Source organism: Eptesicus fuscus, chromosome 15 (assembly GCF_027574615.1).
Source record: "Eptesicus fuscus isolate TK198812 chromosome 15, DD_ASM_mEF_20220401, whole genome shotgun sequence".
Lineage (NCBI taxonomy): Eukaryota > Metazoa > Chordata > Mammalia > Chiroptera > Vespertilionidae > Eptesicus > Eptesicus fuscus.
The window spans coordinates 35,305,422-35,422,704 of NC_072487.1; the positions used below are offsets into that span (position 1 = coordinate 35,305,422).

Here is a 117,283-nt window from a genome sequence, read left to right on the forward strand (position 1 = left end):
CGCACACACAATGGCCGGAGCTACCCTCTTCCAAAAGCACAGCCCTGCAGAGGGTTAGAAAGCCGACCTGGGCCCGAATTAAGAAGGAAGCACAGCGCATTCCGCTTGCCCTGGGCGGGAGGAAAGCTCAGGGCAGTTTTGCAGAGAAGGGAAGAGGTAGGGCAGTGCGTTGCGCTGTCCGGAGTGACTAGGCGATCTTTGCAGCCTCGGCCCCTGCCCCACCGCTGGGTGGCGTGTGGGAGCCCCACATCCCCGTCCTTCCAGACACCCCAAAGTAACGCTGCAAAAAAAAAAACAAAAAAAAAAAACCACAAAAAACTGCGTCTCCTCCCTCCGTGTCTCGAGGAAGCAGGTGACAGCCGCTGCCCACCCTCGTCCCGTCTGAGCCGCCGCTCTCTGGCTCGCCGCTGACCAACTCCCTCTGCCCCCCCAAACTTGGATATATATTTTTATTTCTCTCAAACCTCCAAACAGGAAATAGCTTGAGTCACAATAATACACAGGAGCGGCCGCGGAGGCCAACTGCGCCCGCCCATTCCCGGGGCAGCCTCCTGCTCTCGGGCTCGGGCGAGGCGCCACCAGCGACGCGCGCGGGGAGCCGGGGACAGCGGCCCAGCAGCCGGCGCCGCGAGGGAGCGCGCCCCAGCGCAGACCGGAGCCACCCGCAGCCGGCGCCCGCCTCGGCCGCCCGCGGACGCCACCCGCCCGCAGGCGAGTACCGCGCCCTCCTCCCTCTCCTTCCCCGGCCCCGCGGCGCCCGCAGCGCGTCCCGGTGCCGCCCGCCGCGCGGCGGGGAAAGAACTGCGCCAGGCGCCGCAGCCCGGGCTCTGGCGACGCCGGGGGGACCCTTCCTCCTGCCCCGACTTTGGTCCGGGAGGGATCTGCGGGGTGTGGCGGGGCGCTTGCCCTCTCGATCCGTCGTGTGGACGGAGGTGAGGGGCAGCGCGAGTGAAGGCGAGTTCCTGCCCGTCCGTCCCCTCCCCACTCCCATTTCCTTGAGCTCCTCTCTATTGAGGATTGAGTTTTTTCCTTTCCGGGGGATGCTTGGCTGACTTTGGCTTCCCCAATGCCCCCCCCCACCCCCCGGGGGACGGCGGCGTATTTTAGGGTTTGTCTGGGGGAGCCGTTTGGAAGCGGGTTTGAGCGCGCACCTGGGGCAACTACAAGTGTCTGGGGGCCACTTTCTTTTTCCTACCTGGCCCCGCGCCCTCTCCTCCAAGGGCTGGGAGCGGTCTCACTTCCTGGTGCGCTCCCCTTGAACCGCGTTTAAAAGGCCTCCGAGTTTCTGTTGGCACTGCCAGCCGTGGCGATGTTATCTGGAAGGGGCAGGAGCTGGTGCCGTGGGTTTCCGCGGGCCGGGCCCAGGGTTAGCTGGAAGCAGGTGAGGCCGCCGGAGCTGCCGGCCCGCGCGGGGCTTGGGAACTGCGCACCTGGGAGGCCCCCTGCAGCCCCGGCCGGGAGCGGGGGTCTGTGCCCCTGCCCCGCAGAACTTTGGAGACCCCGTGTCATTTATGGATTTGTGTATTTGCACTTTCTGACTCATTGGTGAGGGGGTGGGGGGTTGAGTTTGTCAACTCGCTGGGCGTTGTCCGTTTTCTGGGGCCGCAGGGAAAGGTTCTGGTATAGGGGAACTCGGTCCAAACGGAGTTGGAAGTCTTTATGTTGGATCAAGGCCACTGAATTCCAGGCATTCTTCGAGCTTGGGGAAGGGCATTTTCAAGACTGTTTTGAAGTCGGGCTGGAGGGCTTCTGCGGAGTGGCGTCTCTCCTCCCGTCACTTATCCCCGGTAGCTGCTTCCTAGTCCCCGAGGTGGGTGGCTGGGTGGGTGGGTGGGTGGGTACTCTTGGGAGCCCTCTTCAGTCAGGCCTTCTAGCCAAGTGTCTCAACGCATTTCTACGAACGGTGATTGGTTGGTAAGTTAAGTCTCTAGCCAATTGGCTTGAAAGATCAACCCCTCTGTGCGTCCCTGTGAGAGGACCTGGTTCTAGATTTAGACTGATTGGGTGGCATTCCTGGGCAGTGCTGCTTCCAGTGAGGTCCGCAGCCCAGCAGCGGCATCATCTGGGGACCTGCTAAAATACATGCTCTGAGGTCCCACCCTGACCTGCTGAATCAAGATGCACACGGGATCGTTAGCTTGCTAATGTTTCAGAAGCACCAATCTTAAGTTTTCTGTCCGGGGTAAGGAGGTGATTGTACAATACATTTTCATCCAGTCCTGCATTTGAACCTTGTTGCCAGACCAGGACAAACACATTAGATCTGGTGGGTCACAGCCTGCCAGGCTCCTTGCAGTATTTGGACCTGTGGTTAGCATACTAGCTTGTGAGTTTTTATTTTCATTCTTTTTCTGGTATTATCAGGATAAAATATACACAACATAAAATTTACCATTTTAACCACTTTGAAGTGTACAGTTCAGTGGCACTCAGTACATTCACAAGGTTGAGCAACTATCACCACTGTTCATTTTCAGAACTTTTCCATCAAGACAAGGAGAAACTCTGTCCCGGGTAAACAACACCCCATGTCCCCTTCTCCCCAGGCCCTGAGCTTCTGGAGACTGCTAATATTTTTCGTAGGGTACAGAAAAGGTTGATTAGGAATGTAAAGCAAAAGTAAAAGCATGTTCACAGGGAATATAAACAGATATTTGTTGATCCCTTCGTCACTGGCCTGGGCAAGGCAGCTGGTTCCAGATTCTTAGAGTGCATGTGCTTTTAATAGTGACAGCCCTGACCATGAGGGTTTCCTTTTTGGTTTGGCTGGAAAGGACTGGAGCAACCCAGGGTTCAAACTGCACTGATTAGCTAAGCATAGATGCAGAGTAACATCTATCCCTGCTTTTAACTGGCTTTATTTTCGATGGTCTGTTTATATTGGGTTTAGTTCTGTTTGTTTTTTTAAATAATAAAACTCATTTTTGAAAGCAGTCAGAATAAACCTTAAGGAGAAAAAAAAAGTTGTTGCTTGGTATATAGGAGGAGGGATAGCAAGATTTCAGAAAGATTTGAAATAATTGTCTAAAATCCCCCAGACTATTTTGTTTCTGCTTTAATGGTAAATTAGTCTAATGGTCTAACCGCATTATTTCTAGTTGTAAAAAATATTTGTATGAGTTAGAAAAACCTTGTAATAATGAAAGTCATCTGCTTGCATCTGCTTAAAATTGTCCAGCTTGTGGTTTGAGGACATGCTTTTTGGTGAGACCATGAATGTGACTGGGTGAACTAATAATGATGGTTGGTTTTAGGATCCAAGAGAGTCATTGTTACAGATCAGGAATGCGGTTTGGAATACACAAGCTATCCAGGGATATTGGAAAGATCTAATAAATAGCCAAATAGTGGCAGATTCTTCAAATTGTTCCCGTATTATTTTTTCTCTAAGACTCTTGACTTTTCTTGTAGTACAGCTTTCATCACAGTGAGCCTATCAGCTTGTAGGAAGGAATTTACAGTTTCCTTTGATTGAAAAGTCCTTTTGAACGATGAATGAAGATCATTCAACTAGGCAAGACTGGGGCAGAAAATTCTCCCACTTCGGGAGATTCTTGCATTCCCAGAATTTTGGATAGTTATTTCCTTTCCATTCTAGTAAGGCAAAAGAGAAAAAGATTTTCCTTCGTCCACTATGTTTTCTTCCGAAATAGCAACCTCGTTCAATCTTTCATTTGGTGAACAAATACACACTCATTCACACACACTCAACTAAGATATTGGAAAATTAATCTGGAGATACAAGAGAACACACTTTTATATTAAACCTGAAATAAAATTAATAATGAAGTCTTCCTTAAAATTAGGTAGTTACTGTTTCAGGTTTGGCAAATCCAGTCAACACCATTCTCGAGATCTGAGGTTTAGAATTCTCAGAAGAACCCCCTGGTCTCCATAGGAGAGATCAAGGCATCAGACTATTTCATTTTAGCACCCACGAACATTTGTTGAGTGCCTATTGTGAATCGAGCATTTTCAGATATATTCTCATTAAATCTTTACAATGACAGTGGGAGAAGTATTTCTCTCCCCCCTCATTTTACAGATGAGAAAACTGAAGCCAACCTGCATCTTCCTACTTTAGACCGTGGTTCTTTCCATGGTTGTTCCATGTAGAATATTAAGTCTCTGCCTGCTGATTGATGCCTGAGAATCTACGTATTCATTAATATCTTTTGGAACATCAGATACTGCATGCACTAGGCCCTGAGGCACATAAGAAGGTGAGCCAAAACTGAATTCCAAAAGAACAGAGGGTTCTTTCCCTGTTACCACAAGACCTCTGACGAGTGATCAGTTAGAGCCGTGGCCGGCAAACTGCGGCTCGCGAGCCACATGCGGCTCTTTGGCCCCTCGAGTGTGGCTCTTCCACAAAATACCATGGCCTGGGCGAGTCTATTTTGAAAAAGTGGCGTTAGAAGAAGTTTAAGTTTAAAAAATTTGGCTCTCAAAAGAAATTTCAATCGTTTTACTGTTGATATTTGGCTCTGTTGACTAATGAGTTTGCCGACCACTGAGTTAGAATATACTTGGCTTGAATGTAGCATAAATGTCCGTCTCCTAGAAAAATAAGGCATTCTCCGCAATGTGATTGGTCGGCTGTGCCATCTCTGCATATTGGCTTGATAGTGTCTATGTGGCGCCCCGAGATGCTACGCAGTGTAGGAGCAAGGGCACAGGAAGAACTGACATCTACCCTGACCAGCCAACTGTGAGAGGGAGTGAACCTCATAAATGTGGAGCTACCACATCCTGGAGTATAACATTAGGGGAAGATAATTATCTTCCTCTAAGATTATATCAAGGACTCAAAAGGACCTTATTTGTAAAAGTGCTTGTAAATTGTCAAGTGATAATAAAAAGCTATCTTTATCGTCATTTGGGGGACATTTACAGTGCAAAGGAGACAGAAGAACTCCCAATGTGAGGTTCCTAACACTTTTTAGTTAACTGAATTTGTTTGCAATTCTCTTCTAGATTTAGGCCATTTAAAGAAACACACAATTGGCCTTGCTGGTTGGGCTCAGTGTTTAGAACATCGGTCCGTAGACTGAAGGGTCCCAGTTTCGATTCTGGTCAAGGGCACAAACCTAGGTTGGTATGGGAGGCAACCAGTTGATGTGTCTCTCTCACATCAGTGTTTCTCTCTGTCTCTCCCCCTCCCTTCCACTCTCGCTAAAAATCAATGGAAAAATATCCTTGTGTGAGGATTAGAAAAACAAAACTAGAAACACAATTGTATTGAGATGTAATTCATATACCATGCAATTTACCTATTTAAAGTGTACAACGTATTGGTTTTGAGTATAGTTACATAGTTGTGCAGTCATTACCACAATCAATTTTAGGACATCTTTATTGCCCTAAAAAGAAAAAAACTCCTCCATGAACCCCTTCCACCCTTTGGCTGGCAAATCCCTATTTCCTGCATCCCCCACTCTAAGCAACCACTAATCTACTTTCTGTCTATAGATTTGTCTATCCTGGACATCCTATATAATAAAAGCCTACTATGCTAAGTGTCCGGTCATCTGGTCGGCTGTTCAACCAATCAAAGCATAATATGCTAATGATATGCTAAGGCCACTTAACGGCTCTCTATGATGTGCACTGACCACCAGAGGGTAGATGCTCCAACCAGTAGGTTAGCTTGCTGCTGGGGTCAATCGGGACTGAGTGAGATGGGCCAGACACTCCCTGGAGCCCTCCCGGGGTCCCTCCCGGCTGGCCAATCTCCCATGTCCCTTCCTGACCCCTATTGTGTACCAGTGGGTCCCTTGGCTTGGCCTGTGCCCTCTCGAAATCTGGGCTGGGAGGGACCCCCTCTCCCCGCTTCCCCCTCCCCGCCCTCTCCTCCCCACCCCCGAAGTGCACGAATATTGTGCACTGGGCCTCTAGTTTTCTATAAATGGAATTATACAACCTGAAGTTCTGTATGTCTGGCTTCTTTAACTTAACATAATGTTTTCAAGGTTTATATTGTTGCATGTATCTGTGCTTTATTCTTTTTTTTCAATCAAATAATATTCCATTGCATATATATACCACATTTTTTTTATTCATCTCTTTTTATATATATATGTATATACATACATATATATATATATATATATATATATTTATTGATTTTTTACAGAGAGGAAGAGAGAGGGATAGAGAGTTAGAAACATCGATGAGAGAGAAACATCGATCAACTGCCTCTTGCACACCCCCTACTGGGGATGTGCCCGCAACCAAGGTACATGCCCTTGACTGGAATCGAACCTGGGACCCTTGAGTCCGCAGGCCAACGCTCTATCCACTGAGCCAAACCGGTTTCGGCTTTATTCATCTCTTGATGGACATTTGGGTTGTTTCTATTTTTCAGCTATTATGATTGACCCTTGTGTGAACATTCATGTACAAGCTATGTGGACATATGTTTTCATTTCTTTTGGGTACATGCCTACAGGTGGAAACCATTTTCAGGAACTGCCAGACTGTTTTCCAAAGTGGCTGCACCAGTTTACAGCCCCACCAGCAAGTATGAAGTTTCCCATTTCTCCACATTCTCATCAATACTTACTGTCTGTTTTTATTTTAGCCATCCTAGTTGGTGTGAAGTGATTTTGAGTCATGCTTCTCTGATGGCTACTGATGTTGAATATTTTTTTCATGTGCTTATTTACTAGGCCATTTTTTGTTGATTTTTAAAAATTATTTTCTGAGGAAAAGACTAGATAGATAAAGAGGAAATCAGTTTTGAATAGAACCCCTAGTTCCAGTGCTTTAGAAGAAAACTAAATATGTAAATTGAGTCCATTGCTCTTTGGAGATTTATTTCGGTTTGCTAGCTGTGCAGGCCTCACCTTCCCATCACTCACGGAGGTCACATTACCAGGTTCTGGGATGTCACATTACCAGGTTCTGGGATGTGCGGTTTGGGGCCAAGGGGTCACGTATGGACTTTCCTTCATAGGACAGTCCAGAGGCCACAGTCCTGGAGTCCTGACTGCACCACTCTGCTCCTCTTGCCTGTCACTGCTAATCATCATCAACCTGGAGCCAAGCCGAGCTTTGTAAACCAGAAGCCAGAGCCCTTTGTGCAAGCAGCGACCGCCGAGTTTTAGTTTTCCTCCTCTCCTGCGGATGCCTGCCTGGCTTAATAGCTTTAATATCTGTGCTGCCCCGTGTCTAGTCTCCTTAGCATAACTTGTATAAGCCGATTCCGAGAGTGGGTGCTGACAGTTATGAAGGTCAGGTTTGCTACAGAAAAGAAATCCAAGAAGGGAGGTGGCCCACTGCTGTTGGGACCTCTGAAATTTATTTCACTCTTGCTGTGGTTTCTAAAGTTGGGGCAAACACCCCCGCATTTTATTGTATATTCTATTTCAAAGGAATCCCCATTGTATCTGAGGATGTAAGGCATTTCTCTGGGTTTTGGGGAAAGGGCAAAGCCTGCCCCGGGTGTTCTCTGTTATCCTTTGGGGGCACCTGTTATTAGCAGAGGGAAAGGGTTTAATACCTGTGGTTGTAAACTAATTGCCCGGCTCTGCCTGGGACTTGCTGGTGTCAGGAGCTGAGGAGCCGCTGCCTACTTTAAATATGTTTTTATTTATTTCAGAGAGGAAGGGAGAGGGATAAAGAGATAGAAACATCGATGAGAGAGAAACATCATGCATGGGGGTCCCCTACTGGGTTTGGTGCCCACAACCCAGGCATGTGCCCTGATCGACCGGGAACCAAACTAGTGACCTCTTGGTTCATGGGTCGACTCTCAACCACTGAGCCACACCGGCCGGGCTGTGGCTGGCTACTTTAGACTCTCCTGTTGTCCCCAATGCCTCTCAGCCGGTTGCACACTTTTCCATTCCTGCCTGGCCCCTGCAGGCCCTGGGAGTGAGTCTCTGGTTATTGGACAGGACTGGACAGAGAAGAAGTATTTCAGCATCCTGCTTCTGTGGAGACACAGTGTCTGGGAGCCCTAACACCACCCCCGGTTTTGGTGATTCTCTAGGGGGACCCGCAGGAATCACACGAAGGTCACACATGAAGTTTGTACTCACCACTGTGATTGTCACGGTGCAGTCAGCAAAGGGAAAAGCACACTGAATGAGATCCGAGGAGACCGGGCGCAAGCTCCCAGCGTCCTCCCCCAGTGGAGCCCTATGGAGCATGCTTAATTCCAACAGCAGCGAGTTATGACAACGCGTGTGAAATGTTGTCAACCAGGGAAGCTCACGAAGACTCAGTGCCTAGCGTGTATTCTGGGGACTTACTACTTTGGCATCCTCTGCATAGTATGTTACAAAAGTTCAGACTCCCAGAACGAAAGCAGGTTTATCATAAACTACATTATTTGTGCAAATAGTTTAGGGTCAGTGAGCCACACTTACCGGTCCTGGGAATGGTGGGGACCTTCTCCAAATCCCAATTCCCAGATGCCAGCCAACCTTGTAAGCAGGTCTTTCAAAGGATGTTAATTTTTTTTGTGTGTGTGCACAGATGGGGATGTGGAGGGGGATAGGAAGTGAGGCTGTTGCTTCAGTTTTCCTCCCTCTGACCAAAGCTGGAGAGGGCAGACATGCCTTGGGATTGGCACTCAGATAGATCTTGGTTTCAGGCTGGGTGGCATTCCTTTACTACAGGGACAGAGAAGGGCGAGAGTACACGTCGGCAGAGTTCACAGCCCTGCTCATTCATGCATTCATGCACTGTGGATGCCTGTACTCTGCCAGGCACCGTGCCAGGTGCTAGGGATGCAGTGGTGAGCGGAGCAAAGTCTCTGCCCTCACGAGACCCACGTTCTCCAGGGAGACAAATAAGCAAAGAGGCAATTACATTTCCCTGTGATGAGGGCATGCTAAGGGCCACAGGGCACCAGGCTTAGTAGGTGGGAGCAGGCATGCATTTTGTGACCTGGGCAGGAATCATACCTCCACTGCTTGTTACCTGTGTGGCCCAGGCAGAATAACTTAGTCACGTGGTGCCTGAGTTTCCTCAGCTGAAAATGGAGAATTTACCTCCATTTCTTAAGGTTAATGTGAGAACGATAGAGGGTAACGCATGTAGAACGCTTACCTCACTGGCTGGCACAGTGGGCATGTTCACTAAATAATGGTTTGGTGACATCTAGGAAGGGTGTGTTAGCCAGAGGGAACGGCATCTGCCACCCCCACCCCCACACACACACACACACACACTCTGTGCAGAGCCTAATGTGTAAGGCACCCCTGCCTCCCTCCAGCCCTGCACTGCCTTCCTGCCAGCTCGCTCTGCTTACTGGTCCGAGAACACTGTTCACTGTTTTTGCGTCTTGACAATACTTTTCCCTCTTCCTGAGAGGCCTTTTGTCAGCCTAGGAAATGTTTACTCATATTATTGAGGCCTAACTCAAGTGCCTCCTCTGTGAAGGCTTTTCCATGCTAAGATCCTCACACAGGATTGTCCTCTCTCTCCTTTGTCACATTCCTGTCCCACAGTCACTCACATCTCTATGCTGGGTTGCAGTTAGTTGTCACTCCATTAGACTGGGTGATTCTCTTGGGCAGAGATGGTTCGTGTTATTTGTATGTCCAACGTCCATCAGGGTGTTTGATAGGGAGGAGCCCAGGGAGAGGAGGAATGGATGAGTGTTAGGTTGGACTAGAAAGAAAAGGCAACAGGAAATGGATGCAATGTCCGCAGAATAGGCCTCTGCCTTCAGAACCCAGCTTACAGTCTAGAGAAGAAGATAGGTGCTAAACAGCCAAACACAAACATATAATTAGATACTGAGAAGTGACTCAAGGAAGACAGTCTGGTCCAGCAGCAGGTGCAAGGGGAGCTGGAACAGGGAGACATGGGTGGTCCAAATGTCGATGCCCTGGGCAGTGTGCGGTTATCCTCCGGAGGCTGGAAGGACTGGTCAGGCGGGAAGCCACACCAGGAATCCTCCCGGTGGGGCTAGAAAGGCAGGTCAAAGGTTACCATACCTCACTTGCCAAAGGGCAAGGACCACGAGGAGATCTAAGTGGACACTTGGAAGGTCAAAGTGGTCCACTTGGGAGCATGGAACTCTGGGGTTTTGCATATATTTGTTATTTTGATTCTCCCACAACCTTAACAAGTAGGTGCTATTATTATCCCCTGTTTACTGATGAGGAGACTGAGGTCCTGGTGAGATTAAAAGCCTTGCCCAGGTCACACAGTTAAGTAAGTGTGATGCTGGGATTCAGATGCAGGCGTCTGATTCTGGGGTGCAGGAGCTTAGCCATTACACCTTGCTGACTTAATTACGAAGCAAACCCTAATGTTATTGGGTGTCTATTATATGTTCGTTCCTGAGCCAGGAGAGACATTAGATATACAAAGATAAATATGACATCATACCTACCATTTAGGTCAACAAAGAATACCGAGGGAGACAGATCTGTAAAAACATGATTTTTTTGAAGTCAGTTAAAATTGGTTGAGACTAACAAGAGACTCTCTTTACCTTTCTTTTAACTATAGTGTATTGAACCATTGGCAGAGGGAAGTGTTTTGCTATTTCAAATGTGTCTGGTGGCTGAAGTGCTCACAAAAAATATATTGTTTAGGGAATAGTGGGCTGACTCATTAAGTTAAAATTTACTGTATATTTTTATAAGAGTTTATAATAGAATGAGAATAACTAAATGATGGTAACAGGTGTCCTAAAATATATAATACTCTCAAGATGTACTTTGAGAAAAAATAGAACCATTTACATAAAAAAGAATTTTTTAAACTGAAAATAAATATAGATAATTTAGAAATATTTTATAGGAGAATGTAAAACAAAATGACTTAAAAACCTGTGGCATTTCAGGACCTTGACCATTAGGGTCATGAGGAAGTTCAGGGGCTCCCGGAGGTAACTCACTTTCATTTTCTGGATGGGGGTGTCGAGGGAAAAACCCAGCCTGTGAGGGGGAAGATGGAAGGACAGTGACCCATTGGTGGGAAGCCAGCTTGGTGATGGTAGTGGTAGGGCCTCCTGGAGAAAGAGTTTTTTGCCACAAACTCCACATTTGGATCCACTGAAAACAGCAGATTTGGGGACCAGGAGGAGAAGGAAGAGAAAGCCTGCAGCCCGGAGGGAGGGGGTCTGAGGGTAAGGGTATGACACCTCAGCACCCCCCTGCCCAGGGATCAGGGAGCAAATGCTCTGTGTGGGTCATCAGATGCAGGGGCACTCACTCTGGAAGCCACTAGAACAGAATCGTAGCTTGAATATTGACTCTGCCGCTCAGGGGCTGTATGATCTGGGGCAGGTTTCTCAACGCTGAGCCTTCATTTCCTCCTTGTAAAAAGGGGTCATTCATGTTGCCTTCTCCCTGAATTGGTGCGGCTGAGTGTCGTTGTCTCGGGTCTGCAGCCTCTGTTCTCAGAGGGTTTTGTCCAGCCTCCCACGCTCTAAGTCAACGATCATGCATTCTTTTTCCAAGGGACAGAATCTGGCTTTGAGAAGAAGCGTGGGTCTTCCTGCTGTTCTTCAAGGGCTTTGCGTCTCTTTCTGTGGGTTTCCAGATCCTCACAATCACAGCTCATCTTTTTTTTTTTTAATTTAAGTTTTTAATTATGGTTGATATTCAGTATTTTATATTAGTTTTAGGTGTACAGCATGGTGATTAGACAGTTATATAACTTACAAAGTGATCTCCCGATAATTTTAGTACCCACCTGGCACCATACAGTTATTATAATATTATTGACTATTATAATAATATTATAATATGTATTTCCTATCCTGTACTTTACCTTCCTGTACTTTAACTACCAATTTGTACTTCTTAATGCCTTCACCTTTTTCACCAATCCCCAAACCCCTTCCATCTGGCAACCTCAGTTTGTATTTATGAGTCTGTTTCTGTTTTGGTTGTTTTTTTTTCTTCTTTATATTCCACATAAAAGTGAAATCATATGGTATTTGTCTTTCTCTGACTGACTTATTTCACTTAGTATAATACCCTCTAGGGCCATCCATGTTGTTGCAAATGGCAAGATTTCATTTTCTTTTTATGGCTAAATCATATTCCAGTGTATAAATGCACCACTTCTTCTTTATCCATTTATCTATTGATGGACATTTAGATTGTTTCCATAGGTAAATAATGTTGTAATGAACATAGGGGTGCATATATTCTTTTGAATTAGTGTTTGGGGTTTCTTCGGATATATACCTAGAAGTGGACTTGCTGGGTCATAATGTAGTTCCATTTTTACTTTTTGGAAGGACCTACATTCTGTTTTCCACAGTAGCTGCCTAATCTGCATCCCCACCAACAATGCCCGAGGGTTCCCTTTTCTCCTCATTCTTGCCAACACTTGTCATTTGTGCATTTATTCATGATAGCCATGTTGACAGGTGTAAAGTGATGTAGTTTTAGTTTGTATTTCTTTGATGATTAGTGATGTTAAGCATATTTTCATAAGTCTATTAGCCGTCTGTATGTCCTCTTTGGAGAAGTGTCTATTCAGGTCTTTTGCCCATTTTTAAATTGGATTGTTTGTTTTTTTGCTGTTGAGTTGTATGAGGTTTTTTTTTTTTAATTTGTATTTTTATTGATTTCAGAGAAGAAAGGAGAGGGAGAGAGAGGTAGAAACATCGATGAGAGAGAAACATCAATCGGCTGCCTCCTGCACGTCCCCTACTGGAAATGGAACCTACAACCTGGGCATGTGCCTTGACCAGGAATTGAAACCCGGGACCTCTTGGTCCATGGGATGACGCTCAATCCACTGAGCCACACCAGCTGGGCTTGAGTTCTTTATAAATTTGGATATTAACCCCTTATCAGATGTATTGTTGGTAAATTCATTCTTCTTCCTCCTCCACTTCCCTCCCCCTCCCCCTCCTTCTCTTCTCCTCTCCATTGACTGGGACCCTTTGGTCCGCAGGCCCACACTCTATCCACTAAAGTCAAACCAACTAGGGTGGGATTGTTTTCTTAATTTCCCTTTCTGATAGTTCATTATTGGTGTATAAAAATGCAACTGATTTCAGTCTGGTCGGTGTGGCTCTGTGGTTGCGCGTCGACCCATGCACCAAGAGGCAGCTGATCAATGTTTCTCTCTCATCGATGAGCTACCTGGGCTACAATCTTTTTAATGTATTGCTGGATTCGGTTTGCTAACATTTTGATGAGGATTTTTGCATCGATGTTCATCAGGGATATTGGCCTATAATTTTCTCACTTTGTAGTGTCTTTATCTGGATTTAGAATTAAAATAAAGTTGGCCTTGTAAAATGAGCTTGGGAGTCTTCCCTCCTCTTGGATTTTTTTTGAATAGTTTGAGAAAGATAGATGTTAGCTCTTTGAATATTTGGTAAAATTCACCTGTGAAGTCATCTGGTCCAGGATTTTTGTTTATTGGAATTGTTTTGATTACGGCTTCAATTTTATTAGTTGTAATCAGTCTGTTCAGATTTTCTGTTTTTGTTTTTTTTTTTTTATTCAGTTTGGGAAGATTGTATGTTTCTAGGAATTTATTCATTTCTTCCAGATTGTCCAATCTGTTGGCATATAGTTGTTCGTAATAATTTTTGCTTTTAATTATTCTGTAACAGAGGTTAACAATCTGGGAAAATTGTAAGGGAGAATCTCCCCAGTTGGTGGGTACCACCTGAACTGAGTCCCAAGATTCTTTGTTCTCCTTTTTTTAAAGGTTTCTGTCAGTCACTCTAGCCCCTCGAGTCGCTATACCCTTCTGTTTCCCAGTCTTTGTTTTTCCTACAGAACCACTCAGCCTTGGACTTGTCTGGTTCTTTTACTGTGTTAAAGGAAGTTGTAGCAGCAAAGGAGAGTTAAGTTTGTAAGTATACCTTGTTCTTGCCTGTAGAGAAGTGAGGATTGAGGAAGAATTCTTGAAGAGGCATTGGGAACAGAAGGACAGGTGGGAGAGCTGGAAGGAAGGGAGGGAAGGGATGAGGAGATGACATGCATTGATGCATATATATCATCTCATTTATTATTAAAACCACCCATGTGGTGTGGTCCTATTCCAGTTGTACGGAGGATGAAATAGTTTCTGAAGGGGGCAAGTAACTTGTTCAAAGTCACAGGGTTTTAAGCAGCAGCAGTAGGATTCAAATCAAGCCTTCCATTTGTCTTTCCTTATGTCATGCACGGAGTTGGTATGATTGGGCACCACCATAACGGGTGAGGGTGGCTTCAAGGTCCCATGCCAGGAGAAGCAGGAGGAGGACGCAAGAAACAGGAAAAGGCAAGAGGCGTCCGCTGCTGGGGGCTGGGCAGTGGGTTATTTCAGATAGCGATTGTGTTCTGTGGGAGACAGGCGTGGAGTGTCACATTTGGTGGCATGCAGTTCGAGGTAACAGTTTAAACCCAATAGTGAGTGCGTTTTGAGGATGACTGTAGTTTGGGCTACGGGGCTTGAATCCAGGAGAGCCACAGCTAATCTTCTTGAACTCTTTAATGATTCTCTTATTTAATGTAGCCTGTTTTGTTTGTTTCTTAAGTGCTCTGATTGGTCACCAGAGTAGCAAATATGTAAATATAGATTATGCATGATGATATTAAGCAGGGCAATGAAATAACTTGCATAAAGTCATCTGGTATTTGTAATAGAACTTAAAAAAAAAATAAAAAAGAAAAAGAGGAAGAGCTGCTTCCCTGGCTCTCCTACTTTTAGTAAGGCTTTTTCCAGCTCCCTGAAAAGCAGACCACACCCTGTGAAACAGCCTGTTTGTGGCATTAGTTCATTTCCATTTTTATACTTCTAGAGCACCGGAGCGGTTAAAATACCCAGTGGAGAAGGTTGCCCATTGTGTTTCTCCAGCAGAAATAAAGTAGAAATAATCCATTCAAAGGGAACGTCAGACTGGCTTGTGTATTTTTATGTTCAAGTGGAATCATTCAGAAACAGATCTTGAGCATCCTGACAAGAAAGACATTTTGAGCCATGTATATTAATTGGAGAAAAAAAAAAGGATAAGTGATTTTTAACCAGAGAGTTGCTGTTGTAAAGAATTTCTAGGATTAATCAAAGCAATGCACATTTCTAAGAAATATCTAGAATTATAAAGAGAATGCCATATAGTAACATATCTGGATGGGGTATTTTGACGAGACTTTTCCTCCTCTGTTATTGTCCTTACATACTGTTATGAAGGAGTTCTTACAAAGATGACAATTTAAAAAAATGAATACATAAATCAATTAGAAAACCGAACAATCTCATTTATGGGAGAAAAGCAGATTCTTTCTAGTTATTTGTTAGGGCAGAATTCTTTTCCTAATGAAAGATCCAATTTTAATTTTGTATGAGATCATCATAGATAAGAGTCACTTTGTAAGAGTTGTGTGTTAAATGCATAAAACATTCCTATAGAAAATGGAACTTTAAAACATGCCATTTATAAAGTATTGTGTCACTTTCACTGTAGTAAAACAGCTTCCAATGGATAACAAGTTAAACTGGATTTTTTTTTTTTTTAGCTCAGGCTTCATTTCTTATTTGAGAGTTGTATAATTTTTATCATGCGTCATTAGAAATACAATTTGTTAGAACAAAGCCTGTTGTGTAATTCTAATTACATCTTCCTGTATGATTAAATGAGGGCTGTATTGGAGTGTTTTTTTTTTCCAGCCGTGGCAGCTGTAGCCAACCAAGAATTCCTGTGACTAACTGGTACTAATTGTTTGTAGAACAGCCAGTGGGAGTAATATTCATGAATACTATGGAAATGGAATATTCCAAATCCAAATGGTTTGTCCCTTGTTTTCACCACTTTATTGTGGTCAGATTATTTGTACAACGAGGCCAAGTGAAGTGGGAGCTCTTGGTCTTTCGTTGTTAGAAGATAAATTGAGGCTTAGGGAGCGATTGAAGGGTTATTTAAGTTACTGACCTTTAAACTTTAAAAAAAATTGATTCAGAGAGAGAGAAAGATCAATTTGTTGATTCTTGTATGTGCCCTAACCCGGGATCAAACCCGAAACCTTGGTGTATCCGGGTAATGCTCTAACCAACTGAGCTACCGGGACAGGGCCCTTTACTAGTAAACTTTTTAAAAAAATATATATTTTATTGATTTTTTACAGAGAGGAAGGGAGAGGGAGAGAGAGTTAGAAACATCGATGAGAGAGAAACATCAATCAGCTGCCTCCTGCACACCCCCTACTGGGGATGTGCCCACAACCAAGGTACATGCCCTTGACTGGAATCGAACCTGGGAACCTTGAGTCCGCAGGCCGACGCTCTATCCACTGAGCCAAACCGGTTAGGGCACTAGTAAACTTTTTTGCTCATACACTCCAATCTGAACTCTACCATGTATATGAGTATATTAATTTATAAATGGTACACCTTAATGTAATTTAATATATATTAGTTTTCAAAGTACATATGAATATTTAAAAGCATAAATCCTCAAACTATAGAAACATCATTGATGAGAGAGTCATTGATCAGCTGCCTCCTGCATGCTCTCTCCTGGGGACTGAGCCCGCAACCCGGGAATCGAACCCTGACCTTCTGGTTCATAGGTCGACGCTCAAGCACTGAGCCACGCTGGCTGGGTCAAACTAAAATTTTAATGGTTGAGAGACAAAAAGGAAATAGGTGGTTTAATATTTTCTTTTCACCACCTCCCCCTCCAAAGATTGTTGGTATGTGCTCCCCACTTTGGAGACCACTGATTTATTCAGGTTAAGAGAAAAAAATGGGGGGAAAAAAGAAAGTTGCGATTGAGGAAAGAGAGAATCTGTAGAAGAAGTCTCAAGAATTTGGGGGCTGGGCCCAGCCAGTGTGACTCAGTGGTTGAGTGTCGACCCATGAACCAAGAGATCACGGTTGGATTCCCAGTTAGGGCACATGCCCGCAGCGTGCAGGAGGCAGCTGATCAATGATTCTTTGTCATCATTGATGTTTTATCCCTTTCTTCCTCTTCCTTCCTCTCTCTGAAATCCATAAAAACATTAAAAAAAAAAAAAAAAGAAAAAGATTTGGGAGCCTGGGGGCAGGTCTGAGAAACTTACTCATTGTGGGTATCTAAGTTAATCAAAATTACTATGTAATGACTCCCTCTTCTGTTTTAATTCCTTTGTATATATGAGTGTTTAGACAAGGAGCAGCACAACTCCTATAGCATATTAAATGGGGGGGGAAAAGCTTGAAGAAGTTGGTGAGGGAGGTGTATAGGTGAGAACTCCTTCAGAGTGACAGAAATGCAACTAAAACTAAGTTTCACAAATGCCCATTTATTAGCTTAATTAAAGGGTACCTGGGGCTCCTGGGATGACAGTGGCCAGTGGCCTTTAGGTATAGCTGGACCCAGAAACTCAATGACGTCACGTTGCCATTGGTACTGTGTTTTTTTTTTCAGCTACTAATGATAAGCCCTCTCTACATGATGGGAAACATGACCGCCAAGAGCCATAACAGCCCTGGTTAGCAACTCCAATGAGAGGGCATTTTCCTCTGAATGTCCCATCTTCATTCCCGGGAAGACTGGTCGACCCAGTCTAGGTCATGTGTACTATGATCCACTAGGTGGGCCCCTATGCTGGACGATCATCCAACTTTACCCCACGGAAAGCTGTCCAGAAAGGTCCTCAAAGCTGCGGGGAGACACTTACAAAAAAAAAAGGGGAGGGTGGTAGTTTCTGAACGTCTCCAACAATATATTTTCATGCTAGCAGAGCTCACCCATGTTGGGTTCCAGAGGTATTTAAAACAAAAAACAACCCAAAAGAGAATTGATTCTCAGTGAATTAATCTTTGCTGTTGACTCAGGCATTTAGAAACGCATTGCTCTAACGTGACGACTGGACCTCCTTCATTTGTCAGAGTGCAGCCTGTTGGAGGTTTCTGTAGAACGAGCCAAATCTGCTTCTGGTTTTAGTTCACCCAGGGGCGCGCAGGCTTTTTGGACCAATTATTCCCAGACCTTGAGATAAGTCACCTCCTACGCCATTAGTACTTGAAGGATTATCTGCCTCAAAGATTTATGTGCGGATTAATTGGGGAGCGTACCGTAGTAGATTGCTGTGTTTAGAACCACGGTCGTCCTGCAAATCATTTTCATTAGTGCTTTATTCAAAATTCTGTAGCCTTATATAATACTGACGTTGCAGGGAAATCTGAGTGAGCCTCTTCATTATTTATCCGGGGTTTGGCCTCAGCCTGGCCCCCACCCTTACCCCCCACCGAGCGTATAATAAATAGTTCTGACTGGGGAATCACCGAGCATCTAAAAGCGAGCATCTAAAAGCACAGCGGCATCCCGCTCCCAGTATTGCAGATTACTTCAGTTGCTTCCATTGAACAGGGAGTGAAATTTGCAAGACCTAGTAGTGAGAGAGAGAGAGAGAGAGAGAAGATGAGGTACAAAAAATACATGGCTATTCTGGAAGCAGCAGTTGGTATCACCCCTCTTAACAAAAGGGAACTTCTACCTGAGAGCAGAAGACACGTGAACCTGTGGCAGCACCCCGGGTAAGCAGGGGAGGCCAGGGGGTGCTGGGTGGGTGCTTGGGGGCCTAGATGGAGAAAAGGGTCATCTCTGTCAGAAGGGCAATACATGTTGAATTCTTCCTTGAGAACTTGGCGGATGTGGCCTCCCATACGGATTTAAAAATAGTCAGTAGTGAAATTAATGGTAATAATACTCTAGGAAATTCCGGGTGCAACGGCCAAGAAGAGGAAGTCTAGAGTAGAATTTTACATCTAGATATTTTAATTTCCTGATTTTGAAAATTTTTCCGTGGTCTAGCAATATAGCAATTCTTAAAGACGGAGTAAATGTGTCTTATTTTTTTTTTTCTACAATGCAAGTGCATCTCTGACTGAGGTGTATGTACAGACTGTTTCAGGCAAATACTTTACTTGAAACAGCAGCTTTTATTTCACATCTTTTTCTGAAGCCCCAATGATTTTCCCCATTGAAGAAGGGGTTAGACATGCTTTTCTGAGTGGTTAGAGGCCTCAATCCTTACTTTTTCAAACCCTGACGTCCCGATGAGAAACTTAGTTTTAGGTGCCTGTGTGGTGGTGTTTTTAGGGAATGGATCTAAGTTTCAAAACTGAATGAGCCACACATTAGAACTCACCCAAGGATCAACTCAAGGAATCTGTGTAACTTTTCTTTCTTTCTTTTTCTTTAAGTATGTTTTTATTGCTTTTTAGACAGAGAGGAAAAAGGGGGGGGGGGGCGGTGGGGAGAGAGAGAGACCGGCTGGCTGCCTTCCACATGCACCCAGCTGAGGATTGAGCTAGCAACCTCAGCATGGGCCCTAACCAGGAATCCAATTTGAGGCCTTTCGTTGCAAGGTATGATGCTCAACCAACTGAACCACATCGGCCAGGGCCTGATGATATTTCTTTTTAAAAAGTAGAAAGCCACTATCTTTTAAAAAAAATCATATAAGCAAATTACATTTATTATGGAAGACTTAGAAAATGCATAAAAACACGGGAGAAAAATCACACATAGTCTCATTTCCCTAAGAAAATCACTGTCATTATTTAGGTTCTCAATTGGGGTGGAAGTAGGGCATGGTGGTGGTGGAGGGATTTGCCCCCCAGGGCCATTTGGCAATGTCTGGGCACATTTTTGTTATAGCTCAGGGGGCAGTGCTACTAATATGTAGTAAGTAGAGGCCAGAGATCTTCAAATGGACAGGCCAGTCCCCCACAACAAAGAATTATCCAGCCCAGATGTCAGTAGTGCTGCTGTTGAGGTGTGTGATTGAGGTAGATTTTCTTCCCATCTGTCAAAGGTAGTTTTTATTAGAAATAAATGAGATATTTCTCTCCGAAATTTTAGGGATGCTTTAGAATGGAACCTTGGGCAGCATTATTCTTATTACTTATTCTTGTATGTTGTTATTACCATGCTACTGTTCTCTTAAAACGTAAAAGGAGTGTTTATATGTATGGAGGTGACTCGAGGAGAGTCCATGTGGGTTAATGTTCTTTCCCGGGGGGTATGGAAAACATGTTGTAATGATCAAACTGTGATTCTTCGAGTGGCCCCTAGAGATTGGACATACTGTAACCCTGGACCTTTGCCAGAGAATGATGGACGATTAGAGCTGGAAGAACGTTTGTCAGGGAGGTAAATAGGTTTCATATGGCACGCCAGAGCCAGCTGATGTGTAGACTGCTCAGAGAGTCAAGTTAGGGAGGACCCTGAAAGTCAAGTCCGGGCTTAGCAGGAAAGGAATGTTACAATTGTTGAGGGATGTTTGTTCTGGATGTATAATTGGAGAGCTGCAACACGTGGCCTGTATATTTACCATTCCTCAATTTTCATTTAGCCTTCACATTTTACAAGTATGAAACTCAGCCTCATTTGAGTCATGACCAAGGGCTTGGTCCTCAGACAGCAACTGGATGCTCTCAATTTCGGGCTCAAGATCATTCATGAAGGGATTCATCCTACACAAACTCACATGATTCAGATGTGTGAATTGATTGCCAAATTATTACTAATTTTTAAAAAATGTTTTTATTGCTTTTAGAGAGAGAGGAAGGGAAGGGAGAGAGAGAGAGAGAGAGAGAGAGAGAGAGAGAGAGAGAGAGAGAGAAACATCAATTGGCTGCCTCCCACATGCACCCCCATGAGGGATGGAGCCCGCAACCTGGGCATGTACCTTGACTGGGAATTGAACTCTCAACCTTTCAGTGCACAGGACGCCCTCCAACTAACCGAGCCATACCGGCCAGGGCTGTTCATTTCTTTTCCAGCAGTTGGAATAAGTACCTTCAGTAGAACCAGCTCAGCTTCTCCTCATTCCCCCAAAGAGTGAAACAGAAGTCAAATTATTCATTCCATCATAATCCTATTAAAGGAAGGTGAATGTTCTTTTATTTTTTTCTTAAACAGACATTCTCTTAAGCCTGATGAAAGTAGCATTGGGCACAAGGCAACAAGGTCTTGTATCTGTAATACGTTGAATACACATGGACGAAGTACTGTTTTGCTGATCCCCATTTTTTTGTTAGACTCCCTTGTCACCTGACACAGCCTTCCTTTGGACATACTACTATCCTTCACTAAGGATGGGTTCTCTTCTACTTTCATTTTATTAATCAGTTTTCAATCTTTCAGCAGCACCTCAGTGTCCTATTTCTCAAACTTTAATGTGCGTAAGAATCACTCTGGTAAAGTGCAGATTTTAATTTTGCAGTCACGGCGGGGCCCGAGAGTCTGCATCTTAATAAGCGTCCAGGTGATGCTGCCAGCTCAGGTGAGCCCAATGGATGGTCCAAGTGATGCTAATGGTTCAGCCCATGAACCACACTTGGAGGAGCAAGCAGCTAGAGAAGTGCCTTTCATCGTAGCCGACTTGCTTTTTCTGGACCTCGAACTTTCTTTCTTTTTTTTTTTTTTTTTAATATATTTTATTGATTTCTTACAGAGAGGAAGAGAGAGGGATAGAGAGTTAGAAACATCGATGAGACAGAAACATCGATCAGCTGCCTCTTGCACACACCCACTGGGGATGTGCCCGCAACCAAGGTACATGCCCTTGACCGGAATCGAACCTGGGACCCTTGAGTCCGCAGGCCGACGCTCTATCCACTGAGCCAAACCGGTTTCGGCTGGACCTCGAACTTTCTGATCTTCCTAAGGACTTTGAGTCCCAAAACTAGTACGTCCCCTCCCTGCAGTGGTGAGAAGTCAGGTGGAGGGACATCTGCCCATGAGCATTCTGACTGGCGATTTCTATTGGGCTGGTAGACTAAATAGTGAAGCCAATATTTCTCCCAAGAATTCTGTCTCATTCTTTCCAAGAAGTATTCTGATTACTACTTAACGTCATGGATAGGTTTTTGGAATTGCAACTTTAAGTGAAAGGATGTATAATGAAACCAATATTACCATAGGCTAATTGATATAAACACGAGTTAAGTTCCTGTGGTGTATTTCTGGTCACAAAAACATCACCAAACTTCGAAATAAAGGCCCAAAACACATCTCATCTTAAAACATTTTAGAAATAAATGTGAGCAATACAGACATTTAAGAGAGATTACTAAAAACAAGATAATTCCTTTCCAAACTGCTGGTTCTAGTTCAGGGTCCCTGGTGACCAGAGCCCATCTCCGCTGCTCAGGGTGCAAGGTGGGAACCATCTTGGACAGGACACCCTTCATAGCAGGGCCACCCACATACACACACCCACACCCACACTCACTCAGACTGGCCCAGTTGGACACGCCATTCACCTTGGGTGCATACCTGTGGGATGTGGGAGGAAATGGAAGGAAACCTGAGTCCCTGAGAAAACCCATGTGGACACGGTGAGAACATGCAACTCCAGCAAACAGTGGCCCCTACGGAATTGATTTTATTTTTTAATCAACGTTATACTGAAACCAGGTTGAAAGAAATGGTATTGCTCAAGGACCTGCTGTCCTTGTAATACTGCAGAGTGTTCAAGGGGGGACTCACGGGACATTGGTAACACTCTCAGCAATAAAATAAAATTTAAAGATGTCAGGCAATAAAATTATGCAATTGACTAGACAAATATGTGTTTCAAAAAATTGCTCATGAATCAATGTTTGTACATTTTAAATACGCTAAGAGACGCTGCAAGGTTGGCACCCTCTGATGAATTATTTGGATAAATTCCTCTTATAAGAGAATAAAACTCCAATAAAACTCCAATAAATATATTTTTATTGATTTCAGAGAGGAGAGGAGAGAGAGATAGAAACATCAGTGATGAGTGAGAATCATTGATTGGCTGTGTCCTGCACACCCCACACTGGGGATTGAGCCCACAACCTGGGCATGTGCCCTGACCAGGTATCGAACCAGTGACCTCCTGGTTTATAGGTCAATGCTCAACCACAGAGCCACGCTGGCTGGGCCCAATATGTGTTTTCTTAAAAAAAAAAAAAAAGAAGCTGCTTTTGCATTTTAAAACATAATTGGAAGTCAGGTCATGATTCAGTTTTCAAAATGTCCTGGAATTCATTCAGCACCAACTCCCTCCTTTTTGTACTTTTTCTTGGCTGTTAACAGGGCTGTGCTCTTTGGCATTCTACTTTGCAAACAGTGCAGTCACATGATAAGCCCAAACCACCAGCTACCAACCAATTGGCTGAAAGTTGCAAGGTCGCTGAAATGCAGATTGGAGGACTTGTAAACATGCGCATATTTACCCCACGGCCTGGCACATAGTAGATGCTCAGCAAAGATTTGCCCATGCTTACTCAGTTTTTAGTATAGTCACAAATGAAGAAAAAAGGATATAAAAGAGAAATGGACACCCAAACACAAAAATAGAGTTGCCTATGGATTTTCCTTGTAACACTTTGTAGTTTTCTAGCTCTCACTCAGGTTACCTGAGAATAATTTTAAATATTTGTTAATACTGTTGCAAACCAAGAATATAATTGAGTTCTTCCTGCCAAGTTTTCTCTTAATTGAAAGGTGGCCCTAGTCAATAATGGTGTGCATCAGAAATGGCTGCTTGTTACTGGTGGTTCCTACGCAGGTCAAAAACTTCAGGAATGTTATGAAAGGAAGTTAAAATGAGGGTGTCATAGAAGTGCAGAAACCGGATTTCGTTGAAAGGCAAACCAGTTAATTAAAAGAAGCAAGTTCTCTTTCGAGCTGATACCTGTAGAAACATTTCATATTAAGGCCAAAAGCATAGCCAAGCCCATCTTGATTGGCTGGCTGTTTATTTACCTTTGGAAGTAATAAAAGAAACCATGTATGGGGCAGGCCCTAATCCTGTTGCTTGCTTTGTAGGATGTCCAGATGGCCTTGCTTTAGCCAGTGCCTACATTTCCTGCTGATCCTTGGAGAAGGGAAATGTGTCCCCTGCCTGTACAAATAAAATCAACACTATCCTTTATTTCTCTTTCATTGTGTAGGGAATGTTTTGCACACACGCCACTGTCTCACTTTGTCTGGTAAACAGCAGAGTGTGTCCAGAACTGGTGAGAAGCCACATTCTTCCTCCCACTGGAGCAGTTCTCTGTGACTGCCCTGTGTCCAGGCCCAGGCCCAGGCCCAGGCCCAGGCCCAGCCCCGAAGCGAGCATGTTTCCTTGTGCTGTTTGAAAGGCACATGCGGGATTAATAAAAATGTCCGGAAGGGCTATTTCTTGGATTTTCTAAGGATAAGGGGTAAAAAAGGAAAAGTACTTGCCGTCTTTTCTACTTGTGGGCAAACCACGCACATAAAGATGAGCGGTATTATAAATGCAGTGGGAAATGAATTCCCATTTAGTTTTCAATGCTTTTCTCTATTGTATACTTTAAAATGGTAAATTTTATGTTGAGTGTATTTTACTACCATTAAGAAAAAAGTTTTCTCTTAATATTTTTCCACCTGCTGAGTATGTTTTTAATCTCAAATTCTTCTAAGATCTTGTCCTTCAGGATGACCTTCAGGTAGATTGATGATGCCAAATTTTACATGGGTAGTCATTTTTTCCAATTAAAAAAATTTTTTTTATGAGGGGGAGAGAGAGAGAGAGAGGAATCATTTTGTTGGTCCAATTATTTATGCATTCATTAGTTGCTTCCTGACTGGGGATTGAACCCACAATCTTGGTATATTGGGATGATGCTCTAACCAACTGAGCTACCCAGCCAGGATGATTTTCTCCAATTTTTGAAGACTGAAAACATTAGGGGCAGCAATTCCGTTCTTAGCTATAGATCCGAGAAACATTAAAACGTCCACATATGTACTTGTGTTCAAAACAGCCAAACAGTGGAAACAACCCAAATGTCCACCAGCTGATGAAGAGATGAGTGAAATATGATCTAACTAAACAATAGAATTGTAATTGGCCATAAAACGGAATGGAGTTCTGATACATGCTACAACATGGGTGAAACTTGAAAATATTAGGCCAAGTCAAAGAAGCCAGTCACAAAAGGTCACATAGTGTATGAATTGATTTGTATGAAATCTCCAGAAGAGGTAAATCGATAGGGATAAAAATTGGACTGGTGGTGCCTAAGGCCAGGGTGTGAGGAGGAGAGGGAATTAGAGGATAATGGGTAATGTCCAAGGGCTTTCTTTTTTTGAAATAGTGACAACTGTTCTAAAATGGATTGTGGTTATGGTTGTACCACTCTGTGAATATACTAAAAACCAAACTATAAATGGGTGAGTCATACAGTAGGTGAAGTTAGCTGCATTTCCCAAGATCCCTCCGTGCTGGGAACGACCATGCTGGGTTTCTAACAACCCTCTCTTTTTCAGGGCACGGAGTACCACGTTGTTATCATCTCCCTGTGAGTGGGACTGGCACCCCAGCTGTACCTCCGGGCACAGGTGCTCCACGAAACACAGACTCCTGCCTGCGAACAGCCTGCTTCACCAGGTACTTGCTTTCTTCTTAAAAAAACAAAAAACAAAACACCAAAAAACCCCACACACATTTTTATTGATCTTAGAGAGGAAGGGAGAGAGAGAGAGAGAAAGAGAGAGAGAGAGAGAGAAACATCAATGATGAGAGAGAATCATTAATTGGCTGCCTCCTGCATGCCCCTTACTGTGGATTGAGCCCAAAATCCAGGCATGTGCCCTTGACTGGAATCGAACCCGAGCCCCTTCAGTCTCGCAAGCTGACACTCTATTCACTGAGCCAAACCGGCTAGGGCGGTACTTGCTTTCTTTGTCTCTCATCAACCTAATTACTGGCTTTCCTCCACCAAAGTTTGATATAAATTATTTCATGTCATTGAGGTAGTCAAGGCCACCATTTTCAATGTTAACATCCTATTTACTAAAAAAAACAGAAACATCTTGTCTGCACTTATGGTCTGAATTGATAGGTATAACTTTGGCTATATGTTAATTGAGGCTCTTCCTGGCTAAAGCATGTTAAGTTCAACTCCCAGGGTTCAGGATAAATGCCTAACAAGGTGTTTTGGTGCCTGTGGTTGTAGGTCATTCTGGCAGGTCACCTTTCTCCCATTATCTTTGAGGTAGAAGAATTATATAAAAGACTGGCCTCTAAAGATTAATTATGTACATGCTTTTAGTGGAAGATGAAGAGTGAGTATTATGTATTTACTGATTCAATTTTAAGTATGAATTAAATGGGATTTACAAGGTATTAAACTGTATTTTGACAGATGCTGGGATGTATTCTTAGTTATACTTTAACCCCTGATTATAGACCAGTCTGTGATGGCTGGCTGGGATGGGGCTAGAATTTTTTTTTTTTTATGCGCTTGTTTTGGGATTCCTGTCTGTTTAAGCTCTCGGTCCCTGCTGGGGTGGATTCCAGGTACACGTCAGTGCTGGAGTTTAGAGGCGTGTGAATAGCACACAGCTGTTCAGATCCCAGCACTCCTGCCTTCTAATTGTGTGATCCCGGGCACATGTCTCCATTTCTTGGCGCCCCACATCTCCGTCTATAAAAAGGGAATGTTAACATGAAGCCAAATGGGTTCACATATAGCGAGCCCTGGGCACATACCAAGGCCTTGCTTGGAGTCCAGTTGTCCAAATGGGGACACTAGAATGGGGAAGTCCTCAGTTTCCACTGCCCCAACGGGGCTGGGCTGGGGTTGTTGATGAGATGATCTACGTAGAGCTCTTAAAGCTTCCAGCGTAGGAAGACATACTTGCCTAGACTCCAGAAATGGTTTTCCTGGAAGATTTCTAGGTAGGACCTATCGATCGAGTCAAATGAGTAGGAGGTTCAGCATGGAATATGGCAAAGGGCGGTTGAAGCTGACATCGTGGGAGGGAAGGCTTTTTCTGCCTTAAACAAAATACCTCCCTGGTTCTGATTTCCTGTAACGACCCACCTTTCCGCACCAGTTGGTTTCCCAAGGCAGTGCCTTACTCCAAAGCTCTCCTCGGCATGAGCACTGAAGGGTGCCCTCCAGCTGCTTGGCAAGCTTGGGGGGAGGGGGGGAGGATTTTTTCCCACAGCATCCACATCGCTCTAGTTTCAGATCCAGCAGGTATTTATTAAGAGCCTTTTATTTGCCAGGCACTGGGCAAGGGGCTTTCACCCGTATTGTTTATCCTCTGAACAACCCTGAGAGCAAGGTATTCCTAGCTCTCTTTTTGCAAATAAGGAAACCGAGATTCAGTGATTTCAAAAGGATTTCCTCAAGATGTACAGCCCCCGACTTCCAAATGCAGTGAGATTCCTGGAATACCAGCTGGTTTCCATACGCACTCTATAGTGCTTGAAGACGGAACACCTAAACTCAGATAGTAAACAGCTTTTTCTCAAGGGCCAGTTCTGATCAACTGGTTGTGGCTGCCTAGAGTAAGGATTCATAGGCCAAGTGTGTTGAGCAAGAATGTTGGGATCCACTAGCCATGTGTGGCCTGGGGCGAGGAAGGTGCCTGTAGAACCTGCCTTTGACCTGAGGTTTCTGATCATCAGCCGCTACCTGTTCTGCCCGCCTTTTCAATCTTGGAGTCTGGAGAGCACTGTTTGCCTGGTGTTTGTGGCTGATACTTCCAGGGGCTTTGGTGATCACTTTTCTGACATGGCAAAGTCATCTTCACCTCTTTGCTTTCAGAAAGGATGTTAAGAATTTGGGCGGAGACTCACTTTCCTAGACACGGCTTCTCATTGTTAGGGCAGTTTAGGTATCTTAGAGCTATTACCAACTCACCCCATAGTATGGGCTTAGGAAAAAGTGAGTTGTAAGTGAAGGCCCCTCTGCAGTCCTCGCTCCCTGAGGAGCCCCTGAGTCTATAGTAATACTGTGCTGGGGGAGCTCACACCAGCAGCCAAAGCCCCGCCTGCTGAACTGGATAAACCCAGAACAGTTGTTCTGAAACTTCAGCTGCATCAGAATCACCTGAAGGGCTTATTAACAAAACAGATTCCTGGGTCCCAGCTCCAGAGGTTCTGCTTCAGTCAGCCTGGGGCAGTGGTCGGCAAACTCATTAGTCAACAGAGCCCAATATCAACAGTACAACGATTGAAATTTCTTTTGAGAGCCAAATTTTTTAAACTTAAACTCCTTCTAACGCCACTTCTTCAAAATAGACTCGCCCAGGCCGTGGTATTTTGTGGAAGAGCCACACTCAAGGGGCCAAAGAGCCGTGCAGTTTGCCGACCACTGGCCTGGGGCGAGGTCCAGGAATTTGCATTTCTAACAAGTCTCCAACAGGCTGATACTTCTGGTGTCCGGATCACACTTTTAGAACCATCCACCTGGAAAGGACTTCTGGCCGCTGATGAAGAACGTGGGCTTGTTTGGGCACGGGTGTGTGTGTGTGTGTGTGTGTGGCCAGTTTCCCTGCCTGTGGTGAAGAGATTCTTCCTCAACATTCAATGAGTACCTCACACAGCACTGCCTGAGGGAAATCCAGAGGCCTAGAAGGCTTGTCCTGGGGGACAGGGGATCTAGTTTGGAATCAGTAATTGCATTGCTGTGTGGAAAGGGCTGCACTCACCCCTGTGAGGGCGTGTGAGCAGAAGGCTGAGGCAGTGACTAAGTGAGGGGGGGCCTCCGTGGGAGGTGATATCCGAGAGGAAACTTGAGGATGAAACGTAGTTGGCCAGGTATGCCAAGAGGGGAGAAGAAGCTCGAGAGCAGAGGCTACATCAAAGGGCCTCGAGGTGCCGCAGGAGGCCGGAAGGAGAGTGGTGTGTGTGTGGTGAGACTTCCATCGTAACTCCAGTATGACGTGAAGTGTCAACCTGCAGTAGTAACAGTGAGAGCTTTCCGATGATTTGGGTGCTACGACAGTGTAGTGGGTGCTGTGCCAGCTGTTTTACCTGCATTGTCTTCATTTAATCCCCATACCCACCTTCTAAGGTGTCGGTCCAACTATAATCCCGATTTGTGTTCGTTTCCTAGGGCTGCAGTAAAAAACCGGGTATCTTAAACAATAGATATTGATGGTCTTTGTTCTGGAGGCTAGAAGTCAGATCAAGCTGTTGGCAGGGTTGGTTCCTCTGGGACTTAGGAGGGGAGGACCTACCTCTTCCTGCCCTCTGTCCTTGGCGTGTGGACGGCCGTCTTCCCCCTGCGTGTCTCACCGCGCCTGAGTTTCTCCTTTGTATAGAGACACCAGTCACACTGGAGAAGTGACGACCCTAAAGACACCACTTCAACTTGATGACCTCTGTCAAGACCTCCCTCCAAATAAGGTCACATTCTGAGGTCCCAGGGGTTAGGACTTCAACATGTAAAAATTAAAAAATATATATATTTTATTGATTTTTCACAGAGAGGAAGGGAGAGGAAGAGGGATAGTTAGAAACATCGATGAGAGAGAAAGACTGATTCAGCCACCTCCTGCACACCCTCCACTGGGGTTGTGCCCACAACCAAGGTACATGCCCTTGACCGGAATCGAACCCGGGACCCCTCAGTCCGCAGGCTGACGCTCTATCCACTGAGCCAAACCGGCTTCGGCTCAACATGTAAAATTTTGAGGGTTCACAATATTCCGCATACCACCATTTTACAGACAAAGAAATGGAAGCTTAGGGAGTTTAGATAAGCTGCCCGAATCACACAGCCTTGAGGCTGAACCGTGCAAACGAGCCGTTTGTATAGGTCACAAACCGTCGAATAGTGTCAATGTCGTAGGTTAAACCCAAGAAGTAGCCGAGCTGGAACTTGTTGAAACACAGGTGTCTGTCTGACTTCATGGTTGTGCTCTTTCACCCAGGGCTTTCCTGGCTTCTAGCATTTTCTTTGTTTCTGCTCTGTTTCCTCCTGGTTCCTGGGAAAAGCCGTGATGTGGATGGAGGGAGATAGGGTACCAAGCACCCAGCTTGTTAGTTTGAGGTTCTTGAGCTTCTGAGTAAAATGCTCTTATATTACAGTTTTCTATCTCACCTGTTTAAGAAGACCATGGGAAATTACAAAACACTTAAAATTCATGAAAGAAATGGGCTGTGTTTTTCGAGATGATGTGCTGTTTTGCTATTAAAATGTTAACATTCCTGTAAATACACAGGCTGTGTATACTAGTAGATGTCCTATTCTTAATTTCCTTCTCAGACCAGCCTAAAGGTTCATAAACAATGAGTTAGCCTTACACTTGTATTGCAGGTACATTTCCTTGGAATTATTTCAGCATTCAGGGATTTCAAGCCACTTAATTTGTAGCCTTAGGGATTTTAGACAAGTGGTTTTTGTCACACAATAATTCCATGTTTTCCTCTCTGAGTATTTAAAGTAAAAAAAGCATTGCTTCAAATACTTGTCTGTAAAGACTTTGTCATTTTAGCAATTTCAGCAGACGTTCATCATGAGAAATTGGTACACCATTTAAATGGAAGAAAAATAAAAATAAGATGGTTTTATTCTTACTTTTGAGTGTTCTTGTTATAGTCTAACATGTTTTCCAAACAAAAGTTAGCATGCATGGCTTACTCATGAGATCATTAAGACAAGTGCTGGTCACCTGGCCTATCTCTGGGAATCGGAGCTGTCTGGACATTTTCAGTGTAGCACACAGATGAGTAATACTCAGAAGCTAGCTTCTGAAACATAAAATGTTAATTATACTCCTGCTTGTTGAATACAATCCAGAACCTAAGGATTAAACGATGACCAGGGGATTGCAAACCCAGAGCTCTCTCTCTTACCTTTCCCAGCCACAGTTCTGTTTTTCTTTTTTTAAAATATGTTCTTATTTGTTTTTTAGAGAGAGGGAGGGAGAGGGGAGAGAGAGACAGAGAGAAAAAAAAAACAGTGAGAGAGAGAGTGAGAGTGAGAGAGAAACTTCAATCGGTTGCCCTCTGCACACACTTCAACCAGGGATTGCAACCACAACCTAGGTATGTGCCCTGACCTAGAATCTACCTGGCGACCTTTCGGTGCAGGGGATGACCCTCAACCAACTGAGTCACACCAGCCTGGGCCTCACAGTCACATTTCTTAATTCTTCCTGCTTATTTTCCTTACCACCACCTACCCTTCTTTCCAACACCTTCTCCTCCGCCTATTCTAGCCACTTCTGGGTCTAGTCCCTGGTGTACCCTGTGGGGTGGCCCTGCACTGCCTGGGGACATGTTCACGGTGTCCAGCTCCTCCCTGGCTGGGAGTTGCCGTCTAATTTGCAATCAGCAGTCACAGTGCTGAGCCTGTGTGGGCCCCTGGTGCTGTGGTTGTGTGGGAAAGCCTGGGGGCAGCTTATTTTATGATTCCCATGTAACCTGATGAAATTGAGGTAACGAATTTGCAACTAGCTTCTGGTTGGGGGGTGTCATTATTGGAGCCCTGATTTGGGTACTGTATCACATTTCCATCAGTTGACTGGTTGGTGACAGCAGTTTTCAATTCAGCCAAATTTTTGACTTTTGTAGAGATAATCCAGTATAGTGAGATTAGATAAAATGTCCTGGACAGGATTTCCTCACCTCATCATACTTATGTTGATATTTGAAATAATTATGGGTTTTTGAAAATGTAATTATTGTTAATATTTTTAAAATATATATATTTTTTACTGATTTCAGAGAGGGATAGAAACATCAATGATGAGAGGGAATCACTGATTGGTTGCCTCCTGCACACCCGCACTGGGGATCTAGCCAGAAACCTGGGCATGTGCCCTGACCAGGAATCAAACCGTGACTTCCTGGTTCACAGGTTGATGCTCAACGACTGAGCCACACTAGCTGGGCTATTATTAATATTTGATATTGGTATTATAATATAATTATTGATATTTTAAAACAATCAAAATAATCCTATATAATAAAAACCTAATATGCTAAGTGTCTGGTCATCCAGTCAGCCATTCAACCAATCAAAGCATAATATGCTAATGATATGCTAAGGCAGCTCAACTGCTTGCTGTGGCGTGCACTGACCACCAGTGGGCAGATGCTCCAACCAGTAGGTTAGCTTGCTGCTGAGGTCCAGCCAATTGGGACTGAGTGAGATGGGCCAGACACGCCCTGGAGCCCTCCCATGGTTTCCCCTCCCCTCCCCCCCCTCCGCCCCAATTGTGCACCTGGGTGTCTCTTGGCCTGGCCTGCACCCTCTCTTAATCCGGGACCCCTCAGGGGATGTTGGAATGCTGGTTTCGAACCAATCCTGCAGGCCACTCCCCTCAGGAGGGCGCCAGATGCAGGGCTCAGGCCTGGCAAGCGCTGCTGCAGCAGTGCGAGCCTCTCCGGATAGGGACTGATTGGGTGCGAGCCCATGGCTGGCGCAGTGGGGTGGGGATGAGCAGGAGTGGCAGGCAGTGTTGGACTGCAGGTTTCAGTCTGATCCCCGCAGGCCACCCAAAGGGACCCCTCCTGTACATGAATTCGTGCACTGGGCCTCTAGTTACTTTTAATTCAGATGTTGTCTGGTTACTAAAATAACTCTACCAACCCACTTTGAAAGAGGTTTCATAGTATGCTAAAGTTACATTTGTCTCTCCTGATGGCTTCAGCTCAGTAGAATACATATAGTAAGAAAGAGGGACGCTTTCCCAAGAATCAAAACATTTTAGCCACTGGAGGATGGTTCTAGAGGCAGAACTAGATCAAGAAGAGAGAAGACAGGTAAAAATTAAAGTGTCATTGGGAATTGCTTCTGAAAAATAATAGAAAAACACTTTATACAGAATGTAAATCTCAGAGAGCACTAAATCTCTTGGAAATAAATCTTGCTTGTTTGTTTAAAAACTTAGATAATAACTTTAGAGACAGGAAAAGCTGAACGCCCCACACATTCCTGAAACTGAATGGAAGATTTCACTCTTGTGTTAATGTCAGTCTCACGTCCCAGGTTAGCAAGGAATTTGATGCACCTTCGGTAAGCCTGACTTGGTTCATGGTGGCTCGCCAGCCTGCTTGCTTCTCTTCAGTGCTCTAGGGGTGGTGGAAATTAGCTTGATGCAGTCTTGCTGAGAATACCGCCAGGCAAGCTTTACCAGAAATCATGGGACACAAAGGCTCAGACCAGAGTCAGCTGTCCTGCTCACACCATTTATTCAATTTATTCAACTTGAAAACACACAGCAAGAAGCAAGGGGAAAGAGATTAGAACACATTAACATAATTAGGTTGGGATACAAATAGGGTAAGGGGTCCACACTTGTGGAACCCTGTGCTCCCTGGGGTATCTGCTCTCCTAGATGATGGTGTGGTCACAAAGAACAGAGTTGAGGTTGAACAAGGGTCTCAGCACATAGAAGTATCTAAAGCCAACTCATGCGTGCTCTATCGGAGGAATGCAGGGCAAGAATGCCTGGCCAGTAGCTATAGCTCATCAGATCTGTGTTTTATCAGTGTTTCGGAACAGAATATACTTGAGGCTAGAACTGGACATATTGGATGTCACCAATGGGTGATCAATTTAGGGATGACATAGCTGTCAATCAAGAGGTAATACGAGATGACGTTTACATATTGTTAATATTTTATTAAATAGGAAATACTTATTAACAATAAAAATTCGAAGTTACACAATACTTTATATTATATTATATCTATAATTGTAAGTTATTTATTAAATTTATTTATTTATTTACTTATTTATTTTTTAAAATATATTTTATTGATTTTTTTACAGAGAGGAAGGGAGAGGGATAGAGAGTTAGAAACATTGATGAGAGAAACATCAATCAGCTGCCTCCTGCACACCTCCCGCTGAGGATGTGCCCGCACCCAGGTACATGCCCTTGACAGGAACTGAACCTGGGACCCTTCAGTCCGCAGGCTGACGCTCTATCCACTGAGCCAAACCGGTCAGGGCAATTTTTATTAAATTTATTAATATATTTTATGAAATATGATTACTATTTAAGATTTACTTTGTCCTTCCATCCCCTTTTATTAATAAGTAGTTCTTATTTGTTTCATTCTTTTCACCTACATTTAACACAACAGTTATTCTGTTTATTAGTATCTTTTAACACATCTTACGGTTATTAACTTACTATCGACACTAGACATATCTTACGAATTCTGCCTGAGACTCACAAGCTACTTGCTTCCTCATTATCACTGCAAAATAAACCTTCGGAGTTTCATCCACCTGGTTTTTCTCCTGTCCTCTATACCAGTTTTAAAAATAACTTTAAATAGAAGAATTTGTTTAGCAGATTATAGCACTATATTCATACAAATGGAATATTATGCAGATAAAAGATGATGATATCGCTCTATATTGCCATGAAAAAATAGTTAAGCAGTATTCCTATGTGGAATAACAGGTAGCAGAAGAGCATGTCTGGCATAGCCCAGGTGTAAGAGGTTGCATCCGATATCTACATGCTTACCTGGTCAGAGAGGTACCTGGAAGGATGCTCCTCCTGTCACTAACAGTCGTTTGCTCTGGATAGTGAGGTTTTTTTGTTTGTTCGTTTTTGGTTAATCCTCACCTGAGGATATTTTTCCCATTAATTTTTAGGGAGAGTGGAAGAGAGAGGAAAAGACAGAGAGAAACATCGATGTGAGAGAAACACATCGATTGGTTGCCTCCTGCACGAGCCCTTATCAGGGCCCGGGCTGGGGAGAAGCCTGCAACTAAGGTACGTGCCCTTGACCAAAATTGAACCTGGAACCCTTTGGTCCATAGGCTGATGCTCTATCCACTGAGCCACACCAGCTAGGACTGTATAGTGACATTTTAATTGCATGGTGCTACATTTTTATGATCTACTCTATGGTTTGGGTAAATAAACAAGTATCAGTTATATAAAAATGATTGAAATCCAGATTATGTCTGCATACAAATACATCTCTATATATATAAAAGGCTAAGCGACCATTGCATCCGAAACAACCCAACAGACGACCGAACAGGCTGTGTGGGGCGACCAGGCTGGCAGGGAGGTTAGTGAAGGGCAACCAGGCCAGCGGGGGGGCAGTTTGGGGTGACCAGGCCAGCAGGGTGAGCAGGTGGGGGCAACCAGGCCAGCGGGGGGGGGGGAGGCAGTAAGGGGCGACCAGGCTGGCGTGGGGGGGGGCAGTTGGGGGCGATCAGGCAGGCAGGCAGGTGAGCAGTTAGGAGCCAGTGGTCCCGAATTGTGAGAGGGATCCCGGATTGGAGAAGGTTCAGTCTGGGCTGAGGGACACCCCCTCCCCATGCACGAATTTCATGCACCGGGCCTCTAGTATGTAAATAAACCTAAGAAAAAGAATCGGAGGACTAGACCTTTTCTTTTGTAGACCAAAGGCAACATTTTGCAAAGAGAAATTTTTTTTCTGACCTTCAACATGTTTTACTTTCCTTCCATAGGGTAATCTTCCATCCTGTGTCAGAGAACAACACTGTCCCTTTAGCAGAATTTCCCAAACCTCCCTCACGATGAGACTGACCTGAGGCTGAATGCTAAAAATATCAATTCCCCAGGCCCTTTTCAGACTGACTGAATCAGAATCTCTGGGGACAGGTCTTGGGTGCGTCAGGAGATTCTTATCCTCAGAGGCATTTAGGACTCTGTGCTATAGGAACAGAAACGTTAGCAGCCACATTTTCCATTTTTATTGAATGCCTCCTGGAAGTGCCCAGGCCAGGCCAGAGTCCTTTGTTTTAAGAGGCTGTGCTAATTTGCATGGCTGCCCTGGAAAACTTATCTGTTTGCAGCCTTTTTCTAAGGCCCCTTTCAGGTCTGAGACTTCTTTGAAAATGTAGGAGGCTCTTCAACAACTTTAATCTGTGTCCATCAGGGATACTGCATTCTTAGGGTTAGACGATTCTGGTGATAATTTTTAAAAGCAATTCACGTGTTGCCAGAGGCCCCTCTGGTTTCCCTGGAAGGCCTGTGTGCCTCATGCAGGCAGTCCCCTGAGCCACTCTGACCTCAGATTCCCTCCCTGGCCTGTGACATGAGGGCCTTTTTACTTAGGGAAAAGGCTAACTTACTGATTTTTTTTTTTTAACAGGTACTTATTTAGGGAGGGGGAGCTCTGAAATCCAGTTAGACACCAGAAATACCTTTGAAACAAAGGTTTGAATCAAAGGTTCTAATTTACTAGCTCGTGGGCTGGAGCGAGATGGCACTGGTGGCACTTACCTTTTTAGTGCCCGCAGGAAGTTTTGAAGACGTGGGGCCGCAACACTGTTCAGTTGCTGTGTCAGCAAAAATCCCTTGCGTTCTGTTAAAAGGAGCCAGAGGGGAACGATGACAACAAAGCCCGCCTGCTGTAGATGGAGGCAGTGCACCTGGGGACCAGCGAGCCGTGATGGGAAGGGGCTTTGGATCTGACAGACCCCAGCTTGGATTCTCACCCACCACCTGCTCAGAGATGATCTCTCTGCTTTTCCTCTCTGCAGCGCAATTTCCTCATCTCTAAAGGGGGCAGTAATGGCAAGTATGCAGGGATGCTGTGAGGATTTACTAGTACATCGATTGAGCAAAACGAGTGTTTGGCCCAGCCGGCTGGCATGGCTCAGTGGTTGAGCATCGACCTATGAACTAGGAGGTCATGGTTCGATTCCAGGACAGGGCACATGCCTGGGTTGCGGGCTCAGTCCCCGGTGGGGGGCATGTAGGAGGTAGCTGATCAATGATTCTCTCTCATCATTGATGTTTCTGCCTCTCTCTCCCACTTCATCTCTGAAATCAATAAAAATATGTTTTAAAAAAAGAGTGTTTGAAAGCTTTTGGCAACTAATATTCATTTTATTGATCACTGTCTATCAGCATTTTATTTCTTCACTAGAGGCCAGATGCATGAAATCTGTGCAAGAGTAGGCCTTCCTTCCCCTGGCTGCCGGCACTGGCTTCCCTCTGGCACCTGGGACCCAGGCTTCCCTCCAGCACCCGGCACCTGGGACCCGGGCTTCCCTTGCAGCCCCGGCTTCGTCCGGAAGGTCATCCGGTCTAATTAGCATATTATGCTTTTACTAGCTTTCCCGTTGCAGGAAAATTCCTGCAATGGGATTTCCTGCTGCACTCTACCCCGCCTCCGCCCCGCCCTTGCCGCCCGCCTCGCCTTCTCCTCCAGCCCGCCCGCGTTTCCCTTCGCCCCGGCCCCGCCTCTGCCCCGCCCTTGCCGCCCGCCTCGCCTTCTCCTCCAGCCCGCCTGCGTTTCCCTTCGCCTCCGGCCCCGCCTCTGCCCCGCCCTTGCTGCCCGCCTCGCCTTCTCCTCCAGCCCGCCCGCGTTTCCCTTCGCCTCCGGCCCCGCCTCCGCCCCGCCCTTGCCGCCCGCCTCGCCTTCTCCTCCGGCCCGCCCGCGTTTCCCTTCGCCCCGGCCCCGCCTCTGCCCCGCCCTTGCCGCCCGCCTCGCCTTCTCCTCCAGCCGGCCTGCGTTTCCCTTCGCCCCGGCCCCGCCTCCGCCCCGCCCTTGCCGCCGGCCCCACCTTCTCCTCCAGCCCGCCCGCGTTTCCCTTCGGCCCCGGCCCCGCCTCCGCTCCGCCCTTGCTGCCGGCCCCGCCTTCTCCTCCAGCCCGCCTTCGTTTCCCTTCGCCCACGGCCCTGACTTCGCTCCTCCCTTCTCCTCCCCCCGCCCCCCTGGCTTGCTTGCTTCTTCGAAGCTTTACTCCCCTTTGCAGCTCTTGGCTTCTTTCGACACTGTCTTGATATGCAAATTAGCCGCCATCTTTGTTGGGGCAATTTGCATGCTCGTCCTGATTGGTTGGTGAGCGTGGCTTGGCTGGTGGGCGTGGCTTAGGTGTAGCGAAGGTGCGGTCAATTTGCATATTTGTCTATTATTAGATTAGATTATTGTGGATGGAGGGTTAAGAAGTGGCACCTGTCCCTGGAAGAGGATGGGTTTCATATAGCCTGCGATGTAAACAGGAGTAAAATAGTAAAAGCCGAGGAAACACGAGCGCAGTGCTCTGAGGACCCAGGACAGCCTGCAGGAGGGGAGGAGCCCTGCTCTGCGCGGAGCGCTTGCCCCAGCAGGGCCTGTCTAGCCAGACTGTGCTCCAGAAGGTGCTTCTAGGATCTCCAGGCTTAGAGTTGAATCATGCTCTGCCTTAGCCCTGGCTGACTAAGCTGACCTTGACCTCTGCCTGCCATCCTGAGCACTCCCAGACCAGCCTCATAAGTCCCCTCAGAGTCTGCAGGTGAGCAGCCTGGTACCACCAGGCCAGCCCAGACAACAGCCATCTTCCAACCAGAACTCGCCACACCAGTCCAGGGCTCATAATCCATCAAGCCCACTGCTGACTCTGAATTGCACAGCTAATTTTTTTTTTCTCCAACTTTGTGGCCAGCTAAACCTACCCTATGCCTAGAAACACCATGGGGAGGATGCTGGTCTTTGTGCCATGAGTAGGGAGAGGGTGAATGGAAGGCACCATCCATTGAGAACTGAGAACTTTCTCTCCCTGTAAGTCTGACTGCTTTGTTTTCATCACTTTTGCACTTACTCTACCACCTTTTCATTATAGTGATAATAGCAGCCAGGCAATGTGTTACCACCAGTAATGATAATGATAATAATAATAATAATAATAATAATAATAATAATAATAAAACAACAACAACAACAATAATAATAAAGTTAAAAAGGGAGAGCTGTGGATAATAGGCTCAATTGATTGTTTGGGATACTCGCCCTTTCTGCTATAGTCCTCTGCAGGCTTCTCTTACCCTAAGCAGACCACCCACTGCCCCCATCTTTTCATACCTTTGCACTGTTAACGTAAGAAACATTCAAACCTGTGGAGAATTTTTGTGCGTTTATTTGAGCCAAACTGTTGACAAATGCCAGGAAGCAGAATCTCAATGGATTGAGATAGTGCCCAGAGAATGGCAGTTTTTCACCTTCTTTTATACATTAGAATCAGAAGAGGAGATGTAAGTGGGTTACATGAAATCATTGGTGATAGATGATGAGGGAGGCGGGAGAAAGCAAAGGGCGGCGGGGAAGAGAAGCCTCTGGGGTTGGGCAAAAAGTAAAATGATAAGACACATACCTCTTTTACTTAGGTGGATGCAGGATAGTTAACAGTCAACAATGAACTCAATAAAGATGAGGGGATTTGAAGTCTCCACAGAGCAGTGCCTGTGCTTTGAGAGGTCTGGAAAAAAGGACAATTATTTGACATTCCAGTGATATGTTATTGTAGATGCAACAAGACAATACATAGGCTAGGTTTAAGGTAAAGATGGACTGGTCAGGGAAGATACTGGCCTAGGGCATGACTATCCACCAGAAACCACATTTTAGTTTTAAAAACTTTAATTTCAGACCATCCTTTGTGGTTACTTTAGGTCTCTTGAGATTGCAAGGCTGCCGTGCAGGCCTTCCCTGAGCTAGTCGGGTTAGCATGGGGCCCCTTTTCGTCCAGTGCAAAGGTATGAAAAGATGGAGGCAGTGGGTGGTCTGCTTAGGGCAGTAATGGCAACCTTTTGAGCTTGGTGTGTCAAACTTTGCCAAAAAAACTGAGCATAACTCGGATAGTGTGTCACTTTGAGGAAAAAACTAACTCCAAGACTCTAGTCGCAAATGTTTCATCCTCAGGAGCAGCAAATGTTTCATCCTCGGCATGTGGCCGCGTGCCATCAGAAATGGCTACGCGTGTCAGTGCTGACACGCGTGTCATAGGTTCGCCATCACTGGCTTAGGGTAAGAGAAGCCTCCCTTTTTAACTTCATTATTGTTATTATTATTATTATTATTGGTGGCAACACATTGCATGACTGCTATTATCACTATAATGAAAAGATCCTCTCAAACATTCGTTTCACAGTCAGCAAGTGGACTCGACCTCTTTGCTGTAACTTAAGCTTGGCTCTCTCCGGAGGGCATTGCTTCCTGGTAGCCACCTCAAGGGGGTGCTTCCTACTTTAGATGGAAAGAGAAATCTGAGGAGGAGCTGGCTCTGCGGTTCAGGCAGAGAAGCTTGAACAAGCGCTCTGGGGCAGGAGTGAGCTTGGCAAGGTCGCAAAAGCAACAGCCACAAGGAAAGGCCAGTGTGGCTCCAGGAAGTGAGCTTGGGCGAGTGGAGGATGAGTTGAGGGTGGAGAAGGTAGCAGGGCCAACTCATCCCAGAAGGTCGGATGTAGAGGCAGTCTTAGCACAGGGTGCTGTAACAAAATACCACAGCCTGGGTGGTCTCCTCATTCCTTGATTCCCTACTTATTTCTTCCCTTTATTTGGAAAGCCCACCCCCCTCTTTTTGTCTCACAAACTCATTCCTGCCCATCATGTAAGTAACCCCATCTCTGGAAAGCCTTCTCTAATCCCCATCGCTTTAGTGTGGGTGAGGAAGTTCTTCCGAAAGCCCTCACACCACCCTGAGTCAGCCAGGAATCTCAGAACTTACACAGTTCCTCCCTCCCTTCCTTCCTTTCCCTCCCTCCCTTCCTTTTCTTATTATTTACTGATTGCTACAATAGATGGAGCTCCCATAGGTAAGAGCCTAATAAGTCTTTTATCAGGAGGTTCTGGCTTTACAGAAGGCGTTAAATAATTTCTTGTTGGATAGAAAAGTTCTTTGGAGAAACCAATTCCAGGAGTGGGGTTCAAATAAATGTCCAACTCTACATATGGAAAATATGGACTATAAATTGCTTCTCCAAAGAGTTACATTGATTTTTTTTACTGCTGCTAGCAATGCTACTCTATCGATTGAATCATGTGTTTTCAACCATTATCTGAATCAGAACTATTTATTGTGCCAGAATAGTGGTCTTTCTGCTATATGAGTATTTCATCATGTGGAGCAGTGTAGTCCATTAGGACTCTCCGTGATCAGAGGAATATTCTGTATCTTCACGGTCGTATATTGTAGCCATCAGCCACTGACTGAGCACTGGAAATGTGACTAGTGTGATTCAGAAACGGAACTTTTCGCTTCCTTTCATTTTCGTTAATGTAAATATATTAAAAATCCACATGTTCCCAGTGGTGATCATTTTGGGCAGCACAACTCTAGAGAGAGAAAAGGAATAATTGGGCAGATGTAATTGCCACCTTCTGGATTCCTTTCTTCCTTTCTAAATGCTGGTGGTGTCAGCTCATCCCTAAGGTGTGACCAGTTCACAAAGGCTGGCATTGTTGTTATGAGTCAGCACCACCTAATTCGGGAAACATTTTTTAAATGGTGCCCAGATCGGGAGAGTAACACCTTACCTCAGGAATACAACCGAAACCTCTAAGTCTGAAGCCCTGAAGGAAACTGGGCAGTTGTTACTCACCGGGCTTTCTATTCAGAGGCCAGCACTCAGCGACGGTAAAGGCGGCCAGGAGCCTGACACTTTCAGAGAGGCATCGGCCGGACTTGTTTTTCCAGGGAAACTGCCAAACTTGTTTTCATGAGGCAGGAAGTGAAGCAACTTTTCAGGGAACGAGCCCAACGTGTGTATCCTATCAGACCTTTTACCTTTTACCTTCTGCTTGTGAGTCTAGGTGGAGTTTTGCGTTTCTTTTTTTTTTTTTAATCTTTTTTTATATATATTTTATTGATTTTTTACAGAGAGGAAGAGAGAGGGATAGAGAGTTAGAAACATCGATGAGAGAGAAACATCCATCAGCTGCCTCTTGCACACCCCCTACTGGGGGATGTGCCCGCAACCAAGGTACATGCCCTTGACCGGAATCGAACCTGGGACCCTTGAGTCCGCAGGCCGACGCTCTAACCACTGAGCCAAACCGGTTTCGGCTTGCGTTTCAATTTAAGAGAAGAGCAGGGTGGGCTGCGGTTTTTTCCTCTGACAAGGTGGTTTTCCTTGGATTTCAAATCCAAAGTCCTATTTGTAATCACTGTACCTGTGTTGATTCTCCAAGTAATCTGTATGCCCTTAAAGGAAGCTTTTTATCTTGCACCATTTTTTTTTTTTGTCCATAGAGTTCTCTAATACGAGTAAATGTACTGAGTTGAATTAGATGAAGCCTGCCATTAAGTACTAGTCCATGTGACCTACGGGTAGGTAGCCTTCTACAAGCGGATGGCGGGAGGGAGTTTGTCTCTTTATTTGGAGTTGTTGGAAACGTGTCAAAGAGATAACCTCAAGAGACACGTCCTCAAAAGTCACGTTTTATTACTTAACACCAACATCTTCTACCCCTGGGATTCGCGTAATCAGTTGTGGAGCAGAGGAATGTGTTAGCTGGCCAGGCAGGCCTCTAGGCTGGACAGAAAACTTTGGAGTTTCCCCGGCTCTTCCTATCGGAAGAGAATTTGAAGAGGCTCCGCAAACCTCTCCAAAAAAGCGTTCGCACAGGATGCGCACGCGATCCCGAGGTTCGCCGGCCAGCCCCCGGCTCACAGCCGCAGCGCGGCTCACAACTCACCGCGCTTCCCGGGCGCGCGCGCGCGCTTGGAGCGGGACCTGCTGGCCCCAGTGTGCGCCGCGGAGCGAACCATCGGGCCCCCGGCCGGGGGAGGGTGGTGGTGCGGCCGTGGGGGCGCGGGACGCTACGGCCACGGGATCCCCTTGTTGCCGCCGCCGCCGCCGCCGCCGCCGCCGACTCCGGCTGCTAGCCGGGCGTCGCGCGTGACTCGCCCTGCCGCGGGGGCCTCGGGGGCGGGGCGCCCGTGAGTCCTCCCCTCCGGTCGCGCAGGGGGTGGTAGCGGCCCATTTGAGAGTTTCCCGGGCCTCTGGGCCAACACAGAGGCGCTGCGCTCGGGCGGGGGGCGGACCTACGGCGGCGCCGCCGCGGGAGGAGGGACAAAGGGGTGGGTCCCCGCTGGCAGGCACCCAGGCAACTAGTCCGAGGACCGACCCGCCGCGCGGAGAAGGAGGAGGAGCGGGGCCCACGCGGGACCCGCGCCCGAGATGCTGGTGCGAGGAGATCGCGGGTTTCCACCCCGGAGGGAGCTGTCCTGTTGGCACCATGTAAGTGCCCTCTTGCGCTCATTGGTGGGGAGAAGGGTCGCCGAGAGGGAACCTGGGAGCGCACGGTGGGCTTCCCAGATGTGCTGTGGGAGCTGGGATTCTCTCCCCGCCTGCGGAGGGCTGGGGGCCTCCGGGACTCCCGGATTCTCTTCTCTTCTTTCTCTTCTCTTCTCTTCTCTTCTCTTCTCTTCTCTTCTCTTCTCTTCTCTTCTCTTCTCTTCTCTTCTCTTCTCTTCTCTTCTCTTCTCTTCTCTTCTCTTCTCTCTTCTCTGTCACTTGGGTTTCAGATTAAGTCACTGAGTCGGGGAGACTGTCTTGAACTCTGTCTGGGATCCCTGCTACCTTGGAGGCATCTCCGGAGCCGGTCTGTCATCGGCTGTGTGGCTTGGTGTTTTCCCTCTCTGTTTCAGCCACACTCTTGTATTTGATTAAAGTGACCGGTATCTGTGTGCTTGAGGCAGACGGACAACTCTTTAGAGACCAGGATCTTCATTTCTCCCTTTGAATCAGCTGGCTGGGCACTCACTACACGTAAAAAAATTGTCCTCAGCGGGGGAATGGAGATGGAGCTTCAGAAGAAACCACAACAAGGGAGCGCAGAGTGCTTTCTGCTCGGGCATTATCTTACCTGTCATTAGTTCCTTCTCTTCTGTGTCTCCATTTGTCAGGTTTCCGCTTTGACACAGTAGTTGAGGCTATAAATAATCAGGGTTTTGGCTGCAGGCTTTTGACAGTGAATACTCCAGAGCTTAGTAATGGACTACGCCTCCCACCTCCCTGTTAGCCTCAGTTCTCCCGGCGGCAGCGCTGCTTCCCTGGCAGCTGTGTGCCCTGAGCAATGGCTGTGGTTTCCCTGCAGTGCCCAGCTGATTCTTACCATCCTAGAAACTGCCCTCCGCCCAGGGCACCCCAGCAGAGAGGGAAAGAGGCCCTCTTCTCCAGGTCTGGAGGTGGTCTGTGCGGGGCGCGCTGACGGTCACGTTGGGAGAACAGGGCCCTCTTTGTCAGGAGCCCTCTCAGAGGAGGTCGTGGGTGGGTAGCATCTATACACACCTGGGAAGGACATGCTTTCAGTGAGAAGTTAGTAGGAGTCATTGCGTTTGTAGCCAAGTGCCACGGGAATGGCATTTGTTTATTCAGTACATGTTCACAAACAACTTCACTTCAAAGTGTGGGGAATACAGACGACAAGAGGGCACCTCTGCCACATTCCTGTTGGGGAAGCATGCACCTAACGAAGACTGGTGGGCTCCAGGGAGAATGCCGCAGCTTTCCTTTCGGGGAAGGTGAGGGGTGGGTGTTTCCTAAGGCGGAAGTGGCGTTGGATATGTTTCTTGAGCTTTGCCAGAGCGGCTGCCAGACATTGACGAAGGGGAATTTTCTTCTCCGAAACACCCGCCTGTAACTTTTTTTCCCCCCAGGACGGGGCAGCTAATAACGTCACGAGCACCTCCTGTGCTCGTCACCGCGCGTGGTTTCTGGATGAGCCACACTCAGATTCTGCCCCGAAGTGTCTCTGTTAGACCTGAAAATTGAGCACTGTGTTTCTGCAGCCCACGCGGCTGGGACACCTGAGGCTGGGGCAGGGCGTGTGCAGGACGGAGAGGTGTCCTGTGTGCGTACCCTTTCAGGGATTCTGGCTGGGAAGAAAGGGTGGCATTTGAACCGGTACCTAGCTACGTAAGCCAGTATAAAAACATGGGGCTGATAACGCCCCCACCTCATGGGGTTAAGTGAGGACTGGATGAAATACTGTAGGGGGCCTGGCATGTAGTGGGTGCTAAGTAAATGGCAGCTAGTAATACGAACCATAGAGAGCTCCCACTGTGTACGTGTTGGTTCCAGGGCTGATAAGGGATGTGGGATCTAGAAGTACAGACAGGAAGTGCCGGTGGGTGTCCAGGGGAAAGAGGAAGAGTTGCTTACACTCCCTTGAAAGGCCTTGAATGCCTGTAAGAGAACTTTAAGTGGGGGGTGGGTAAGGGGATGGAGGAGGAGTCATAAAAATCCCTGAAGTGAACCAGTTTCCCAGTAAATACTCCACTCCAATCCCTACACAGGGAAATATTACTATTTTTGAGGCACTCATATGCTTACGACCAATAAATTTTTATATCACTCCCCCCGGGAATACCATTTGCTAGGACTTCTCCCTACATTTGTTTGGCTTTTGATCTAGTTTTTTTGTACATTGACAAAAGGTCACAGGCCAACCATTTATCTTCTGCAGAAGTGCCTGGGAATGCAAGGGAGGTGATAACATTCCTCCAGTGACTTTTGAATTTGCAAGGTTTTCTGTCCTGAAGGTTTTTTTTTGTTTGGTTAGGTTTTTGTTTTGTGTTTTTCTTAGGAGGCAGATGCGTTCTTGAAATTGTAGTTTAAAAAAGTCATGCAGATTTGGTTTGGGAGTGGCGTGAAGTGTAGGCGTGCCTGGGGTGGGGTGAAGAGGTAGGAAGGGTTAGTAATCACTGCTGAAACTTTCAACATACTTCTAACAAGAATGTGAGCCATCTGGGAGTTTATTTATTTATTTATTTATTTATTTATTTATTTTGCCTAATCCCTGAAACAAATCCCAGTAAGGAGTTGTGGCTTCAGATTAAATTGTCTAGGTTGGGAGCTTACTTCCTATAACATGCCTCGTTGATGAATTAGACCCTAAGCAGTGGGGGCCAGAAATTTGCTGGCCAGGATGGCCTTGGGCCAGCCAGCCTTGGTGTTGAGAGGCATTTTTCCTGGAAAATTGGGTGGGTGGGGCAAAATGATTCTCTCAGGTGTTTTGCTGAGTAAGTTTCTTGATCCTCAATCCAAGGGGTATGTAAGGCTCAGAAACAAAGACTCAGGTCAGAATTAACACGTATTTATGGGTTTACGTGAGCTTTTTTTAAAGTTAAAAAAGAAATCCTCTCTAAAGCTACTTCGGACCTACTTCACCCCCCACAGGAATTTTTGTCATGACCCTTGTTAGTTAGACACCTAAATAGCTAGCAAATTTCTGAGGGTCTGGGGTGGTATTTCCATTAAACATTTTTTAAAAGACTGTGAAACAGCAATGGGAAAAGTTCCCAGGTACTCAGTCCCAACATCCAGTGTTGAGAGCTGGGTCCAGCCTGGAAGGCTACCGAGGAAAGCAGTGGTGAAGCTTGTACACCGCCCACATTGTTGCAGGAGAGGCAGAGCTCTGAGTTGGAAAGTGCCTGCTCCCGCTTTCTTAACTGGGTTGGGAAATGCGCTTCTCAGAACAGCACGGGGTGACTGACCGCTAAACTTGGCGATTGCCTCCTGGAGCCCCACAGGCCTGCAGAGACCTCCCAACGAAGGCGCCGGTTTCATTTGGGGTTTTAAACGATGGGCGCCTCCATCCTCCAGCCAGGCATTGCACCCAAAGCTTCATCAGCCTCGATAACCTGTGAGCTCAGCAGAGAGACTAGGGACTGGCATATTGAAAAAAAAAAACCCTACATGTTTGATTGAGCGTTTTCTCTGCCTCGTTTGCTATTCCCTGAACTGTGTTTTCCAAAGTGTGCTTTACAGACAGACATACTTAGAGGGACATACCCTGTCTTTCCATTGCATGAACATTGGACTTTAAGAATAAAAAACAAAGCCAGCTACCTAACTAATTTATTTAATGGATTAGGTTACTTAGAAGGAGGCAAAAATAAGTGTTAAGTAACATAGTTCAGTTTAAGAAAAACAGTAAATTATCAGGATGAGTGGTATGAGACTAAGTCAGAAATCGTGAAGATAGTCCTTTAAATCTAAGACAGGAAATACTGTGACGTTTGTGGAGAGCTAGGTAGGCCTTGACGTCACCTCCAGGAAAGCCAGGAAGGTTGAATTTGATGGGTTTTATGTCTTAACGTGTGCATCTTGCTCTTGTCCACGGAGCTCTCTTACTGTTACTGAAGACTTTATGAAGCTCTTTAATGTCTTGCCCAATTCTCGTTCCCTTCTCCGCTTCCTATGAGCCATCGTGTGAGCAGTGTTTAAGGTTTGTTGGTATGGCGTTTACAGGGTAGAATGAAAAGGCCACTCCTGAGGGACGTCACCCTATTATCAAGTGCATCTCCTTTGCCATCCATCAGTGCCCAAGAATGGAGAGAGCCAGTCTCTACCAGGTGTAAATGCATTTAACTTGAAAAGGGTAGTTTCCATTGGTCTGTGAAGTAAGCTTTAACAAGGATTGTCGTAGGAATTAGAAATCTTGAGATAGGACAAAAGTAACCCTGCCTTGACCTAGAGAAATGAGTGATGTGAAGGTAAATAAAACCAGGATAGAAAATGCTTTGTTTTGGTCACCAAAATCCCTGCTTGTGTTTGTTCACGCACACCATTTTTGAAAAACCCTAAGCCTTCAATTAGTAACTTGTACTTTAGTCATTTTAAATCAGTACAGATATTTGTTTAGTGCCTCTGCCAGGTAGTTAAAGTTAAATCAGGTCTTTAACCTTAAAAAGATAACCAAACTTGCCTGCATCACTTGCATACCATTGTAAGTTGCAGCTCATAGCAAGATACATTTTTGTAATGTTTATTGTAACTTTCAGACTAAATACTTAGCCTAATTATAATGTTCATGGGTTATAGTTTTAATTTATGTTTCTTTTCTCCCAACATTGTGTGTGTGTGTGTGGGGGCGGGGGTGGTGAGAGGGCGGTGGGGAGCAGTGAGATTTGGAGTTGCAGGAATGGTACTGGTGGAGAAAGCATATCCTTGGTAGATCTTCATGACTAAAATACATGTTTGTATTTTAGGAAGCTGGATTAAATAAAAAAAATTTCAAATTATACCATAAATCTTGGCAAAGAATACAAATGTTCACTAAACTTTACCTATGTGCATATGTAATCATGGATTTAGAAATCGTTAATATGGTGATTACTATTTCTATTGTGGACTTTAATCATCCACATGAAATATAAACATTATGTTTGCAAGAAAAAAATGGGCTTTTGAAACTCTAATTATAGTGTGCCTCATCTGATAGATACCCTGTGTAAACATGGGACTAAATATATACTGTAGCTATTTATTAACAGTATGTGTGACAATATTGTTAGTCACACGTCAGAGGTGTTCGGAGGGAATGTATATAACACATTGTGGGAGAGAATTATTGGGATGGTTGTTGGAAAGTAACAGTTACTAAGCTGCAGTGAATAGATAATGATTAAAAGCCAGTTACATCTTCGCCATTGTAATAAAGAAAGCTTTGGTAGAGATGAGAGAATACAGCAGGTACCTGAGTGGAAGGTGAGCAGGGGAAATAATGCTTTCTCGTCATCAGTAGGAATTAATGAACTCTTCTACTACATGCATCTTCTAGGACTTTTGTTCTTCCCAGGAGGAAATAAAGTTCCGAATTTAGCTGCCTGTTTTCATTCATTGAGAACCATTTGTAATCACTGTCTGAAAGGAAGCGTTTCCCGTTCGAGGTTGTGGGGTGTCCTTTATGCTTATATAGCAGTGCGCCCCTGGGTGGAATGAACTTGACGTTGGGGAGCAGGGGAATGTGTGCTGTGAGAAACCAGCAGCCCATTCCCAAAACGGGGAAGACTGTTGCCAAGTACATCTGGCAAAACAGAATGAACTTCTTTTGAGGGAATTAATTTACCAAAACTAACCACTTCTGGTTTTGCAGAGCAGCCCTTTAGAAGAAACTTCCTGGTGAGCTCATTCTTAGGAGCCCTTTCCTCCCTAACCCTTCTTCACTCAGGCTGAATCAGCCGCCTTCTCGCCTGTGATTGGTTAGTGTGCACATGCTAGTATTTATTAGAGCTCTTATCACGTCTGCCAGGGCCAGTCACTTCCGTCAGCCGGGAACCCCTCCCTGGTCTGAGTCATCTTGGAAACCCCAGAAGACAGGCAGGCACATTACTAAGTACCACCTCCAACTGCCTTGATTTGGGGAGGGCTTGTTGCATACACCAGTAAGAATTGAAGACGCATTGAGAAGTTAGAAGAGTGGATTCCTGGCATTTCTACAGTGAGGAGATGATAGTTCGTAAGGGAAAAAAGTGTAGAATTACATACAGACCATTTTTGTGGGGGCATATCAGCTCTGCCACTAACTAGCTGGGTGATTTCAGCAAGGTAAGCAATTCTAGTTCTCAGTCTCTTTGTGGGGAAATGAGCTGTTATGGTTGATGGTCTCTGAAGCCTTTTCAGTGTTTAAGTTTCTGAGGGTTCTAAGTGTTTGGGGGTAAAGCCTGAAGAAAGAACATCCTATATAATAAAAGCCTAATACGCAAATGGACCGAATGGCAGAATGACCAGCGTAACGACCAGTCACTATAACGCACACTGACCACCAGGGGGCAGATGCTCAATGCAGGAGCTGCCCCCAGTCCGCAGGCCCCAGGCCAGCCAAGGTGGGTGTGAGCGGGGGGCTTCCCGATCGCCCTGCCGGTCGCCCTGCAGATCGGCCCTTATCACTGGCCAGGCCTAGGGACCCTACCCGTGCACAAATTTTGTGCACCAGGCCTCTAGTTCTAAATAAGATCTAATAACTCTTGTCATCATAAAGTGTTTCCAGGCTCTGTAACAACTTTTGTGTTTATTATTATTTCTTTCTTTCTTTCTTTTTTTTTGTCTTTTAAAAAGAGGCCCATGTGGCTCAGTTGGTTGGGTGTTGTTCCATGTACTGAAATGTTGCTGGTTCCACTCCTGGGTCAGGGCACCTGCCCAGGTTGGAGGCTTGATCCCTCGTAGCTGGTGTGCAGGAGGCAGCCGATTGATGTTATGCTCTCACATTGGTATTTCTCTCTCTCTCTCTCTCTCTCCCCCACCCCTAAAAAAAAAAAAGTCAATAAACTGTTAAAAAAGAAAATAAAATAAAAAGAGATCCAGTGGGTTCTCTCTGAAAGGCATTGATCTCGAAGACAAACTGGGAACCTGAGTGGCTATAGTTGTTTAGCTCATGAAGTGATGGAAGGATCTATTATTCAGTTGCAGCTTAAATAATGTACCAGCCCAGTGGTGCTGGATTCTTTCCCTTACTCTGCAGCCCAGGCAAGCAAACAAAACCCTCATTTTCTCCTTCCTCTTCCCCTCCACCCTTCCCAGTAAAAGCGGCATACTGGGAGACTCCAGCACCCCCTCCTTTTCCACGGACGTCTCCCCCAGGGACCCCATTGTGTGGCATGAGGGTGGACGGTAAGGCAGGCCTGCAGCTGGAAGGCCTCTCTGATGTGTTCTTCACAGCGGCGCTGGAGATGAGCCTAACTGGGTACTCTTGCGAGACCTCCCTGTTCACTAGTGTAAACAAACTCACTCGCTCTCCTCCGAGTCTCAGCATCCCTTCAGGCACCCCTGAGTTTTTCTGCCTGCCTCCATGCAGAGTGCTTCGCCTACCTTGGGCTGGCCTGTTTAGTGTCTGGGTGAGTTTTAAGAGGGGAGAGAGATTTGTGGCCTCTTAGACACCCATTGACATTTTCCAGAAATGGAACTGGAAGCATTTGTGCTTTTCCGTCTGGTGTTGTTATTGTTAGAGTCTAAAAACGGGCAAGTGGCGACACATGGAAATGAAGAGGCTCTGAGTTCATTTTGATTATCAGTGGCCTTCTTTCTCGCAGTACCTAAATTCGGATTTTAATCAGAGGTCCGGGAGAAATTTTTAGTCTACTGATAACTGCTTAGGCGCACAGTGTGCAGATGTCTTTCCTCAAGAGGCAGGAAGAGGCAGGAAAGGTTGACTCAATTTACCGAAGAACTGAGGTTAGAAAAATTGGTCTGAAACTGGGAAAAGATCTCCCATGGAAACAGTGGTGTCCAGAGTCTGTTCTCTCGAGCCTGCTCACTCACCCTGAAGCTTTTTCTATATTATTATTTTTATGGTGTTTCCTTGAAGTATAATTTTCTTTAAATAATATATTTTATTGACTTTTTACAGAGAGGAAGGGAGAGAGGGATAGAGAGTTAGAAACATCGATGAGAGAGAAACATTGATCAGCTGCCTCCTACACACCCGCTACTGGGGATGTGCCCGCAACCCAGGTACATGCCCCTGACCAGAATCAAACCCGGGACCCTTTAGTCCACAGGCTGACGCTCTATCCACTGAGCCAAACCTGTCAGGGCTGAAGTATAATTTTCATACAGTAAAATGCATAAATCTCAAGTGGAGAGCTTGGTAAATTTTTTTTTTATTGTGGTAAAATACACATAACATGAAATCAACCATTTTAAAGTCTACAATTCAGTGGCAGTTAATTCATTTATAGTGTTGTGCGGCCACAAGTTCCAAAGCTGGATGAGTTTATACATGAGTGCATTCACCTGTGTGGTTATAAGAACTTTCCATCATCCTAGAAGGTTCTCCGGCCACTTTTCCGACTGTTAGCACCCCACCTGCAAGGAATAGTTTTGCTTGACCTTGATCCATGTACATGAAATCAAGATTTTGTGTGTGGCTTCTTCTGCTCACATGACCTTTGTGAGATTCATCTGTGTTGTAAGGTGGTTCCACAGTTCTGTTTTATTGCTGAGTAGTATTCCACTGATAGGAATTTATCATAGTCTGTTTAGCCATTCTTTTGTTGGTATGTATTTGGGTTTATTGTCAGCTTTTTTTTTTTTTCTTTTATGAATAAAGCTGCTATGAACATCACCTACACCTTGTTTTGTGGACTTACTAGTAAGCACATAGTTCTTTTGAGTGAATTCCTAGGAGTAGAATTGCTGGGTCATGGCTTGGGGATATGTTTAACTTTCATCCTGTAATTTCTTTTTTAAATGTGTTTTTTATTGGTTTTAGAGAGAGAGGGGAAGGGAGAGAGAGATAGAAATGAGAGAGAATCATTGATCAGCTGCCTCCTGCACATCCCCTGGGGATCTAGCCTGCACTCCAGGCATGTGCCCTGACCGGGCATTGAACTGTGACCTCCTGGTTTATAGGTCGATGTTCAACCACTGAGTCACATCGGCTGGCTACTCTGTGATTCTTGAGACTTTTTTTTTTATGAGTATGCTTGAGAAATTATAATTTGCAAGACTACAAATTAATGCAGAGACTGAAAGGTGACTTAATTCTAAGACCTGCTGCTTTGATGTATAACTTTATGAAACTTAATGAGTGTTTTCTTTCTGAAGTCATTCTGACTTGTTAGCTTTTAACAGAGTAAGTAAAAGGTGATCTATAAATCTGGTTTATAGATGGGCTAAAGAGGATATTCCTTTCCCCCCCTCTGTCTTTAAGTTTATCTTTTGACAAGTGAAATGGAGATTATTTTGTGCTGACAGCATGCTCCAAAATACGGGCAACAGTGGCTGTCCTCTTTCTAGCTTATATTATGAAATATGAGCTATAATGTATTGCTCCTTTATTTTTATTATTAAATTTATTGGGGTGGCATTGGTTACTTAATGTACTGCTCTTGAGACATTTAAAAATCTTGAATCAATTTTGGCAAAATCCTCCCTATAACGATAGCACATGTGGAAAGAACTGAGTTTTTCTAACGTCTGAATCTTCTCTCATTCACATAATTTTTCTTACAACTCTGCCCGATGTTACCTTTTTAAGGACCTTACTGTTACAGTTTTGAAAAGGTGGTTAGCTAGAAACAGACGGACCAAGTGATGTATCGATTCATGTTTTATTTTAGGCTTCTCTCTATAGTGTTATTTCTGAAGGCTCCTTCAGAGAAATGTAAAGCAATAAGGAAAGCAAGGATTTGAAGTTCCCAGATAAGCATGATCAGTAACTTCGTTTTAGCCACTGGTTTAGCAGGCCGGCTCCTTTGCGAAAGCTTCCTTAAATTTGCATGTGCTAGAGATATATTGACAGAATCCCTGTTTTATCTCTCCTTCGCCAGACTTACCCAGTCGGCCAGGGCTGACAATGGATGTCCAAGCTGTTCACAGTGGCTAATACAATGGACAAAGGGCTTCACTGTTTGGAGAGTGGAAAGTGGAGCTGAAGGGGAGCTTCTTAAGGGCATTGGCCTAATTCACTCCTTCGACAGAAATGATTGGTTTTACATATAGATGTCCCCTCTGTCTGCCAGTGTCACACACAGCTGGTGGTGTCACAGCCTGGAGAAGAAACCGTGGTGCCGCTTTGTGTATTTTTGTGAAGTACAGCCTTTATTTCTATTTGATACTATCCTTAAACAAGTTTTTTTTTTTTAAAAAAGCCTAAGTAAAGTTCTGCCATTTACTGATAGTCCACCCAAGTTGGGGGACTGGGAAAGGCAGCAGAAACTGCATCACCACCCATCGGGGTCCCAGAAAACTTCCTCACCGGCGGGAATTGGTTCGTCACCCACTTTCCAAAGATAAAACTCTTTGTGGGCCTTTTCCTCTGTGAAAGGTGGGGAACCAGAGCTGGGTTAAAAACCAAAGCTAGTTGAGGCACTGCTCAATATCAGAATTCCGTGTTTGTGATTTACTTTGCCCAGAATGCATGTCGGCGATGCCTTTGCCGTTTATGACCTCGGATATTTGCAGCCAGCATGCACGGCCTCGGAGACCGCCGCTGGCCTATTAGTAGAAGAGGCGCAAAGGGGAATGCCCGTGTCGCGGCGGGGGAAGGGCTCAGTGGGCTTCGTAGTAAGCGCCAGCCCACAATGGCATTGTTGTTCTGAGTGGTTGAGTGTGATTCGATGATTAAATATAAATGTTGACCTGATTTGGAATCTATCCCAGCAATGAACTGTTCTGAAAAAAACCGCAGTAGCATATCATCCCACCAGACGTGTTCTTTGGGCTTTATAGTTGGGATAATGATTTATGCAGTGAAGTGTCATAAAAACTGGGGCGCTGTGGTGTCTCTCAGCCTCTTGTTTGTTTCCGCTTGGGCGTATTGGCTGGATGTGTCGCCTGCTACACGGACAGTCCGTTATCTTCATGGGAAGCAGCATAAGCTTTTTTAAATATATATATATATTTTTTTATTGATTTTAGAGAAGAAGGGAGAGGGAGAGAGAGATAGAAACATCCATGATGAAACAGAATCATTGATCGGCTGCCTCCTGCACGTCCCCTACTGGGGATCGAGCCTACAACCCAGGCATGTGACCTTGACCGGAATTGAACCCGGGACCCTTCAGTCCACAGGCCGACGCTCTACCCACTGAGCCAGACCAGCTAGGGCCGACTTAAGCTTTTTGGTTGGGATGAATCGCGTCAAAACGAATGCTTGGAGACAGAGAACTCCGCACAATGTCCCCAATTAGACATAAACTTCCCTGCCTGTGTCCATCCTTTCGGAAGAGCGGTGTGTTTTCAGGGAGGCCTGGGTCCTCCCTGGAGTGGGGAGGGGGCCCAGTTTCACGCTGAGGGCAGCTCTGGCTCTTTGCATTCTTAGGCAGAGAGTACTGCTCAATAAGTGAAGGAAGGCAGAAGGGAGAAGGTGGGCCCCAGAGGACTGAAATGTGGGCAGCATGGGTGTGCAGTCTCTCTCTCCCCTTTCTTCCCAGCTTCTCTGCCTCCCAAGAAAGCACTTGGCAGGCGGCTTGGGGACTATTGGAACCTGAAAAACTTTGCATTATTGGACTGACAAATCGAAAATGTGCATTGCTGGGGCTTGTAAAACAGCTCTGGGCTGTGCGCTTGTTTTCTATAAATATCGTGGGTGTGTCAGGGCAGGCTCCTGAGGTTGGTGTGAAACGCCGGCTCCTGAGGGAGCCCAGGGCACAGGAGATGGAGCTGGTTTTGCTCTGTGCCCTGAGACTTCACTTTTCTCTCGTGAAGTGAGGGAAGGAAGCCAATGCGACTGGACAGTCCCAATCAATTGGGGGCAGGTGTTAAAACTCGCTTTTATAGGGGAAGACACTGAGGCTCAGAAATGTTAAGTCATTTGCCCGAGATCACACAGCTCGTGTGACCGGGAGGGAATCTGAGTCAAGGTCCATGTGACTCATTTGAAGCCTGCAGGTTTTTGCAGTTGTGCCAGCCTCTGCGTTTCAGAATCAGAAGAAATAGGGGGAGATGCAACAGACATCATCCCTCTGTTGATTGTTAGGAGTTTAAATATTATCATTGAACGTGTAAAGGACCCCCCTCCCCGCCTGCCTGCCCAGGAATCATGAGTGACAATAATATATCAATGTTAGGAGATTGATTCCTTCTTCAGTGACCTCTGTGTGTCCACCGCTGTGTGAGGCCCCAAAGACGCTGTCACATGAGGAAGACACAGCCTTACGAGGAAGTAGATTCCCGTGGTCGGCAAACTGCGGCTCGAGAGCCACATGCGGCTCTTTGGCCCCTTGAGTGTGGCTCTTCCACAAAATACCACGGCCTGGGCGAGTCTATTTTGAAGAAGTGGCGTTAGAAGAAGTTTAAGTTTAAAAAATTTGGCTCTCAAAAGAAATTTCAATCGTTGTACTGTTGATATTTGGCTCTGTTGACTAATGAGTTTGCCGACCACGGACATAGACAACTAGCTAAAATCACAGTTTTATTACAGAAATATTAAGAATATGTCTTATCACGTGAAAGTCTACTTTTTTTCAAGTTCACAGTCTCCAGTTAGAAATGACTGTGTCATTCCATCAACTCTCCCCACAAAAGCAGTGGTTACGTGAATGGCTACCAAGCACATGGGTTGTGGAATTAGAAAGAGCATCTTACTAGTAGATATGCTATGTTTGGGACTTTGCCTGTTAAAGGTCAGAATTCCATCCCAAGTTCCCTGAGGGTCAAAGTACATCTTTTAAAATATGAAATACCTCTAAAAGGTTTTAAAATATGAAATACCTCTAAAAGGTTTAGGCTACCAGACACTCACACTTTAGTGTGACATAGGACAGTCAGGTTATTCTGATATGTATCTGACACCATGTGCATTGATAGAGTAGGAACTTTAAAAAATGTTTTTATTGATTTTTTAGAGAGAGGGGTAGGGAAAGGGATAGAAACGAAGATGAGAGAGAAACATCATTGATCATGGCTGCCTCCTGCATGTCCCCTCCTGGGGACCAAGCCCTGCAATGCGGGCACATGCCCTGACCGGGAATCGAAATGATGCTCAACCACTGAGCCACACCGGCCGGGCAAGTGAGAATTTTGAATGGGGATACAAGAGGGGGCGAATTTTGGTGATGGAGCAAGCCATTACGGGATGCCAGGTGTTTGCCTTTGGATGGTTGGGGTAGGAGAACATCGAAAGCCAGAGCAACCAGCCCAAGGGGTAGAAAGAGCAAGGAAATCTCTAGAAGTTATTTCTTTCCTGTTCCTTCCTGGAATGCTACTCAGGGTGCTTTTGTCTCTTCCTCACCTACTCCTGCATGGCTTTCTCCCCCAGGACCCGGCATGGATGAGTTAGATGTGCTCCCGCGGACAGCCTGATAAGGCTGACACTGTAGGAATGCCGATTCTTGGTTGTATGCTCAGCCAGGTTGTATGCTCAGCGAGCACAAATGCAGGATATATAATTCAGATCAGACTGAGTCGGACTTCATGGCGGGTAGTGGAAACTTACAGTCTTTACAAACAAGTGTCTTCTAACGCAGGGTTTGCCTGGGGCCGGGGGTGCTGCATCCTCGTGGTCTTTCTGTGAGCTGCCCCGACAGCAGGAGGTCAGGAGCCAAGGTTTTCCCTCCTCTGTGTCCATCCCATTGCTTTGCAGAGTCTTGCCCAGGACGTGTGTTGATAATACTCACACATGTAGTTAATTATCTACTTTGAGGAAAATCTGAAGCAAGATTTTGATCTCAGGCCAGCTTCCCCCTCAGAACGTGATTGGAAATGGTGGACAAGTTCAGATTTTAGATTAGGTAAACTATCCCCAGGGAAGTTCCATTGTTACCAAAACCAAGGGTAGTGCCCTTTGAATTGACCTAACTTTTGGATTATGTACCTGCCAAGAACTCACTCATTATTAATTTAAAAAGAAAAAGAAATACACAGGCAAACAAAACAGGATTATCCCCAAATAGGGACTGGCTGCTCAGGACAGACCTAAGGCTTGTTGAAGGTGGAAGTGAGGAAGGAAAGCAAAAATCAGAAAGTGTGTGCACCTCCCTCGGCACCAGTGTGAGCACCTTGCAGGAAAGGACCAGGTCTGGGGGAACAGACACCTGCACATTAGTCATCTGCCACTAAATTTTGCATAAGATGAAACTAGGGATTGGCAAACTTCAGCCAGCTGCTGGTTTGGTTCTTTTTGTTTGTTTGTTTTTCTGCCCACTAACTAAGAATTGTTCTTTCATTTTATAATGGTTACATTTTATTTATTCATTCATTTATTTATTTATTAAATATATTTTATTGATTTTTTTGCAGAGAGGAAGGGAGAGGGATAGAAAGTTAGAAACATCAGCCGAGACCGTTTTGGCTCAGTGGATAGAGCGTCGGCCTGCGGACTCAAGGGTCCCAGGTTCGATTCCGGTCAAGGGCATGTACCTTGGTTGCGGGCACATCCCCAGTAGGGGGTGTGCAAGAGGCAGCTGATCGATGTTTCTCTCTCATCGATGTTTCTAACTCTCTATCCCTCTCTTTTCCTCTCTGTAAAAAATCAATAAAATATATATTTTTTTAAAAAAAAAGAAAGTTAGAAACATCGATGAGAGAGACATCGATCAGCTTCCTCCTGCACACCCCCCACTGGGGATGTGCCCGCAACCAAGGTACATGCCCTAGACCGGAATCGAACCTGGGACCCTTCAGTCCGCAGGCCTGACGCTCTATCCACTGAGCCAAACCAGTTAGGGCTAATGGTTACATTTTAAATGGTTATGTCAGTATCTATATAATGCTAAAATATATCAACTATGTGGCCCTTTAAGAAGATGTTGGCTGGCCCCTGGTTCAAAACTCCTAGAATTTCTCGCATGTTCTTTTGCCATCATGGAACAGTCATGTCAGGATGCTGACCTGTGAAAGATTCTGGCTTCACAAGGATGCTCTTGTCCGAGGTCCCTCTTGGCGGTGGTAAAGCGAAAGAGAAGGGGTTGGATGGGCGTGCGAAAGGGCTGGTTTGCTTCTGGTTTCAGTTGAGGCAGGTCACAGACTGATAACAGGGGCCAGCTGGAAAGTGCTGAGTATAGACTTCTTCCAGGCTAAGCAGTAACATCTGTGAAAATGTGGAGGAAGTATGCTTCAAAGTGCAGTTTGTTTTTAGGATTTTTTAGAGAGAGAGAAAGGGAAAGAGGGAGAGAGAGAGAGAGAGAGAGAGAGAGAGAGAGAGAGAGAGAAACATCTATGTGAGAGTGAAGCATTGATTGGCTGCCTCCTGCACGCCCCCTACCGGGGGTTGAGCCCACAACCCAGGCATGACTGGGAATTGAACTGGCGACTTTTCAGTGCACGGGATGCCGCCCAATCAGTTGAGCCATACCGACCCGGGCAGATGGACACCCTGGGTGGTGCCATTTGTTCCCTTGACTTAATCTGGTGTGCGCGCCCACTTATCAGAATGCCTAGTAAATTTTTGTTATACGTGCCCTGATACGGGTTTCCTGGCCACCCTTAAGTAATGTGCTGCAAAGGTGCCTTTGGAACCTGCCTTAGAAATGATAGTTCTTTTTTTTTTTTTTTTTAAATATATTTTATTGATTTTTTACAGAGAGGAAGAGAGAGGGATAGAGAGTTAGAAACATCGATGAGAGAGAAACATCCATCAGCTGCCTCTTGCACACCCCCTACTGGGGATGTGCCCGCAACCAAGGTACATGCCCTTGACCGGAATCGAACCTGGGACCCTGCAGTCCGCAGGCCAACGCTCTATCCACTGAGCCAAACCGGTTTCGGCGAAATGGTAGTTCTTCATTCTTTCCTCACAGTAGGAGATCTTGACTTATGCCTAAGCCCTTGGCTGGGCAGCAGGCCTCAGCTGCACGGGGAACTGGAGCCAGGTCTCCCTCTCCTCCTCCCCAGCTCCTGTGTCCTGCCATTCTTCCCTGTTTCCTAGTAAGATGAGCAGTTTGGACTCAAATTGCTAAAAATACAAATCCACTGATCCTACCTCAGATTTTTTACTCATTTTGCTCATTAATGAGGCCAAGATCCTTCCCGAGACCCCGGCTCCCCCCGCTTTCTACACTTGCTTGCTGGCCCCTTGATTTATGCATGGGAAGGCAGGACCGTGTGTGTATTATCCTCACTGTTTGAGTCCCCAGGGCTCCGTACAAAGCCTGGTATGAAAGAGGTGCTTAATAAATATTTATTGAATGAACTGATGGATGGATTCCACTTTCCACGTGAAACTTTAACTCCTGTAACTTTTTCCTGGAAGATGATGTTCTTCCGCACCTATAATTAGGTCCAGAGATCAACAGTTGGAAAGTGTTATTCCTCTGAATATCCCACGGTGCCCAGAGCAGGGTCAGAAACACTGTAGGGTGTTGATTGATTGTAATATGCTTTTGTGTTTCCATTTCATGTTAAGGAACGACAACTAAAAGTATAATTGTTTCCTTTTAGTCATCGTCACCCCCTTCACTATTTGCACATTTACTTGGCCTCTTATAAAAGCTATAATGGCGGGATTTTATTGTGATTATTAAAGTGTGAAGGGAAAACAGTCTCTCCCCTTTTATTATTGTGCCACCTAGTGGATTATGTCTGTTTATTGCGCAGTGGCCTTTGCTGATTTCCTGATAATTTTATATTCAAAAAAAGGGGAATTGCTGGGAACTTTTTTTATGCTCTAAGACTGCATACAATTTCTGCCCACAGTTTATGTCACTAGGCAGAAATGGATTTTTTGAAACGAGCTCAGCATTGTTTAATTTAGAATTTAATAAAGAAGTTGCCCCATATCTGAAATGTCCCATGTTACCAACAAAAGAAAACAATGAGTTGGGAGAAGGGTGTGCCCCACACATTTTTTTCATGGACTGTCAGTTTAACTCAGTTTATGCATTAATGGTAAACAAGATACTAGGTCAAGAATGAGCAGTGTTTTTTCTAAGTTTGGAAACAGGGGCTGTCTCAAACATCTGAACTTCTTTTTCCTTTAAATTTTGTCATGAGGAAAAAAAAATTAGGAGACTATTTTCGTGTAACTTGCTTTTCAGTTTTATTATTAAGTCAAAGTCATTAGCAAAGCGTGTAGATTCGCATTTTTCATTATTTTTAATAGCTTGTCATCTGGGTGGGAGGTGGATGCAGGAAATGCCACCTTTCTTTCCCCTTCCTGCCTCTGGTCTCTGTTGCCCCCTCCTCTTAATGGTGGTGTGTTCTCGTACCACCGAGAATTCTTTTTTCTCCCTCAATTTCCAGGAGATGCAGTGGACACGCAATGTGCTAAAGGCACCACGCAGGAACACGTCCCATTATCAAGTTTATGATGCTTTAAATATGTAACAATTACGTATGCAGTTGAAGCTATAAATTGTAAACTCCTTAATCATATCTACAGATGAATAGTTTAATATAAAATGTCTTTTATATTCATGTTTTCAAACTGTCATTTGCTCACTTTTGTCAACGACAAAGAGTTCACAATCTCCCCTCCAGGCACTCCCCCTCCCCCAATCTTTCTTTTTTTTAAAAATATTTTTTTATTGATTTCAAAGAGGAAGGGAGAGGGAGAGAGATAGAAGCATCAGTGATGAGAAAGAATCATTGATCGGCTGCCTCCTGCATGCCCCCTACGGGGGATGGGAGGTGTGTGTGCAGGAGGACGTGCATCCTCTTACCCGCAGGTCCTGGGCAGGACTTGAGATTGTGCTTTTCTCACGAGCTCCCGGGTGTTGGCAGTACAGTTTCTAAAGGTGAGGGTATTTATGGTCCTGCCTTTATTCCCCGATCCTGAGAGGAAAGGCATGCCTTTGAGCAGGGGTCCTCAAACTTTTTAAACAGGGGGCCAGTCCACTGTCCCTCAGACTGTTGGAGGGCCGGACTCTAGTTTAAAAAAAAAACTATGAACAAATTCCTATGCACACTGCACATATCTTATTTTGAAGTAAAAAAACAAAACGGCAAAAACACCCGCATGTGGCCCGCGGGCCGTGGTTTGAGGACGCCTGCCTTTGAGGCTCAGGATGCTGTGTGTGGGCTTCTGGCTCTCAGGGGAAGGAGCAGGCACACTGATGAATGCCGGGAGCACTGTGCCTGGGGTCTGGGAGGGACAGTTTACCTTGGGTGTCTCATACAGGGCCAGCTGGCAGGACTCACCCGCGGACTCTAATCATTGTTTTTCTGACCTGCCTTTTGCCAGCTAATAATTTTCTCTGTCTTGGTGCCTGGCATGGGGAGGTGTTTTGTGTGTATGTGTGTTGTTTTAAACTGAAGCTATGTTTTCATGTTTTGCAGGCTTAGTCAGGTTGAAAATCATAGAGTGGACAGGGCTGTGTCTCTGTTGGCAAATTAGCACCTTCCTTTTTGGCTTATTAATGGCTTTGCAATTACAAATAAGAAAGGTCTGTTTAAATGATAATTATACCGTGCTGGTCAGTGCACCAGAACTGTGGACACAGAGGCCTTAAATATAATGTAATTATCTGCTGATGCTTCTTTGCCTCATAGCTTGTTAAAATTGGACTCGTGCAGGGCAACTCTGGGTTCAGATTGTGACTAGCCACCTAGTGGCTTTGGGGCAAGTGCAAGTTCTTAATATCTCAGGACACACACACACACACACACATTCATATATGTACCGGAGGCCCGGTGCACGGGATTCGTGCACTGGTGGGGGGCGTGGCCTGTGGGGATAGGTCCGCTGTGGGAGCACCGCTCATCCAGGTCAGCCGAGGGGCTGTGGACCCGCCCTTTGAGCGGCTGCTCCCTGGTCCGGCATCTTCCATGGAGCACTCGCCTCTCCAGGGGACCAGGTTGGGGTTGGGCCCAGGGACAATAGCACTGAGAGGCAGCGGAATAGGCCTGAGTCCCGCAGCAGCCACGAACCCACCTCCCAGCATCCTGCATGGCCTGTGGGTGTCCAGAGGAGGCGGCAGGGAGTGCGGAGGAGGAGCCTGGGGCTCCTGCATTGAGCATCTGCTCCCTGATGGTCATTGTGCGTCAGAGCGACTGGTCAACCAGTCGTTGTGGTCATTGCGCTGTTTGGTCGCTAGGCTTTTATTATGTAGGATAGGATAATGTATAATGACATGTATCCCATACATATATGTGTGTGTGTGTGTGTATTTTAAATTAAGACTATTTTTTTCTAGAGCAGTTTAAGGTTTGCAGCAAAATTGAGGGAAGAGTACAGAGATTTCCCATATACCCCCCGCCCCACCCATGCACAGCCTCCCCCATTATTAAGATCCCACACCAGATTGGTACATTTATTACAGTTGATGAACCTACACCAGTGATGGGCAACCTTTTGAGCTTGGTGTGTCAAACTTCGCCAAAAAACTGAGCATAACTCGGGTAGTGTGTCACTTTGAGGAAAAAACATTATTTTGCAAATGTTTCGTCCTCAGGAGCAGCAAATGTTTCATCCTCGGCATGCGGCCGCCGCGTGTCATCAGAAATGGCTACGCGTGTCAGTGCTGACACGCGTGTCATAGGTTCGCCATCACTGACCTACACTGACACGTCATTATCACCGGAAGCCCATCGTTTACCTTACAGTTCACTCTTGGTCTTATATGTGGGTTTGGACAAATGTATAATGACATGTATCCCATCACTATGGTATCATACAGAGGATTTTCACTGCCCTAAAAATCTTCCGTGCCCCGCCTACTTAGCTCTCCCTCCCTCCCTCCTTCTAACCCCTGCAACCACTGATCTCTTCATTGTCTCGTAGTTTTGCCTTTTTCAGAGGTTAAGGAGTGGGAATCGTACAGTGTGCAGCTTTTTCAGATGGGCCCCTTTCACTTGGTCACGTGCATTTCAGTGTTCTCCACGTCTTTTCATGGCCTGATAGCTCATTTCTTTCCAGCCCTGAATAATGTTCCATTGTCTGGATGGACCACCGTTGTTATCTGTCCACCTCCCGAAGGGTGTCTTGGTTGCTTCCAAGTTCTGGCAATTCTGAATAAAGCCGCTCTAAACATCCGTGCGCAGGTCTCTGTGTGGACGTGAACTTTCGTTCCCTTTGGGTGAACACCAAGGAGCACAATTGCTGGGTCCCGTGGTGAGAGTAGGTTTACTGGTAGTTTTGTAAGAACCCATCCAGCTGTGGGTTCTTTCCAAAGTGGCTGTACGGTGTTCCACGCCCGCCAGCGACGAAGGAGAGTTCCTTTTGCTCCACACCCTCACCAGCCGCTGTTGTCAGGGTTCCAGACTGTGGCCAGCGGTAGCTAACTCCCAGGATTGTGGGCGACCCGTGAGCAGTTGTATAGGGTCCTTGGTATGGTGCTCTGCTGCGTGTTAATGACTTCCTGTCTTTGCCGCTCTCATAACCTTCTTATCTCCTGTTCCCAGGGCCGGTGTGCTTTAAGACTGCCACGCTGTAGATTAAGTTATTTTGACATCTCTGTCCATGCTGAGGATGGGTGTGCTGAACAGTTGACTGCCCAGGCACACTGAGTACGTGTAGCGTCTTGAATGCACCCTGAAGGTTATCCCTCCTGGCGATGGCCGTGCTGTTCCCTCTTCCTAGAAGGCCCACCCACCCCACACATCAGTCACCCTCCAGCACTGAGCTCCCGCAGAGCCCTGAGTGGGAGGGTGGGCCTTCCCTGGGGCTGGTGCACGTCCCCCTCCACCCACCCCCAGTGAATAACTTCCACCCATGCCATCGACTTCAGTTGCCATCCTTGCCATTACCCATCACCCACCTTCCTCCAGCCCCTCATGGCCCTTTTTCTTCCATGAACATAATAACCTTGCTTCTCCTCAGGGCCTTTGTGTCTGCTGTTCCCTCTCTCTGGAGGTCTGTCCAGAGTTTCTTATCATTAGTTCTTTCCAGTGTCCCATCTCATGGCCCTTACTGCTACCTGAGATTATAACATGTTTGCCTGTTTATTGCCTGTTTCCTCCTCTAAACTCCTCCTCCCTGTTGAGGGGAGGGTTTGGGCTCGTTATCCCCCCAGAACCGAGAGCAGGGTCTGACACATCCCGGAGGTTCCGGGAACGCTGGTTGCATGAACGAGCCTCGTATATTTATTTGTCCCGCGGTTGTCTTTGCAGCGCTGTGATCATGGTCCCACTTCCCCACGGGGCTGTGACTGCCTTAGGGTGGCATTCAGTGTTGCTTGTCTTTCCATCCACAGGGCCAGTGGATTGCCGCTCAGTAAATGTGCTTGCATATGTGAATATGGAAGTTAGGAATCTTTGAGAAAGAAATCCTTAAATTCTTGAGATCCTCTCAAGGAGGCAGCTGTCCACCACAAAATGTCCATTTGAACAACTAACTGCTGGTCAGAACAGGCTGCGGGGTTTGGATGGCCATTCTCTGGCCTTTTTCAGGGTCTTGGCCCTGTGCTGTTCTTTAGGCCCTGGGTGTTCTCTCTCTCTCTCTCTCTCTCTCTTTGTTTCTCTCTCTCTCTCTCTCTCGTTCATTGTTCAGAACTCATCCCAATGTCCTTTGCTCATGGTGAACACCCTGCACTCCCCACCCACTCTGACTAGATTAGATGCTGGCTCTTGCCAAGCTTCCCGAGGGCTGTGCTGTACATGGATTGACCTTCATTTGATCCTCAGGCCTTGCACGTTGCACTTGGTAAACATTAGTGGAGTGACTGCAGAGTGAGTGGTAGCGTATCTGCACACCCATGTTCGTAGCAGCGTTCTTCACAATGGTCAAGAGGTGAAAGTAACCCAAGTGTCTCATCGGCAGATGATAGATAAACAAAATGTGGTCTGTACGTACAATGGCATATTATTCCCCCCAGAGAGGAAGGAAATTCTGACAGATGTTACAAGGGTGAACCTTGACATTGTGCTAAGTGAAATAAGCCAGACACAAAAAGACAAACACTTTATGATCCCACTTACGTGAGGTACCCAGAGTTGTCCAGTTCATAGAAATGGTTGCCTGAGGCTCCCAGGAGGGGGAAGCAGGGAGTTGTTTAATGGGAACAGAATTTCAGTTTTGCAAGATGAGAGTCCTGGAGATTGTGCAACAGTGAGAAAGGATCTAATGCTACTGAGCTCTGCACGCTGAGGAATGGTTGTGATTTTATGTTGTGTGTGTTGTTGTTTTTTAGCATAATTAAAAGAATAGTGCAGGAAGAAACTGTGACTTCTGGAAACCTGGAATTCTTAAATTGTAGGATGCCTTTGACTTCTGGGCAGTATGCATGAATTTAAGGGAAAAGGTATTTATTTCCTCACCAGGGAAGCTCACGTGATTTCCTGAGGACTGTCAGAGTGTAGGAGTGAGCTGCTTTAAGCAATCCCTCTTTTCCTCCACCTGGATTCTCTGCACCTGGCACCCAGGGCTGAGCCTGCCTCTACCTGCACAGCTGGCGTTGAGTCCTAGGCACCCTCAGTTTCCAAGATCCTCCTCCCAGTAGGGTTCCTTTATTGTGTGTGTGTGTGTGTGTGTGTGTGTGTGTGTTTGTGTTTTGTTGTTGTTAATCCTCACCCGAGGATATTTTTCCATTGATTTTCAGGGGGAGTGGAAGAGAGAGGGAAAGACAGAGAGAAACATCGATGTGAGAGAAACACATCGATTGGTTGCCTCCTGCACCAGGGCCCAGGCTGGGGAGGACCCTGCCACCAAGGTATGTGCCCCTGACCGGAATCGAACCCAGGACCCTTTGGTCCGCAGGCCGACACTCTTTCCACTGAGCCAAACTGGCTAGGGCAGTAGGGTTCCTTTGTACTCTCTGTGCTCTTCAGTGTAAGCTTTGAAACAAACTTTCATTAATTTCCCATCCTGTTCTTCTGTCCCAGCACTTCTGAAGAACTTATTCTTGCCCTGGCCGATGTGGCTCAGTTAGTTGGGCATTGTCCTGTGCACCACAAGGTCACTGGTTCCATTCCTGGCCAGGGCACATGCCCGGTTTGCAGGCTCGATCCCCGGTAGGGGGCATGCAGAAGGCAGCCTATCGATGTTTCACTCTTGCATCAATGTTTCTCTCTCCCTCTCCCTTCCTTTCTCCCTAAAAATCAATATTAAAAAATAGGTATTAAAAAAACACACACACTCTTGTAGAGTCCAAGGGAAGGACACGAACATTTTGAGTGCCCATGTAAATTAGTACTTCAACATGCACGCTTGGTAGAGGTTGCCTTGTTTCACGCTGCCAAATAAATACTTGGCCCTCTGAGGTGTAGGTGGGACGATCCCCATTTTATAAAGAAGGCAACAGATAGCCATCCAAGGCTCACAGCTAAGTGACCGAACAGATGGAGATTGCATCCCAGATGTTATGTCATTAAAACTCCCCTTATTGCCTCTATTCAGGTTATTTCCTCTAGGGTCCAAATTTATTCCCATCTCTACCTCAAAACCCGGGTGGCACACTGCTCACGGCAAACTGCTTAGGTGCACTGAAGTGACATCCACGCAGTCGTGAGAATGATCACCGGTTCCCGGAGACCAGGCTTCCAAAACCCCACACCTCGATCTCAAACCCCAGACGCCCCTTCACATCTTTTCTCCGTGTTCAGAGACCTAAAATGTGCTTCCCAACACGGACGCCTCCCTTCCCCGTAGGTAGGAAAGACAAAGAAAGAAACGGATAGGAGGCCCTTTGTTTTTCTTTTATCCGTTACATTTTTCAGAAAGGTTGGAGGGAAGAGAAATGTGCCGAGTGAGCACTCTGTCCTTGACTTGGCTCCGGGTTGTACCAACTCCCCAAGTCCTATCTTCCTCTGGCCAGCAGACCTCATGATCTCCAAGGATGTGAAACATCGATCTTCATGCCTTTTAATTTCTGTGTAACAATAGCATTTCTGTTCACCGGAAGTGTTCACAGCTTCTAGCCAGCTTACACTGTGTGTGTGTGTGTGTGTGTGTGTGTGTGTGTGTGTGTGTGTGGTGATTATAGGAGGGTCAATATAAATAAATACTTCTGCAAATATTCCTTTCTATAGTACTGCTCTCCAGTGTCCTACTTAGTTTCTACTTAGATCCGGAATCCCTGGGTATGTCTAGAAGGAATATTTACTCTGATGCTCTAGGTCCCTCGCACGGGCGAGAGGGAGGAACGGAAAGCTGTGAGCGTGATGCACATCCAGGCTGCTTGCCTTTCTTCCCCACAAGTGATGCTTCCCGGAGCGTTTGGCCTCCCTGCTGTCTGGGTGTCACTGTGCGAGATGACCACAGGGTTTGCTGGGAATGTGGGCCACTATTGTATCGGCCTTACGTAACCACGTGCAGGGATGGCAGCGGGCGCGCAGCCTGGAGTGTGGGCAGTGGCCTGGCTGGTCACTCCCCAAAGTGACCATGAAGACGGCTCAGGTCCTGCAGAGGATGTGGCTCCAGGCCGGCAAAAAGCTGGGGCTGCTGAAAGGCCATGTGAGTCTCTCTTTGCCAGCTCTCACCCCTCTTCTTTCCCAGCCTTTCCTTTCAGGAAGGGGTTGGGTGGGGGTCGCGGGGGGTGGGGGCGGGAACAAAGTCCCTCCCACCTTTCTCCGTGGGTTTATCCGTGCTGGCAGCTTTCCGTAACAAATTGGGAGATGCAGATGGTAGTCAGTCGTGGCTTTTTAATTATTTGCCCCATTTTTAGCGGACTTCTGTGAAACGGAGGGCGCCCCCGGGATTTATGAATCAGAGGCTGCTGTTTCCCAGGGACTCTGGGAGCCGGTGGTGCTTCCTGGGGAAACCTAATAGACGGCCGCATGGAAGATGGTGTGTCGGAACGTCTTGTTTTTTTGGGAAGAGCTTTTTGGTTCCTTACTCTGCAGAAATCTATATTCTTATTCTATGCTTAGGCTTCTACATGAGAAGAAAAAGAGGTTTTCTCATGTCCTTTTTTGTGTAGTTTGGACAAAGGTAGTACTGTAACATGTAGGAGTGTTTACTTTCGTGGCTTGGGATCTTTGTCAAGCATGTCCCTTGTGAGCCGATTTTAATTCGTCTTTACCTTGAGCTTTGGCCTCCATCACTGGGAAGCAGCAGTTTGGCTGTTGAGGGGGGCACAGGGCACTGAAGACTTTGGGTATCTGTCTTTTGGTTGGGTTTGAACATGTTTCCATATTCTTTATATAAAATACAGGATGTTTCCTGTTTGGCCAAGATTCTTCCAAAGGAAAGAAACTTTATAACAACTGGAGGGTATTTTTAAAAGAACAGGTCAAATAACTGTTTGTCTTTGTTTCTTTCTCTTTGTTTTTTTTTTTTTTTTCACGAAAATACCTTACTGTTAACACAAAGCTTTTCTATTTATGGTAGAAAAACGAGCTCTCTTCACTTTCCATGTCCTGTAGAAATGATTCCTTCTAATATCGAGGGGCTTGTTATTAATACTCCTTTCATGAACAATGAAAGTGACGAGAAAAGAGTGGGGACACGCACACGGATCCCGGGCAGCTGGAATGTTGACTTGGGGTGAGAAGGAGGCTGGGAGTCTCCTGCGCCTGGCAGCCCCCAGAGCTAGCCTCATTCTCCACCTTTCATTCCCTTCCGTGCCTTCACACACCCTCTCACGTTACTGCTTCTGCCTCCTGCCTTGCCCTTCCTTCAATAGAAATGATCACCCTTTCTTCTGCCCTTTCACCTTGCAAAATCTGTACTGCGTTAGAGAATATTTGTGTGCATGTATGCACAACCCATGGACACGGACAATAGGGTGGTGAAGGCCTGGGGTGGGGTAGAAGAAGTCAGTGGGGGGAAAAAGGGGACATATGTAATACTTTGAACAATAAAGATATAAAAAAAAAGAATATTTGTATAGGGGTCTCGGCCAGGAACCAGGTAGCCGTGATGTTGACCATGTGCTCCCCCATTTTTTAACTCACGAAATATTGCGACACATAAAAGAATCCTATATCTAAATCAGAGACATAATCATAACACAAATCCCCCGTGAGCTCATCACGCATGTCCATGAACCTTCCCCAAGAAGGGCACAGACCTCGGTAGCCTCCCCTGTCTCACTGCGCCTCGTTCCTCAGCCATTTCATCCTGAATTTCGTGTTTCTCATTCCCTATTCACATCCATACTTACAAATATCCCTAAACAAAAGATTAGTTTCGTTGGCTTTTTCCCTCCCATTGTGATAAAAACTGCATAACCTAAAATTTACAGTCTTAGCCAAATTCTCACAAGTCCAGTACAGTAGAGTTAAGTATGTTCACATTGTTGGGAACAATGATCTCACACTCGACGAATTCTTCTAGGATGTGTCTCACTCAGTGGTATGTGTGAGATGCATGTGTTGTAGTATGTGTGGCTCTACTGTGTCTTCGTTGCTGTATAACATTGCATTTTAATAATAGATCATGATTTTTATGTCCTGTCTGCTTTTGGTTGATATTTGGCTTGTTTCTAGGTGTTGGCTATTGAGGGCATTGCTGCTAAGAATACCCTCTTGTGTACCCTTGTGCACACATTCACACATTTCACTGCGTCATGGAATATGGAATATCTTTATCTCTGACACATGTATGCTCTCCCTATGGCCCTGCATGCAAAGTTCCCTAATGCTAAACAGCCGCCCCCCTGGCATTCACACAGACATTCTGAATATTGATAGAGGTTCTCTGATCTGTGCACATTCAGATCAGAGAACCTCTAGGGTGGGGAGGACCCAAGGCCCGGGGTTCCATGTGAAAGGCATGAGCTCAGCTCTCAGCTACGCTGCTGCACGCGGGCAGCCTGCCCCCAGGGATGCATGCAGAGCTGGTGTTCTGAGGGATATGTGTGATTGTGGGGGGCTCTGTGTGCTTCTGAAAAGGTAATCCTGTGTAGAGAAGAGGCAGGGGAGACACTCGGTGATTTGCTTTTGGGGCACACCTTGGCTGGTAAACTCCACATGGGCTTTGGCTGTTTTACTCACCAGTGTATCTCAAGTTCCAGGAACCACCTGTTTGGTGCGGAGGGGTTGCTAGTAAATATTTTCGAATGAACGAGTGAGTGAGGGAATGAAGGAAGGAAGGCTCTCAATGCATGAAGGGTTTCCTCTGAGACCTTTGCAAGAAGGTCACAGCTCTGTGGACTATATAAATACGTACACATAGTTACTGTATATTCTTAAAGCTCAAAGGAGGTATTAAAATTTATTTTTCTCCAGTTCCCTTACCTTTAGGATTTTAAATTTATCCCTTAGTTTAACAGAACATATATTCTTTTAATATTATGTTTAAGTAGTGAATGCGTTATGCCACGGTTTATTAACCCTGAATAAGAAGAAGACCCTTGCAATTTGATGAGAGTCATATCGGAGTTTTTGGTGAGGCCTTTAGGCACCTGGTAAGGTCTGATTAAGAATTTGACTTAGTCCTATTGGTAGTGGTAGGGGATTAACCCGGTCTCTGGAAAATCTAATTTATTTTTCACTTCTGCCACCTCCCCTTTACCCCACTAACCACTCCCTCCATCCAGTAGATCTGGGGCAAATCTAATTTAAATCACCCCTGCAGGCAGCACAGAAATCAAGACGGTATAATCTCATTATGGAAGAACAGTGAATTTCAAAATCCAGGCTTATTCTACTTGGGCAACATTAAAAAAAAAAGTCTATAGCAATTCATTTATTTGCCTAAACAATAAAAAATAAGCAAATCTAAAACTTTGAAAGGGAGTGTGCTGTTTTTATTTTTAAAATAAAAATGTATTCTAAAAGTAATGTGCTCATATAAAAATATTTTCTGCCATTCCACAGCTCTTGGGGGAAGTTTAACATTTTTTTGGTATTTATTCTTCTAGTCTTTTCCTTATAAGCATATGTATGAAAACAGGAATGGAAACACGTATGTTTTGTATCTTGATCCCCACAGTAGACATTTAAATATAGAGCTCTATGTATACATATATGTAACTTCTCTCCTACTGTTGGATATTTTATGATTATCTGTTTAAAAAATATAAGCAGATATAAACAAGCTTATACGTATGTTTTTGTGCGCTTGTGCAAATATGTCTGTAGAATAAACTTCTAGAAGTGGCATTGATTGGCCAAGAGATATGCAGATGTTACATTGTGGTACGCATTGGTAATTTGCCCCCTGGAAGGTCTGTACTAATTTATATTCCCACTGCTTCCACCAACAGTGGACAGACCAGGAAATGAAAAATTCTCTTTAATTGAAAACACAGTCATCATGATGAAGAAACCTTTAAACATACGGATGGAAGTTAAATACTCTTTTCAGTGCCCGGGCATTTCACTGTGTCGGTTCATTTAACCGAAATATCACTCTCTTTTTGGACACTCAACCCCATAGCATTGCTTAATCCTAGGGGGGTGATTGCCGTGGTATTGGTTAGATTTTCCTGAGCCAAACCAGCTATGGGTAGTGTTTGTGCTCTGTTAATCAGCAGGTATTGTTTTAAAGATCTTAACGGTACTGACTTCAGGCTTCTATTACTGCTCTTTAGAAGTTGGCTGTCATTCTAATTGTTGTTCTTTTAGTAGTAATCTCTTCTGTCTAGCTGCTCTCAAGTCACTGTATCTTTTTCTGACGTGATAGTTCCATGTGTTTAAAAGTGTTTTTCTTTTATTATTGATTTTTAGAGGGAGAGGGAGAGGGAGAAAGAGAAAGAAACATTTATGTGAGAGCGTAACAAGTGCCTGCCTCCTGCACGCCCCCTAGTGGACCATGAATGGAACTGGCAACCTTTATGTGCCTGGGACTATGCTTAACCAATTGAGCCACACCAGTCAGGGCTCTTTTCTTTTTAAAAACTTGCCCTCCTTGCCCAAGCCGGTTTGGCTCAGTGGATAGAGCATCCGTCTGGGGACTGGGGGAGGGATCCCCGGGGGGGGTCCCCGGGGGGGGTGTCCCCGGGGTCCCCCAGTTCGATTCCGGTCAAGGGCATGTACATTGGTTGCGGGCACATCCCCGGTAGGGGGTGTGCAGGAGGCGGCTGGTTGATGCTTCTCTCTCATTGATGTTTCTAGCTCTCTATCCCTCTCCCTTCCTCTCTGTAAAAATCAATAAAATATATTTAAAAAAACACAAACTTGCCCTCCTTGCCATGTACTGGGCTTCCTGAACCTGAAACATCCTCAATTCTGGAAGAGCTGTTATCTCTTCCGGTATTGCATCTCTCCTCCACTCTTATCACTTCCTTCAGAACATGTAATTAGACACACTGTGATCCTTGGTCACTCTTCTCTGTCTATGTTTCACTTTTCAAATGCTTTGTGCTGCATCCGGTTAATTTCTTCACATCTGTCTCCCAATTCATTGATGAGTGTCTTCACCTGTGTGTGTTTTTAAAAAAATATATTTTATTGATTTTTTTTTTTTTTTTACAGAGAGGAAGGGAGAGGGATAGAGAGTTAGAAACATTGATGAGAGAGAAACATCGATCAGGTGCCTTGACTGGAATCGAACCTGGGACCCTTCAGTCCGCAGACCAACACTCTATCCACTGAGCCAAACCGGTTAGGGCTGTAGTATGTGGTTTAATCCATTCTTTATCTAATTTCAATCACCACATTTTTTCATTTCTACAAATTTTGCTTTTTCTTTTTCAGGTTCGCTTGTAGTCATTCTTGATGGTCTCTTGTTTTGTTTTGTTTTCATTATTCTTTCAGTATCCCCTTTTAATTTCCTATGGTAAACATGGTGCATATTTAACATACTTTTTTTTGGTCTGTGACTGATATTTTCAGTATTGACCACATTTGATTCTGCAGTTTTTGGTTTCTTTTAACTCTCAGTCACACAACTTGTTTGATGTGTGTGTTTAGATTGTGAACTCTTGTTCCTCAGACGTGTAGCGCGGGCATTCTTGGAAGCCTGCGCTTGAGTGAGTTCCTTGGGGAGAATTGGCATCTGCCTCTGGGTACCTGGGTCCTAGCAGAGCAGAACCACTTTGGGCCGGAGTGTTTGGGTCGTGTGTGCTCATATCCATAATAATGAATTTCAGTCCCAAACCTCTGTGAGTACAGGTCTGTTGATAGGAATTCTCCAGTGAGATATTTTTAGTTATTTCCATTCTACTCGGCACCAAGGATGAGATGTGTCCATGCCATCTCCCTCTGCCTGGGTTTTTTTCCCCTCATACATCTACTTTGATCTGATCTCCATCGTGTTTGGATCCTACAATTTATCTCTCTTCCCAGCAGCTCCTGTAAATTCCTGTGTTAGGGCTGGCTTCTCTCTCCAGCTTTGAGCTGTCTTGGCATTTCTAGCCTTTAAGGATTTCCCTTCAAGGCAGTCTGTACTAGTGCATTATTATTATTTTTTTAAATGATGCCCACTATTTTCTGGTTTTCCTAGACATCTATTTTGGAATATTGTTACAACCTGAAGCCCCAGTGGCCTGTATAGGCAAGCATTTTCATTTTTCACATCCAGCAATACTGATGGAAAAAAGGGATTTCACAGACTACACAATTGAACACTTTTTGTGATAAGACCGTGGATTCCTTTAGATATAAAAATGCAGAAAACTTGCCTGGGAGATTGCCTTTGATAGGAAGAGCAGAGACTGGTTAAAAAGGAAAGCAAGCCCTGGCTGGTTTGGCTCAGTGGATAGAGCGTCAGCCTGCAGACTGAAGGGTCCCAGGTTCGATTCTGTCAAGGACACATGTTCGGATTTCAGGTTCGATCCCCAGTAGGGGGCGTGCAGGAGGCAGCCAATTAATGATTCCCTCTCATCATTGATGTTTCTATCTCTCCCTTCCTATCTGAAATCAATAAATATATATTTTAAAAAAAAAGAAAAGCAAAAGAATGAAAGATATCTGCTTGGAACTATCTAATTCTCTCTTTTAAAAAAATGTTTTCATTGATTTATTAGAGGGAGAGGGATAGAGAAATAAACATTGATCATCTGCCTCCTGCACGTCCCCTACTGGGGATCAAGTCCGCAACCCAGGCATGTGCCCTGACCAGGAATTGAACCAGTGACCTCGTGGTTCCTAGGTCGTCACTCAACTGCTGAGCCACACTGGCCAGGCTAACTCTCTTTTTAAGGTATTCTATAGTGACACTGTTTTGGAGTGGTGATCATAAAAAGGCTCCACATAGAACATTTTACTCTTTTTAGAGCATATATCTCACTGTGTATTTCAGTAATTTTCCAGGATTGTTAAGAATGCCATTTCATTGCAGGAGAGAGTGTTTGCAAATAGGCAGCATAAAGTTCCTAAACACACCAACTTTTGGTATATTCAAAGTCTAAGCTGACCTTCTTTATATGGAGCTATTTTGGATTATGGTTTCATTTCTAGCGTTGAAACGTTTGAGGTTTTAATCATATTGGTTTTGCTTGTTTTCCACAGGCCCCAGGGATGGAGGAGGTGATATGGGAGCAGTACACTGTGACCCTGCAGAAGGTGAGTGCTGCGCGCGCTGCACAGGCCACAGTCATGTTCTCGTGTTTATGGATCGTGGGCCTTGCTTGTTTTGCCCTAAACACAGTCTTTTCCCTTTCAGGTGGATAGTGCATTGTAGGGAATAGCTGGCAATAATTACCGCATCAACAAAGATTTGCATGCTATTACATTGTTTTGGTTACAGTCTGTATAACATAGAAGATTCTAGAGGTTATTTAGTGCATTCATCTATTTCCAGACAGAACAGGTTATGAAAAAATAGAGAAAAAGAGGGGAGGAATGGAAATAACCTGTACTGTTTAAGGACATTGCGGTAGCCTCTGCAACTCTAATAATTTTGATTGTAATATATAGAAAACTTTTAACTCCTTCTGTGAGTTTGAAGTCTAAACTAAATTTAAAACATTGGCTTAGCCATCAGGAGACATGGGCTATTCGCCTTTCTCCTTATTGTATTAAGAGGTGTTGAGTTAATTAGATGTAAAAAAAAATCCCCTTATCCAGTGGTATTGAAGGTAGAAGTAATATATGTGAATGTATTTTACTTAATTTTTTAAAAATTTAAATATTTTTTATTGATTTTAGATACAGGAAGGGAGGGAGGGAGAAAGAGGAACATTGATCGGCTGCCTCTTGCACGCCCCCTGCTGGGGATTGAGCCCTCAACCCAGGCTTGTGCTCTGACCCAGAATCAAACCAGCAACCTTTTGGTGCATGGGACATGCTCAACCAATGGAGCAACACCTGCGAAGGCCATTTTACTTAGTTTTAAAAGTCGTTTCAGAGGATTTGCTCCTCTTGATTAAATGAGGTAATACAAACAAACAGCTTCCAATGCAGGGAGTCGTGGCTTAAGAAATGTTAGCTCCGTTCCTTTTTATTCTGACAGCAGACTTCAAGGGAGGCATGCTAGCGTTAACCCCACTCTAAACAAGCATAGGCACCGACAGGGGGTGAGTGATTTCTGTGCAGCTGAGCTGGACTAGAGCTACACTCGTGGTCCCCAAGTCTCATTCCGTCAAGCCGCCTTGGTCAGCATCGCTGTGATTTTCCTGGGCCCTGAGGGTCTCACTCCTGCTCTGAATCCCTCCAGTCTCTGTCACTTCCTAGGGCAGTGATGGCGAACCTATGACACGCGTGTCAGCACTGACACGCGTAGCCATTTCTGATGACACGCGGCCGCTAAGGCAGCCGCATGCCGAGGATGAAACATTTGCGAAATAATGTTTTTTTCCTCAAATAATGAGCATAACACTACCCGAGTTATGCTCAGTTTTTTGGTGAAGTTTGACACACCAAGCTCAAAAGGTTGCCCATCACTGTCCTAGGGGAATGGTCAGTTCCTTAAATGGAGTCTTCCTTCTTCAGCTTCTATCTTTAACGAAAATTTGGTTTCTGAGTAAATATGTATTAAATTAATCCGGGAAAAACACACACAGATCAGGTGCTGAAACTTCCGGGACAGTAACCATGGCTTCATCAGTTGAGGGGTTCCCCCCGCTAGGCCTCATTTTTTCAGTTCTGTCTCTTCTCTGTGCCCATCCACCAGCATTTCACATACCCCTTCAGTCTGGCAAAGGTGAGAGACATCTTAGGCCTGGTCTAGAGGATGGAGCTGCCTCTGTGTAAAACCAGGCACGGGTGATGGAGCTGCCAAACCCAGAGCCGTGTGGTTAGCTGTGGGCAGCCCAGCCTGTTTTGTGTTGGGGACCGTTTGTCTCCATAGTGGGCCCCAGGTGGGCACTTTTCTTGAGGGGAAATTTTTTATTCTCTGAGTAGATTTTTACAAAATCAAACTCTACTCTAGGGGTATAGTCATATCTACCCATATCATCCGGATGATACCCGGAGGCCTAGCTTTCCTGAACACTGAACTGAATTAGGATTCTGTGTTCTCTGGGCTCACGGTTACCGTTCTTGACCATGGAGGTAATGAATCTGTATTCCCATGTTATGTGCATGTAGAAAAGAATTTAATGCTTTGCTGTCTCATAAGACCTCAACTCTCTAAGTTTATCTTCAGACTTTGTCTTTAAAATCCGTTTACTTATTGTTCACCCTATATTTAAAATGGACCCACCCGCTCCTCTAACTTGGGAGTGAAAGGTATTCTTTACAAAATACGGTTTCAGCATGGGTTCCGTGGTGCCTGAAGCTGTTCCAGCTCAGGCCGGGATTCCAGAACAGGTAGGATTGGTTATGCAACTGGCACGGCCCTGTTCCGACAGGAAGTGTTATTTCCCATCCCCTGCCAGCTTCTAGGGACAACGCCAGTCAGTGCTCGCCCTCTTCCCCAGCCTTCACGAGGCTGTTTCTTTGAGAGAAGGGATTTCCCTTTATAACCCTGACAGCTCACCGGGATGCCGCTTTATTTTGTTTCTGTGAGCCCGCTCCTCCTGAGCTGGGTCTGGTGATTGGGTCGCCCTTTACTTTATTGAGTGCTTGTAATAACATCCTGAAAGCCACTTATGGAAAGGGTGTTTGTTTGTTTGTAAGTTTTTCTCTTCACTTCCATGAACAGGATTCCAAAAGAGGGTTTGGAATTGCAGTGTCCGGAGGCAGAGACAACCCCCACTTTGAAAATGGAGAAACGTCCATCGTCATTTCTGACGTGCTTCCCGGCGGGCCCGCCGACGGGCTGCTCCAGTGAGTGGCCTCCCTTCGCGCCCCAGCCCCTGCAGCCCACTGGGTCGGCCCCAGACAAGATGCTGCGGGTGGTGTTCATTATAAAATAATATTTAAAAAGCATATATTTATGTATATGTATATATGTACTAGTAGCCCGTTTGCACGAAGATTCGTGCAATAGATCTTCATTCACCTGGCTGCCTGCACCAGTTTTCTGCCGGCACCGGGGACCTAGGCCTTGGCTGTGGCCACCGCCTTCTGCCTTCTTTCAGGGTCCGGGCTTGGCCCTGGGCGGTGGCCTTGGGCTCGGCTGCACCCAGCGTCCCTGCGACCCGATCGCAGGATCCAACCCCCAGGTCGGCTCCTGCGATCGGCGCTGGCGCCCAAGGCCAGGAAAGCCTCGGGCGGCTTTCCCGGCCTTGGGCTCAGCCGCACCCCAACGTCCCTGCAACGGTTTCCTGGTGGGCGTGGTTGGTGGGCGTGGCTTTGTTGGTGGGCATGGCTTGGGCGTAGCGAAGGTGAGGTCAATTTGCATATTTGTCTATTATAAAGTAAGATGTGTGTGCTTTTATATACATACGTGTGAATTTATATGAGAATTAAGGCCACAGCACATCAGTCCTTTGGGAGCATCCAAATAGAGGAAGGAGAGCAGTGGTTCCTTAGGAAGGTAGTTCTAACTGTCACCGCTGTCATTCCTGGGCTTAGGGACCATTTCTGAACATGGAATAGAACAGTGGTCGGCAAACTCATTAGTCAACAGAGCCAAATATCAACAGTACAACGACTGAAATTTCTTTTGAGAGCCAAATTTTTTTAAACTTAAACTTCTAATGCCACTTCTTCAAAATAGACTCGCCCAGGCCGTGGTATTTTGTGGAAGAGCCACACTCAAGGGGCCAAAGAGCCGCATGTGGCTCGCTAGCCGCGGTTTGCCGACCACTGGAATAGAAGATTGGCATTGCTTCCCCCCCGCCCCCCCCCCCCCCCCCCCCCCGCCAAAGCGTACCCAACTCTGCTTATTTTAATTTATGTTCATTAAGAATTTAATGAGGATACTCTGGCTTAATGCTTGTCTGCTTTGTAAGAGGGATGTGGAAATTGGGAAAATTTACTCCATGAGAACACAAGTTTTCCAACTGCCGCCCTTTTCCTGGTCTGAAGAGAGAACGCTGTTTGAAAGAATGCATCTCTGAGCCCCTCACCATCGTTTCTCAGGGCAGAAGCGAAAGTTAGTCACGTGACTGCCGTGGCCAGACAGCTCCAGAGTGTAGGTTCTGTTGGCATCCCAAGTCTCCACATGCTCCTGTCGAAGTTTGTAGTGTTTCAGAGAGGAGAGGAGAATTTTGCAATAGTTTTTGGGGTGAGATAAAGGTAAGAGGGTTCTGTGACCTCAAAATTTCTTTACGACTCTGAGGCACGCTCTTGACTTCTTCCCGTCCAGAGCATAAGTGGATACAAGCCTTCCTTGAGGGTCTGTGTAGACTTCCGAAGCCCTGTGTGCACCGGGGTAAGGAGGCCGGTGCAGGAGGCCCTTGGTGCTCAGACCTCGCCCTTGTCAGGTGGCTCCTGGGGGGGCCCCTGCGGTGTGGGTCCTTCTCCCCCACTGTTCTCGGTAGACAGAGTCAAAAGTGGGCTGATGACTCCTGGGTTCCTGCCTTGGGAGAGCTCACCCTGACTTGGCTGGTGAAGCCTTGGGAGTCCTCAGACATTGAGCCCTTCAGTCCGTATTTCACATCCATTTGCTGCCTCTCTTTGTTCCTAATTAAAAAATTGACAGTGAATAAGTGGGAGGAGTTTTTCACATCCCGTTTTCATTTTTTGTTTGCAGAGAAAATGACAGGGTGGTCATGGTTAACGGCACCCCCATGGAGGGGGTACTCCATTCATTCGCCGTGCAGCAGCTGAGGAAAAGTGGGAAGATCGCTGCCATTGTAAGTCCTGGGTTTATTTCCTCTCGCCTCAGTAGAATTTTGTTTTTACGCCTAGGAGAAAATGACCACTTACCTTTAGGCACTGGACATACCTACGTCACCTAGGGGCCGCTACCTCTTGTATCCTCAGTACTTTAGGAGGGCGATGTAGTGGATGAGGTAGAGGTGTGTGTAAATAATGCCTCCTGCCTCTTTCTCCTCTTTCTCCTAACTTCGTATGACCAATGACTCTTTCATCTGAGTGAGTTTTACCTTCAGAGCCAGGTTAGACAATTATTCTCCATGAGAATTGCCTAGAGCAGTGGTCGGCAAACTCATTAGTCAACAGAGCCAAATATCAACAGTACAACGATTGAAATTTCTTTTGAGAGCCAAATTTTTTAAACTTAAACTCCTTCTAATGCCACTTCTTCAAAATAGACTTGCCCGGGCCGTGATATTTTGTGGAAGAGCCACACTCAAGGGGCCAAAGAGCCGCATGTGGCTCGCGAGCCACAGTTTGCCGACCACTGGCCTAGATTGAGAACAGTGATAAAAGAGCATTCATTTAGAAAATACATTTTAGCTCAAAAACTCATTTGTAAAGGCCCAAACAAGATCTGTTATACCTTCATAAACTGAAGTTTCTTAGGAGGAGGTGGCCATCTGTAGCGTTCATTCGTTTGCTCTCTCATTCATGTGGCAGGCGTTGGTTGAGAATCAACAGTGAGCCAGATGCCACTTGGAGCAGGGCTGCCCCTCTCTAGCGGGGCCCGGGGACACTCACAGCGAGAGTTTGGAGTATAGTGAGTGAAAGGGCAGTGCTAGGGGATGCCCTGGGTATGTGGTATTTTATTTTTTTAAACTTTTATATTACGAAACTTTTCAAACAAAAAGTCCAAAGATGAATGTAATAAACACATATATCTTCTACATGTTAATATTCTGCCATATTGACTTATTTTTTCCTCCATTTGGTGTATAAAAACACATACATATTTTTAGTGAACCATTTGAAGGGGAGTTGCATACATGGCAGTTCAGTTCTATTTCAGCATATGTCTTTTCTAAATAAGGACATTCCTCTACATAACTGCACTATGGTCCTCGCTAAGAAAATTAACAACTCTGTAACATCATCTAATATCCAGACCACATCCTAAGATTTCTTTGATAGACTTTTTTTTTTCTTCCCCCTGGGATTCTATCAAAGTTCATTCATTGCACCTGGCCCTTGGCTTTTTTGTCCTTTCTAATCTAGAAGGATTCCTCTTTCTCCCACCTCTTCCCCTAACCTCCCCCACCCTCCCTTTTAATGACACTGACTTTTAGAAGAATCTAGACAGTTGTATAGACTGTCTCACTTTCTGGATTTCCATTTTTGTAACTCAGTGACTTAGAGTCCCTTGGTACTTTTTACACTCTTGAGTAGAAGCCGATTTTGCAGGCATTGTGTTGAGACCTTTATACTCATTGTCTGACTTGATTCTGGACCCTATGAGGTCTTTACTGTCCCTGTTTTCCAGATGAGGAACCTGAGGCTCAGGGACACAGTTTTACTGGAAGGAGAACCAGAGCTTTTAGCCGTTACATTTCCTTACGTTGACTTGTGGTTGTCCTATCTCCCCTCTGTGCTTTGGTTAACAGGTGGTCAAGAGGCCCCGGAAGGTCCAGCTGGCCCCGCTGCAGGGTGGCCTTCCGCTCAACGAGGAAGACCGGGCTTTCGAGGTGATGGATGAGTTTGACCGGAGAAGTGCCCGCAGCGGGTACAGTGATCGCTACAGTGAGAGGAGCCGCCTGCACAGCTGGGAGAACAGCCTGGAGAGGGGGCATCCCCAGGACCGTCCGCGCAGCCAGGAGCGGGACCGCGGCCGGAGCCTGGAGCGGGGCCTGGACCACGGTGACTATGGCCGAGCCCGAGACCGGAGCCGCGGCCGGAGCCTGGAGCGGGGCCTGGATCGTGATGACTATGATGGAGCCCGAGACCGGAGCCGCGGCCGGAGCCTGGAGCGGGGCCTGGACCAAGATTACTATGATGGAGCCCGAGACCGGAGCCGCGGCCGGAGCCTGGAGCGGGGCCTGGACCATGACTATGGGCGAGGCCGAGATAGCAGCCACGGGCGAGGCCGGAGCATTGACCAGGCCTACGGCCGGGCCTACAGCCCGGAGGTGGAGCACAGGCACAGGGGGCAGCCCGATGCCCGCTACAAGATGTCCCGGAGCTGCGAGCACCTCCGCTTGGGCAGCCCCACCCCTGAGCCGAGAGGGCGGCGGGACCACGAAGCTGACAAGCCCATCGGAGTCCTTCTGACGAAAAACAAAGCAAATGAAGGTACCACAGTTGATGAAGAAAAGCCCTCGTGTAATCACAGCTAGCTCTGCCATGGCACTTCCTGTGTCATGTCACTGACCTACATGCTTCGCCCCGAGTAGCTCACACCATCCTCATCACTACCTCACGTAGGCGTTAGGACATCTTCATTTTTATAGACGAGAAAACTGAGGCACAGAACACTTCAGGGACTTGCACATTGAACTAGCACAGGCTGCAGAGATCTGGCTTTTTAATTACAAGGCCAGTGGTTCTCAAAGCAGCACAAGCAACACCTGGGCACGTGCTAGAAATGCAGATTCTCAGGCCTCTGCCGCTGACTCACTGGGGTGGGAAACGGGAATCTGTTAACAAGCCTCTTCCCCCCCCCTCCCCCCCGCCATGAGCTGGTGCAGCTTACACTGATGAGACCACAGGAGAGAACAATAGCATTTTGGTTGCATTTTTCCTCTATGCCAGGACCTAACGCTGTGTGGTAGGTTGGAATTTGAAAGTTGAGAGAAGTGTTTGGTATGCCTGGGATAGCACAGGGACTTGGGCCTCGGGAATGGAAAAGTACCCAGTGGCTAGGAAGCCAAGTTACGGCCAGGTGGCCAGAAGGAAGGCCAGATAAGCTGACCACAAGAATGTACCACCCCTCCATTCCCAGCTCAAAGAAAAAGTGCAGAATTTTATCTTTCTTCTAACCGCTTGCTTTTCCTACCCTGACATGGGAAATTCCACAAGCCCACCTTTTTCTAAAAGCCATCGTTTTGTGCAAATCCGCTCTGACCCCCCCAGCTTATGGAAGCATCTAAGCAGAGCCGGGCCCTGAGTCAGGTCAGAGGACTTTCCTTTCCTCTGTGTTGTCTCCCTCAGCTTATGCTGGTGCTTGAGCATAAGCTTAATAAAATCTGCCTGGCGATTTCTCCAGGGTTTCCTCTTACATTCTGTCTTGGGAACCCAAGAGCCCCGACGCTGGTAACGTGCCCAGGCACGAGGCGGGCAGTGGCCAGGCTGCTGGTCCCACGTTCCGTCCTGGAGCCCTTGCACACAGTCACATCCGGGATTCACTAAAACCCCGTGTGGCAGCGAGGGAAGCTACCAGCCCCTGCCGTTTGGGTGAGGATTCCGGAACTCAGAGGGGAAGCAGCTTGCCCACATCTGGAAGCCAGTGGGTGGTGGAGCTAGAACTCAGATTTCCATAGGGGAGAGGAAACACGCAGGTGAATGGACGGGGCTCTAGAGCCCGGTGGTGTGATATTCCTTGCGTTGGTTTTTGGCTTCTGACTTTTTATTTTTTTGATTTTAAAGCGGAAGGGAGAGGGAGAGAGAGATAGAAACATCAATGATGAGAGAGAACCATTGATTGGCTGCCTCCTGCCGCCCCCTACTGGGGATTGAGCCCCCAACCCAAGCATGTGCCCTTGGCCGGTATCGAACCTGGGACCCTTCAGTCCGCAGGCCGACGCTCTATCCATTGAGCCAAACCAACTAGGGTTGGTTTCTGACTTTTTACAGTTCTTGTAACAAATCTTTTCTCTTGTTCTCTAATTGTTCTCCTTCCAAAGGGAAAAAAAAGGAAGCAAAGTGAAAAACTTGTGCTGTCCAGGTTGGAAATTTGCCTTAAATAGCCTATCTCTGAGGAATATACATCTCAGGAGGTTTAAGGATTCTATCGACTTTTTCTAACCTTTTATAATGACATTAATTCATCAACCCACAAGAATTGCAAAACCGTACTAAGTACAGTGTGTTTTTTTCTTTTGAGAGCAATTCAACGTCCATAAAATCTCAGAGCTCTGCTGGTTTTAGTTAAATACTTTATTGCTTTGCCTGGTTTGTTTACCCCTTTTCTTCACACACTGAAATATTTTCAGTGCTAAACCCCACACAACCTAAGCTGTTACAGATGAAGGCCTTTCTGTGGGCATCTGCATTGCTAGCAGAATATATCTCCCCAGCATTTTATTTCGCAAAGTGTTAATTTTATAGCGAATACTCATACATAGCCTTCACCTAGTTTTAACATCATTAACACATCTAACAGTTGTTAACATTTTGCCACATTTGTTCTCATTCTCCTTCCCTTTTCCCCCTCTCTCCTGCTCCTTTTCCCTGTCCCTCATCCCTCCCACTCCCTTATCCCCTGTCTCCCAGTGGTGTTCTGGAACCACTTGAAAGTAAGTTGCAAGCAACGTACAAATAATTCACCCTTAAATATTTCAGCAGGTATCCCCTGAGGCTAAGAACATCCTCCTACATAGCCGTAATGCCTTTATCACATTAGCATTAATATTTGTTTTAATATATTACAGTACAGTTTATTTTGCAGTTGCTCTAAAATAATGTAACCCACCCCCTCCCACCTCTTCCCCACATTGGATCAAGGATCCTCGTGAAGGTTCTTGCATTGCATTTAGTTTTTATGTCTCTTATTAATATGGAACAGTCCCTCTGCCTCTTTTATTTTGTATGACATTGACTTTTTAAAATATATTTTTTTATTGATTTTTAGAGAGAGAAGAAGGGAAAAGAAGAGAGAGAGAGAGAAACATTGATGTGAGAGAGAAACATTGATTGGTTGCCTCCCGTTAGCACCCCAACCAGGGATCAAACCCACAACCTGGGCATGCGCCCTGATTGGGAATCAAGCCCGTGAGCTTTCGGAGCAAAGGACACAACACTCAACCAAGGAAGCCACACCGGCCAGGGCGACCTTGACTTCTTTTGATGACTCCAGGCCAGTTGTCTTACAGAGTATCCCACATTCAGAATGAATTTTCATCCGTCTTTTTAAAAAGTCCTGAAAACCAGACTAAGTTTTCTGAGCAAGTGGATGAAATGGGTGTCTGTTTCTGTCTTTAGAGTATGGTCTCCGGCTGGGGAGTCAGATCTTCATAAAGGAGATGACCAGCACCGGTCTGGCAACCAAGGATGGCAACCTGCACGAAGGGGACATCATCCTCAAGGTGGGTGAGCAGGGGAGAGGACGGTCAGCTTCGTACTTGGCTCCTCGTCTGCGTTTCCGCATTCGGGTGCGAACACGGTGGAGCTTGGTCGCACTGGGACGCAGGAGTAGGACAGAGGCGGGGAAGGGCAGCACAGTGAGATAATTTTTATCAGAAAAACCAGACTTGGAGAGCGCTGTCCTAGTTTAGTAGCAGTTTTTAAAAATATATCACTGGGTACTTTTTTCCCTTCCCTGTTTGTTGAAAGTTTAAGCTCCTATTCCCTAAATGAAGGAAAGATGAGAGGTAGAGTTGGTGGTATATGAATGCTGAATATTTAATAGTTTTTGTAAACCTCTCTGGTCAGGAGACACCTTCCGGTAGTAAGCCAAACCATCGCCTTGAGCTTGGAAGGTAAATAAATTAGCAGAGTAACTTAAGTACACGACAGCGCTCTCATGCCTGTATTTGGGATCCAGGCATGCAGGGTTATAGTTAATTGAAAGAATCATGCATTTTTATTCGGCCCCCTCCCTCCCCTAAATTCCAGGTCTGTTTGAATAGATGAGCAAAGTCTTTTACATTTTTAGTGGGAGAAAATGCCAATTTTCTCCTTTGCCGTGAATAGCTGTATTGCATGTACCATTCCTGTGCCTTTTGAACCCAGATAAATGGCACTGTAACCGAGAACATGTCTTTGACGGATGCTCGAAAACTGATAGAAAAGTCAAGAGGAAAACTGCAGCTGGTGGTGCTGAGAGACAGCAAGCAGACGCTCATCCACATCCCAGCGCTGGATGACAGCGACTCGGAAGGTAAAGAGGCTGTGAGCGAGGCTGGAAGCCAGGGAGGCTGTCGCGTCCGCATGCTCACCTCTGTCTAGCCCAGCCCTCCCACGGGAAGTTCAGTTGCCAATGAAAGCCTCTCCGTTAAGCTCCGATCCCGAAAGAGACGTGTTCGGTTGTTCCTGTCTCATTAAAGTGTCTGTTGAAATCAGGTTTCCCATGGGAGAGTCGGGTGCACTTGTGAGCTCCCGGGGGACACGGATTAGGCCACCGAAAACAAAACATGTCAGTAAACCAAGCATGTACGAGAAGTTCAAAGAACTAACCACATACACTTGTAAATTGCTCATTCTTGCGCGTGTTTTTAAATATATATTTTTAAAATATATTTTTATTGGTTTCAGAGAGAAGGGAGAGGGAGAGAGATAGAAACATTAATGATGAGAGAGAGTCATTGATCAGCTGGCTCCTGCACGCCCCCCACTGGGGATTGAGCCCCTGGCTGGTTCATGGGTTGACACTCAACCACTGAGCCACACCAGCTGGGCTCCTATGTGTGTTTTTTAAAGTGGCTATTAATATTTCCAACAAAGAGAAGACAATGTGGAGGATAGCCTAAACTGGTAGCCACTGTAATGAAGAATCAGAATGGCTTGTATTGTGTATTCAGTGGTTAGCAATCCATGTCACCTCTTTTCTTTTAAGGCATTATATTCATTTCTCAAATATGAATTATACCCAGGATAATACTTGAACCATCTACCAATTACCAATAAACATAAGTAATCACGATATATCCTACTGAACCATCTCGCATTGCCTTTGTGTGGCGAAGTTTAGAAAAAAATATTAGGTTCTCAAGTTTTAAAACAGATGTTGATTTTGAAAAGAATGGCTGTCTAGAACTTAGTTTAATTTCCATTATATCCAACGTCTAAGCCGTTGTTACTGCTATGAACAGTGCAGAGACGTCATCCCAGCATGCTAAGAGCCTGGAGTGTGTTGCCTTGCTTTTCAAAGTGTGGTCCTCACTCCACCGGCAGCCTCAGCAGCATCTGGGAGCTTAATACACTTGCAGTGTCTCTGGCCTCACCCCAGGACAGCTGCATCCTCACCCCAGAACAAGAGCGTGGATGATTTGTGTGTGCATTAATGTTGGAGAAGCATATACATGTGACCCAGTAATTGAATTTTGAGTCTTCAGTAGCAGCTTTGATAGAAAGTGTGATGAAAGAGAGACCTAGAATTCTTTATTCGGCTTTCTCTTTATTAATTAACTAGAGGCCGAATGCATGAAATTTGTGCAAGGGGCTTGGCCCTTGCAGCCTGCGGCGGCTTGCCTCAGTCCTCGCAGCCCCGGAATGCCGGACGTTTGGCCGTCCGGTCTAATTAGCATATTATGCTTTTATTATTATAGATGCCCTCCCCTTCCGACAGAACATGTCAGTAAAAAATGTATATACGAGTAGTGCATAATCTATCAGATTTTTTTTTTTTTTTTCACTTCGGGAAGACTCATAGCACATTTACGGCCTGCCTCTCTTCCGTTTCCCATGTTTCCTAACCAGAGCGGGGATAATTTCTGGTGCAGGTCTTAAATATTTCACGGCAAAGTCTTTTCTCATTGTTGAAACCAGATATCTCGGAAATAGAGTCAAACCGGTCGTTTTCCCCAGAGGAGAGACGGCAGCCGTATTCCGACTGTGATTATCATTCCTCCAATGAGAAGCTGAAGGAAAAGCCCAGGTGAGGCGATGTGTATTTCCCCTCGCACACGCCGCTGTGAGTGTGCACACAAAGGTATGTGCGAATCTGTCCCATGATGGGATGTTTACATGCCGTGTGCTTAAGTTCGAGGGAGGACATCCAGAGCAGATGGTCCCGGATGGGCTCCACACCCACTCCCTTCAAGTGCGCGGGGGATATTGCAGCTGCTGCAGAGACCAGCCAGGAGCCCAAACACCAAGAGGAAGCCCCAGGTAAGGCTCATTTTATTTATTTTTTTAAAATATATTTTTATTTATTTCAGAGAGGAAGGGAGAGGGAGAGAAAGAGAGAAACGTCAATGATGAGAGAGAATCACTGATTGGCTGCCACCTGCACAGGGGTTGAGCCTGCAACCCGGGCATGTGCCCTGACCAGGAATCACACCATGATCTCCTGATTCATAGGTTGATGCTCAACCACTGAGCCACACCAGCTGGGCGGGTGAGGCTCATTTTGAATAAATAAATAGTCCCTTTCAGAAGTTTTTGCTTGGTAAGTCCAGAGGATGGCTGGAAGGAGAGAGAAAAATTACTTGAAAAATCATTCTCAAAAAGGAAGAGACACCTTGCATTTTAGAGGTTCATTTCTCACTTACTTAGGAACGGTTGGCACCTGCCATCTTAGAATTAAACTTCACTGTAAAGACTTACATTTGTGGTTTAATGTGGTGACACATATGCAGCATAAGGTACAGACTTGAATTTTTGGTGGGTTCTGTGATCTTTATATTTTGAGACAAACACACTCCTTTTAGTCCACGTCGATAATGACAGGTGCTTTCTAACCCACAGCTCCTCAGCCAAAAGCATTCCCGAGGACTTTTCTTCGTCCCAGTCCTGAAGATGAAGCGATTTATGGGTATGTGTTCCCGTCTCTCTTTCCCTGTCTTCTTCCACATAGCTCTTCCTCCTGAACTGAAATCCAGAAGAATGGCGTTTTGTTTAGCGACGGGTGGTGATTTTACATGTAATCAGCCACCTCGAACCCACGCCTGTTGCTAGAGTTCATGAGAAAGAGAAATCATTTGTGGGAGAGTGAAATGTGGAAGCGGGTGAAGTGGGTCTGCTGTGTCCTTACCTGGCCACGTCTCCAGAATGCGATTCTGGATGTTTGAGTTGGCAGCTGGGTAACAACAGACAGGTGACGTGCTGCTTACCAAGTGCCTCTGTTGGGCTGCAGAGACAGGAGGATCCCAGGGTGGGGGAGGGACGGGACGCCGTGCTATGCACTTGACCATGGTCAGTGTTCAAGAGCAGCAGCTCCTGGATTAGGAGGTGGCTTTCTTGAACCCAGGCTGTGTGTCTGTTTGGCAGGAGCCCTGGCTCAGCGAGAGGCTTGATTAGTTTATATGGCCTTGATTTTAACCCCAACCTTGCCCTTTCTTTGCTTTCTAATCTTGAGTGAGCTCCCATAAACATTCTATGTTTCCACTCCGACCCTGGTAACGTGGGCCTGTTGTATTCATCGTACAGTCCCAAGGAAGATAAAATTACACATGCTAGGAGGAAAATGAAACTATGCATCGCTCTATAGAAAGAAGAAATGAAATCTCTGATCTGCTCATGTTGGTCCCCTTTTCCATAAATAATCTTCCATTTTCCCTCTCTGAAACGGAAACCACCGAAGCCCCAATACCAAGATGGTGAGGTTCAGGAAGGGGGACAGCGTGGGCCTGCGGCTGGCTGGTGGCAACGACGTCGGGATATTTGTGGGCGGCATTCAGGAGGGGACCTCGGCAGACCAAGAAGGCCTTCTAGAAGGCGACCAAATTCTGAAGGTAAGGAGAGCCCAGTCCTGTGTCTGGGAGTTACTGGGAAAGAGTGGGGTTTCTGGCCGTCTTCCGTAAGGGAGAGGGGGAAGTGGTCCCACTTGTGAAAATAGGTCGGCTTCAGGTTTGTCGATGCCCGGCATCAAGGTCTCAGTTTCCCTGAAATGGGTCCTGTCTTCTCAGTTCTGGAACCCAAAAGTCACTCCTGGGTGGGAATTTATAATGTTCAAGACCCTTGCAAAGATTTGTATTAGCTTTATTAACAAAAAAACAAACAAAACAAAAAAATCAAGACTGTAGCTAAAGCCTAGGAAGAAGATCTTTCAAAATATCTTGCTGCCCTAGCTGGTTTGGCTCAGTGGATAGAGCGTCGGCCTGTGGACTGAAGGGTACCGGGTTCAATTCTGGTCAAGGGCACATACCTCCTGCCCTGGTTGGGGCGAGTGTGGCAGGCAACCAATCGATGTATATCTGTCATATTGATATTTCCCTCTCTATGTCTCTACCCTCCCTCCCACTCTCTAAAAAGTCAATGGAAAAAATATCCTTGGGTGAGGTTTAACAAGAAGAAGACAATCTTGCTAATTTGGGTTTATTTTTTAAAATATATATTTACTGATTTCTGAGAGGAAGGGTCAGGGAGAGAGAGAGAAATATCAATGATGAAAGAGAATCATTGATCAGCCGCCTCCTGCACGCCCCCTACTGGGGATCAAGCTCACAACCCAGACATATGCCCTCACCTGACCGGGATTTGAATCGTGACCGCCTGGTTCATAGGTCGAAGGTCAACCACAGAGCCATGCTAGCCGGGCTGTAATTTTGTCTTTCATCGATTCCCCTGTCTGGTTGTCACTCTCAAGGCAGTGTGCTGTAATTGAACAGAGGTGGGTGTTGGCACCAGATTGTCTGATTTGAATCCCATCCCAGGCTCTCATTAGTTCTGTGACCCTGGCTCAACCTCTGAGACTCGGGTTTCTGTCTCTGTTCAGTGGGGATAAGAACACCTGCCGTGCAGGGACCCTGGAAGATGAGCGTAGATAACACAGGCACCTAGCGGAGTTCCTGGCACAGAGCACGAAGGTCCATGTCCCTTCTTCACCCACTGGAAAAGAATAAGTCGCTGCCACTGAATGTGTTATTGACATCCGTCCAGGAGAGGAGTTTCTTGGTTAATCAAATATTAGTACTTTTAAAGTTACTGTATAGGAGTTTGTATAATCTCTTGGTTTTAAAAAATAACCAACGCAGCTTGGACATTTTATGCAATAGGTGTAAAGTATTCCCAGTGACTTCAGAATAAACTTCAGGAATGTCAAGTACCTCTTGACTGTTACAAATACAGAATGCTAGGGAACTGGCTTCCCTGGAATTCCTGCTTCTGTAAACTTGCATCTCTTCTGTGGGAGTTCCTCGGGGGTCTGGTAAGAGCATCTAGGCTCAGAGGAGAGGGGTGTAAACGCAGAATTCCTGAGGGAGCAGGACGCAGAGCACCAAGCGGGCAGCCCTCTTGCCTCTTGCCTCTTGGCCCCGTTGCAGTAGGTGAGCTTTCATTTCCAGAGCACATGAAGGGCAAACCTTGATCGTGAGCCTGGCTGAAGCTGTCCAGTGACATTCTAGACCCTCTTTGGCTTTGGTCAGGATCCTAGAAGACTAAGTGTACCTGAGTGAACCTTGTGGTGCCACATGATCCTAGGAAACATCACTTACCAAGTGCTACTGATAAGCGTCCCATCCAGTGCCAGCTCATACCAATTTACTCCTGGGTCGACGCCAAAGGAGAGAAAACGTGTTTCCTAACTAGTATTGGGGCCATCGGAAGCCAGGTAGGAGGAGTTTGGAAGCTTTTGCTCAGGAAGGATCAAGGATAAAATATTTTTTATTCGGGGAAAATAGATTTTCTGAATTTCCATGGGAAGAAAAAAAATAGGGAGTTCACAGAGGGACTTGACGGGTTGACCTCTCCGTAAGTCGCTAAAGCTGGGAGAGTCACTTCCATGGGTAAAAGCTATGGTATGCAGCGTTTATACTTAAGAAAGTGTCTTGTTTCCTGTTTTCACTTGGCGACAAGGAAGAAACCGTGGGAACTGGCTTCCTGGCTCCTGATTGTGAATCAGTTTTCTGAGGACCACAAAAGGGCTGAAAAAGATGGACCTCGCCTGCTGGGCAGGGAGGCCGCTCCGCCCGCATGAGCTGAGGCTGATACAGACTCCTCTTTGGGCTCCCAGCGGGCACGGGAGACCCTGTAAGCTACTCAATAGACAATAAGAGGCTATTTCTCGGAGAGGACTGTACAGTCTAACTTTCAAAGAGTCAACGTGCTGCCCTGTTGTTGGCTTTTTCACTTCAATTTGTTTCAGAACTCGTTTACGTGGTGACATTGAATCTATGTGGTGCACCGTGTACAGACGCCAGCCACGTTTTGTATCACAGGGGTTTTAAGTGCGGCTCTTCCTTTTGTCAGGTGACAGCCTGACCTGTGCAAAGAAGACAGGAGTGGGCTGTACTTCGGCCCACGGAGTGTGTGGCTTGTAAATAACAGACACAGACATGCCCTGGGGCGAGGCCGGGCTGTCTCTCTGCTTATTATTGGTCTGGCAGGGCTGTCCTTTCCCTTTCAGAAACTTTTAGGGGATGGAAAGGAGAAAAAAACACCTCTAAGTTTGCTCATTAACCATGTGGATTTTACAGTGTAGCTACCCTGTGTGCTTAAATTTTGACTGTTAAAAGTGTTTTGTCTAAACGGAAGGTCAGTTTCACATGGCTGTAGAGATGGACAGAGGGACCTGTAGGGCTTTCTCTTATGTAAATAAACCAATAGAAGCCTATACATTCATATAAAAACATACATGTGGCCGTTTATAGACACAGATGTAGATCTACAAATGGCATAAGAAAGCATCAGGGACAAAGTGCAATCAATGATCCCTAATTGGGGGATGGAGAGATGAGAATGACGGTTGTCTTAAGTGCTAAATATTGTTTCCAAGGAAAAGTTAATGTGATTGCTTTAGCAGATCATTTTATTTTAAAAGGACCAAGTAAGTTTTAGTCTACTGCCCGTTTTCATTGGATTATAAATTCTGACATTCATTAAATCATACCTTCTAACATTAATGAATGAACTGCTTTTAGTAATAAAGTAGTACTCTTTGATTAAAGGCTTCTACAATCCTCAATGACTGAAGAGCATATTTCATAGGAATTCTGTACTTTTTACTTCTGTCATACATTATTAAAATATTAGGGACTTTAAAATAATTTTTGAATTTTACTATTTGTAATTTTTCTCTTGTCACGTGGTTTGAAAGGTACAAAACAAAGATGTCAAAATGTCTTCCCCTCCCACATTTCAATTTTACTTGCTTTATAACTTCCGAATGCTACTTACAGTTGTGGTCTCCTTGCCAGAAATTAAGTGTGTGTCAGAAGCTTAAATACTTTAAGCCTGTATATTAGGGTATTTGCCTCCCATATAAGGCTAATGCTCTTCAATTTTCTAAACTCCTATTAAACGACTTTTAGGTGGTAGAAGCTATAGGAGAAAGGCAGAATTGATCAGAACTTTTATTTTCAGGCTTTTATTTGAACTAATTTAAAAATAGTGTGAATGCCTTCAGCTAGGCCAGCATGCTTGTTTGCCGTAGACCCCACCACGCCCTGTTGCATTATAGTTACCTCTTTCCTGATCATGACCTCCCTGGCTACCTCAATGGGAGACTCAAAGAAAAACAAACACAACCACAAAAAGTTCCAATCTGATCTCCTGGCAGGACTTGGACAGAATGCATCTTCCTAAGGGTGGTTGGCAGTGTGGGAGGCAGGCAGGTGTGGTGATGCCCCACAGGCCAGGCCAGTAGCAGGGTGCTGGGAGGGCTTGATAGGGGCACTAAGGACTTCTTTACATCTGAGTTTTGCTCTGGGAAGACCCTGATGAAAAGGCCCAGATAGAATGTTAGAATTTATAGTCCAATGAAAGCTAAGGCAGCACCTTTTTATAAACAACTTCTTGTTTTTTTGTTTTTGTTTTTCCTGTTCGCCCTTCCCATCAGGTGAACACACAGGATTTCAGAGGGATGGTTCGGGAAGATGCTGTTCTCTACCTGTTAGAAATCCCCAAAGGTGAAATGGTGACCATTTTAGCTCAGAGCCGAGCTGATGGTGAGCAAGTCTGTTCATGTGTTTAATGGTGGGGGAGATTCTGTTCATGTGTTTAATGGTGGGGGAGATTGTGGGGAGGATGAGAGAAGTGTCTTGGGACCAGAAGAGGTAAACTTGGGTATTAAAAAATGGAAATGGGGGATTCTAACACCTAATCTTTGGAGACAATTTGGGCACCATTTAACTTTCTATAGAAATGTTTCCTATGCACCCACTGATTGTGTCAGTTTGGAATATACAACTGCTTTTCTGAACAGTGATCCATCCTTAAGTACTACCTGGAGTTATTGTTGAGTCTTTCATGTGATGGATGCAAAGAGCCCTACCTACGGGTCAGCTCCCACATTAACTCTTACCCATCGGACACGTTGCTTCACCTTACCAGGTCTCATTGTTTTCACCTGTAGAATGGGAGTTGATAGTGTCTTTCCTGCCTGCTTCAGAGGGTTGATTGACAGCGGGGTCAGTGCTCTCCAGAGAAATAGAACCAATAGGGGTGTGTGTGTGTGTGTGTGTGTGTGTGTGTGTGTGTGAGTGAGAGAGAGAGAGAGAGAGAGGTGGTTGATTGATTATAAATAATTGGCCTAACGATTACATAGGCTGGCAAATCCCAAAATCTATAGAGTGAATGGCAAGCTGGAGACTCAAGAGAACTGATAATTTAGTTTTAGTCCAAGTCCAAACGCTGGCAGGTTTGAGACCTAGAAGAACTGATGTTTCTATCTGAGGGTGAAGGCAGGAAAAAGCTGGTGTCCCACTCGAAAGCGGGAAGAGTTCGTTTTCTCTAAGTAGGGGTTCATCTTTTTGTTCTATTCAAGCCTTCAACTGATTGGCTGAGGCCCATCCACATCAGGGAGTGCAGTCTGCTTTACTTAGTCCAGTGGTCGGCCAACCGCGGCTCGCGAGCCACATGCGGCTCTTTGGCCCCTTGAGTGTGGCTCTTCCACAAAATACCACAAAGTACGGGCGCACACGTACAGTGCGATTGAAACTTCGTGGCCCATGCGCAGAAGTCAGTTTTCGGCCTGGGCGAGTCTATTTTGAAGAAGTGGGGGTGTTGGTTGGTCGGGCGACGGGAGACGCCGTGCGCGTGTGGCTCGCGAGCTGCGGTTTGCCGACCACTGACTTAGTCTGTCAGTTTAAACATTAATCTCTTCCCAAAACACCCAGAGTAATATTTGACCAAATATCTGGGCATCCTGTGGGCCAGTCAAGTTGACACATAAAATTACTCATCAAGGTAGCGCATAGTTGTTTATTCTTCTTCCTATTTGAGCCATGGTTCCCGTAGGGCCTGTATACTGAGTTTGCTAAGTGGACAGAAGGTAAAGGGGGTGATCAGAAATAGGAGAAGCTGATAGATAACGCTTTAAGAAAAGACCTCTCGCTAAGCAGAGTGCAGCACACAGCAATGCTTTTGCCTTTCAGTGTACAGAGAGATTCTGGCTTGTGGCAGAGGGGATTCGTTTTTTATAAGAAGCCACTTTGAATGTGAGAAGGAAACTCCACAGAGCCTGGCCTTCACCAGGGGGGAGATCTTCCGAGTGGTGGATACCCTGTATGACGGCAAGCTGGGCCACTGGCTGGCCGTGAGGATCGGAAACGAGCTGGAGAAAGGCTTAATCCCCAACAAAAGCAGGTATCTGAGACCACACGCTCCCACACGCCCCTCTTTCCCGGTCCCCCCACAAATAAACCACAGTCCCGCCCTCCTCAGGAAGAAGCTGCACTTGGCTTCACAATTTGTCCTCATATCCTCTCCTGTCCTCTACGTCCTGTTTGTGAGGCGTGGCCTAGAACTGTGAAATAGCCGCCAGCTGGTTTGTGGCTTTGAACGATGTCCTAAGGCATGTCCGCTGCCTGGCATGGGATGCGAGCAGATACCGAGTGGCTGTAGGAAACCAACACGCCCTTAGAGATGTGTTGCCCCTGTCCAGTGCGTGTCCCTCATCCTCAGCCCCAGGGGACTCTTACTGGTTTGCTGACGCCGGGGAGAATAGGCAGGACACCTGTATTTTGGCCAGGGCTTCAGGTCTGTTGCCTGTTTCGTGGGCTCATTAGTCAGCTACTTCTGGTGGATTTCATGGGGACCAAGCCTTTATCCACCTCCGTCGGGAAGAGAGAGTCCCACATTTCCCACCTGCGAGACCTCGTCCTTGTCAAGCTGCATCTTCCCGGGTTCATCAGAAATGCTGAGGAGTCTTGGTGAACAACACGCACATTCGCACATTTCTGGCTCTAGAGATTTCCTTCCTGTGGTTTCTTCCCTCAGAGCTGAACAAATGGCCAGCGTCCAGAATGCCCAGAGAGACAACGCTGGGGACAGGGCAGACTTCTGGAGGATGCGTGGCCAGCGATCGGGCGTGAAGAAGAACTTGAGGAAGAGCCGGGAAGACCTCACGGCCGCCGTGTCGGTTAGCACCAAGTTCCCCGCCTACGAGAGGGTTTTGCTGCGAGAAGGTGAGGAAGCCGCGCGGGGCTAGGAAGGGATCCGACTGGGCTCGGGGCCCCATCCTTTTTCATTTTCAGATTATAACTGTCAAGGTCAGAGGTTTCTATATCCCTGAGACCAAAGCCAGGCTATCGAGTTGGACTTGTATCCAAACACTAAAAAAGACAAAGAGGCGAGCTGCACAAACTCACACATGGCAGCGTATCCACGACCTCGGTTAGTGTTTCATGCTGCCGTTCAGCGGTTTTTGCATATTACCTCTAGTGAAGTTCCTCTTTAATAGTAGGGGAATGAAGGCATGTTCTTTAGAGGAGACCTTGGCTGAATTGGGGTGGGAGGACATGCAGTTTCTCTCGTGGAGACGTTATCAGTAGCCTATAAAATACTCTTGCTTCTTATTTTAACAGCAGAGGAGGTGTATGTGTTTTCATTGCCTTTCTTGTCTCATTTCAGCTGGTTTCAAGAGACCCGTGGTGTTGTTTGGACCCATAGCAGATATAGCGATGGAAAGGTTGGCAAGTGTGTTACCTGACCTGTTCCAAATTGCTAGTAAGTCTGTTTGTGATATTTTTTTTTTCCACCAAATTTTAATTTGAAAATATCTAATGTACAGAAAAAAATGAAAAAGTAATGAAAACTCACATATACATCACCTGGAGTCACCGGCACGAGTTAACATTTTGGCATATACACTCCCCCCCACCCACCATCGGCACCACTTACACACTTTTTAAAAAATATATATATTTTATTGATTTTTTACAGAGAGGAAGGGAGAGGGATAGAGAGTTAGAAACATCGATGAGAGAGAAACATCAATCAGCTGCCTCCTGCACACCCCCTACTGGGGATGTGCCCGCAACCAAGGTACATGCCCTTGACCGGAATCGAACCTGGGACCCTTCAGTCTGCAGGCTGACGCTCTATCCACTGAGCCACACCAGTTAGGGCACCACTTACACATTTCTTAAAATTTCTGCTGAACAATCTGAAAGTTGAAGTTGTATTTTTTTTTTTATTGTATATGTGTATAATTTTTTACTTTATTTACTTTTTTGTTTTTTGGTTTGTTTGTTTGTTTTTAATTACTTTATTGATTAAGGTATCACATATTTGTCCTCAACCCCCCCTCCATTCCCATCCCAAACCCCTCCACACGCGTGCCCCCACCCCCCTGTTGTCCGTGAAGTTGTAGACATTATAACACTTTTTATCCCTGTGAATCTCTTAAGAATAAAGACGTTATCTCCTCCTACACAACATTACCATGATCACAGCCAGAAATGTAACATGGATTCAATGATATTAATTAGTATGTAGTCTATTTTTCAGGTTTTCTTAATTTTCCAATTTCGTATTACATAATTTTATTTTCATGAGTAACAGAAGCAGTGGCCTTCATATCAAGAACTTTAAAAAATATTCTATTATGGAAAATATAAACATATACAAAGGTAGAGAGAAAGTTTAATGAACTCTCGTGTTTATGACCATTTTTCAAAATTACATATACAACCTGAAACACGTTTGATTTTTATGTCTCTCTAGTCTCCTTTTTTCTAAATTATTTGGTGACATTGATACCGTGAAGAGTCCAAGCCACTTGTCTCACTTGTGGCCTGTTTCTCGTGATTAGATTTCGGCCTAACAGCCAGTGTGGGTCCTCCATTGCCTCTCATTAAGTGGCACCTTATGTCCAATGTCACATCATTGCTGATACTGGGTTGGAGTATTTGATCACCAGTGGTTTCTAAAAAATTACTTTGCTTTTGCAGAATCGGAGCCGAAAGATGCAGGATCTGAGAAATCCAGCGGGGTGGTGCGGTTAAACACCGTGAGGCAAATTATCGAACAGGTGAGAAAATGAATCTGAAGGCCATGTTGTCAGAAAGAGCTGAGTCATACTAGTAGTTTGCTGCAGTCTTTCTGAGAATGGAGTTTGTATTTTAATAATCGTTAAATATTAATGATAAAAAATGAGTATAAATACAAGATGTTTCTTTGTGTGGAAACATGATATTCTGTGGTTGTGATGTGTTTTTTTCCAAAGTTCTCAGCATTGTACCAAAGAACTCATTTCCTTAGAAATTCTAATAGATTGGTAGTATTAAGTGGACATATGTGAAGAAAACCGTCTTCTGCTTTATTATTTAAATTGACAAGTTTTCCTGATTGATGCCACCTTTACTGATTAAGGCAAACTCTTCGATGCTCTATGACTTTACATGCCATTTACACACGTCTCCCCATTTCTAACAGGATAAGCATGCCCTATTGGATGTGACTCCTAAGGCCGTGGACCTGTTGAATTACACTCAGTGGTTCCCGATTGTGATTTTTTTCAACCCAGACTCTAGACAAGGTGTCAAAACCATGAGACAGAGGTTGGATCCAACATCCAACAAAAGTTCTCGAAAGCTATATGATCAAGCCAACAAGCTTAAGAAAACGTGTGCACATCTTTTTACAGGTAAGTGAAATTTAAAATGTAGTCTCTTTGCTCCAAAGTGAGAATTAGAGCATTGAAGGATGAAAGCAATAAGGAAATAATCTGAATAGTTATCTGAAATATACTACTCATGACTCCTTGAAAAGTAGCTAATCCTATAAAATGGGTGTATTAGACTCATGGCATTTGTATATGCAATTTTGAAAAATGGTCATAAACACGAGAGTTCGTTAAACTTTCTCTCTACCTTTGTATATGTTTATATTTTCCGTAATAGAGTATTTTTTGTAGTTCTTGATATGAAGGCCACTGCTTGTTACTCATGAAAGTAAAATGATGTGAGACTGTGACATGTTTTAGTAACTGATTATATGCACTACTTTATAAATGACTAGTTATGTGAACGTGGTATAATTAAGGGTTTAAAAGGGTTACGTAAAGTTTTGGAGCTGCATGAGGAGACTGTCTGGATGTGATGTCCTTAGGATAATGATAGCTGTTTTGAGTTCAGTACCAATCATTGTCAACCTATGTCGTACTCAGCATATCTGACACTGGGTGAGGGGAGGGGGGTTGAATCTATGCCCACATTAGACCCTTGTTTTACTGTCACTGGCTTTTCTGGTTAAAGAGTGAGCTGCACTAAACCACCGTGGTGAAATGCTGTACCCGAGAGGTAATTTAGCCAAATGCAAAGGATGGAGTGGTCCATCATAAACCGGAGTGTAGAGTCGTAAGAGCTTGTGCTTTTGATATATCCTATATAATAAAAGGCTAATATGCAAATCGACCAATTGGCGGAACAACCGGTCGCTATGATGCGCACTGACCACCAGGGGGCAGATGCTCAACGCAGGAGCTGCCCCCTGGTGATCAGTGCACTCCCACAGGGGGAGCGCCGCTCAGCTAGAAGCTGGGCTCACGGCTAGAGAGCGCAGCGGCGGTGGCGGGAGCCTCCCTGGAGGGAGCGGGCCTAAGCTGTCATTTGGACATCCCCCGAGGGCTCCCGGACTGTGAGAGGGTGCAGGCTGGCCTGAGGGACCCTTCTCCCCCCTTCCCCAAGTGTACGAATTTCGTGCATTGGGCCTCTAGTTCATACATAATCTTTCCTCTGTCGTTTTTACTACTGCTACTACTAGTAGTAATAATATAACAATAATAATTATTATTACTATTTTTATTATAGTGACAGCTCACAGTGGTTCAGTCTTTCCTGTGCCCTGCCTTTTTGGGCCATAAGAAAGGCCAGGCGACTCTGCAAGGTCACATATTTAGTATATGGTTGAGCCCAGACTGAAATTATAGCATCTCTGAATATGTGTCCAATATTCTATACATGTTACAGCACAGGCTTATTTTTCTAATGTTGAAAGGGGTCACCTAGTGCAGTTCCTCCATTGAACAGGTCATTCATCCATTTAACTGAGGCCCATGTGATTGTGGCATGCTCGGCCTCTGTCTACTTCATCTCGCCCTCCACTCCTCCTCGTCACTCAAACTCAAGTCCATTGAATGGCTCGGGCCCTCAGAGAGTTGAATTTGGGCTTCATGTGAGGATATGAGATACCAGGAAGGGACGTAATGGGTTGTAGAGGAAGAACCAGGCTGAAGGAGGCTGGATGAAGGGGAGGACAGGGCAGAAGAAGGGGCCAGCGGCTCTGGGGCACTCCCTTTCTCTCCCTTGAGTCAGCATCATTTGCTCTTTGGAGCATAGGCCACGACAGCTGGACGGGTCTGATCGAGGATCTGGAGGAGACCACATGTAGAGGGTTTAACAACTCCTGATTCAGCCCCACTGATAAATTGAAGGTAGGGGGTCTGCACAGTGTCCAGCTCTGTGTGCTGAAGGCCAGCACTGGGCTTAGCCAGTATGCAAGGCATAACTGTGACTTCATTAGAACTGCCTCTGGCACACCAAACCACTTCTCGCCTAAGCTAATCAAGAACTTGAAGGTCTTAGGGTAACTAAAGTCAGAGGCTGGAGTGGACACGTAGACACTGTGAACATCTGGTTTCATCTAGAACTTGGAAGTGACCCATTCTCACCTGTATGTTTCCAACCTCTTTAAGGGTAGATGGAGCAGAGTGCCCACTGGCTGTTACCAGCAAGCCCCGATATCTACCACAGGGCCTTTGAACAGTATTGTCCCCAAACTTCCCATTTGACTCTTCAAAGCTGCGTGGGTGGTCCCACTGAGCGCTTCCTATTGCCCGCGTCTCACTCCGCCTGACCAGGTTGTGACTAGATTGTGTGTGTTGTGGCCAGAATCAGAGGCTTTTTATGATTTTAAATTTATGGCATTTTTATGAATTAATGAGTAGGAAGAGTAGAGCTGCTTTGATTAACATATCCTTCAAAATCAAGAGGTACGGTATGTTGCTTGTAGTGTCACTAGGCTCGATATCCTTTTTTTTCCTCATTGAAAGTAACAAGAAAATCCCGTCCCACAGATGAGTGGCGCTACGACAGTGTTGAAGTGGCTGCCCTTGCAAACTCAAGGGACTCCTCAGTGAAGCGGAGATGACAAGGGAAGCGTTAGTCTGAGATTTGCCCAAAAGCAAGTTAATGTGTCAACATGAGTTAAAATGTTAGGCTGTCCCTTCCCCCTCCCCATTAAAGAAGTTATTGTAGGATACGTTTGCGTGTATATGTCAACAAGGTTCTTTTTTAAAACATAGAGTTTGAATATTATGTTTTCTTGGAATTCCTAAAGCACCCTGTTCATGGTTTGTGGACCACTGAAATGGAATTGTGGCCTTAGAGACCCTAGCAGGGCCACCCTTCCTGCGAAATTGCGGGATTTTTAACATGTACCATAGGATAGCTTTCGCAGGTTTCATTAATGTCACATTTGTACAGTTCAGCCCTAGGACTTTGGAAGTACTAAATACATGTGACTGATCATTATTAGCAATATTACTGTATGCTTCCTTGATTGATTTTCAATGTTACGTATTATAGGAAGATAATTCTGTGTCATTATGTAGTCACTGAAAAGGCTTGGGGGAAAGTGGGTCTTGCTCCAGCTGAAAGCCCGGATCGCAGCAGGCAGTGTTTGGTTTCCCAGGGGATTGTAGAGATTGGTGAGCACAGGACGCAGATGGAAGATGCTGTGCCGTCTGGCTGGGCACCTCAGGTGATGCTTGTCCATTTAGAGGGACTCTCTGCCACATGAATAGCTTAAGTGAGATTTAATTTACATACCCTACAATTCATTCATTTAGAGTGAAAATTTCAGTGGGTCAGAGCATCACCACAATCCATTTTAGGACATTTTCATTGTCCCCAAAGGAAACCCCATACCCCTTAGCAGTCGTTCCCTTGTTTCTTCCCCCAACTCCCACCCCCAGCCTTACTTGTCACTTATTGCTGTTGCTCTTGGCACTTCCTAACCTCCTTGGCTGGGGAGGGAGTCGTGAACACACTCGTGCTGGGGCTGGGAATGGATGCTCCCAGAATCCCAGGACTCGCAGCCAAGACAGAGGCTTGAGTGATGAGCCTTTCACTGTTTCACTTTCTTGAGTTTGAGAAATGCACTAAGCCTGTTCACAGGAACAGACTGGTCCAGAGGTGGGGAGCAACGAGAATTAACCAATGCTGCTAGAAATCAAAGAATCTGAAAAACCTAACGAGCAAAAGCCAACAGTCAACCAAAGGTATTAATTCCAAAGAAAGGACAGGTAGCATCGTAGCTGTGCACACACCCATTGAAAAGAGGCCCAGTGCATGAGATGGATGTTTCCTTTATCCGGAGCTTAGGAAATCAGCTACAGTGAAGTCTTTTTTTTTCTTTTTTTTTTTTCACATACTTGATTCAGTGTGAATTGAGTAAAAGGTTTTGTGACCTTTTTCATTTTATCAGGGGTCATGAACATATATTCTGTGTTTCATAAATGGCCTTTTTTTAAAAAATATATTTTTATTGATTTTAGAAAGGAAGGGAGAGGGAGAGAGAGAGAGAGAGAGAGAGAGAAACATCAATGATGAGAGAGAACACAGATCATCTGTCTCCTGCACGCCCCCGCATTGGGATGGAGCTTGCAGCCTGGGCATGTGACCTCCTGGTTCATAGGTCAATGCTCAACCACTGAGCCAAGCTGGCTGGGCATAAATGTCCTTTTTAACTAGGTTTTCAATACAGACTGTACTCATTTCATACAACTCCAACTTAAAGCTCAGTAAAGCATGTATACATTTAGTTCAGATCTCACATTTTGTCTCTGGGGTGTGCAATCCTACTTCTATATAAAGTAGTACTTACGGTGTCATGTCTTACCCAAGAGCACAGTAATGTTGGCAAAGTACCATGATAAGGATGCAAAAGTCCAAGGAATCAAGGTTAATTTTTTTTGAGTCGTCCAATGTATCAGTTTATTCTAATGCTATAAATAATTAATGACCAGGTAAATTGCCAGCTCCATCAGGAATTTCCAAGGTCAGTGCTAGAACCTCTTAAATGAGAGAATGGTATATGTTACCCGGAAGAAGGCTTGAAGCATAGTTGCTTACAGAATTTGCTTAATGCTGCTTTTTTGGCTGTCTATAGGGAATTATGCAGACCTCAGGACAGAGGGAGCAGGGTGCCAAACAACTTTACCAACAAGCCCCAATTTTCTTTTGGGTGTTAAGAAAAGGCTATGACCTTGTAGCTTGAAAAAAATCCTAATTTCCCTGTAGTATGATCAGTTTAGGTCCAATTTAGTTTATTATTTGGGACCAATGTGCTTCTCTGGTTTATGACCATTAGGCCCATAAATACCTATTGCTGAAGAACGATTTGCATGTGCTTCCTGTGCTTCCTCTTGGTGCTCTGAATTCATGTTTTTAGGTGGGCTGTGTCCTGCACTGGCTAAGGCCATAGGCTCTGAAAGCAAACTTCTGAGTTTGTATCTAGACTTCTTCACTTATTCGGTGTGAGGCCTTGGGCTAGTTTCACTATTGTGCCTCAGTTTCTCTCCTGTAACATGGGGGTGACAGCATACCTGCCTCACAAGGTTTGTGTGCGCATGAAATGAGCTAATCCTTGTCAGGTATTTGTAAAGTGCGTGGTCAATCCATGGCAAGTGCCACTGTGTAAGATACATTTTGTCCTGAATAGAAAATGTGTATTACTTGAATGTATACCTGTAGAGCTTGGTGAATCTGTATGCCTATTCTAAAATGTTTAAGCCTATCAAAATGATATACATTTAAGTATTAACTTCAGTATTTTATTGGAGATATCCAACAGCACACTAGTGTACAGTTTTCTTCTTTATATTATACACTAGAGGCCCAGTGCACGAAATTCGTGCACTAGTAAGGTCCCTAGTGGCTGCTGCTGCCAGCCGGGGCCTCCCTTCCTTTCCCCGGCCGACCCCACCCCCTGGTCGAACTCCTGGACGATCTCCTGGTTGAGGGGACAATTTGCATACTATGCTTTTATTATATAGGATGTCTATGTAATGGTCTTTAAAATACGGTACTTTTCTATCTGTTTTAGGTGTGTTTTCTTTGCTCCTGAAAATATACTCTTTAAAAACATATTTTTAAAGGTAGCTTTTCTGAAAGATAGACAATCTGAAATGAAATTCATCCATTTTTAGGTTTATGGCATCCATCTGTAATGTAAACTCAACTAAAGGGATTTAACATTCAAATATGTGCAAACTTTCTCTTGCGTTTGCCAACGTTTTAGTTCAGATATGACAGAAATGAGTATGAATGATGTCGGATAAGTTTTTAAGTAAACATTGCTTTGGAAATTGATGCAAACTTTTTTGCGTACATCTCTATAGCAACCATTGACCTAAATGCAGCCAACGATAGCTGGTTTGGCAGCTTGAAGGACACAATTCAACATCAGCAAGGAGAAGCAGTTTGGGTCTCTGAAGGAAAGGTATGTGGCATAGATACTCTGCTGCGAGGTGAGAGTCTGTGTTTTGAATCTTTTCTCAAGAGGGTAGTGAATGTAGTAAAGCCATGCCCATTTGAAGGGATGACAACATATGTGCGAATCAAGTTTGCAATTTTATAAATTCTCCTAAAAAGTAATAAAGTGAAGGGGCTTTTAGAAGAAAAGCAGAACGTGATACATGCAACCCTACATTCACTTCCCTTTTCCTTTTAACGTAGTAACTAGTATTGTATTCCAAGCACACTAATCAGAGCTTACAAGATCTCGAGCTGAGCTCCACAGCTTACTAAGGATGGGGGAAGCTCAGAGCGGAGGTGAGAGATGAAGTTGAGGGGTGCTTAAAAATTAATAGAAAGAGGAAAAGCAAATGGAGGTGGAATCATTTGCTTCAAGATTGGCAGAGAACGGGCCCTCGGCATTTGAGTGGGTGAGAAGAGAGCATTAGGAAACTTGCGCAGGCTTCTGAAGTTGGCTAGCTTCTCCTCTGTGGACGATGTTGATGCACAGCTCTGTGCAGGGAGGATGCAGAGGGAGTATAGAATTTCCTGTGGTGCCAGGAGCCTTTGGGGATAGTCTTCTGTCGTCCAGCTGAATTGAGGTAGCCGAGAGGGACAGTTTTGTTGTGGAAATGAGTCCATTACCCATTCGATTGTTGAGCCCTAGTCTTGCTCTTCGGGAACTGCACGTTTAGTCAGGGTGTCTAGCATCTCCTGAGTGCGTACAGCCCGCTAAGGCCCTGTGGTGGTGACAACAAGTTGAGCAGGACAGAGGTTCTGCCCTCAAGGATTTGATAATCTTGTGGCTGCGTGAAGAGGTGTGCAGCACAGGCATTTCTCGCTAGGAGACAAGTACCAGCCGAAGAAGCTGAAGAGAAGCCCGATTCTGGAAGACAAAGCCCAGCAGTCTGAGGAGGCATGACCCAGTAGCGCTGTATAAGATGGATGGTGGCAAAGATAGATAGGGTGGAGGGTTCCTAATTTGAGTCCCTGCACAAAAATGAACCCAGTCATTTCCAGCCAAGTGATTTCAGGAAAGTAACGTTGACTTCCCCGTCTAGACCCCATCAAGGTTTCCGTCACTTGGCCGTGCCCTTGGGCGTTTCCTTGAGTCCCCACTCCCAGGAGCCATGTCACACCCACTGACCCTCCAAAACGAATTCCTCTAGATGGAAGGGCTGGACGATGACGCTGAAGACCGCATGTCCTACTTAACCGCCATGGGCGCGGACTATCTGAGTTGCGACAGCCGCCTCATCAGTGACTTTGAAGACACCGACGGCGAAGGAGGCGCCTACACTGACAATGAGCTGGATGAGCCAGCTGAGGAGCCGCTGGTGTCTTCCATCACCCGCTCCTCAGAGCCGGTGCAGCATGAGGAGGTGAGGCGAGGCAGGCCCCGGGCTGCGAGGCCACGGGCAGGAAATGGAGGTTCTGGTGTTTCACTGGCATTCTTCTGGACAACCGCTGATTCAGGGTGCTGTGGAAGGTATTCCTGAGGGTTGAAACAGGTGACGTGTAGGGAGGCTCTCAGTCCCAGGCATTGCCTGCGTGGTTGTGATAGTGGTCCATGGGGAAGCAGGGCAGGAACTGAGGGGCCTTGGTCAAACTGAGACGCTTTGTGGGCCGGCTGTCCAAATTGCAGGTGGAACATTATTTTTAAAAGACAATATCGTTGTATTTACTTGTAACCTTTGATTAGGCCTCTCTGTACTCTTAGGTATGTATCCCTGCTTTTTCTTCTCCATCCTCCCTTTAACCTTTCTGATCTTGCCAAAGCTCCTGAGTGTTTCCCCATCAGTTTCCTTCTCCTGTATTTCAATTTTTGAATTGAGTTCATGATCAAAACACACGATCACGTGTACTGTGCATCCACCGGCCAGCGAAGAGACAGCTTCAGTGATCCTAGAAATCACATCCTCAGGCACTGAGTTAGGACCAGAGCAGTTATTAGTTGTACCTCAGAGAACATTGGGATAATGACTTTGGAGATGAGATTATCCATATTTTTGGATAATGATGGCTATGGACTGCCAATTAGCAACTTCATTCATTTCAGGGAATGATTTTATTCTTTATGAAATAGAAGTACCAAAAATTAAGGTGAAGGATAGGGGGATAAAACCCACCCTGACAAAAAAAAAAAATTAGTATATAACACTGGACCAGTTGTAAAGAATAAATTAACTCCCTCTATAGATACAGATAGCGAATGCTTAAAAATGCTAAAAGCTTTAAGGGACAAAAGAGATTTTAGACTTTTTGTACTTTAAAGGGGAGACTCCCACACTGGATGCATCTAGTTAAAAAAAAACGTATCTTAACCATTTGCTCATGGGAATATGCCTGGTTTCTGCCTTTTCAGTACAGAAGCGCTGAGTCAGTGTCTCAGCGTATGCAAGTGAGGGATTTTTATGGAAGGTGTGAACCTCAGATTCTGAACTCACACAAGTGCTTGGAACGCCCGCAGAGCAGACGAGAGCTCTTTCCTCTCCGCTGCGCTGTTCTTGTTGTGAATGAACCTTTGTGTCTTGTAGAGCATAAGGAAGGCCAGCCCAGAGCCACGAGCTCAGACGAGGAGGGCTACTAGCAGAGATCAACTTAGGGACAGTAGTCCACCCCCGGCATTCAAACCAGAGCCGCCCAAGGTATGTGTCCGGGAAGCCCAGGATGGGAAGGAAGAGGAGACAGACGGCCCTGGAGCTCCCTGCCAGGGAAGAGCACACACAATGAGATGGTGTTGAATTGTGTTTTTAACTCACTGTTTCTCTATTAGAACCTGCCTTTTGGCCTGTTGGGTGAGCCCCCAAAATTAGGGAAGGGAGAAAAGACAGGAAGGAGGGAAAGGAAGTTTTAGGAGAATGTACAATTTTAAAACAGTATTTTTTAATTATTTAATTGATGGAGAAAGAGAAAGGTTTGACAAATAACTGCATGCCCAGAATCACCAAACTCAGACTGTTTTTCTTTTTCTGTCCAATTAGAGTTTCCTGCCCACAATCTGACTCAGATTCACCATTAAAATCCTTACTGATGATTTGCTAAAGAAAACCACCACCACCCTTGTTTACAATGCCTCTTATTATGAGGGCAGCTTAATTTATTTTTTAAGTAAGACATTATCCAGGGGAAAAAAAAATCAACATAAGAACCCCATGGGTGTATGTCGTATGATTATCTCTTTCCGAATCAAAGCTATGACTATAGGTTTTTCCTTATAACCCAATGACGTTTGTCTATTTCACTCAATAGTTTAGATGAGAAGAAAGTAATAAATGGTCGTGTGAGCTATCAGAAGTAATGAATGACCTCATAAAATATGTCAATGAAAACTTACAAGCAGGCCTAGGATCCAAGTATCCAAGTATCAAGGGAAAGTGGCCACAAGCATGATATGTCTTCCCCTCTCCCTACGCCAGTCTCATTCATGGCCTCACCTCCACGCCAGGGCATGTACCTCCGTGTGGCATGGACTCAGGAATCCACTCTTGGATCCTGAAGTCTGACTGGTTCTGAGGTCTTCTCCAAAATTTTAATCTTCTCTTGAGTGACATTAAGTCTGATCTACCCCTAGTACGTGCAGGGCTCCCAGCACTTCCCAGCACCCTCCTGGTTTGCAGAACTCTCAGTACTCTTCTGTAGGAAGCGAGGAAGGGATCGGGATGCCCGGCCAGTGGCTGGTGGCCCTCCCCTATTGGATTCTTTGTTGACCACCTATGGAAACTGATCAGGAAATGGAGTGTATTAAATCACTAATATCGATGTGACAATAAAACGAAAGCCTAAGGTGAAAATGTGTCATTGCTCTCCGCAGGCCAGGACCCAGAAGAGAGAAGACTCCTTTGACTATTCCAGATCCTATGAATACATGCCAAACTCCCCTCCCGCTGTTGCCGGTAACGAAATTCCCGGGGCATCTGCCAAGGGTCCTCCTCCTCCTATTGCAGCAAAACCTACCTTCTGCAAGCCTATATTGAAGCCCTCCATTCCAGTCCTTCCCCCGGAGAGTGAGGAGGCAGGAGAGGGCAGCGAGGAGCAAGATAACGCATCCAAGTCTGTCCTGGGCAAAGTAAAAATATTTGAGAAGATGGATCACAAGGCGAGACTCCAGAGAATGCAAGAGCTCCAGGAAGCGCAGAATGCAAGGGTAAGTGTTTTGAACCCCCTGGGTTACTTCAGCCTGCCAACAATAGGAATTTTAAGTAAATTTCATTTCAATAAAACGCTTCGGTCCTTTTTCCACGGCACAAACACAAAGGGGACATTTGCATGCATGGGACTAAAGGCACGTCCTCGGTGTGTGTCATTTCCATATAGTCAGCTGTTGGTGCATCCCTTTTTCTTCTAATGAAGAAAACCTAATGGTGTAGGTCAGTGGTCAGCAAACTCACTAGTCAACAGAGCCAAATATCAACAGTACAACGATTGACATTTCTTTTGAGAGCCAGATTTTTTAAACTTAAACTTCTTCTAACGCCACTTCTTCAAAATAGACTCGCCCAGGCCGTGGTATTTTGTGGAAGAGCCACACTCAAGGGGCCAAAGAGTCGCATGTGGCTTGTGAGCCGCAGTTTGCCAACCACTGGTGTAGGTGAATAAGATTCTGCTTTTTGTATTTCAGAGCTTTTTATGTTGGGCTCTGGAGAGTGAAAGTGTGACAAGAGAAGCAGTGCCTCTCAGAAGTTATTTTTTTGTTAAAACATTTGTTACGTTTGTTTGGTATCTGAGCTTTCATGTGCTCCCAGATTTGCCTTAAAAACCTAGTGAGCGCCGGGTTCTAAAATTGATAGGCCCACAGGTTGTGCTTTGCGACACTGTTTGTATTTTTGTGCCATGTGCAAACATAACCTTTCAAAAGTTAAAGAAGAGTTTAGGGAAAAGTGTGTGGAGCATGTTCAGCCCAGTGGATAGGAGCGTTCTCGTCATTTAAGTCTGCCACAAAAGCGGGGCTTCTTAGCATTTTTATTGGGATAAAATGCACACATAACAAAGCCCTGGCCAGGGCGGCTCCGTTGGTTGGGCGGCGTCCTGGTTCGATTTGAGGTTGGGGCACATGCCCGGGTTGTAGGCTCCATCCCTGGTAAGGGGGTGTGTGTGGGGGGCGGCCAGTTGATGTTTTTCACATTGATGTTTCTCTCCCTCTCCTTTCCTCTCTCTTTTTAAAAAATCAATAAACTATTCTTTAAAAATAAATAATTTGTACAACATAATATTTACCATTTGAATCATTTTTAAGTGTTCATTGACATTAAGTACATTCACATTCTTGTGTAACTATATCCACTATCCATCTCCAGAACTTTTTCATCCTTCATAATTGAAACTCTGTACGTATTAAATTATTAAACAGTTACTTCCCATTTCATACACACCTCCATCCCCCCTGGTAACCATTCTATTCTCCACTCCCCCTTGTGATTTTTACTACACTGGCAACTTCATATAAGTGGAATCATATAATCAACCTTTTGTGACTGGCTTATTTCACTTAGTATAATGTCCTCAAGGTTCATTCATGTTGTAGCACGTGGTAGAATTTCATTGCCTAAAACCTTTTTCCTATTTGTACCACTAGGCATCACACAAAAGCATGGAAACTAAAGTTGCTTCTATTTTTTCTCTTCTCTTTAAAGTGGGATTGGAAAATGGGACCAGCAGGAAATTAGCAAGCTGATTGTCTACTGATTCATTCTTTCCCTCTTTTTTTTATTTTATTTTCTTAATCACCACAGATTGAAATTGCTCAGAAGCATCCTGATATTTATGCGGTTCCAATCAAAACCCACAAGCCAGAACCTGGCTCGCCCCAGTTCACAAGGTATGGGCTGCTCAGCAGGTATAGGTCTGCAAGAGGGCCTTACCTGGGACGTGGACTCCTGGGGAAGAATTTTCTTCACCTGCATTTCAAAGTACCGAGAAGACGTTTTCCCTCCTGATCAACAATGTGCCCTATTTATTTAGATAAATTTAATTGTACAGATTACACCGTCAGTTATTCATGGTAATGTTGCATGTGTGCTAAAACTCTCTGACAAAGCATAGTCATTGGCATTTCAAGTCAGTTTCCCTTGACACATGGAGCACAGATATGTTACATTGTGTTAGGATAGCCCATGAGCAAAATTCCTAGAACCTACCCCGTTTTGTTGCTACTGTTTTCTGGCTGTTAGCCAAGCTCCTTAATTCCTTCGCATCACCTCGCTCAGTGGTCTGCAAACTTATTAGTCAACAGAGCGGCAAACCGAGGCTCGTGAGCCGCATGTGGCTCGCGAGCCGCGTTTGCCGACCACTGCCCTAGCTGAACTGTGGTCTGAAGAGAAGATGACAATCAATTGGCTGTGGGTAAGATGCTGCATTTAAAAATTGCTGCGTAAACACTAGGAATTACCGCAGTGTCTTCCCGTGGAGGTTTTACACTAGATCATTTCCTGTTTCCGAGAATAGGCCAAAAAAAAAAAAAGTGTGTGTGTGTATGTATATATATATATATATATAATTTCTTGTGGCTATTCTGACAGGAAGCTGGAGTCTAGATTTACAGCAGTAGAAAAGTAGGGGCAGATTTCTTTACCATCCAACAGTGGCACTTGAGGCCAATAAACTTAGGGATGGGGAAGGCACCCTTGGTCCAGCTGAGAATTATTAGGCCAAGGAGCACCTGGATGGCTTCCTCCCTCCCTACCCAGGTGGGCATCAGCCTTGACCTCTTACTCCCATCCCCACTCCGGGAACCTGCAGCGGGGCCAGGAGGGCCCCTGGTGTGTCCGCGCAGAGTGTGGCCCCGAGGTCAGCAATCTACCTTGGGTGGCTGCCTGCTGTGCCGTTAACCCTCCCACTGTTTTTGTTTCAGACCCCTGGTACCACAGAAGAGTCCCTCCGCACTCTACCAGGATGCCAGAGGGAGCTACGGCAGTGATGTGGAGGAGGAAGAATACCGCCAGCAGCTGTCAGAACACTCAAAGCGTGGTTACTACGGCCAGCCCTCCCGCTACCGGGACACGGAATTATAGATGTCTGCGAGTTGGCTCTGCTGTACGCTGATGTCACCACCTCAGAGCAACACTCCTGCAGAGCCAGGGATGGTTCTGTCCGGCTAAAACGCCCCGTGGAGATGCGGGGAGGACCCGAGCTCCCGCTTCCTCGTGGGGAGCCCAGGGGACAACCCACACAGATTCAGAACTGTGAAGGCTCTATTCGTGGGGCTGGGTCTGGGGGAGTTTGTGGCTTTTGCTCAGAATTAAGAGAGAAACTGTGTTTGATGCCGTTCCCTGCTTCAGTGGACCAAAATCTGTATTAATTGTGTCTGTGTATTTTTAACATGTATATTAAGAAGTGATAACTATTTTTCATTAATAGCTGTATTCAAGGACTGTTTCAGTCTGAGACAGAATGTGAAAAAAAAAAAAAAAAGGAATAAAAATACTGTCGGACTCCAACTAAATTCAAAGAGGTATTTTATTACAACGCTAAGTGCCTTTGATGAGAAGTGTCTTAAATGTTCTTCCTTTGAAGCTTTATGCAAAGCCATAAAGGACTAAAACGTTGTAACTAAATTTTTATGCCAGTTTAAGAGCTGTGGTTTTCTCTGCACTGTGCCCTCTTTTTGAGGCATCTGTCTTTTTTAGTATTTTCCATAAATTCTGACTGTATATAACAGCTATTTTTGGTGGTTTGGCTACCAGTGCTAAGTGGCTTGAAGACCAAGAAAATGGTATAGAAATGTTTTGTTTGTGCTCCGCAAAAGCACATACTTGAGACAAACACATTCCCCCCCCCCACTCCCAAAAGTGTGTGTATTGACAACAGTTTTGTAATTTAATAAAAAGGAGGACATTGCAATCAAAAACTTGCTTCATGGTGGATTTCTGCACTAATTCCCATTTTGTTAAATGCAACTTAATGATCATAAAAGTGAGCACATGCCCATTGCTGAACACTGGAAAATGGAGACATATAAAAACAAAATAAAAATTACCCATAATCGCATCCCTCAGATAATTTTGGTGCATTTCTTCCAGTTGTATATTTGTGGATGTCTGTGTGTATGTTTGTGTTATAATTGTGTTTGCAGTTCTTTCCTATTAGATGTTCTGTCACGAACATTTCTCTCAGGCAGTTAAAACTCATGCAAACATCATTGCTAATAACTAAAGTACTACATTGTGTGACTGCTCCCTAAGCACACAGTTCTGCTACTGTTGGCTGTTTGGATTGTTTCCAGTTTTTGCCTCTTTTACGTGAAATATACCTCTTTGTATATAATCCATTTTTGTACATCAGTGATCAGCATTTCAGTCGCTTTCTGCAGGTAGGTTCTCAGAAGTGGAATTACTAAACAAAAACATAGCAACATGTTTAAGATTCTTCATGTTTATTGCCAATTGCTTCCTAGAAAAGTTGCATCGGTTTGTACTCCTACAGTCACCCTTTAAAGGCTAAAATGTTGCATGTTTGGAATTTAAGCAAGACGGCCTAGGAATTGAGGCTTGTATGGATCCAAAGTACACGAATTTGGGAAAGGAAAAGAGTCTCAGTTCCATTAAGGGTCCTTGATCATATTAACGGGCACCAAGGTGTTCAGCTGGTGTTTTAGTTGAGTTAGAAATTTGGCTTACTCATAACTGAGTGAGAGATACAGCCTTGGTGGTCTCTCTGTCAATACGGGTGCTATGATTCATAAACGACTTAGTGCAATACCTCAAATTTCTGAGCAGTCCTCCGGGCACTGACTCAAATCTGCTTATTTAGTAAATAAAAGCCACCTCTTGGATAGAAAAAAAAAATACACTAGATACATGGTGATTTAATTTGCTTATGCCCTTTAATTACAGGAAAGAGCCCTTTTGCAAACCCAGGGACAGGAGGAGAGGGGGGCTTTGCAGCAGGAGCCCGGCTGTCATCTGGCTCCAGCACTTTTTACGATACCTTCAGTGGAGCAGACAGGCAGGACCTGTGTTCCAGAATGTCCTCTAGTGTGCCCGATGGACAGCCAGTGCCTGCCCCACCCCTTTCTAATTCATATTCTGCTTTGTTCTGGCAAGGATTGAAGGCTGCCTATAATGTATGTGGAGTAGAATTAAGAAAAAAAAAATGGATGTGCCCGGTTGGTGTGGCTCAGTGGTTGAGCCTCGACCCCATGAACCAGGAGGTCACTGTTCCATTCCTGGTCAGGGTACGTACCCGGATCTCAGGCTGGATCCCAGGCTGGATCCCCGGTGGGAGCGTGCAGGAGGCAGCTGATTGATGATTCTCATTATGCACTTTCCTATCCATTTCCCTTCCTCTCTGAAATCAATAAAAATATTAAAAAAAAAGGGGGGGGGGGGATGGTGCTAGGTGCATGAGGAAAAGCCACGAGTGAGGGCAGTGTTCACTATGCACGCTGTCAGGGTTCCTCTGCTTTCTCGAGGCCACTGTGGGCACAAGACGCGGCTGGTATGCAACTTGATTCAGGAAGTCCCTGAGGGGAAAGTTGTTCCAGCATTTCCTTCCCATCCCTGATTATTTTTATTCCGTGGGGTCTTAGGTTGCATCATGCAGTCACGGTCACTTGCAAGGATGATTTTGGAGGTCCGTTTTTTTTACTGTGATCTTCCACGTAGGGCAGTAGCACAATTCCAAGGGCCACTCAGTACAAGTTCCGGAGAGGCTGGTGTGGTTGAGGGAGGACCTATGAACCAGGAGGTCACGGTTAGATTGCCAGCCAGGACACAGGCGCAGGTTGTGGGCTTGATCCCCAGAGGCAGCCCATCCACGATTCTCTCATCATGTTTCTATCTCACCCTCTCCCTTCCTCTCTGAAATCAATACAAATATATATATATATATTTTTAAAAATGAAAAGTTCTGGAGAAAGCACCCAAAGCTGCAAGTGTAGAAAGACCACGCTGCAGTCCGGCCTAACCTAACCCAGAGATCAATGCCATAGTATCCAGGGCCAAACGCCTCCCAAATAAACAATACGACATGCATGAAGCCCCAGGGGAAAGTTGTACCCATCATCCTGGAAAAATCAGATTGGCAGTGGGGGCGGGGTGGGTAGCCATACAGGGTCGATGGTGCACCATAAGGTAAACCTCACACGGATTTGTAGGACGGAACACGGGACACTTGAAGTTTTGCACCCCCCGCCGGTCTCTGCCCTCCCCCGCCTCCTGCCCTGCTCCGAGGCTTCCGGAGTCTGCGCAGTAGCCACACTTCACCGGAGCGCGCTCGGTCCCCGCCGGTGGGAGAAGCGGTGCACAACTTGGCGTCCATCCCTCAGTTGACTGTTTCCCTCAGCCCCCATCTTGTTTGGTGGATGAACTGCAGTAATGCGGGCGCTGGGGCAGGTCTTCGTTTGGGCAGCGGACCCCAAGACCAGGCTCTGAGTGGCAGGCGTTCGTTTGGGAAGTACAAGGACATTCCACAACCGGAAAACGGCCTTTAACGCCGCCCAGAAACGCAGGTGAACCCCATAAAACACGTGCCTCGGCGTTTTCCCACCCAGGCCGGGGGGGCGGGGCTAGGTGCTCACCAATGGGCTTCAGGCTTCTCGGGCAGCTCTGTGTGCGCATGCGTGCCTGCGATGGTGGAGGAGGGTGTCCTAGCCACCCGCCCTCCAGCAGAGGACGGAGGGGCAGTGGGAAGACGGGACGGAGCCCCCAGCGGTGCAAGGCCGAAGGCCGAGGACGAGGGCGGAGGTGCCCCGACACTGATGGTGATCGGGCTGTGCATCCACCGAGGCCTCCAAGGTGAGAGGTTTCTCTGTGTGGGCTCTAGCGTGGGCTGGGAGACGTGAGAGGAGCCGGAGGACTATCCCCAGGGAGAAGGGGAGGGGAGCCTCCATGCCTCTGTTAGTGGGGTTCTCTAGAGGAATGTTTCCCCTACTCAGTGACTTAATCTGAAACCCAAGTGACTTTCGGGGGAGCGGGGGGAGGTTAAGGAATTGATTGGCTCATCTGATTTTGGAGCTTGGTAAGGACAAAATCTGCAAGGTCGGCCTGCAGGCGGAGGCCCAGGGAAGCCCAGCCTGAGTGCACGGCTGCCTGCCCTCAGGGTCCTTCCTGCTCTGCTCTGGGAAGGTTCTGCTTCAGGCTTTCCACTGATTGGATAAGGCGCATCCACATCTGGAGGACAATCTGCTGTACCCCAAATTCCCTGATTCAGGTGTTACCCTCATTCCCCAACACACCCTGTAGAAACATCCAGAATAAAATCTGACCAAATAACGTGCTCCCTGGGGCTTCCCCTAGAGCAGTGGTCGGCAAACTCATTAGTCAACAGAGCCAAATATCAACCAGTACAACGATTGAAATTTCTTTTGAGAGCCAAATTTTTTAAACTTCAACTTCTGCTAACGCCACTTCTTCAAAATAGACTCGCCCAGGCCGTGGTATTTTGTGGAAGAGCCACACTCAAGGGGCCAAAGAGCCGCATGTGGCTCTCGAGCCGCAGTTTGCCGACCACGGCCCTAGACAACTTGACAATACAATTAACCATCACAATACCCCATCTCCTTTACCTTATAGGCCAGCACTGCAGCCCTACTTCTTGTCCAGTGTTGTATGAATGAATGAATGAATGAATGAATGAAGGAACCAACCTACCAGAAGAAGGGAGAATTACATATATTTACACACAGGTATAGATTTTATGATACATTTATATACTTTACATATTTATATATTTATAATTTATTTTAAATAAAGAGTAAGTTTAATTTTAACAAGTAGAAAAATCTTAAAAAAGAAAACAAAAATAAGAGATTTAAGAATTATAGTTGAGAAATCCCAATAAAATAAACTATTTGACATTTAAAAATAATATTCAGTGAAATAAGTGAGATAAAATAAAGACTATGGCCCTGGCCTGGTAGCTCTGTTGGTTAGAGCATCATCCTGATATGCCAAGGTTATGGGTTTGATTTTCAGTTAGAGCACATACAAGAAGCAACCATTAGCAACCACTGAATGCATAAATAAGTGGAACAAAAAATTAATCTTGTCCTCTCTTTTTCCCCCCCACCCCCTCCTCTCTCTCCCTTCCCCCTCTTCTTCTCTTCTTTCTCTCCTTCTCCTTCTCCCTTCCTCTCTTTCTAAAAATTGATAAAGTATGTGCATATAAATACCCTGGTTAATCTCTCCCTACCCACCCACCCACCCCTGCCTTACCCATATATTTAGAAAATGTTGTTGTAAAAGTGGAATGAATGGAGAAATGAATTGGAATGCAATGTCTGTCTTTTATCACAAAAGCGGGGCAGTGATAAAAGACATGCCCAATTTAAACTTCAACATACCGCTGATATAAACTGGAGAATATTAGTAAAACCAGTTGAGGAAAGCTGCTAAGAACTTAGTTTGGCTAGGACAGTGGTTGGCAAACTGTGGCTCGTTAGCCACATGCGGCTCGCGAGCCTCGGTTTGCAGCTCTGTTGACTAATGAGTTTGCCGACCACTGGCTAGGAAAAGACAGGCTAATATAATTTGCAAAAGGAAAAAATTTTGATTCTGATGCAAACATAAAAGGAACACATGTCAAAGCTTTTATGGAGCCCATTACTTAATGAAAGAACCAGTAAGATGTTAAGACTTGTTTAAAGAACATTTGAGGAACCAGGTATATGTAAGCAATTAATTAAAGGATATTAGAATAAAAATTCTAAGTTAAGTACAAAACTAGTTAATATCTACAGCAGAGTAAAGGATAGATAACCTTTGTAGGTATCTTTTCTATGAGATAAAAATTATTTGCATATATGCATCTCTACCAGATCAAAATTGACACATTACCATGTAAATTACCCTGAGTCAGAAAACTTTAATCAATAGTTTTAGCACTAATTAGTCATCATGTGAATTATTATGATTAATAGTCACACGAACCGTTGTGTAGTGTATTAAAGAGATTAACTGTCTAAATTTGGATTACAGCAGGAATTCTGGCCAGCTAAGGCAATTAAAAATGTGTATTGACTGTGTCTGTGTGCAGATAAACACAGTCACTGGGTGCTAAATGTGACCTATTGTCTGCCTTCCAAAAGTTTGTACATTGTAAGTTCCTTTATTTGCATGAGAATTTTCTGAACTGATAGTCTGCTTTGTTCTTTGTAACAGCACTGCATGGTAAGCATGGCAGGAGTTGCCAACACTGCTTTTCTTAGTAACCCCCAACTTAGTTATGCCGCTTGCTCAAATCCTTCAGCTAATGAAGCACAAGTGTGGTTTGGATTGAAAACAGAGTTTTCTGCTTCAAGTCCAGTCTTCCTCCTTTTCGTCTAAAAGTTCCTTCTTTGGATCTCTCGAAATAGTTGGTTGATCATTTTGTATACTTTTTTATTTTTTATAATATATTTTATTGATTTTTTACAGAAAGGAAGGGAGAGGGATAGTGAGCCAGAAACATCAATGAGAGAGAAACATCAATCAGCTGCCTCCCGCACACCCCTTACTGAGGATGTGGTCGCAACCAAGGTACATGCCCTTAACTGGAATCGAACCTGGGACCCTTCAGTCCGTAGGCCATCGCTCTATCCACTGAGCCAAACCGGTTAGGGCTGTATACTTTTTAAAAAAAAAATTTAAAAAAAAAATAGCACTTTAGAACTGAGTCTGCAAATTGCCAGAACCCATGGAACTAATCTATTTAACAAATATGTTTTGTTTGACCTGCACCGGGCCATAACATTCTTACTTATTTAAAAATGGGCAGGTTATACATACACATTCAGATTTGGTGCTTTTCTTTAAAAAATGGTATAGTTGGCGGTTCTGGACCCTCATCTTTGCACAACAACCGTAGGCTAGAGCTGGGTGGCAGCTGCCCCAAACAGACAGCACTTACCAGCCTCATTCACTGAGGTGGCCTTCATACTGGCTGAAGACAGTGGGTTCGAGACCCTTGCTCACCTCTCCTCTGCTTCCCCATTCCTCTTCCAGACCCTAGAGCTGTGCAAGTATGTGCGCAGCTGCAAGGGGCGCCAGGGTTCTGAACCTGCAGAAGGAACCCAACTCCCTGCAGGTTTGCAACTTACTCTGCCAGATGGGCCAGAAATTTCACCTGGCCCTGGAGGGAAATACCCTGTCAGGTCCTGTGCTCTGTGGCTACTGCCATTTAAATGGGTTGGAATCGGAAGTAGATATTTGGGGAAGGGTGGCAGATATATTGTTGTTGCTTAGAAAATCACATCCTGAAGCTCAGCTGAATAAGGACCCAATGGGATTTCCGAGTGCCGACGGTAAGACAGCACGGGGATGTGGGCCAGGAATGGAAAATACCTGGTGGCGTGGCCAGGAAGTCAAGTTAAGACCAGGTGGTCAGAAGCAAGTTGAGATAAACTGACCAAAAAAATGTCACCAGCCCTCCACTCCCTATTCAAAAAGGCAGAGGTAGTTTATCTCCCTTCTAATTG

General features: G+C 45.6%; 1 protein-coding gene across 4 annotated transcripts; it reads left to right on the forward strand.

The window, feature by feature from the left end:
* The first annotated feature begins 503 nt into the window (after positions 1 to 503).
* Positions 504 to 110,877, forward strand: TJP2 (tight junction protein 2). 4 transcript variants are annotated; one of them, XM_054727341.1, is made up of 24 exons: positions 504 to 711; positions 25,193 to 25,313; positions 73,760 to 73,813; positions 76,335 to 76,459; positions 78,273 to 78,375; positions 80,002 to 80,686; positions 83,534 to 83,637; positions 84,284 to 84,431; positions 86,039 to 86,147; positions 86,253 to 86,380; positions 86,960 to 87,026; positions 87,795 to 87,945; positions 91,989 to 92,097; positions 93,526 to 93,736; positions 94,370 to 94,557; positions 95,003 to 95,098; positions 96,325 to 96,404; positions 96,809 to 97,019; positions 102,777 to 102,877; positions 104,061 to 104,273; positions 105,429 to 105,539; positions 106,706 to 107,038; positions 108,624 to 108,709; positions 109,742 to 110,877. In XM_054727341.1, the coding sequence occupies exons 3-24, from the start codon at positions 73,769 to 73,771 to the stop codon at positions 109,899 to 109,901; spliced, it is 3,564 nt and encodes a 1,187-aa protein (XP_054583316.1). In that variant the 5' UTR covers positions 504 to 711; positions 25,193 to 25,313; positions 73,760 to 73,768; the 3' UTR covers positions 109,902 to 110,877. The 4 variants fall into 4 exon arrangements, with proteins under 4 accessions (XP_054583316.1, XP_054583314.1, XP_054583313.1 ...); XM_054727339.1 differs by lacking the exons at positions 504 to 711; positions 25,193 to 25,313 and adding an exon at positions 42,421 to 42,619 and having other exon boundaries at positions 106,706 to 106,787; positions 106,884 to 107,038; XM_054727338.1 differs by lacking the exons at positions 504 to 711; positions 25,193 to 25,313 and adding an exon at positions 42,423 to 42,619.
* The last annotated feature ends 6,406 nt before the right edge of the window (positions 110,878 to 117,283 follow it).

Excerpts from the sequence above, each read along its gene's own strand:
- TJP2 (XM_054727338.1), top strand. The coding sequence starts at position 42,560 with ATGCTGGTGCGAGGAGATCGCGGGTTTCCACCCCGGAGGGAGCTGTCC. Across the intron at positions 42,620-73,759 it reads AGCTGTCCTGTTGGCACCAT|GCCCCAGGGATGGAGGAGGT; the intron begins GTAAGTGCCCTC and ends TGTTTTCCACAG. Across the intron at positions 93,737-94,369 it reads TTAATCCCCAACAAAAGCAG|AGCTGAACAAATGGCCAGCG; the intron begins GTATCTGAGACC and ends TTCTTCCCTCAG.